The sequence below is a fragment of the Desmodus rotundus genome, chromosome 6 (genome assembly GCF_022682495.2).
Source record: "Desmodus rotundus isolate HL8 chromosome 6, HLdesRot8A.1, whole genome shotgun sequence".
Lineage (NCBI taxonomy): Eukaryota > Metazoa > Chordata > Mammalia > Chiroptera > Phyllostomidae > Desmodus > Desmodus rotundus.
Window position 1 is genome coordinate 83,915,188 of NC_071392.1, and position 140,841 is coordinate 84,056,028.

General features: G+C 49.3%; 4 protein-coding genes and 3 long non-coding RNA genes across 10 annotated transcripts; 3 read left to right on the forward strand and 4 right to left on the reverse strand.

Moving 5' to 3' along the window:
* Window positions 1-6,134: 6,134 nt before the first annotated feature.
* On the forward strand, window positions 6,135-8,975 carry LOC123479210 (uncharacterized). Its single transcript, XR_006654747.2, has 3 exons — window positions 6,135-6,249; window positions 7,045-7,150; window positions 8,848-8,975. It is a non-coding gene; the product is annotated as an uncharacterized lncRNA (long non-coding RNA).
* Window positions 8,454-99,040, reverse strand: DENND2A (DENN domain containing 2A). 3 transcript variants are annotated; one of them, XM_045191189.2, is made up of 20 exons: window positions 98,700-99,040; window positions 74,278-74,379; window positions 70,065-71,216; window positions 55,489-55,616; window positions 53,370-53,491; window positions 45,324-45,524; window positions 43,482-43,575; window positions 42,883-42,933; window positions 41,571-41,758; window positions 36,259-36,368; window positions 35,222-35,291; window positions 34,048-34,125; window positions 30,368-30,508; window positions 28,870-29,018; window positions 17,448-17,625; window positions 16,182-16,223; window positions 13,280-13,397; window positions 12,684-12,929; window positions 10,995-11,084; window positions 8,454-10,105 (listed from the first exon to the last, which is right to left on the reverse strand). In XM_045191189.2, the coding sequence occupies exons 1-20, from the start codon at window positions 99,008-99,010 to the stop codon at window positions 10,074-10,076; spliced, it is 3,603 nt and encodes a 1,200-aa protein (XP_045047124.2). In that variant the 5' UTR covers window positions 99,011-99,040; the 3' UTR covers window positions 8,454-10,073. The 3 variants fall into 3 exon arrangements, with proteins under 3 accessions (XP_045047124.2, XP_053782897.1, XP_024410899.2); XM_024555131.4 differs by having other exon boundaries at window positions 8,455-10,105; window positions 10,995-11,081; XM_053926922.1 differs by lacking the exon at window positions 74,278-74,379.
* Window positions 67,743-68,003, reverse strand: LOC112299900 (protein S100-A10-like). The gene has a single exon (XM_024555132.1). The coding sequence runs from the start codon at window positions 68,001-68,003 to the stop codon at window positions 67,743-67,745; it is 261 nt and encodes an 86-aa protein (XP_024410900.1).
* A 6,403-nt stretch (window positions 99,041-105,443) lies between the features above and the next one.
* LOC123479199 (uncharacterized) lies at window positions 105,444-108,421 on the reverse strand. Its single transcript, XR_006654739.2, has 3 exons — window positions 108,286-108,421; window positions 106,881-106,977; window positions 105,444-106,789 (listed from the first exon to the last, which is right to left on the reverse strand). It is a non-coding gene; the product is annotated as an uncharacterized lncRNA (long non-coding RNA).
* A 72-nt stretch (window positions 108,422-108,493) lies between these two features.
* ADCK2 (aarF domain containing kinase 2) lies at window positions 108,494-120,327 on the forward strand. The gene is made up of 8 exons (XM_024555049.4): window positions 108,494-109,701; window positions 110,509-110,655; window positions 113,315-113,443; window positions 114,426-114,521; window positions 116,680-116,931; window positions 117,758-117,886; window positions 118,770-118,823; window positions 119,892-120,327. Exons 1-8 carry the CDS (start codon window positions 108,769-108,771, stop codon window positions 120,030-120,032), a joined length of 1,881 nt encoding a protein of 626 aa, XP_024410817.2. The 5' UTR covers window positions 108,494-108,768; the 3' UTR covers window positions 120,033-120,327.
* Window positions 120,328-121,980: 1,653 nt separating this feature from the next.
* Window positions 121,981-124,910, reverse strand: LOC123479200 (uncharacterized). The gene is made up of 3 exons (XR_006654740.2): window positions 124,817-124,910; window positions 122,606-122,814; window positions 121,981-122,091 (listed from the first exon to the last, which is right to left on the reverse strand). It is a non-coding gene; the product is annotated as an uncharacterized lncRNA (long non-coding RNA).
* A 52-nt stretch (window positions 124,911-124,962) lies between these two features.
* On the forward strand, window positions 124,963-132,345 carry NDUFB2 (NADH:ubiquinone oxidoreductase subunit B2). 2 transcript variants are annotated; one of them, XM_024555133.3, is made up of 4 exons: window positions 124,963-125,121; window positions 129,076-129,220; window positions 130,818-130,919; window positions 132,255-132,345. In XM_024555133.3, the coding sequence occupies exons 1-3, from the start codon at window positions 125,027-125,029 to the stop codon at window positions 130,890-130,892; spliced, it is 315 nt and encodes a 104-aa protein (XP_024410901.2). In that variant the 5' UTR covers window positions 124,963-125,026; the 3' UTR covers window positions 130,893-130,919; window positions 132,255-132,345. The 2 variants fall into 2 exon arrangements, with proteins under 2 accessions (XP_024410901.2, XP_024410902.2); XM_024555134.3 differs by having other exon boundaries at window positions 130,818-130,915.
* Window positions 132,346-140,841: the final 8,496 nt, after the last annotated feature.

Consider the following 140,841-nt stretch of genomic DNA (forward strand, 5'->3'; position numbering starts at 1 on the left):
AGAGCTCCCAGAACTCACCCCCAGGACCACTAGCACACGCCCTGCTCCTCCCCACCCCCCACCCCCATTGGCTCTCACAGCACGAGCACAGCTTCCTGATCCCTAGTTCCCCCCACAGGAGCCACCAGCAAGGCCCGGATCTCACCAGTGACCCCCACCCCCATCCGCTCTCCCCACAGCCCACCTGTGTCCAAGTGCCCACCTCTTTGGTTCTGAAACCTCTCCCACAGCTGCCTGCCCCTCCTCTCCTCTCGTCCACCACTATTCCAAGCCAAGACACCGTCATTTCTAGCGGGACTGTTTCAGTGGCCTTATGGTGGGTGTGCGGGCATGCACTCTGGCCCCTTCCTTTCTGTTCTCTGCATTGTGGCCAGTGAGCTTCAGAATCTGCTTATCTCTTTCTCTTGCTTAAGACTTTTTCATAATCTCTGCTTACTTCCAGAGCAGGTATGCAAGTTCTTCACGTGTTCTACAGAGCCTTGTGAAGTTTGGCCCCATGGTGAACTGAATTGTTCCCCCTCCTCAGTCCCCAATTCATATGTTAAAACCCTCACCCCCAGGACCTCAGAATGTGACCACGTTTGGAATAGAGCCTTTAAAGAGGTAATTAAGGTTAAAAAAGGCATTGGAGGTGGCCCCTAATCCCACATGACTGGCGTTAGGCCCTGGCCAAGTGGCTCAGTTGGTTGAAGCGTCGTCCCTACAACAAAAGGCTGTGGGTTTGACTCACAGTCAGAGCACAGACCTGGATTGTAGGCTCAGTTCCCTGTTGGGGCCGGTAGCGGGGGCAACCAATCAATGTTTTTCATAGTGATGTTTCTCTCTTTCTCTGTCTGCCTCTCACCCCCGCCCCACCCTCTTCCTCTCCCTCTAAAAGCAATAAAGAAATGTCCTCAGGTGAGGATTTAAAAAAGAAGAAGAAGAAGAAGCAGCCCTGGCTCGTGTGGCTCGGTGGATTGAGTGCCAGCCTGTGAACCAAAAGGTCACAGAATCGATTCCCAGTCAGGGCACAAGCCTGGTTGCAGGCCAGGTCCTCAGTAGGGAAGTGAGTCCTCTGAAGAAACCAGCCCTTGGACTGGCAGCCTCCGGAACTGTGAGACAATAGTCGTCTGTGGTTTCAGCTACCTAGTCGGTGACACTTTGCTATGGCAGCGGTCGCAAACTAACTGGCCCCTGCTTATGGCTCCAGCTCCAGGTCTTGACAAAGTCCCCTTTTCTCAGTTCCTAGAACTGGTGTTGCTCCTTTCCACCGTGTGGCTACCCCAAGGCATTCCCGACCTTCTCTCCCTTGCTCATTCCCGTGCAGAAGCCAAACCTAGCTGGCTTTCCCAGCATCCCTTGCAGCAAAATGTGGCCATGTAATCAGCTCTGGCCAATGAGCTATGAGGGGAAGGCCACAGGGAGACTGAGGAGAGGTAGCCTGGATTTCCTGGGTAAGAGGCAGGCTCCTGCTTGGTCCTGCCTGCTTCTTGCCTCTGAAAACCGTCCTGCTGTCTGGAGCTGCACTGATAAGAGTTCAAGCCCGAGAACGAGAAGTAAGGCCCGGAAGAGGGAGGTGCAGAGAGAGCAGAAGGACCCTGGCTTCTTCGTGGCAGCACGGAGCAGTCCGACCAGCTGCCACCACCTGCATCCTTCTTGTGTGAAAAATATAAACCCAATTGGTTTAATCAACAGACAGTCAGATTTACTGTTTCTTGGAGCCAAAAGCACTTTAGCTAAAATACGACTCAAGGCTTTGCACATGCTGTTCCCTCTTTCTGAAATGCTCTTCCCCCCTCTCCCCAATCTCAGATCTCACTTCAAGTGCCACTTTCTTGGGGAAGCCTTCTCTAGGCTCCTGGCCAAGTCCAGCCCCTTCTGATCTACTCGCTCACTCCAATTTCCTGTCCTTTGTAACATCTGTCACGCGGCAACATTGCATTTTTGTGTGCGATTGTGTGACTGTCTTTTTCCTCCCATAAGCTCTTGAGAGCAGGGACCATGTTTATATTTGTTCACTGTCGTACCTCCAGTATCTCTCACACTCAATGTATGTAGGATGAATAAATGGGTGGATGAATGAATGAATGTGGAAAAGACCCAGTTCCGAGGCGTGCATTCATTCAGAGTAGAGTAGAATCGTGCCTGGTACATCACTGTGGTTGGTTCAACAAACATAGGTGTAAGGAGTGGGCGAACGGATGGGTGGGCAATACAAGATGCAAAAAGGAGCAGGATCCTTGCTCGAGGCACTTAGGAACTAACAGAAGAAGCAGACCCAAAGCAGGGCGTGTTACCGGGAATGTGCTGTGGTCCAGGCATCTGCTAGGGGTGACGGGAGCTCAGAGAAGCTTAAAGGCTGGACTGACTGGGGGTGAGGATAGCAAGGGAGGTGTAACAGGAGCTGAGTTTTAATTGAGCTGAGTTAGCGCTGTGTCCTCGTCACAGATTGCAGAACACAGGTGTCGCCCTCAGGGCCGGGGCAATGTGGGTGAGGGGGTGGCAGTTCTATTCATTGTTGGAGCATGAAGTCCTGGGCAGGAAGGGGCAGGGTGCAGCCAGGGGGGAAGCGGGACGGGGCTCCAGTGGTCCTCCCCAGGGAGTCCCTGGAAGGTTTGGGGTGGGTGGGGGACAGTCACAGTAGGTCACACCACATTCCAGCAGTGAAAGGAAGCTAGCTCTGGGTCCTGGGCAGCCAGCTCTGCCACTGTTACCTGCCCTTCTGACGGGGCTGCTTCCAGGTCCCGGGCAGTTTCTACACGACAGCTCTTCTGGAAAATAAATCAACCCCGTCAGCTGAGCCAGGCAAACAGGTCCTGACCACTGACCAGGGACTTTGGCACCTTCCCTGCAGTTGCCTGCAGTTCCTCTAGTCCAAGCCAGATCATAATGCCAGGTACCTTTCAGATAAAAAATAATAATAATAATAAATAAAAAATAAACACGAGGACTCTCCTGTCCTCTGGTGTCCGCACTCTCAGGGCCTTTTCCTACATGGTTTTTTGTTTTGTTTGTTTGTTTTGGGTATGTTTTTTTTGCCGCAGATACCTTCCCCAGTGCCTATACCCAGGTCTTCTCAGACCCCATAACCGCTCTGCCTCCCTCCAGTGCTGTTAGCATCTGTCACCCGACCACGACTTACACCTTTGCTTTGGAGCTCTTACTCTGATAGGGGAGTCGGGGATGATCGTCTTGCGAGCCCAGGACTCCCCCCAGAAAATGCCATTTGTCACCAGATCCTCCCCCATTTGTAATGGATGAGACACACATGGTTGAGTGCTGGCTGGGGGAAGCCCTGGCCGGCCACAGCTGCACCCTGGGGGTCCTGGGAGTGCATCAGGAAGGCGAACCTCACCACCAAGACAAGACTGGGACAAGACCCAGTGCCTGGCAGGGCATTCAGCTACCGAATAAGGAGGTGTATGAGCTATAAATAGCTGTTCAGACTAGCTGGGGCATGCCCTGACCTTAGGCGCCACGGGGACAATTGCTCACGCTGTCTCCACCCTCCTCCCATGCCTCCCGTTCTGCCCAGGCTCCAGCAGCTGCTCCCTCTCGCATCTGCCCAGTGGCACCTGCTGCTGAAGGCCCTGGGATTGGGCCCTGACCAGGCTCCTAGGCCACACTTCCTGGGTCAGAAGGGACCTCTCCCTATTTTACAGGCGGGTGACAGAGGGCAGGCGGTGAGGAGACATGCCCCAGGAATCTGTATCGACTTGCCAGTGAGGTGCCAATCTGCCAGGCTTTGCACATAGCACACAGAGGGGAGGGTAGCTTTGTCTTTTCTTTTGTTTTTGTTTTTTTAAATTTCATTTATTTACTTTTAGAGAGAGGGGAAGAGAAGGAGAAAGAGAGGGAGAGAAACATCAGTGTGCGAGAGATTCACTGACCAGTTGCCTCTCACACACCCCCAATGCCCCCAACTGGGGACCTGGCCCGCAACCCAGGCACGTGCCCTGACTGGGAATCGAACCAGCGACCTTTCAGTTCTCAGGCCTGCACTCAACCCTCTGAGCCACACCAGCAGGGTGATACATTTTTTTAAATGCATGCTGATATGACAGCTGCCACAATACAATCAAACAAAATTGTTTCGAACGAAGTCAAAGACAACTAAGAGCTACTAGCACCATTGAATGAAAAAAACGTAACAGACTTTTTGGCCGACCAATAATTTGCACCCATGGTCTGAGGCCAGGGACCCAGCTTCTTCCTTGTCCGTATGGGAAACCCCATTGCCCAGGTGACAGTGGGATTCAGGGACACTCTGAAGCAGCTTCAGAACAGATCACTGTTCTTTCAGCATTAAAACCAAAACCGAACCCCCAGGCCTCCCAACCCTTGGCCCTGCAGGTCTTCGAGGCCGAGGGGAGCCTCTCTCTCCCCCGTGTGCCCTGGTCTTCCCTGTCCAGTAGGGCAAAAAAGCACCCACAATGCCCTCTCTCAGCCACACAGGGGCCAGCATGGGTTTGAACTGGGAAAACTCCTGACCGAAAACTCGGACGTGCTCGTTTCTCTTTCAGAAGAATGAGGCTGATGGCTGTGTTGGTCTGCTTCGTAGAGGACACTGTCTGTGGTCGTGAGACTAGCAGGGGCTGACCCACAGCTATATTCTCCGAGGAAGTGACCTCGGGAGACCGAAGGAAGGGAAGGTTCAGTCCTGGGGGAGGGTCGCGAGGTCAGCTGCCCTGCCTGGAGCCGAGGTGGAGAAAGGAGGGCAGAGAGAGAGGGAAGACGGGGCTGTAGCCAAGTCCTGTCCGGCCAGCCACACAGCGCATGGTCCTAAGCCTCCGTCTGTCATTTCTCAACCTCGGAGGAAGGGCACTAAAGAATTCCTTCACCATTTTCCTGGACTAGTCCTGAAATGGTAAGAAAACACAGTTTAAGAGGAATGTATATAATTGTAGGCTTAGTAGGAAGTAGTTTAAGGACCAATACATATGGAGTGGAAGAAGCTGGAGTTTATCCTATAGAAATCCATGGGTGAATCACTTCATAAATAATATAAATGTCTGGCCACTATGACGCACACCTGAAAATAATCTAAAATAAGACCGAATATCAACTGGAATTGGGAAAAAATCTCCATGAAAAGAGCCATATTTCAACAGTATTTAAAAAACCACTTCAGTTTTTAATACTTAATATAAAGTCATATTAAACTTTAAAAACAAAAGAAAGAGTCCTGCCTGGTGTGGCTCAGTAGATTGAGTGCCGGCCTGAGAATGGAAAGGTCGCTGGTTTGATTCCCAGTCAGGGCATGTGCTTGGGTTGTGGGCCAGGCCCTCAGCTGGGGATGTGTAAGAGGCAACTAATGGATGTCTCTCTCGCACATTGATGATTCTCTCCCTCTCATTCTCCCTTCCTTCCCTTCTCTCTAAAAATAAATAAATAAAATCTGAAAAAAAAATACACGTGTGAATGTTAAGTGCCCAAAGTTAACATCGCGCTAGATTAGAAATGCACTACGACATCATTGCTGCGGGGGGTGTGGGACCAGATACATAACGTGTCATTTAAACCATTTGTAAGGATACGGGCTTGATGGCATTAAGAAGTATATTCACACTGATGTGCGAACAGCGCTGAATTTTGTTTTTATTTTTTATTTCATCTTTTTCTTCTTCTTCTTTTTTTTAAGAGCAATGTTTTGACATGGCTAAAAGTGCAGGATGGTGAAGGTCCGGCTTGGCTCAGCATGGCCCTCACCCCGCTTGCCCCCAGGGGGTGAGGGTCTCCATCTTGCGATAAGGGGCAGCTTTTGGCTTCGCTCTGCTTCCTCAGTCCCCAGATCCTCACGGAGCAGGGGCTCTGCTGGCCTTAAGGGGCCTTCTGGTTGCCAGAACCAAGAGTGTGGGGCTGATGGACGCCCCGCTGCCGGGAAGCACACTGATCCTCCTCACTCTGTGTGCCACCCAGGTGGCTGCCTGGCTTGGGCACAGGGCTGCTTTGCCCTCTCTGTTACTGCCCAGAACTTACCGGTACTTCCCTGAGACCAGATAAACCAAGGCAGGGAGGGCAGAAAGCAGCTTCTGCCAGAGAGAGAACAGAGCTAAACTCCGGGCGCTGGGACTCTGGACTTGGTCTGCCAGCCAGGCCCTGCCAGCTGGTCTACTGGCCTCCTGCCTGGGGGCTGGTCCCATCCTGCTGCCACCCAGAACCCCACTGGAAAAGCCCTACCACACCCTGGTGAGACACAGAAGGTCGAGTCTGCGTGAATCTGGAGTTCTCTGCCAGAAAAACAACTGGGTCCGCATTCCACCCATGTGGGTAAGGCAATCAGTGGTTTTGTAGGACAGCCTGTTGTGAGGTTTGGTGGCAGGGTTGGACTGTGGGCTCTCAGAATCATGGCTGGGGTAGGGAGGGGTGGCGGCTGTCAGAAGAGGCAAGAGGGGCAGGTAAGGAGCCCAGGGCTGATCAAAGGTGAGTCTGTTTGCTCTCTGGCCTGGGGCCGGGGAAGCTGGCGTCAGGCCTCCGAGATTGCAGCCAGAATGTTAGAGTTTGGCAGCAAGCCCCACCGGAGGGCTGGGTGAGGACGAGGTGTGGTCCCTGGACAAGCCGTGGGAGTGAAATTAATTGGCCTTGACAGGTGCCAGCAGTTAAATGGCTCATCTCACTCGCCTCTTGCTTTTCTTACCAACCTTTGGTCAGCCCCTCCCCCCCCACCCGAGGCCGGTTCTGAACTGAGCTCACCTCACCTCCCCGCGAAGTCTGCGCTGAGCCTGCCAGACTTGCCCTCGACTGAGCTCACCCCTGTAGCAATGTCTTCTCAGGACTTTCGGGGGCCTAACCTGTACTGGCTTTGGGTTTGCTTTCAAACACACACAAGGTAACTAATGAAACCGTAAAAACAAACAAACGAACACCTGAATTCACTAGGCTTGATCTGCTCAAATGACCGTGGCCTTTCTGTGGCCCCTTGCAAGCTGATGCCCATTTCATTTACGTTTTCATTCTTCAACTCATTTTAGAAGCTCTTGGGTAATGCTGAACTCAGGACTTGTGTACAAAAGCCTAGTATCTAAAGCTTGGCCCTAACATTACTCTCTACCAATCCAACTGAAGGGAGAATTCGCATCTAAGAGAGGAAGGAGGTCAGTCTCAGACAGAGTCCTACAAATGTTCGGAGACATTGAGGGAACTTCCCACCAACCAAGGGTTCTAGCGCCAGGTAAGTCGAGGATGATCCCAGGAATCTGTTTTTCAAACGACTGTCCCAGGCCAAGCTGACGGCCCCCGAGGAGCATGGGGTTCTCTCCCAGAGGCGTGGCTGGAGGGCCACGGGTAGAGCTGAGAAAGCAGGCGGCTGTCCTTCCAACGCTGTGGGTGGGAACGTGAAATGGAGCAGCCCCTGGGGAAAACAGTTCAGGGGTTCCTCAGAATTTTAAATGTAGAAATTACCACGTGAGGCAGCAAGTCCTCTCCTAGGAATACACCCAAAGACACTGAAAACAGGTACTGAAATAAACAGGCACATCCGACAACCCCTGTGCTCACCCTGAGCAGGGGCAGTGATGAACGCTTCTGCGCACACACGCGTCCTTCAGGGAAGACGTATTCCGACCCGGACGGGAAGTCGTGGGTCCTGGGCAGACAGACGGATGCTGTGAGGCCAGGCGTGAGGGCTGGGGAGCGGTGATGTGGTCAAATGGGCTGCGCAGCCGCACCCTGGTTTGCAACCCAAACACAGGATGCCCCAGATCTACCCTGCACGGTGAGCAGGTATCAATCACAACGGCACTTTGTCCTCTTGCCTCTCTGACCCTCCCCAGCCTACTTCACCACTGTGCGAGTTGTGGACAATGTGTTAGCTGACCTGAACACTCGCAGAGTAGGTGGGAGGGATGTGGAAGGCGGCAGGCAGGGCCTCTAGGTCCGATGATGTTTGGCTTCCTGACCTGGGCGCTGCTTACACGGACGTGGCCCCTTGTGCAAGCTTGTCAGCCTCTGGACTCACGACCTGAGCACTTTCTGTATGTACGTTAAGTGAATAATGTTGTAGTGAAGTGAAGTACGTTGCAGTGTAATAAAGTGAAGTGCGTTGTATTTCATGCAAGCGTTAAAGTGAAATGCAGCCAAAGGACTGAGGTACCTGTGCAAAGATGCTTGCCCCGATGTTCTTGTTTGTTTAGTTTTAGAGAGAGGGGGAAGGAAGGGAGAAAGAGAGGGAGAGAAACATCAATGTGCGGTCACCTCTCGCATGCCCTCTACTGGGGACCTGGCCTGCAACCCAGGTGTGTGTGCTGACTGGGAATCCAACCGGCGACCCTTTGGTTCACAGGCCGGCGCTCAATCCACTGAGCAACACCAGCCAGGGTTCAATACTCTTTATGAGGTTAAAAACGGGAAATATCCTGCATGCCTAAGAGTAGAGGATTGGTAAAATAACTTTTAGTGTACCCATAAAATATACAACCATTAGAAATATTGATAAAATGTATATTTATTCACTTGGAGGTGTTAAGTAAACAATATAACATAAAATAAGTTAGAAAAGAAAGTATATTCCAAAATATTAAAAGTGACCATCTCTGGGCAAATATCGGTATTAATAAAATTAACTAATCTGAGAAGCTTGTTAGGTACAGATTTCTGAGTCCCCACACTCAGAGATCCCACCCAGTCTCCCCCCCAGCCGCCGGACCACACACCCGCCCAGGCTGTTATGCATAGCTTGGTTCCTACCAGTTGGGGGCCCTTGGGCTCCTTTGTGAAGCTGATGTAAACGATGCATCCTTTCCCCTGAAAAGTACGTGGGCACACCAAATCTGGATACAGCTTGGAGAGGGTCCAAGACCCCCAGTAAGAACGCCTGATGTGGAATGACAAGTCAACCTCACTTTTCTCCTTGTTCATTTTCATTCCTAGAAGACCCCACGCTCCCAACTCCCTGAGGGCTGAGAACCTCCGCCAGGCTGCATGGGCTGGGCCGTGGCTGATCAGAGTACGTCCCTTTTGTGTGTCTCTGTCGTGGTTGCTGGTGCCATGGAGGAGGGAGTGCAGGGGCAGGTGGGCTGCAGCGGTGGCCCTGAGGCCTGTGCCACCGCACTCTCTTCCTGCCACCCAGCTGGGTCCCTGCAGGAGGGCTAGCTGTCTGGGTGGCTGCACCAGTCTAGAGAAGCTGTCCCCAAATTTCGTTGCTCTCTCGTTTACACTGATAACAAAAGCCCCTCCGTTTATCCACGTACCATTTCATTTCTGCTGATCGGCCCCAAAACAGGATGAGAACATTTCACACAGCGTGAATGGGGATAGGGTCAAAGGTGGCTCTGTGATACTTTATGGTCATAAACTTTGGGACTCTAAGAACATTTTATTAACAGGTCTTATGACTTCCTCTTTTTGTGTGTATCTCAAAAGTCATGGGAGGCTCCGGCAGTGCACAGGTTACAGCTTCTAAGAGAAAAGAAGCCGCTCAGAAGTCATGTCTGTGGGGAGGAGTTGGTGGCGCAACAATGGCCTCCGCCAGCAGGTGGCAGCACTGGCCACTGTGATAGCGCAGCCCGTCCAGGAAGCCAAAATCCTTGGAGCCCCTCTCTGACTCCTCCACAAAAGGGCCGTCCTTTCCCCACAGGGCTGTCTGCCCTGGGACCTGAGGGTCCAGGGTCTGTAAGGGTCCCCAGAGCCACCTGCTCGCCGTGACACGTCATCTGTCCCCAGTTTGGCCCAGAGGAAGGCTGCCGGGCAGGATGAGTCAGGGAAAGATCACATAGGGCAGGATAGAGTTTTCTTAGCCCTGGCATAAAAAAAAAAAAAACAGCCCCCAAAACAACAACAACAAAAAACCCAAACATATTTCTTTCATTTAATATCTAATATTTAAAAAAAGTCCAAATCCCAACAACCGAAACAGTCCATCTGAACGTGGACAGCACGCCTGGTCTCAGTCCCCTTTCCGGAGCTGTGCTGAAGGAGCGGCGCCTCCTGGGCACCCCGGCCTGGGGGCAGCTCATTGGTGGCTGGAACCCACCCTGGCCCTCACCCAGCACATCTGGGACAACCGAGGACCCAAGGCTCCCGAACGGCCACCAGGACTGTTTTTAAAACGTGTGGTTGCTCTCAGAGGAAGTTTTCCTTCGTGTCTAGGCTGAGGGTTATTTCTTGTGGAGAAACTTCATTTTATTGCCTAAAAGAAGAAAATGACAACATTTCAGCAGGCCAATGAAGGAAGCCGAAGAATTAAATCCTGCCCCTCTCACCCCCACGGCGGTGTGGACAACAGTGGCCACCCACGCCAGCCCGGAGGGAGCCGCACCCGGGCCCTGCCTGGCGCTGCCCCCCGCCCCCGCATGCCTGGTGCTCCCCCCAAGGAAAAGGGCTTGTCCTCAGACTTGGGGAGCTCTGAGAGGAAGGCTGTCAGGGCTGCAGACACTGCTTCTGAAATGGTGACACAGGCATCTCCGAACACAACGTCTCCGAGGAGCCGAGTGAGGAGCTGCTCCTGGCAGCGTGGCAGACAGGTGGCCCGTCCTAGGCAGCCATCTGTCCATCCCGTGGGAGGGACAAGCAGGCTCTCGTGTGGTCTTCATCACCTCAGCTCCCCCTCACTGGGCCTGTGCCCTTGGTACACTTGTTCGATTTCTTCTTTTTCACCCTCCCTTTACCAGCAAGGCCCTTGTTACCAATGAAACCGCAGTCCTTGTCATTCTTATGTTTCCACTCCGCAGGGACAGTGGGAGGCTGGGCCAGCTCTTTACTGCCAGGCACCCCTGTCCACGTCCACTCTCCACATTTCCTGAGCTCAGCATCCCAAAAGACTCAGGAGTGGGGGAAATGGCAGAGAAAGAAGGTAGCCAGACAGCCCGGGACCCAGGGCAGCTGGGAGGGGCCTCTGTTGCCTTTGCTGACACTTTGGGGTCAGGTTAGAACAGGAAGTGAAAATGCCAAGTTAGCCTGCATGGCGCAGGCCAGAGCACTCTGCATTATTTAGGATCTGGCCCCAGGGGAGGGGTCTGGCCCCAGGCCCACGGACCAGAGGCTGGTCGGCGATGGGCACCGAGACCCACCGGCCTTACCTAGTCCCTTCAGGAACTTGTTGACACCACTGTGTTCTCCACTGGGGAGTGTTTCCAGGTACTCTTGGGATCGGACCTCGAACAGACCTGCTGGCAAGAGAAAGCCCAGCCATTACAGCTCCTCCGCTTGGCCCTTCCAAACACACCCACCTCCTCTCTGCTCCAGGAAGAGGACCCTGCTTCTGACACGGGCTGCTCTGTAAACACGCTCTGAGCCATGAGCTTTATAAGAGCTTTTATGACCCTTATAATTGTCCAACTTTGTAGAATAAATTGTCTTTGGAAAATCGTAAAGCCAGCTCCTACACGAAATCCTATTTTTATTCAACAAACACCTTCCAAGTATCTGCAGTGTGCCAGGCACGCGGTTTCCAAGATGAACCGGATGGCCTCGGCTCTCGGGAACTCCCAGACTTTCCCTTTCCCTCACGTTCTCCTGGCCCCGTGGGGCAGCTCCTGGGAATCCGTTTGCCATCGGTGAGCTCAGGAGGGCCGGGCAGCCACCTCTGCTCTCGCCCCACGGTCTGCACCTCAGCACTCTGTCTTCATTTCTCTCTATTGTTCATGGACAGAGGGAGCCTCCCATGTTACCTCTAAGCTATTATGTCTGGACCTCTCTATCAAATAGTGACCTGTACAGAGACACGGATTTGTGCCCAGCAGGCCTTCTATTAAAGGACCCTTTCATCAGATGTTGTGTGCCTCACATTCTCCGCTCAGTTTTCTTTGTCTCCGCAGATGCCACTCATCAGAACTGCCTGAAGTGTCCCTGGCCTCTGTCTTTACTTTGCAAAGAGCTCTGGGAATGGTTTGCTTCCTTCACTCAGTCCCTGCAATCCCAGCATCAGAAGACACCGAGGCCCGGGGCCAGCTGTTCCCTCAGACCCTTCCTGGTCGCTGCATGGCCACTCCTCGGTGGTGAGCATCCAGCCCCTGCTCCAGTCTGACGCCCCTCTGTGACAGCCTTCCCCGACAGCTCTCGTTTTCAGATTCCCAAAAGGGCTTAAATAATGTAAGAAAGAGACGGGAATGATGTTGTTCTCTTTTCTCCCACCTTCCCCATCTCCATCCCTGGAAGTGTGATGGAGCCCAGCTGTCACGGATGAGGAGAAGGTAGGGGAGAAAAGAACTCCGAGAAGAGAGAGAGTGAGGAGGGGAATGGATGACCCACAAGCTCCCAGGCTGGGGGACGGCCCTGCTCTCCTACCTCCGCTGCACCAGCCTGGCTGGGTGTCAGCAGGCGCTCCTGCAGAGTGCAGGGTGGGTGGCCATCCTCCCCTCTGTCCCACCTGGCCACCGCCGGCCTGTTCCATGGTGGAGGGGGGCAGGAAGGGGGGGCAGAAGGGATGAGAGCAGGCCTGAGGAAAGGGACAAAGGGGCCACAGAGAGAGGAAGGGACTGGTGTCCACAACAGTCTGAGCTGGAAAGGATGGAAGGGGAGGACACTGGCCACCAGAACCCGGAAAGTGCTTCCAGGAGAGGCAGTGTGGGGAGAGGGCCAGAGGAGACAGGTGACAGGACAGCTTTCAGCAGCTCAGAGGGGCAAAAATGAATGTTCTCCAGAGGTGGCCGCAAAGCTGCCCTTGTTTGTCTGTGCCCGGGCCCCGGGGCCAATCTCCTGGCTCATCAGCCACCAGGGGCTGGGCACCCCCAGCTGTCTCAGCCCCAGCCCGGAAGACGCCCCCTAACCTTTGGCATCCTGCCGACGCAGCTCCCGCTCCTGGATGAAGCCCCGGAACATCTGGGTCTCCATGAACACCTCCAGGAAGCGGCGGAGGCTCTTGGAGGAGACGGCCTTGCGGAAGGCCTCGCGCTGCAGGGCCCTTTCCTCGCGCTCGCCCACCGTCAGGAACAAGGAGTAATGGCCCACGATCTCCACGAAGAAGCGGACGAAGGCTTCAGACACCACCTCGTTCAAGGGGCTGGACTCAGGGCCTGAGCAAAGTGGGGACAGGCCAGGCAGGTAAGGCTTAGAGCCTCCAAGACAAGCGGATCAGTGACACAAGTACCTTCTAGCTCTGCTGATGACAAATTGTAAGGATCCATAAAAAGGTTACCCAGAGTTATGAAATTATTTCTTTCCCTTCTTAAACAGAGAACCTTCCCCACAGCTCGTTGCTATGAGACCCAGATAAATAGGTTGAGCGCCTAGTTTCTCTCCTTGCACGTCTCTCTGGCCCATCTCCCCACTTGAGCCACTGCCCAGTGGGCCATGGCCTTGTCCACCTGCTCCCCAACTAGCGATGGAAGGGGAGACACAGTCTAGGAGGCGGCTGAGCATTTACCACGCTTGCAGTCGGGGGGCCCTTCATCCTGGTCACTGGCCAGCTCATTCCTCTGGTCCAGAACGTGCTCCAGGGCTACCTGGAGCTTCCGGGGCAGGATGGAATCCTCGTCGTCCATCTGTAGAGCAGAGAAAATAAGGAGGCCATGGCCCCTGTGCTTCTCGAGATGCTCCGGCCAGCAGGACACACTGGGTGCCCCGCAAGGCAGGCCTGCATGGGTCTTGGTGTCCTGGAAGGGGCACAACTTAGAGTCACAGGCCTGAGGTTTGAATCTTGAGTCCACTTTTTACAAACTGCACGAGCCTCCATTTTCCCTTTGTAAAGTGAACTCCCAATCACTGTCTACCTCACTGTGAGGGTGAAATGCAATATGCAAGACACTGAACAAAGGAAGCGAAGACACAAATAAATGAAAAGCTCTCCTGTGTTCATGGGCAGGAAGAACTAATGTTGTTGGAATGTCCCTACTTCCCAAAGTGAGGTACAGCGTCAATGCAATCCTATCGAAATTCCAGTGGCATTTTCCATGGAAATAGAAAAAACAATCCTGAAATTCACATGGAACTATGAGACCCCAAAGAGACAAGGTGTTCCTGAGAAAGAACAACAAAGCTAGAGGCATCACAATTCCTGATTTCAAACTTAATTACAAAAAAAAAGGCATCAAAACAGCATGGTCCTGGCATAAAAACCGACACATAAACCAGTGAACCAGAGTCAGCAGTCTAGAAATGAACCCACACACATCTGGTCAACTAACAGTTCACAAGGGGGCAAAGACACTGCAGGGCAAAGTCACCATCTCTTCACAAACGGCACTGGGGGGATTGGATATTCACCCATAAAGGAATGAAACCGGACCCCTGTCTTACCACTCACAAAAATTAACTCACAACGCATCAAGACTGAAAGGTAAGACTAGAAACTGTAAAACTACTAGAATGAAACACAGGGAAAAAAGCTCATTGACATTGGTCTTGGCTACAACTTTTAAAAATTGAGCAAAGGACAGGAATAGATGTTTTTCCAAAAACGACACCCGCGTACCCAATAGGTACATGGAAAGATGCTCAGCGTTGCTAATCATCTTTGGGGCAATGCCAATCAACACCACAATGACACCACTTGACCCCTGCCAGGATGCCTGCCATCAACAAGAGGTGACGTGTTGGTGAGAACGTCAATCGATGTAGCTAGTAAGGAACACAGTGTGCAGGCTCCTCAAAAAGTTGAGAACAGAGCTACCATCTGATCCGGCAATCCCACTTCTGGGCACTGAACCGAAGGACATGGGATCACTGCCTTGAGGAGACATCTGCACCCCACGTTCACTGCAGCAGCGTTCACAGGAGCCAAGACACGGAAACAACCGAAGTGCCCAGCGATGGATGAGTGGGTAAAGACAGGGTCACACACGCAGACGCAGACACACACACAGAGGAATATTATTTAGCCATAAAAAAGAAAATCCTACCTTTTGCGACAACATGGGCGAAACTGGAGGGCATTATGCTAAGAGAAATAAATCAGATAGAGAGAGACAAATACAGTATGTTCTCACTTGCATTTGGAATCTAAAAAAGCCAAACTCATTAGGAATAGAGAGGAGTGGTGCTGCCAGAGGCTGGGGCTGAGGGAGGTGCTGGCCGAAGCACACAAACGCCCAGCCCTACGAGCAGCACGCTCGGGGGACGCTCTGGGGACAGCGCAGCCGCTGCGGGTGGCGATGCTGCGTCGTCCACCTGAAGGTCACTAGGAGAGCAGCTCTCCAGTGCCATCACCACACACACGAAAGGCAGTTACGTGAGGTGACCATGACTTCCTAACTCAACTCGCTGTGGCCACCACTGCGCAACAGACACACGCATCACACCGTCACCTGTGCCCCTTGCGCTTGTGCGCATGTCAGTAATGTCTCCGTCAAGCTGGGGGCGGGTGTTTAATGCTAGACAATTACCTTGTGGAAAGTGCTTGGAACTTAGTGGCCACTCAAGAAATGTTCCCCACTGCCCCCACCCCGTAGGGTAGCTCGTGCTGATCAGGGGTCTCTGGCCAGTGGACCAAAGTGGGCTTTCTGATCTGGCCTCCCGGCGGGAGAGCCTTGGGGAAGGGCCTGCCTGGGGGGCCTGTGGGAAGTGAAAGTGAGTGGAACTAATGATAAAAACCAGCATTAACACGACAGAAATTCCCAGCAGTTTGGCAACTCCAAGCGTAAAAGCGGTGCAAAGGAACGCCCCTAACGGCCTTTCTGGAATGCTTCCTTGCAAGACCTGAGAGGGTTAGACCTCGCTGGCAAACGATAATGAGAAATTGTGTGTTACTTTCTCTAATAATGAAAATAGTTTACAATCATTATGGAAAATACACGGAAGTTTGCAAACAATTTAAAAGCCCTCATAATCCGTCTCCCTGTCTCCCACAACCAGCATTAATGTTTTGGGGAGTTTTCCTTTCCAACTTTTTTAGAGGTATATATGTACCTTTAGATTTTATATATACATATAAAATCTCTTTTCCTTTCCTTTTTTAAAACAACAAGGTCAGCAAAAAATGTACCTAGTTTTGCATCCTGATTTTTTCCCACTTAATACAGTATCGTAAGCGTTGTTCTCAAGTTTTCTTTAAAAGCAAGTTGAAAACGACAAGAGTCTCTAGTTAGAACCTGGAGATTCCAGCGGTTAGAAAACCACTGGTGGCAGAACATGTGGGGACCCATCCTGTGCCGAACCGTCGTCTTTGGCCCCTGCCTTCCGCCCCGCCCTCGGGCCAGCCCTGGCAGGGAGGGGGTCGTCCAGCCGCCCAGGCCCCCAAGGAGCCTTTCCAGAGCCAGAAGGCTGAGCCCCCAACACCTAAGAGGTGAAAACAGAGGGAGCAGCGGGCTGAAGCTGGCCTTCTCACTCACCTGTCTGAGGAAGCGATTGTTGACCAGGTCGACCACAAGGACCTGCAAGACGAGGAACAGGGACTGTCACTGACCACAAGGCGATGGGCTCTTTGCCTTCTTGGCACCCAGAGAGGCAGCAGGGGTGGGGGTGGAGTGGGCCGTTTGTGGTTTCCTGATGTTGCCACTGGAGCCACAAGTGATGAAGGGGGGAGGTGGGGGCCAGGGCTTTCCTGAGTCGCACACTTTCAGCACTGAAACCGCAGGCTGGAGTGTGCGCGCCATGGGCTGACGCCCTGCCCTGTACCCGACGGGCTAAGGCAGAGCCTCTCAGCTGGCTTTGCCAGTGCGCGGGTTCACTGGGATGGGCGGCACAGGCCAGAGGCCCCCACTCATTCCTCCTCCACTTGACTCTGCCTCTCTGCACCCAGGGGTGCTCTCTCCTTCCTCCCAAATACCCACTTGGCCTTGTCCCTCCTCTTCATGGGAGAGGAGGGGAGAAGCCCTGTGAGTGGCTGCATGCAGCTGCTGTGCTCTCCTTAGTCAGGGCTTTCAGACGCAGCACCTTCCCCTCCGGGCACCAGAGCCAGGCCAAGGGTTTTTGCCTGCAGCACTCCCTCAGGCCCCAGCACAGGCCCCTGGCTGTGAGGGCGGAGGAGCTGGGGACCTGGGTGGCACCAGGTTTCCACAAAGAGCTGGAACGTGGCTCTAACACATCCCAGGGCTCCTTTCTCCTTTGTTCTCAAATGCCCTCTGGGACTGACCTGAGCTGCGACAGGGGCCACAGGGTCTCCGAGCTTCTCACAGCTCACAAACCCACAAAGACCTGAGCCCACTGGTTAATATGAATGAGATGTGAGGACCATCCAGGCAGTTAGAGGAGTCACACCCGGGGACCCAGGCTGAATTCCAGGGCCAGGTGTCCCCCCGGGGGTGCAGGAGTGGGTGGTATCATTAGTCCCGGTGGCTTCCTCTCTGACTGCTGGAAGTTCTCGGCACCCGGGACAGAGGCTCCTTGGAAGAAGGGGCTGGAGCTAAATAAGCACAGAGACGCCCAGTAGGACTTTCCCCACCTGGATACAGACCTGAACACCTGGAAGCTGGTCATTAAACACGTTTTGGTGGTTGCCTTTTTACTAACATGAAAAACGACCTAGATGGAGACTCGGGAGGCGGGTGGCTATTTCACAGACAAACCTGTGGGGTCCCCGCTCCTAACACAGCCTGAGCCAGGGCTTCCCCTCTGCCCCTCCACGGGAAGGGAACAGGGGCCTCCCAGGAGCTCACCTCTTCCAGGGGCAGCTCCCTGAGCAGCGGCAGTGAGCTGGTGAGCAGCCCGATGAGGAAGGGCGTTGGCGAGCACACGATGTCGACCATGGCGGGCGGCAGCACGGGGATGTAGGTGTGCTGCCAGGTGAAGGGGTAGGTGATGGCCACCATCGCGTGGCAGCACTTGGACAGCGTGCTGCAGAGGGAGAGAAGGGGGAGGGCCGAGTCAGGGAGCGCCCGGAGACACTCGCCCGCCACCCCAAAGGCATGTTGGTGAGAAAACCCATCATGCACGAATTGGGTGTGTCCCGTAACCAGCCCTGACACGAGTTACCCCAGGCACACGCAGCCTCCATGAAGCTTTGAGATGTGGCCAGAGGGACAAACTTAATGCCCAGACTAACTTTTCCAAGTGAGCCTGCATATGCGAGTCCCATCCTCGTATGGTGTGTATGAAATCATTCACTGCCACCCCGCTTCCCACGCCCCCTTACAAACCACACCCAGAGAGCCTAGGGTCTGTCTTCTCGTGGATGCTCACTCTCCTACTGAAGATGAGCTATACTTTTTTTAAAAGGTTTTATTTATTTATCTTTAGAGAGAGGGGAAGGGAGGGGGACAAAGAAGGAGAGAAACAGTGATTGATTGCCTCTTGCATGCCCCCAACTGGGGAGCTGGCCCACAACCCAGGCACACGCCCTGGCTGGGAATCGAACCAGCAACCTTCTGCTTTGGGGCCAAAGGTGCGCTATATTCTAATACAAGCCTTTTCTTTGCCCTCATCCCCACATTCTCGCAGCCAAATGTCCACCTCACTGCAGTCAGGGAAAACCGGGAATCCTGGGGCTCTCACAGGACAGCGTCAGCTGCAAACAACCCAGTTTCGTGAAGGTGACACTCGCGTCCCGTTACCCCAGCCCAGAACTCGAAACTTAGAGAATTAGCAACATAAAGGAGATAATGGGAGCCTCTCTCTTTTTAAAATGCTTATGCTACATATATACTTTCTGAGCGCTGTCTCTTTCTTTCTCAGTTACAGGAGATCTCTTAAAGAATAATGACCACATTGTAGCGTTGTGTTGGCAAGCACAGAGCCTTACTAATCACTCCCCAAGCCTTCGCTTCACACTGTGTGTCGCCTGGGCTCCTGCCCTGTTTACTCAGTGAAAGGGGGGATTATTCGGGATTATCGCTTGGAATGTGGATCCCACTGTGGCCAGACAGTGAGGCCTGGCTTCCTCGCAGCCCTGCTGGCCGTTCCCTACTGCCGCCCTGCATACTGCAGCTCCTCCGTCCTCTTACTCTGATGCGCGGCTTCGAGAAGCCAGGAGGAGTACGTTCACTGGAAGAACAAAGTTGGAGTGCGGGTCCGGGCGTCTCCCGAGGGTGTGCTGTGTCCTGTGCCCTGTGGCCAGCAGGGAACTTGCTGGGACAGCTTTCAGGGAAAGCTGCGAGGAAGCTGCGCTCGGACACATGCCCGCTCCTTTACTGGTCCTCATGAGGTCAGGCAGCTGTGCTCACATTGTCCTTAAACTTTCCTGAGCCCACTAACAAAGTCACTTAGGGCTGGCGTACCTCATACCTCGGGAGGAAGGATGGGATTACAACACAGTGGCTAGAGAGTGAAGCAAGTCAAATGTGGTGTGGTCCTGCCTACATGGAGGGACTTGGGCTGGAGGCGGGAGTAGACGTGAGGTTGCCCGTGGTGGAGGAAGGGAGAAGGGGGTCAGTGGGTCCAGAGTTTCAGTTTGAGGTGAAGAAAAGGCTCTAGAAATGGACATTTGCAATGGCTGCAAACACTGTGAATGTACTTAACTCCACTGAATTGTATGCTTAAACACGATTAATATGGTACATTTCATGTTATGTATAAAAAATATTCACTAAGCTGCCATGTGAGTTCCTCTGAGTCCAGTGCCCCCTGAAATACCCTAAAGCAGACATTAGCCCTCTGTGCCATCCCACCTACATTTGGGGGCCCCCAGACCTAAGAAGAGTAATGCAGAATCTGTTTCTTTACCAGTGTGAGTCTCCTAACTTTCCTGTCCCCTCACTTTGCAAATGATCACTCTCATGATATCGCTGGGAGGCAGGAAATACCAGCGTAGAAGCACAGCAGCCAGATGGTTCAATGGTATTCAGTCCTTGTCTTTCAAATGATCACCCCCCAAATGGGAACAATGCTGCCCCAGTATTCCGTTCTGATCACTCTAACACCTTCTTTATCAGCGGAGTAGAGAGTGAGACAGAAAAATTTAGTTAGGGCTTATATTAAGGAGAGCAATATTAATGACTCAGTCACCAGCGTGGGGTGAAGTGACTTCCGTCTTTCAAAGATCTTTTCTCAAAGCTGAAACATTTTTTCCCCTGAAGGCACCACTTTCTCTCACAGATTATTGATACTTGTGGTGGATTGCTTGGCATTTGTGTTTAATTCCCTTGATCTGCAGATAACGGGGTGTGTAGCATGTACTTGGTTTTCTGACGTTAGAACTTGTCCGTGCTCCCGTGTGGCCAGCGCACAAAGCTCATCTGCTCATGCCGTTGGGAGGCCCTGCCTTAGCAAACAAGGAGGTTAAGATACAAACGACAAGAGTGCTGTCCGGAGCAGCCTTTCTCCGACTACAGTGTGCGGCCCATTTCAGAGAGCCCTAACATCATTTTGGTGGGTTACGTGAGCACTGAAACCAACAACGAAAAGAACAGGACAGAAATGAGAGTCTCCTGCGTTTCTCTCAGTTGCACACGGCACTGTGTGTGCCTGCGCGCTGCACGTGCTGGGCCTGAGTGTGCACAGTGTGTCGCTGGAGACGGCAGTAATGGGGTCTGGGGCCAGTGAACGGTGTGGGGGGGGGGGCGAACATTGAGTTGGAAGTTTGACATGTTACATGTTTTACGGGGATGTTGGCTTTCATTTCCAAGGGACTTGAGGGAGTCCCTTAAAAGACCTTAAGAAAGAATCCCCTGAGTGAAGAAGTATTTTATGTTCAACCGTCTCTTTTCGTAGCCTGTACGTTATACATCCCTAAGTGTTGCTTGGACAAGGAAGTGGACTGTGTGACTGTGTAAGTAGTGGGCGTCGCCTGTGGCCCACATCACCAGTCTTCGAAACCCTCACTCCAGTGAAGTCACTACGAGAGAAAAAAAGTGCGGGACTCATGGTTAAGAGTCCTTTTCCATTTCAGACTTGTGGTTTAAGCACTTTTGATTGCAGGGAAGGTGCAGAATCCCAGAATGTTTGGTTTAGGATAGAGATAGAGTTCATCTTTGAATTTTATAGCTAAAGAACAGGAGGCTAAAACAGGGACAAGTCCCCTGTGAATTCAGGTGGGGGCAGGGCGGGAGAAGAACCCTCCAAGACCAGGGCAGGTGAAAGATGCAGAGAAGAATGGAGCCAGAAGAGACACAGCCAGAGCCTTTGAGTTTTTCTCAATCAATGCAATAGAAAAATGAATCTAACTTTTTCCCAATTCCAAGAAAAGGCCTCCCGCCCTTGTGCTTTCTTGCAGCCTCATCCCTAGAAGGAGAAAGTGTGATCAGCTGCTCGCTTCTCGGCTGCAACAGCACTCGGTGTCTCCTGGTTGAAGCCCTATGCTGCCCTGTTGTGCTGGGTGGGCCCCAGCGGGTGGCAGGGAGGCCCTGGTTCAGCTGCAGTGAGTATGAACCAACTGGATGATGAAGGCAGTTGTAACCAGTTTTTTAAAAAAGTGGTAAGTAATGCCAGGGGCATAGGGTGGGTGAATACATGCTACAGAAAGAAAAGGTAAAATTCATTGAGGTAACTGGAATGCAGTGAGCTCAAGGACAACTGTATTCAATTGTTGCAAGGACAAATAATGACAACTCAACTGGGTAACCCGCTGGCCGGGTAGGTCCGTGTTGTCACAGTTGACTACTTGTCCTAACAAGTGGTTCTGGTTTGTTTGTTTTGTAAGCAGCCCGACCCTGCTGGGGCCGGTCCAAGTGTCTGCTCACCTGGCTCTGGGGAATGCCTCGCCGGCCAGTGCACACAGGGCTGGGGTGCCAGGACCCTAACCAGCGGCCCACGCCAAGGGGCAGCTCGTTCCTCTTGCTCTCCAGTCCCCGTTCCTATTCTTTAAAAAATGCTTCTTGAAACACTAGAAGGAAAGGTCAAATTCTGCAAATAATCAGCTAGTGGTAGCCTTCTCCCTAAAATAAGTGATAGAGGAGAAGAGAGGGACTATTTTAACTGCAGCTAAAGTGTTTTTCGCAGTCCCTGCTGTGAATGCTAACAAGATGTTATTCCCTCACTTGTGAAAGCGAGGAGCCTTGGGCAGGGGCAGAGGCCACCGCTAGGATGGGTGGTCTCCTGGGGATGTGCAGAGAACAGTCTCCGGTTCTGGGGGTGCTCGGGGCTCTGGGGGTGCTCGGGGTGGCTCTCCAAGCACGCCTGAGGCACAGCCACACTGAGCGTCTGCATCTCCTGGTGGGAGGGGAGGCAGTGCTGCTGAGAGAAGGCGCAGGAAGGGAGCTGGGCAGCTGCTTCGCATTACAGAGGGGGTGGAGGGAAGGACCCCAGAAAGGAGGCTGGGATCAATTCGTACAGAAGTGGGGGAGGGAGATGAGAGGTGACAGTGGGGGTCTGGCTGGGACTCAGGGTTAAAAGCTGGGCGCGGGTGAGAAGGATCGGGCCCCACAATGCTTTGCTGCTTGGTGGTGGTTCCTGAGGGCTGAAGCGTGCGTGCAAAGACATCAGGTGCACTTGTGAGTGCTACAGTTCTCCTGTGGAAGACGCTTTGGTTCTGGTGCTGCCCAGTCCTTGTGCCATGTACTTGGGGTTGCTATGCTCACAGCCTTCCAGCTCACCTAGGAGCCAGTGAGAATTGAGCAGAGCGCCTCCTCTCAGAAGCCACCAGAAGAGAAAACGAGCTTCCTGAGTGAGACAGACACCCCAGGAACCTGAAGGAGGTGCCCATCAGTACCTTTTAACATTCCAAGCAAAGCGTCCTTCCTACCAGTGCATCGTTCCCAGGAACGGGCGTGACAGGCAGGCTCTGGTCTGGCCTGCTGCCTGGTGAGACCTAGCGGGAGGTGGGTGTCACCATGCAGTGGCTGCCATATTGCCATTTCTGTGCTTTCCAACCCTGAAGGAATGTGTCATTGAGTTTAAAGAGAACACAGGCTAGGTCTCAAGAAAACTGTGGGATTTCAGCTAAAGTCCTTCTCTAGGCCTTGGGTTCCTCTTCCGTAAAATAAGGAAAGTGGACTGGATCATTTCTGATATCCATCCAGCTTTAACGTCTATACACCACGGATCTGTAAGAGGGAAAGCCGGGAGCAGGAAGTAGCTGAAATTGGAAAGAACCGAGGCTTGTCGTCGGAAGGTACTTCTAGGGCTCACTAGCAGAGCCAGGACCAGAGAGCAACTCAGCTGCCGCAGTAGCCCCCACAAGACTGCGGCCCAGAGCCGGCGTGGCCGGGGGCAGCTGGCTCAGAGGGAGCGGGAATCAGTGTCCAGCCCAAGGCTGGAGTGGCAGGCAGTAATGGGTGGCTATGCCGTTCTCCACACACTGCTCCAAGTGTCATCTTCATGTTCATAGCCAAAAATAGGTAGTTAACTCTTAATATATAATCAGGCTGATGCTACCATGTTAGTGAAGTTGCATTTTTTGTAGGACTTGGCTGAGTTAAATGTACGGGCCGGTAGGAGTGGGCTGACAGCTACTCGTATGGCTAGCACGGAGGTTGTTTTACCACAGCTTTATTAACTGTGTTTCACAGCCTCACAACTGTGAACCTACGTTTGCCCACCCCCGTGTGTAGCTCTGAGACTCTGTCAGCCTCCGAGGACCTCCGGAGTGGTGATCGGGACACCAGACCACCAAGACGGCAGCTGCTCACACTCTCAGGTGGGCCTCGGGAAAAGTCACCTGACTGGAGAGGGTGTGCTCACCACCTCAGCCTTCTTCTGAGACGGTGAACATTGCTGGGGGCAGCTGACTCCAGACAGGATATGGGACCCCGCTTCAGCTTACAGAAACTGATTGGAAACGAACCAAAAGGACAAGGGTGCCTAGCTACATACACAGTTATCTGAATTAAAGCCAAGGTTCAAACCCCAGCACTGGCCAAGACTTGACAAAGACCTGTCACTAGCTAGCGGTCTGTCACTCAGCGTCTAGTGTCACTGCACTATAGAAGGACGAAAGGTAAATTTCTTCAATACTAAAGATTTGGTCACCACTCTGTCTCTCTCTCTGGAGCATGGCCTTTCCCTGCCACCCCCTCTCCTTCCTCCAGGCCGTTACCTTTACCCCCAAGTCTCTCCTGAGCTCCCAGGGCCCTCCCTCAGCCCCTGTACCTTCTTTCCTGAGCCCACGCAGCCCAGCCGGCTCCCTTCTGCTACCTCTGTGACTTTCTAAATGAACTCTCGCTTGTATTCAAAAAAAGCAACCAACCAAAAACCTCTGTCCCACCTAAAACTTTTGTACACATTCGTTAATGTGGAGCTATGGGTTTATTATGCAGCCTTGTCTACAGATTTAACCAGAACTTTGGGAACGGAAACAAATAAACTAAAACCCAAAATGTTTATCTTCAGGGAAATGAGGAACGGGGTACAGGGAAATGCTTATTTGGGTTGCTATGAAAACAGAACGAGCCACCCCAACAACATGCTTTCTTTTCCATCTGTCGGACTTTGGCTTGACAGAGCGTAAGAGACACTCACTGTCCACCCTAAAGATGAAACGGAGCAAAAACGTTAGGCCAAGTTTGACAGATTTTTGGCTCCACTTAAAACCCTTTTATAACTCCTACAGCATTTGCCACACTCTCTGCTGTTTCCTCTTGTGGTGGGCAGACTCACTGATGGCAACGAGTGAAGGGATTGCGCGGTGGGGAGGGAGCTGGCGGCCATGACTGCAGGCCTGAAGCAGGCTACCTTCCACCCTGGGATGTCGCGGGGCCACTCCCCGAGTGCCCGGCGCGCCCTGCTCTCGTGCCCTATTCTGTGGTATTGAAATCAGAAGAATGAGGTGCCTTGCTTCCACTGCTGGCTGCTCAGGCCTAGAAGTCGGTGCACGTGCCGCGGGGGGGGGGCTGTGCCAGGGCAACAGGGATGACAGCACCAGCTCCAACCCATGTGGGGGGCTTTCTTTGTAGACACTTCTATCTCAGGCAACTGGCGGCCAGCCACTGCCTCTCACGGCCTGGCCAGAGAACCGCTGACTTCCAACAGCTATTTTCCCACGAGCCGGTCGCAGCTGGTATTCACCAACCCCTCCGGGAGGAGCACCGTTAGGTGGAGCGGGCTGGCGGAGAGAGGTGGCTTCTGGCTGCCCTGCTCTGGAACCTCAGACACACGATGCTCTTTGGTGGAGTCTCTTGCTCCGATCATTAGCTAGGTCATTGTCTTACAGGTGAGCCAGACTTCCCTGAACCAGCCGCTTGGCCTGTCAGGGGAGGAGGCACAAGTGAGGGTCGCAGAGACCCTGAAAGGGAGGCTAACCGAGGCCCCGGGAAGCACGCAGTTAAAGCTGCAAGAGGAGGTGGAGAGCGTGCCCTGACTCCTGAGCACAGTCTAGGGCGAGGCCCGGGGAGGCCACGCGTGTCTGAAAGTCCCGGGAGCGAGGGTCCACGACAGACAGGGTGAAGGAGGGTGCTGAGGGTGCACGCTGTGTCCTCAGCACCCCCCAGCTCTGGAGCGCCCCAGACCAGACGCACCGCCTGGTAGGCAGCAGTGCAGGGACATGCCGTCCAGATGATTTTTTTTTTAAATCCTCACCCGTGGACGTGCTTATTGATTTTAGAGAGAGAAGAAGGGAAGGAGAGAGGGAGAGAAACATTTGATTGGTTGCCTCTCATATGTGCCCTAACTGGGCACCGAACCGAAATACAGTTATGTGCCCTGACCAGGAATCGAACGCACGACCCATTTACAGGACAATGCTCCAACACACTGAGCTGCCCGTCAGGTCCCAGCAGGCTCCTAACACATCCGATCCGCTGGGGGAGAGGTGAGCTCACGGAGGGTCTTTCGTCTGATGCCTTTCCCGCTGCTCAGAATCAGAGCGTCTGCGCCAAGGGGTCCCGCAGGAACTGTGTGGTCCACATCCCCATTTCTCAGCGGGCTGATGAGGCGGTCGTCCCCTGGGACACTCTGGGAAGCACGGGAGTCTCAGGGGGCAAGTCCTGGGTCAGATTGCAGGGCAGGAGAACTTAACAGGTTCTGGGCCGGGGAGTCTGGGCGGACAGGCACTAAGGAGCTTAGTCCTAGAAGGCCCAGAGCAAGGAGTCAGAGAATTTCAGGGCTGGGAGAGACTTTGGGGGTTGCCAAGACCCACCTATCTCATTGGGGTCCCAGCTGGGAGGCATAAGGAAGGGGTGGGCCCTGGGGAGAAAAGCACGGTGTCTTAGCTTTTTCAGGATATAATTCTGGCCCGACTGCCAAGCACTAAGGAAATCCTAACGGTGTGTTTTTAAAAACTTTGCTCATGCGTATGTTTCTGCAGGCAGACAGCCCTCACCCCGACCCCAGGTCCTTTTCTTCTCCCTCCAGCTCCCCCACTAACTGCTTCCCCGAGCAAAGCGGCTTAATCTCTGTGCTTCTGAGCTTCCTATCATACAGCCTGTCCACTGAGTTGTGAGAGCTCAGAGGCCACCTCACAGTGTTCCCTGCGCCTGCGGCTGTGGGGGCGTCGAGTCCTGGTCCTGCCCATCAGGCCCCTCCTGCTGTGTTTTCTTCTCCTCTGGGCTCAGGGCTCAGTGGGCCTTTGCTTGTTTATCTTTCCACCTCCTCATGTCTGCTTGGAACTAGTGTTGGGTGGAAAGATAATTTATTGGGCAGGAGAGGGAACACTGAGCCATGTGTAACAGGACAAGCACGTGCTGCCTTTGGGGACAACGGGACATTGGGGCCCTAACCAGTCAGAGCTGTGAGGGGCCTGGGTGCATACCAGCCCGTATTTCAAAACTGAGGAGACCCAGGGCCAACAGCCGAGGATGTGTGGGGTCCCTCCCCACTGTGGAAAGGCAGCCCCCGCGTGACGAGAGAGGAGCATGCACGTCTGAAAGCGTAAAGGGTCTAAAAATGTAACGAAGGTACTTTACCCACACGTGTGCACACGCAATAAACACCGGGCCGTGGCCTTGCTCTGGGCGCAACATAATCCAAATTCCTGCTGCCTCCTCCTCCCCTACAAAAATCCTGGCGGCCCACATCTGGCAGCTGCCGCAAAAGAAAACGCCCAGGGGGCACTACTGCCTGGTGCTCACCCTTGGCTGCAGCCACAGCTGGCACTTTACCCCCACATGTTTGAAAAGACTAAATCTCAGAAGGGAGAATCCAGCCACCATGGAGTGGGGTGAGGAGAGAAAGTCCCTCCAATCAGGTCACGGAGTGACTGTCTCCTCCACAGAGCTGCCCTAGAGCCAGGGCAGGAGCCAGTCACAGCTGCCGGGTCCCTCCACTTTCTGACGTCTCTCATTACAGCAGCCCTGGGGGCAGGGCTGCTCCAGGGTCCAGCATGACAACCCAGAGGTCTGCCCAGGGCTGGGGTAGAGGTGGCCAAGTCCCCTCCCACCCATCTTTGTCCTAAGCGCTTCCAGGTGTCCTGGTGTCCCTGACACCTCCCCTCCGCTCCCACCAGGGATGCATTTGTCTTCCACCAGGCTCCCTCCCTTCCTGCTCTCCTCTCAGGAGGAAGGCTGGTGGGGTGGGGGCTCGTGGTCCCTGACTGGACAGCTTCTCACCAGCCACCCTCTTCTCCTCAGACACATTCTCAGGCTGACCCCTCCTGGAGCCTGGCGACTTTAACCCAGTAGCCAGCTCCTCAGGGGACTGTCCACCCCCATCTTAGCCCCTGGAGGCCAATGGGTTTACTCCCCAGGCCTTCCCTGCTTCCTTAGGCCTTTCTGAGGTCTTCCCTTTGTCCCTCCCCCAAAGTCAAGCCTGAAGACAGCAGGGCTGCCAGAGAAGCAGACAGGACTAGGTGCTGATGAAATCCGATCCTGGTCACTGAAGGGTTACTGCTCATCCTTAGCTTCCAGGGCCCCACCTTGAGAACTCTCTGGTCTGAATTCCCCAGGGCCCTGGGCCTGGAGAGCTGCCCAGTGCCCAGCACCAGCTGCAGGCTCCGAGACAGGCTGCCCCTTGAGCTGACTGACGAAGAGTGCCCAGGAGCACAGTGACCGTGACACTGACATGGTGGGAGCGGGCTGGGAAGCAGTGGCTGACGTCCAAGGGGAGCATCGGCAAGGTGACCAGATGGCTGGGGGGCTGGGGTGGGGGCGGGGGCTGGATTCCATCTCCTACCACGCCCCCTGATGAGCTCCACATTCACACTCTTTGTCCTTCCCATTCCTTCCCTCTTCTTCTTCCTCCCTTTTGTTTCCCAGAGTTGAGAGGCATATTTCCTCTCTAAACCACAGTTCTTCGATTTTTGTGTTTTTGGCAGATGAGCTGCTCTCCAGATGGACTTCTCAGCGGGCCCCACCCGCTTCTCCTGGTTGGCTGGCCCTTCCCGGGCCAGGCCCCACATCTCGGCCCTTCTGCAGCTGCAGCCGCCACTCACACTCCTGTGCCCTTGGTTCCAAGGCACAGAGGCTCTGATTCAGGATGACGAACGTGCCAGGGATTCAGTCTTTTCAGAAGCTCAGAACTAGCCCAGATCCCTATCTGCCTCTCCTCTGGACTTTCCTTGATTTGGGACGTGGCCCGAGCAAATCCCTGAGTGTGCTGTTAGGGCGTGGGGGTTCCTGCTGGGCAGTGAGTTTGTGAGGTTCTGTGACTGATTTCAACACGGATGGCGGGGACTCTTCAGGACACTCTTTGAAGGGCCTGCGCTCTCTGGTGGGGCCCCCGCAGCCCTTCCACGAGCCGGGCCGCCACATCTGCCAGCTGCTCACTTCCCACTCCGCTCTCCTCTCTGCTCAGCGGCAGTGAACTGCTCTGTGCTCAGCCTCCCGCGTCCTCGTCCTTGCGGGGACAGCTCCTGTAGCCTGGACTGTCTCTGACTCAGGAGGAAGGCGCCTGCTCTGGGAGTGAGTGCCCTCCTCGGTCTCCAGCACACACCGCCTCTCCAGAGCCTCACTGCACAGCACTGGCGTGTGGTCTGTTCACTTTCCTGTCCCCCAAACGTATTGAGAGCTCCCTGAGGGTTTCCCCGCACTGTTCCCAGAACATGGCAGGTGCCTAACACAAAGCAGAATGAATGAAAATACCACACACCAAATATCAGATTAGGCCAAATAAGGTAAGTGTGGCCGAGCAGTGCAGGCCTGCTTCGGCTCACAGCACTCGTGTGCTTCCGAACCTTCGGTCTCAGCTGCCCAGTGACAACGCCCTGACCCCACCTACCCGCCGTCGCTCCGGAGGAGCTGCTTCTGCAACCCCAAGCCATCGCCTGCCCCCTGACTTCAGACGGCCCAACGCTGCCTGTCAGCCACACATACTAGCAGCAGTAGCCACGGTAGGTACCTGAGCTTGTCTGCGATGAAGATAACCCTCCTTTCCAGAAGCAGGGAGGCAAAAACACAGAGCAGGTGGCGGACACTGAGGGAAGAGAAGAGACACTCAAAGTCCACGTGTTCGAGTCGGGAGTCCAGCGGGCGGGACAGCTCAATCACCTGCCGGGAAAAGGAGATGCCATGAGGGCCCAGCCTACTCAGCCAGGCCTCTCACGCATCCAATCATCCTCACCAGGGGTGGCCCACTGGCAGGGGCAAAGGGAAAGGGAGAAGGAAAACAAAAGGGACTGGGGAAAGAAAGAACCCAGGGGGCTGGGGGGAGAACATCTGGAGGGGAAGCGTGTGCCTCACACACAACAACGAGACTGAGGACAGTGTGGACGGAGGTGGGAAGAGGACGGCAGCAGCAGTGGCCCTTGGCCTCAGATGTTCGGAGGCTCTCCTGGCAATGACATATCTGCGCTACCCACGGAGTTCTATGACTGGTGACGAGGCGCTATCCCTTGGTACCCCACAGCCAGTGCCTGTCCCAGAGGGAATGTCCCCTGCCAGAGTGGATCCCAGGCTCACACAGAGAACCGGCAGATGGGAGCAGACTCACCTCCTCTAGGAGGTGTTTCTGAACGGACCGCCCACTCCAAGCCCTCCCCAGGTGGTGTCTTCCCGCCCAGAAGCTGAGGGTGTGTGTCTTCTCATTCTGCACTTGCTGTGATGGCCCTGAATTCACCTCCGGTCAGTCCTCACGTGCACAGGTTTCTTCTGTGAGCAGCTACCCTTTCACTCTCAGCACAGGTGCTGCAGCACAGCTAAGGCCCTGTGGCCGAGCCACCTGCCTCTGTACAGCGTGGCTCTCCAGCCTCAGGGAGATGGCTCCTCTCTGTGCTAGGAACCTGGGTTGTTCCAGAATGCTCCAGACCTATCCTCATCCCTCCCCGTCTTCACAGGTGACCTGCTTTTCCAGGGCCTTTGGAGCTAGAGACCCAAGTCTGTGTGGGATGTGCCTTCTGAGGTCCACAGAGCCACAAATGTGGAACGGGAAGAATGCAAACAAGCTCCAGCATCAAGTGTCAGCCCAGCCCAGGACAGGCACACACTTCCAAACCCAGGGTGCATAGAAAGTGCCTGAGCTTGCTTCCCCTGAAAATAATCTGTTTCACGTGATAAAGTGACAGAGATGCAGACAAAAACATACGTAGGTTTGTGTAAAATTCATGGATGCAGTGGGCTGCCACGAGAAGCCAAGGATGCTCAGTGCGGGCCCCTAATCTGCGAGGCCAACATCATGCGAAGAACCACACGTGTGGCCAAGGCGGAGTTCTGGGTGCTGCTCTCGGGGCCGGAGTCCTGGGCTGGATGGACTACACTTCAGGTGGAATTTATGACCGCTGCGGAGCAAGAGGGCACCACTGGAGGTGGCCATCCACCAGAAGCCAGTCGCTCAGACCACTGGGCCTTGGCTGTCTGAGCCACGTTCTGCCCCAGCACAGGAAAGGAATCTAACCACTCACCTCTGTTCCTGTTCCTGGCAGGAAGTTCTTAACAACGATCGTTTTGCCCAGGGCTGGGAAAGGAGCTTCCATGACGCTCCTCATGAGGGGCTGCACCAGCGCAGGGGAGACGCGTCGGCGCTTCTCCACCTCGTCCAAGATCTGCAAGGCCAGAAGGGCAGCTCAGCGGCCCCGGGGTCAGGGCTCCGCGCTGTGGCTCTTCTCCTGGTAAAGGGGCCGCCCTGGGAGCTAGGGACTGTGGGGACGCCCTGCTGTCCTCCTTGCCATCTGTGTTGTTACCCTGATTCTCTCCCCTCTGTGGTTGCTCCCTCTGCCGTGTGGCTTTGTAGCCCTCCCATCAAAGGGGTGAAGTGTAATTCCTTGCCCCTCTTGACTTTGGGTTTGGCCATGTGAGTCACTGGGCATTCTCAGTGGGAGTAACATACAAATATGCTAAAAGCCACTGAATTGTGTGTTTTAAATGGGTAAATTATATAATGAGTTATAGTACAATAAAACTGTTACCAAATAATTCAAATGCAAGATGCTCCACAATCTAGTTGTAAATCAAAGAGCTTAAATAAAAATGCTATTTATGGGGGGTCAGAGGGTGGTAGCAGACGGTAAAGGGGGGATAATGGTAATGGAAAGAGACTCAACTTGGGGTCTTGAACACACAATGCAACATACAAATGATGTATTATAGAATTGCACACCTGAAACCTATGTAATTTTACTAACCGATGCACCCCAATAAATTCAACAAAAATTAAAAGACATCACTTCGATTACACCTTAATAAAACTGAAAAGAAAAAAATGCCACTTATAATAATACCACATGTAGCTACTGAATCCTTGAAATATGGCTAGTTTGATTTGAGATGTGTTCTAAGTATAAAATACTCAGTGGATTTCAAAACACAAAATTAAGAATTTAAAATATCAATGACTTCTCATATTGATTATGTGATGAAATGATACTATTTTGGAAATGTTGGGTTAAATAAAATGTATTATTAACATTGAAAACATAGTATGGCAGTTCCTTAAAAAATTAAACATGGAATTACCATGTGATGCAGCAAATCCACTTCTGGGTATAAAGCCAGAAGCGTCAAAGGCAGAGACTCAAACACACACACACACTCTCGTTCACAGCAGCGTAATTCGTAGTAGCTAGGGGGTGGAAACAACCCAAATGGCCGTCAACTGATAAACAAAATGTGGTGTATACATATTATGGAACATTATTCAGACTTAAAAAGTTAAGAAATTTGCCCTGGCTGGTGTGGCTCAGGGGACTGGGTGCCAGACTGCGAACCAAAGGGTCGCTGCCTTGATTCCCAGTCAGGGCACGTGCTAGGTTGTGGGCCAGGTCCTCAGTTGATGTTTCTCTCCCGCTCTTTCTCCTTCCCTTCCCCTCTCTCTAAAAATAAATAAATAAAATCTTAAAAAATAAGTTAAGAAATTTTCACACATGTTCTAACATGGATGAAGCTGAGGACACGTGCTAAGTGAAATAAGCCAGTCACAAAAGGATCGGTACTGTACAATCCCACTGACGTGAGATGCTGGAGCAGTCGGATTCACGGGGACAGAAAGCAGAGTGGCGGCTGCCAGGCGCTGTGGGTGGCGGGGGGTGGAGGGTGTTCAATGGGCACAGAGCTCCAGTCTGGGAAGATGACGTTCTGGAGGTGGATGGTGGTGATGACTGCAGAACAGCGTGAATGAACTTAACGTCCATCAGCTGTGCACTTCAAAATGGTTAGAGTGTAAGTTTTATGTTACACACGTTTTAGCATGATAGAAAGGAAATGATGTGACAAAAAGTTTAAAAGAATTTCATAAGGAGGGGAAACGATTCAGGGAAAAAACATCTAAAAAGGCTGCGAAGGGGAACAATGAAAAAATGTCGAGGAGCATGGGGCCGGTGGAATGAGCGTGCCAATGCCAAGCCCAGGCCTCCAGAGGCCGGCCTTATGTGTTTCGGCTTGCCCTCTTGTGCCTCTGCCGAAGCCGGGAAGAGAGCACACCGGGCCGGCCTGCTGTCTGAGCAGGGTGACAGATATGTGGCTCAGTCCCAGACTCGGACGTGCAGCCCTGCACAGAGGTCAGCCAGCCCAGACCACAGCCCCCAGCTACTCATCATCATGAGTGAGCCCAGGGGAGGTCGGCAGAGCCAAACCCCAGCTGACCTGCACATCTGGAGAATGAACGGCTCTTGCTTTCAGCCATGGTGGTTTGCCACACGGCATTATTGTCACAATACTTAATGGAACACCTTTCTTCAGAGATTCTGAGAGCGGTTCTCCCTATGCAGGATTCCCTTCTATACTAAAGGACTGTTTGCCCTTTTGGTCATCCTTGACTCTGACCTGAAGATAGCTTGAGTTCTAGGAATCAGTTTGCCAAAACTCTGTCTCTGGTTCTGTCCTGAGTGTTTGCCGTGTGGTCTTTGACAAGTCACGACAGTACACTCTTAAAATACCCCCGGCCACCAAACTGCGAGAAATGCCAGGACCGAGCATCACACCAGCACGCTGGCACGTTTGCTTGCTCCACATCCCCTGCACAGGACATGGCAGCGAGGCTCCTGTGAATTCCAAGGCTGCCCCGGGAAGCCGGGCCTGCTCACATGAGCTGGCTTACTTCCAGCCTCCCTAAGCATTCTCACGACAACAAAGGCTGTGACCTACAGCCTTACCTCCCCCTCGGAACAAGCCTACGTGAAAGACGTGCATGAGCAGCAATGCACACCTGTGCTGGAACCTGAAAATGACTAGCTTCAGAGTAGAATGCTGACCACCAGTGCAGCGGAGGCGGGACGGTGCCTAAGATCACACTGATACTACTAATTACTTCACCCAGGCTGGCACAGAGTGCAAGTTCTAGCACGGCGAGAGGTCACACGGTATCAGTCTAATTCAGGCTTCCTCTGAGTTCCGGGGCAGGGTGGGCAAGGCGTGGACTGTGGTTGCAGAATGCTTTTAGGAAGTGCTGCCTTACATCTGGGGACAGTAGATGTAAGACTTCAACCCCCCGAAGGAAAGCTCGGACTGAAATAGATGCTCGAGAAGGATTTTAAAGAAGTTCATGCTTTAGACATTCATGTCTGGTTAGTATAGGAAACAAACGTTGGATTCTATCTCATTTTCAGCATCATGTAGCATAATAATTATCTCCTACACAATCCAAAACACTGGGGAGGATGGGCCAACTCAATATGGTAGTTCCTGTATCTTGGTATTCTGGCCTGTTTTCCCACAAGAGGACCAAACTATATTAAGATTTCAATAGACGTACAGCACCATCACAGTAATAAATCTCACACACGCGCGACACCTCTACACACAACACACAACACACAGATTCACACCCACCCATCGTGGTGGCTTTTTGTCCAGCAAAAGCTAATGTGACAAAAGACATTCTTAGAAGAAGAAAAGTAAAACATCTGGGATATCCTGGGAAGGTCCTCTGCCTCTCCCAACCCCAGATAGTTACTTTGATCCCCCCCTTCCCCAGTTTCCTTCATCTGCTAGTTCCTGTTCCCGATGCTAAGAGAGCAGAGGTGGTCCTGAGGGGAGGAGGCAGAAGTGGGAAGGAAGGCAGGGCAGAATCAGAGGATAAAAAACTCCTCGGAAGCTGGGGAGGGTCCTCCCAGGGCCTGACTCCTTACTCGGAGGCCCAAATCCTCACCTTTGAAAAGAGGCTGAAGCATCCCAGGCGGCTCACGATGCAGTAAACTTCGGGGAGACGCTTCCCTTTGCCTCCAGGCTTTTTTGGAGAGAAACACAGGAAATCCTGAGTGCTACCCATCTCAGGGAGAGAACCCGAACATTTTTGAAAGCCTACTGTGCGTCCGATGTTTTCCTGTACCATACCATGGGACACCCCAGTGAGGTAAGGAGTTATCAATACTGTATTCTATAGGTGGGAAGCACTTCTGGTCGCACAGTAGGTATCTTTTTACCTTGCTGAAGGAATCAAATCAAGGGTGTTGTACACACAGTGGGTGCTCAATATGACCTAGGGAACCATAAGTAAAAGGCATAATTTGCTTACCCAAGTCACTGTAGCTCCTTTTTAAGGAGTTACCTTGGGACTGTATACTTATTATAACAATAATTCCAAAGGAGAGACATTTCTGAAAGTCCTTTCTGGAAACTGACTTATAAGCCAATTTTCAAACCAAAAAAAAAAAATCAATTTCAATACTTCAAATTAATTTTATCAACAGAAATTATGATCTCACTTAACTTTCTCAAGTATTATCCACGTTTTTTATTCACGAATAAATCCAACAAATATTTATTGAACTACTATGTGCCATACATTATTCCTAACTCTAAATTATATTAGCCTACTTCCAAGTCTAAAATCATACTTAGTAGAGAATTATTTGTCATTACTGAAGATTTTCAAAAGGATGGGCCTCAAAAGACACGTTTTCAAGTGTGCTGGCATGGTCAGGTCCTGGGACCAGTTTCTGCCCTTTAAAGGCGACTGTTCTGAAGGAGACACTCCACCGAATTATTTGAGTCATGAGCAACAAAACCAGCCTTCCCCTGCCCTCAGCCACCATTATGGACGTTCTCTCCAGGGTCTGTTTGGCATGCGTGATTAGGAAGGACATTTGGTTTAAGAGAAAGTCTTTGGTGGGGAAACACTGGAGGAAGCATTTTCTTTCCAAGGGACCCAGAGACACTGTTCCTGCCGGTCAGTGCGATTCAGGTGAACCCCCAACCTTACTGTGTGGTCTTAATTACGCTGGTTAGCCTGCCACACCAGCCCCTTCTCCTGCGGCACATGGCGAAACCCTGGGAAGCCAGCGCTGGCACCGCACGGCTGGATGAGAAGCAAATGCACTAACCAGTAGTCTTCGGCAGTAACCGAACCGTCTGGCCCCGTCTTCTCCCGTTAAGACAAACGAGAATGTTTCACTGTGATGGGGAAAACGAAAGTGTATTACAAAGCAAAGCAAAACAAAGACACGTCAAGGTGAGCAACTGGAACATTCTGCAGGAGGTGGGCTGTCCCAAAGGGCTGCTCCCTGCCCTGCCTGTCCGTCTCTGCATTGGGACTCCGGTTCCCTCTGGCTTTGGAGTCTCTGTCAGGGACAGAGAGATCTAACCTGTTACTGTGTCCTGAGAGGGAATGAGGATATATTTTTTTTCACGCTGAGCTCTCATAAAATTTTTTCACCTGAGTCTTCCCAGGACAAAACACTGTCATTTATTGACATCGATTGTGGCTACTGCCTTCAATGAGCTTGAAGGTGAGGTTGCATCCACTGAGCGAGGGATGCCACTCAGAGAGGCAGCAGTGGATGAGTGGGATGGTTCGGTGCCCCTCCAGGAACCGCCCCTGGGTGCGGTGTCCCCAGGGGGTTGTCTGCAGAGCCACCCCGAGGCTCAGGCTGTATTTAGAGACTGCTGGGCCTCACACGTTTAGGCTATGCAACCTACTGAGTTTGGTCAATTGCAGAACACCCGACAATAAAAATACCATATCTAATCACGTGGGCTAAAGCAGAAATGTGAACTTAGCGCAATCCAAGTTACAGCTGCGTGGGCTACTGAAGAAATGTTTCAGCAGATCTGGACAAGAATGGGTGATGGCAATGTTTCCCTGACTCCTCCTAGACTAAGAATTAGCTTATTGCCCTTGGCAAGGTTTATAAAGTAAACAAAGGCCGGACTGAGCCGCAAGCCTGGGAATCTGCATACTTAGCAAGGTTACTCTTTCCTTCAGGAAACTTTTCAAAACACTGGTGAGGGAAACCTCCAGGCCCAGGCCCATCAGGATCCTGTGGTGGAAGGCCTGACTTACGGGGTATGCCATCCATGACCCAATCTCTAGTCCTCACCTTAGTCTCTGCGGGTGGGGAGGGGAGATGCCGGCACATACCTGGTAAACTGCTCAGTGGGAGTCCAGTCCTTGGCATCGGGGAAACAGAATTGGGGGATAGCCTTCAGCTGGTCCTCAGCCTCTCTCACGAACTTGAAAGACCTTTCCAACTGCCGGGAGAAGGGCAAGAAGGCGGAGAATAAATCCCAGCGTGGGAGAGTGAGGCACAGGCGGGGCAAGACTACCTCTCCCCCCACCCCCCTCCGTTGTGACCACCACCTGGACCCCCTCCTGGCTCAGTCTGTTAGGCCTTTCCCCCTCCCAGGGCAGTTCTAATTACAGTCTTATGGGGGAAGTCAGAAGAAAAAAGCTTGTGCTTCAAAGAAATGTTTTCTATGCCAGGTATTCTGGAATCTAACTCTTTTAACCAGTAAGGAAAGACTGTCATAGCAATGCCTTCCAAACAGGAGGCTCGTGAATCTGCAAGGCCGAGCCTCAAATCCGGTCTTCAAAGCCCTGGGCCCAGGCAAAGCTGCCCTCCTGCAAAGCAATTGTACACGCCTTAGTGAGCACATCCAGTTATATTGTATCACACGGTGAAATTCACCTCGCTTCAGAGAGTCCCCGTGTGTCAGAACTAGCAGGGAACGAGACATCCTCCAGCCTGACGTTGTTCTGTTAGAGATACGGGGTTAAGCAGCCCTGAGATATTATTCATTCATGATCACTCAGCTAGTATGGAATCAGGCAAGGAATAAAATTGATCTTAATCTCTAACTTGTCTTTCTCTGATTTATCTAACAGCAAAGATGGGGTATCTATCATCTTATCTAAAAACAGAACAAATAAAGTCTGACTTAACAGATTATATCCAAAGCCACGTGTTTGCTTATGTTGTGTATGAACAGGAATCTGTGCTTTCACAAAGCAGCGCCCCGTTCTGGGGGTCTGCTGCACAGCCCCATACTTGGGGCTGACAATGTCGAACCACACACTCGGAAATGCTGAAAGGGCAAATTTTATGTTATGTGTTTTACTGCTACAATTTTATAAAGCTATTCTGGGAATAATTTTGGGAAACAAATGAGAATGACTTACAATTAGCATAGTCTGCTCGTAAATTTATTTATTTATTTTTAACCTCACCTGAGGATATATTTTTTTCATTGCTTTTAGAGAGAGAGGAAGGGAGAGAAGAAGGGAGAAGAGAGACACATCGCTGCCAGACAGAAGCACTGACTGGGTGCCTCCCGTATGTGCCCAGACCAGGGGTCAGCACCCGGGCTGGGGTCATACGTGGCCGGACTGCGGGTGGCACGTGCCTGTGACCTGGACCAGGAATCTAACCACAACCTTCCGGTTACAGGAGGACACTCCAACCAACTGAGTCACACTGGCCGGGGCTAAATTGGTACTTTTAAAATGTTGGGAAGAGTTGTTGGCTTTTTATGATTTTGCTGTTGTTGATAGGTTTCTCCTTATTACATTTCCTTTGTAAACAGTTAAAACATAAATTATGCTAAAGTTACCTTCAATAATTTGAAATACCAGGTATTTGAAATGAGTGAAGCCTGAATTTCTGACGTTAGGAAATTGTAATGTACAATCTAAATTCCTTCTATACTATTTCCATCAATTTTTTATTTGGTTTCTCGAGGCTTGCCACTGACTTCTACTTCAAACCAGCCTTGCAGACAGTTTCTGAAGTCTGCAGGCCAGCAGTCCTTCTGCCTGCTTCACAGAGGCCGCCGAAGGTCAGAGAGGAGGTCTCTGAAGACAGCATCCGCAGGAACAGAGTTCTGGCTGATGGTTTTCAACTTCAGACCCACCGCTAGCGCGATTCCCTTTAGGCTAGATCAAGTGTGACTGCAGCTGCTGCTGCTGCTGTTAATGACTGAGGCAACTATCAATGAATGAAACACAGTTTCTACACCACAGATTTAAAGTCAGTCATTAATTTTCCTTTAGTTTTCCATTTTCAGAATAAATAGTCACTGTTTCTTTTCTGTATAATCATTCTCTCTTCCATCCATGACCCAGAAGGTTCCATCTGGTCCTGGAACAGTCTTTAAGTTGATAATTCACTAGCTCAGACTGTTGCCAAAGCAATAATATTTGACTATGCTCGGATAATCTTACAGAGAAGCAAAAACCAGTTGGTATTCGATGGTAGAGAGGGGAGGGGGCAATTAATTGCCAGAGAGTTGAAGACCCCAAACTATACAGAAGGGGAAAGGACGAAACAGTGGCATTTCCCCACAGTGGGAATGGTACCAGAGAACTGGAGAGCAGGCGTTGGAGGGAAGGGCGTTCCTGCACTTTCCAGCCTGGCCAGTTACCATTTGGAACATCCACCCCCAGATAACACACGTGTGCTGCCTACACATGCTGTCATCAACATGTGAGTTATCAAGCCACATGTGCACATGCATGTTCTTATACACACAGGAGCACACTTACAGGGAGCAGCACGTGCAGACCCCTCTCACAAATACAGCCAATGCCCCAGATGGCTGGAAAAGCCCAGTCTCCATGGACTGCCACAAAGAGACCTGTGTGACATCAGGCATTTTATGGAACATGACAAAGTACACACCTTGATTACAGTGTCTACGGGGTGGGGCATAAAACTCACTGGAAAGACTTAGGAACGAGAAGGAGAATGAAAGAGGGAAAGGTGGACAAGGGCAGAAGATGTGAAAGAGCCTGGCATGCAAAGGGCATGCATGGAATGACCACCTCACATCAAAGACACATCCAAGGACACCTGGCAGCCAGGTGCATTTCCAGCAGAAGGAGGTGGGTAACTAGGTTACAGCACGCCTACACAGTGGAGCATTGTACAGTTCAAAAGTGATGATTTAGAATTTGTATCAATATGGTATAAATAACAAGAGGTCTACAAAACAGCACAGAAAATATGACACAAAAATGATACAATGCACAGTGCAGGAAACACGACACAAAAACGATACAATGCACAGCGCAGGAAACACGACACAATGCACAGGGTGGGCAAAGCAGGTTTACAGTTGTGAGTACATAAGACACAGAGTTTATTCTTGTACTGTTATTTATTAATTGCGGTATTATTTTCCATATGAAAACTGTAGACCTGCTTTTGCCCCACGCTGTATTATCCCAGTTTTGTAAGAAAATTAGAGTATGGGAAAAGACTAGAAGAAAACACAACACAATGCTAAGTGCCGATCTCGGTGGAATGGGACAACAGATGACTTTTCTTCCTACATCTGCTGATTAGTCCCTTTTTCAACAGTGACTGTGCAACTTTCCACCCAAAACAAGTTCTAGTGTGGACGTCTAGGGTCTGAAGACTCCAGGTTGGAAACTAGCGCTCAGCGGCTACGGTGGTCAGCGCCTTTCTTCCTGGAACACTGACTGTGTGCTGCCCTGCACGCAACCCTGAGCGTGGCCTGGTGGGGGCGTCAGTAAACAGGATGACACGTCAGTCCTTCTGGCCTGCTTCTCAATTGTCCTGTGAGGCAGTGTGAGCTTGACCAGCAGCCTCCCTCACCAGGGGCAGCCCCCACCCCGAATCTAGGCACGTCCACAGCATGGGGGGAGGGGGTGGGGCGGGTTTCCCAGATCATCCCTAGAGGTAAGCTGGATGAAGGTGACCATGTGCCAGTTTGGAGGGCTGGTGCCTCTGATTCGCTCACTTCTGTACAGTTTCCACCTTAAGCTCCAAGCACAGCGCTTTACTGCTGTGTGGAGCCACTCTGGGCAGGACAGAAGGCAGGCCTGCCCAGCAGAGGAGGGGAGGGACAGCTGGACCTGGGCCTCAGCAGACTCGGGTGGGGATGGCAAAGGGAGGCCCTGGGGGGCCCGGACGTGAGCTCCCCACCCCAGGTGCTCTCTGAACCCCTCGGCCGTGGGCCTGTCACGTGCTGCCTGCCAAGTCTCTGTATGCTTACTTTGTGCCCTTTGGCCAGAGTGTAAATTCCTCGAGGACAAAAAACACAGTCTGCTCATCTCTGAAGCCTCTGGGGCCAAGTGGAGAACAGGCTGAATGTAACAGGGTCTCAGTAAATTCTGGATGAAAGGAATCAGAATGTGGTGGAGACGCTTTCATCCTATTATCCAAGCCTTACAGTAAGTCACAGACTGCTGGCCCTGCCATGTGAGGCTTTATTCAGCGTCACTTCATTGTAGGTACCCCAGTTTAATGCATGGTGAAGCCCCACCCACACAGCCACGAGCCCTGCAGCAAAGAACGGATTCCTGCATGTGCACACCCATAGAGGTGCAGCACACACACACACAGGCGACCCTCCTCAGGGAGAGCTGTGAGCTTGACCAGAAAGAGGCCCCAGAGCAGGATGGGATATGTGCTTGATACGGAGACGGAGGTGGGGAGACAAGGAGGATGGTGTGGTCAGCACAGGGGTCCAGTATGTATTTTTGACCATGGTCTGTGTCCTCGATTCTCACCTCCTGGGACCTCGCAAATTCTCCAGCAGGAGTTTCTTCATTTGACATACCCTAATCAGGACCCAATTTTGACATTCTAAATGCTATGTGATCCTCAAACTCCCACGCCTCCCGGAATCCATGAGTCCCTACAAGGTGCTGGCAGGAATGCTGCAGACAGGCCCATAATCCAGAACAAGTGGACTAGGGAGACGGAGTCAGGCAGCTGAACAAACTGGCCGCGCAATGTACAACCAGGTACAGAAGGCCACCTCCCTAGAGATAACATCTAGGCCTCAGCTGTATTTCAGCTCCAGGCCCAGAAAAGCAGAAAATCCAGGTGGGCGAGGACACCAGGACCAGCTGCAAGGACTAGCAACCCCTGCCCAGACCCTGAAAGAGGGCACCTGGAGAGCTGATGAATATTCTGCTGAACCCCGCCCCCCCATACCTCCTCTAAAATTCCTGCCTGCAAGCGAGAGAGAAAAACTCAAGAAGAAGGACCCAGCACCTGCATGCTTTCCCTCTGGGGAGCAGCCTGTGCCATTCCCTTCCCCCACTTCTTCCCCCACAGGTGAGCGTCTCCTAAACTTGAAGGGTCCCCACGAGACTTGCAACCAGGAGAACGATGGGCAGTGCAGCTCGTCCCAGGCTGACCCCCTGAACCTGCCCCAAGGCACCCTTTTCTCTGATTTCCCTGTGAGCTACGGCAGCCCAGCCTGGGCTCTCCTGTTGCTTCTTCTATGCTAAGACTTTCCTTGTTTCACTGTCCCCAGCTTTAGTAAACATACCCTCACAGTCACCTGGACTGGTGTTGTGAAATCTCTCCTGCATGAAGTCAAGAGCCCACACACTACCAGCTGCCCTAGGCAGACCCGCTCAGGGGCAGGCCCCTGTCCGGTAACACGCTGGCAGGCCGCAGAGGCCTGGCCGCCCTGTACCTTCAGAGGGAACTGCTGGGTGACCTCCGGCACGTAGGCGGCCCCGGCCTGCTTCTTGTGCAAAGACACCACCACGAAGTACTCGAAGAGCTGCCTCTCCTGGTACTCGACAAGCTCCCGGTTGAGCGATGGGTATCTTGGAGCCTGCTTCAGGCGGGACTTCACATTGACCAGCCGCTGGCTGTGAGCTGGAGAGCCAGAGAGAGGAGACAGAAAGAGGGGTGGGGAGGGGGCCTGAAAACGACCCATTCTCCCATGTGCAATTGCACAGGGCTGCAGTAGATGGTGCAGCTCCCAGCTCAAAGCACTTTTTCCAACCCGAAAGAAGTGTCTCCACATTTAACAAATTAGTACGAACTCTTTCTTGGGGATCCTCGCCAAAATTCTGGGAGGAGCCACATTCGCCAGGCCGCTGGGCTGAGGGGATGCAGCCACTTGGAACGCGAGGCCTTGGCTCTGCCCGGATTTGCTGTGTGGGTTTGGGGCAGGGCCTGGAATAACGCCTGTGTCCCTCTGTCAGGTGAGGTGGGGACACTGACTCCCCTCCTCACTCCTGTTCCTCATTCTTCATATTGTGGGATGTGACAACATCCAAATGCTAAAGCTTTTGGAGCTGGGAGCTTTGTAAACATCCTGTGTGACTCAACCAGCAGAGACCTGACTAGCTCAAGGGCCCCCACCTGCTTTCTCTCCGGCCACCACTCTGTGCAATGGAATCGAGCAGCGTTGTTCCAGGGGCAGGGCCAACGGGTGGATGGGCTTCAGCGCTCCGCCCGGCAGCCTGGCCTACAGCTTTCCTTAGCTTCTGCCTGGGCCTGAGAAACTGTGGACAACCCACTGAAGCCTGACCTAGATCACCACACTGCGACCCACAGGGAGCAGTCACGTCAATGACGTCGCACGACAGACGAACTAGAGACCCTGAGATCTTCAGTGAGTTTCTCCAGATCACACGGCCATTTTCACACAAGTGGGCCAACGCCCCAGGTGTCTGGAGTCGCAGGCCGGCCATGTTGCACATCATTCAGGTGTGACCCACGCCTATGATGCAACAGAAATACAGGGGAAGAGTGGGCCCCTGCAGGAGTAGTCACCCCGGATCTCTGGCGTGAAACAGGCCCATTCTCGTCATGCCGAGGACTGACCTGCCCCTGGGCATTCTGTGGGCCCCGTCCCTTGAGACATTCACATCCACGCCGTGCAGACAAGCTCGTGCAAGGCTGCTCTGTCCCGTCCCTCACGTGAGGCGGTCAGGGCTGTGCCTGCAGCTTGCCCGTCACCTGCACGGACCCTGCACAGCAACCGGTCTTACCTTTCAGCTTCTCCTCCGTGTCACTGTCAGACTCACTGTTCTCATCTGTCACTAGACAATGAAGGGAGGGAGGGAGGGAGGGAAGAAGGGAGGGAGGGAGGAAAGGAAAGGAAAGGGAAGAGAGAGGCGAATGTGAGTTTTTATGATGTAGGAACTTTTATACGTGGTAGCACAAAACCAAGATTTCTAATTCAGAAGGGCTGCTTTCTTTTTGACTATTTAAATGGAATGGACAAGCCATGTCTAACTAAATCTATTACCAAGTTAACTTGGCCCTAGATCAGATGGTACTTATATCAAATTATAGCACAAGATATCGGCCCCTTGTACGCATGCTGAGCAAAGCGAGTTGTTCCCATGGTGAGGTCAGAGCTTGGGGCCCTGGGCTCACTGGATGGAGGGACAGGGAGAGAGGAGCTGAGGACATGCCACCCAACTGCGCTCCTGCCCGTTGGACTGTCCTGGGGACACTGGAGACACCTACAAAGCTCCAGCTTGTTCTCCTTGGTGAGCCAACCCAAGGCAACAGCTATCCACTCCTAGGAAGAACCTGTGTTCAGATCCCTGGGCAAGGAGGGATGGTGTGGGGGTGCTCCTACCTTTTCCTGAGTTGCTCTCCATTGACTGGGACAGCCTCTTCACCCGTTTCTTCCCTCTCCGAGCCTCATAAATGGCATTGATTCGCACCACCAGCTGCCAGATACCGAGAGAAGAAACACCAGTGTTAACGGCCTCCTCCCGGCGTGCAGCGGGGATCCCTTCGCTGCCCGTGCTCTTCCAGGATGAGGGAGGGCCCGGGAAGAGGACGGGGAGGAGACCTCTCCCCCAGCACCGATGGACGGACACACTGTGCTACGTATACACAAGGGAATATTACTCAGCCCAGAAAGGAGGAAAATTCTGACTTACAGTCCAACATGAATAAACCTTGAGGACATTATGCTAAATGAAATAAGCCAATCACAAAAGAACAACATTGTATGATTCCACTTATAGGAGGTACAAGCATGGGCAAGTTCACAGCGACAGGAAGTAGAATGGTGGCTGCTGGAGGCGGGGCATGGGGAGTTAGTGAGTCTGTGTTCAGCGGACCCCTAGTTCTGGTCTGGGGAGATGGAAAGTTCTGGGGTGGATGCTGGTGATGGTTGCAGAGCAGTGTTCTTAATGCCACACATTTAAAAATGGTTCCAACGACAAGTTTGATGTCATGCATGTTTTACCACAATTTTAAAACTGTAAGTACAATAAGTAAACAAATGAGTTGCTAAGTCAAATCGTTTTTTGGAAAGGAGGGAAATTTTAAACCCATTCAAAATCTCCCCCCTAACCATCCAAAAATAACTAGAGAGCAGACAGTTATGGTGTAGTTAACATCCTTCCACTTACTCGAACACAATGAACACAGAAGGTAAGCTCCATGTGGGCGGGGACTTGGGTCTGTGCTGTAAGAGCCCCTGCGTGGGAAGGAACAGCGCCTGGCACACAGTAGGGATTCAGTAAGCATTTGCGAACTGTGAATTTCCTGATTGAATACAAAGCACCTGTCGTGTACAAGGGATTTTGCCAGGAGCTGTGAGGGAGAAACAGCTATAGGGACAGGCACCTGTTCTCCGAGAGTTCGCAAGCTAACAGGGAGGGCTGGGAGGCATTCATAACAACCACGCGAGACAACGCAGGGGAGCTCCATGACCAGAGTGAGACGCCAGACAAGGCTGTCTCACTCTACATCAGGTCATGGAATAAGGGGAAGCCACAGATACATCAGTCAATAAGTCTTTGTCCCTTTTTATTTAAAAAAAAGCCCTGACCGGCATGACTCAGTTGGTTGGGCATCGCCCTGCAAAGCTGAAGGTCGCTGGTTTGATTCCCAGTCAGGGCACATGCCTGGATTATGGGTTTAGTCCTCAGTAAGGGTGCTTACAACTGGCAACTGGTCGACGCATCTCTCTCACATCGATGTTTCTCTCCCTCTTTTTCTCCCTTCCTTCCCCTCCCTCTAAAAATAAATAAATAAAATCTTAAGGAAAAAAAGGAGCCAGGAAAGGTGTATTTTGATAACTGCTGCCTCAGAGCCCAGGCTCCGCATGGTGCTGCCCCTGCAGCAGGCGCGGGTGAGGTCTGACCCAGAGCAGGGCAGATGGAGCTACTGCTTGAGGCCGTGCAGGAGGACAGTGTGGCCTTTGGAGGCTGGGCACTGCAAACACTGTCTGGGATCAGAAGAGTAGCTAAGGCTGGGAGAAGGGCGGTGAGGTGGGAGGCTCCATGGCCACAAGACACCCCACCCTGATGGCGCACCGGCCCCCCCCCCCCCCCTCGCCCCCGGCCTGTGAGGAAGCAGGCAGAAGCAGGCACACTGGCAGTCTCTGCCCAGGCACCTCTGTACCTTCCTTGGCTGGGGTGGGTGGGGTACGGCTGACCTCGAAGCTTGTTGCAGGTCTTACCTTGGGTATCTTTCTCTTCTTCCTGCCATTCGGCGGGTCTCCAAGATTAAAGAAAGTGTCGTCAGGGCTGCTGGGGGTGGAGGGGGGGCTGAGTTTGGAAGGGGACCCCATTCCATCCCGGCTCAGCTTCTTAGTGTCCAGCAGTTTGAAGTTCCTCCTCTCTGAATTTTGCCGGAAAAAAGCAGGTTTGGACAGTAACTGCTGTGAGGAGAAAGAATAAAGAGGGTAAATGAATGCACAGAGGACTGACTGGGAGTTGCCGGTGGGGTGAGGGAGACCACGGGCTGGAGGAGGGGAGCTGGGCTAGGATGGGGACCTGGATTTGTGCTAATGGGTGCGCATCAACACTTACCATCCAGTTACGGGGAGTTAGTAGGACAAAGGATGCAATCTGTACTCTCTCTTCAAGACAAGTGGGAACTCACCTGGCTCAGTTACCTTATGGAGCCAGGTCCAAGCCACACTGCGTATAAGGTGGTACACACCTTAGGCCTAACTTTGACCTTGCTCCTGGCAAGCTAAGTGCCTCCTATACAAGGAATTTCATGTCTCTGGGCCTCAGTTGCTTTAAGGCCCAAAGGCAAACAAAACAAAGGGTAAAACACCATGACTGGTGTAGGTCAGGGGGTTGGGCGTCATCTTGCAGACTGGTTTGATTCCTGGTCAGGGCACATGCCTGGGTTGCGGGCCAGGCCCCCACGTGGGGGACATGCAAGAAGCAACCGATATGATGTTTCTCTCCCTCTCTTTCTCCCTCCCTCCCCCCACTCTAAAAAATAAATAAGATCGTAAAAAAAAAACCCTGGTAAAACATTTCGTGTAATTCACAGAGGTCATTTTTCTAACACATACTACAAATAAATGAGAGGATAACAATTCAAAAGAAAGATAGGCAAAAGAATGGAAAGTATGTAGAAAAAAATACAATGATTCTGAAGAAATATGAAGATTCTCAGCTTCACTTATAAAAGAAAATTAAAATGCCAGTGAAGAAACACTTTTCACTCGAAGATTAGCAAAGATAAAACAATGTAACTCACTAACTGGTGAAAGCAAGGGAAGCCGGTTACTCTCACACTTGCGTGCACCGTCAGGGGGACTGGGAATCGGCACAGCTCCATGCAGTGCAATCTAGCAGTATCAGCCAAAAACGGCGGGTGCGTCCCATCACCCAGCAATTCCTCCCCTAGGGATCTGCCCTGCCGACGTGCGCATACTAGTGCAGTCACACCGCACAGGAAAGTGGTACTGCGCACAGCATGCTGTACGCCGCGCCAGGATCCTCAGTAAACACAGAAGAATGGAGACAACCTCAGTGTCTGTCAACAGAGGCCGGTCGCATAAATCAGGGCACATCCACGCAGTGGGGTACAACTCAGGTGTAACAAATCCCAACGTTCGGATGCGGAAGGTTCTTTCCGGTATATATTGTTAAGCATAAAAAGTCAAGCGTAGGACAGTCAGTATCGTATGCTGATATTCGCGTGCATGCGCACATGTGTGTGTGTGTGTGTGTGTGTGTGTGTGTTAGGGAGCTGTTCCGCTGGTATAAGCATAGTGCTAGAAGGATGCACAAGAAACAGTGGTTGCTCCAGGGGAGAGAAACGGAGGATCCGGGTGAGAGGGAGACTTTTCGCTGTTTATGTTTTATACTCCTTAAATTTTGAACCGTATGAGTGTATTAACTAGTCACTAAAATAAGGAATATTAGACCTTGGCTGGTGTGGTTCAGTAGACGGAGTGCCGGCTGAGAACTGAAAGATCACCAGCTGGATTCCCAGTTGGGGCACATGCCTGGGTTGTGGGCCAGGCCCCCAGGAGGGGTGCACGAGAGGCAACCGATCGATGTTTCTCTCCCTCTCCTTCCCCAGCCCATCCTCTCTCTAAAAATAAATAAATAAAATCAAAACATATACACATACTAAGGAAAATATATGAAAAACAAGAAATATTAATAACTACTTCAACTGTATTTTTTCTAAAGGTACTTCCAAGACTCATATTTTATACTGTAAATGTAGCTGAAAGTTTCTTTTTAAAATTAATTAATGGATTAGATAAGGCACCTAGCAGAGGACCTAATATATAACAGGCATTCGATATAAGTAATTTCTCTCTCTTCCTCTTGTGACATCGACTTACTTCGCACTTCAGTGTGCAAGCTGCATTTTTCTTTAGGACACTGTTTATATTCTTTGCCTATTTATCTTTTGGGATCCCAGTGTTTTTCTTATTAGTTTGGATGAGCTTCCTATATAGACCAGATATTAAACATTTGTCAGTTTTGCTGCAAGTGTGTTTTTCCCGTGTGGCTCATTTACATTTTTATTTTGGTTATGTGGTATTTTTCACATAACATTTTTATATTTGCAAAGCTGTTCATCTTTTCCTTTGTGAGTGATTTAATCTTCACCCAGGAAATCTATACCTTTGTAGAGGTTTAATAAATACTTAATCCCATTTTTTCTGGATTTTTCTTAGTTTATTTTGAACATAATTTATTCATTCATCCATTAGTACTTTATTTTATTGTATGTTAGTCTAAGTTGATTTTTCCCTAGGCTAACTTATCCCTATTTCATTAAATGAATGAGGCTTTCTTTTTCTATCATTTTATAAGCCCACATTTATCACATCTTAAAACTCTCACAGAGTAGGCTTATTTCATTCCATTGATTTCTCCACTCTTGTTTAGCTGCAAGGAGTGTGTGACAGTAACCTCAGGCCCTCTTCTTTCTAAAGCCGGCCAGGAGTACAGGCCCCTCGCCTCCTCACCTGGCCTGCTGCCATTGTTTTTTCGTGTTCTACAGGGAGCAATCAATGGCTTAGCACTGCCAGTTCTGAGCTGAGCAAGAGGCCACCCGGTTTGCTCACTATGGGCATCTTAAAAATTAAACCGGCAAAAGAGGAAGAAATAATGATGAGTCTTCTTAAAGACCAAATTCCGTCTGCAATGGAATCCAAAGAAATGGCCCCAATTCTTTCACTGCATTGGAATCTCCTATCAAATTGTTGGCAAAAAGTAGGTATCTATTTCCATTAGATAGATTATGTAGTGTCTGTTCAGAGAACATCTGACGCGTGAGTGAGTCTAAAAAGAGAGAAAACAGAAAGGAATCAAAACACGGCACTTAGTTTTCTGTGAGAGACCCAGGGGAGGTGGGGTGTGGGCTGCACCTCCCTGTGGCCACACTGCTGGAGGAAGGGGCCCCGGTATGTGCCAGGGCACCCAAAATAAGCCCAAGTGTCCAGGGAGCTTTCACGAAGGGGTGGGATTTCAGTGGCTGCTTAACTCATAAAAAGAGGACTTGGTGGGCCACGGGGAGATCATTATTAAGTATGTAGCACAGCCCGAGAACGGGCATGGAGTGAGGAAGAGCAAATAGACCGAGGAGAGTCTCCATGGCAACGATGCACCAGTGAAGACACCCAGTTGCCTGTGGGAGGCCGTGGAAAGCGAGGGTATAAATCTTGGACTTGGCAGGGGTCAGCAAGCTTTTTCTTAAAGGCCAGAGAGTAAATATTTTAGGCTTTGTGAGCCATCCTGTCTCTGTCACAACTACTCAGCTCTGCCATTTCAGTGCAAGAGCAGCCACAGACAATGTGTGAACAAACCAGTGTGGACGTGTTTCAATAAAACTTTATTTACAAAACCAGGTGACCAGAAGTAGTTTGCCATGCGTGAAGTATGGACGAAAAGGGAACTCACTATAGCACCCTGGGGATGACTGTGGTCCAGAGAGGGTTCCAGGTTTTGATCAGAGCGCCTCCCACCAACACGCCCTGCTAACGATGCGCCCGGTCCCACTGTCTCTGTGCAGTGGCCTCTGCGGAGGGACTGGCTTGCTGGCAGAGCCCAGAGTCTCCCTAACCTTACCGACTTTGGATTCTCAGTGGACTCAAAAAAGGGTCTGTGGTGTCCACAACGGCAAAGCAGACAAGGACCCCCTTTTGAAATCTCTTGGGTTATTTCAAGAGACCAGGTGTGGTGAGCTCTGGCCGGGGGCACCTTGGTGGGGCCGAGGGGGCTCGGCTGCAAGGAAGCTGTCTGCCTCCCCGAGGGAGCTCATGTTACACTGAACTCAGGGACTATATCACTCAGGCAATACAAATTATTTTTTAAAAGAAATTAATGACGTGGGGAAATAGTCATGATCACTATGTATAAAAGAGCAGCAAACTATTTATACAATATAATCCCAAAGCTTTTTTTTACTGTGCACACACTCACTCACACTCACACACACACACACACAGTGTGAGACAGCCTGGGAGGAAATGAACCAGCGAAGCTAACAGTGGTTATCTCTGGGTGTCGGGTTACATGCAATTTTTAAAAAGATCTATAAGACACATAGGCATACACAAATACACATAATTAGAACCTACTATAGAAAAAAGAAGATATGTGAGCATGAAGAAAAAACAAAAGTCCCCTATTATAAATGAGTTTTGTTTTTTTAATTACACTTTTCAGTATTTAAAAACTTTGTATGAGCCCTGGCTGGTGTGGCTCAGTGGATTGAGTGCTGGCCTGCGAACCAAAGGGTCGCCGGTTCCACTCCCACTCAGGGCACATGCCTGGGTGGCCGGCCAGGTCCCTAGTAGGGGGCAGACGAGAGGCAACCACACATCTATGTTTCTCTCCCTCTCTTTCTCCCTCCCTTCTCTTCTCTCTAAAAAATAAATAAAATCTTAAAAAACAAACAAACAACTTTTTATGAGAATGTATTTCTATTTTCTAAGAATAGGGTTATTTTTATACTTACCTGGCAGGGGAGATACCATGATCACGAAGAATAGGGTTATTTTTAAAAGAACATATATTGAAAAGCGCTTCTCTATGTATTTAGCAAACGTAAACAGTGCTTGTCTAAGTGGTTTGCAAGTATTAACTTGATTAACCTTCATAAGACCCCGAAGAGGAGTATACTACCATTATTATTCCTGTTTTACCAATGAAAAAAGAAACACGTGGCAATGTAATCCTTTTGCTCAAGTCCCCTGGCTAACACGAGGCTGAGGCAGGTTCTGGACGGAGCCAGTCAGGCTCTCGAGCCTGCACACCTGACCAGACGCTGCCTCTCCACAGCCACTGCCGGGTGACATATGATCTGTTTGGTGGGAGGTGGTGTGGGGGGCTGTCCAGGCAACCAGAGAATGCTAGTTAGTGATACACTTTTCCTTTAGGAGTCATTACATAAAAAAGAAGATCTCATATTAGCCAAGACCTCCCTGCTTGTAAACATCAGTTCCTACCTACCACGTTCACTGCATGTTGGAGGTGTGGGGTGGTGGGTCACACGGAGCAGGAAAAGAACACGTCCCTGCTCAGGACTTTGCACTGTATTATCATCTACCCTCAGCTTCAGGTCTGCTCCTTTCTAGGGCAAGCCCTTCCCTTTCTGCTGGGACCAACTAATTAGGTGAAAATCCCAATGTAATGTAACGTACTGACATTTCAATAAAATGATGAAATATCATTCAGGATCTTTCTGTGGCCGGTAGAGGGGGAGGCCACAGAGGGGCTGCTGCAGCAAGTTCTGAGGTCCCAGATGCAGCCCAGATGTGGCATGAATATTCAAGGAGCTCCAGGGAGGAAGTGGAGAAGTCTGCAGCTGTCCCAGAACGGGGGCACAAACCAGACACCCAGATGTGGGAGAGGAGAGGAAGGCTCAAGGACACAGAGCCCATGCAGCGTGCTCACAGGGGTGTCCAACCTGCAGCCCGCGGGCCACAAGCCGCCCAGGATGGCTGTGAATGTGGCCAGACACAAAATCATAAATTTACTTAAAGCGTGATGAGATTTTTTTTGTGATTACATGTCACAATGTATTTAATGTGTGGCCCAAGACAACTCTTCTTCCAGTGTGGTCCAGAGATGCCAAAAGGTTGGACACCCCTGAGCCCGCAGGGCTCAGTGGCAGTCGGGCATGTGCACTGGGCAACCGGCCACCCTCCAGTGGGAGAGCTGCCTCTCAACCTCCGTGTTCTCACTCACTCGACTGCCTACTTGTTTCACGATTCTGGGGACAGAGGACCTACACTGTTCTAGCCTGGCAGGAAGGGGACGGAAAGGGCTAAGCCTTTCCTTTCTGACCTTAGGGAGCAGCACCGGCTCTGAGTGCGGAGCTGCTCTGCACAGGCAGTTCACTTGTTCCTAAGAGGCCGTGTAGCTCACTCTCCACACGGAGTGGAAGGTGGGCAGTGCTGGGTGGGGTGTGCAGGGGCAGACTCAGGATGACAGCCTTCCCTGAGGATTTCCTAAGTGTTGGCGACGTCCATATTCCAATGCAAACAAAGCACATTTCATGGCTGTCACTGATTATTCATGACCATACTCCTTTCCACAGGAGGGGAAAACCGAAGTTAACTGGTCTCTGCAAGTGCGGTGGCAATTGCTTTGGGTCTGTAAGATTCACCCTTCAACTCTCTTCAGGCAGACTGGTGGCCCCAAGATCCCCTTTGTGACCCTCAAGCACAAAAGGCGTTCCTCACGTGCTGACCCCACACGCCCACCTGCCAGCAGAGGCTGCCCTCGCCTGGGGCCTGGAGAGGAACATGGCTACTTTCTTAGGTTGGAAACAAACCCTCGCAGTGGGACCACACCGACACTGGCAGCCTGGGTGTATCTCCCTTTATAATTCTGTCAACACCCAAACACTGTATGACTACTTACGGGAGACACAAAGAAACAGTGCACTCACTGCCCTTGAGGAGTCTACAATGCAGCCGGGAAGATGACTTTAAGATACAGTGCATGACTTAAATCAGACTTCGAATCACCACAGTACACGATGTCATCAGGCAGTATGCACAATTTGGTGCGAGATGAAGGCTTGAGCCCGCTGAGTGCTGCGGGCAAGCCGTGGGGAAGGGGTCCCGGGTCTGGGATGGCCTGGAAGCTTCCTGAGGGAGGCAGACTGAGCAACCTTAAAGAACAGGGGAGAGGTTCAGGCAAGAGCCAAGGGCAGAGGCAGGGATGACCTAGTGCAGCGGCAAGCAAATTACCATCTGTGCCCCGTATCTGGCCAGGAACGAAGAATGGTTTTGACATTTTTGGATGGCTAAACTGTGTATTTATACATAAAGTATATATATATATTTCATGGCACATGGAAGTTACATAAAATTCAAATTTCAGTGTTGATCCATAAAGTATTGTTGAAACACAGCTGCACTCACTCTTCGGCATGCTGTCTATGCTGCTTGCTATTACAATGGCCGTGCACCGTGGTCACAGCAGAGATTGGGTATTTACTCGGTGGCTCTTTGGAGAAAAAGTTTGCCGATCCTGGACCTGTCACATCAAACGGGCAGTCAGCAGGCTCCCGTCGGAGGGGGCTCTCACAGACACGCAGGAGCTGTGTGAGATGAGGTAGCAGCGTGTGCCCGGGATCAGTTACGGAGGAAATTCAATGCCCTGGTACGGAATACGCATTCAGTCCTATGGGCAACGGGCTGCAACGACCATGTGCGTTAATACAGTATGTTATCTGTGTGTACGTAATTCCAAGGTTCAAAAGGATATCCTGTAAGAAATGTCAGACTTCTGCCCTGACCTCCAGGTGCTCAGACACTCAGACAACTCCACAGGGTACCCCTCACTCAGTCTTAGGCACCCTTACAGAGATCTTCCTTCACATGTGCAAACATACGAGATGACATATATGCATATTCTTCATTAAAAAACCCCACAGATGGTGGCATTCAATAAAAACACTGTTGCTGAACCATGCCTTTCAGTTCTGTATTTAAAGTTTGTTTTATGGCATTATTTTTAACAGTCCTGTGGCTATACACTATCTTATTCACCTAGCGGGAGAGGCTTCTCACGCAGAAGCAGCTAAAATGGCCCTTCAGGAAGCTCTGCTGAGCAGAGGGCTCCAGGAGAACTGGAGGCAGGAGGAGCAGACAGCTCCGTACACATCTGGGAGCCTGGTGGCGAGGGTGTTCTGGCATTCCAGGGTAAGCCAGAGCTTCAGGCTGCTCAAGGCCGTGGGGCTGGGACCCCTCATTCCCCAACACTCCCTTGGGGGCTCATACCTTGGTGGATGTGTCAGGGATGGAAGAGGTGGGAGAACCAGGAAAATTCAAGACACACTTCTTTCCCAGGCAGCGACCATGCAATTCAACATCCTCATAAGGGTTTTCCTTCATCGGTGGATCTGTGGTCAAAGGCAGCAGGTCAGGAACGGGGAACACCGAGGAAGCTTCCCTCATTGGGTCTACCCAACATCCTGGCCTCTCCTCGTGGGGCTTTCTGAAGTCTTGCTACCCTACCTGTTCATCTTTCCTCTTGGTAAGAGACCCTGATTGTCACAGGAGTAACTCCCTGTCTCCCCGTTGTTAGGCCTTCGAGATTAACTTCACTCCACTTTCAGGACTCGAGCCAATCAGAGTTTCCCGAGTCCCTGCCTCAGCAGCCAGGGCCAGGAAGGACTCACACCCCAAGTCTAAGCCAATCACCGCAAGGCACTCCCGGGCTCTGCAGGTGAACGAGGGACCTACACTGATCCAGTCGGAGTGAGCCCTGGGACCTTTGCGGGGACTTGCAGGGTACGGACGCTCCCTCCAGGGAGCTGATCATGGGAAACCTGCTGAGAATGGAGCTAACCTGAGAGATGAGAAACGAGCAAGAAAAGCCAGTTCTGGTGACATGAAGCAGCAAACTCTCTATTGTTTCATCTGGGCCTCCTGCTCGTCTAAGGGAGAGCTTCCCTGCCAGGTATATACACTGCTGAGGGGGGTCCAGATCACACCTCTGGATTTGGGAAGCCTGCAGCTCTGGCAGGAACCCCTCTCCACAGCTGGGACACAGCAGTTCCAACAGTCCGTGGTGCAATGCAAGGAGCTCAGCTAAGTATATGCCCTCCCTCCATGCTCGTGTCCCGGGATTGGCTATGTGCGTGTACGTGTGTGCCCTGCCTGCCCCTTCCACATGGACACACGTGGGTTTCTTCCCCCACCCCCAGCCCTATCCCCAACAAGCAGATGCTGCTCTGAGCTTACACCCCACTGAAACTGGGGCCTTCCCTGAAGACACTGTAACTCACCAAATTTATTTTGCAAAATTTTTATTAAATTTATTGGGGCGACCTTGGTTAAAAAGATTATGTAGGTTTTGAGTGTACAATTCTGTGATACGTCAGCTGTATACTGTATTGTGTGTCCGCTGACCAAAGTCCAATCATTTTCTCTCACCATACTTATGAGTGTATTTGACCCCCTTTACCTTTGCAACTTCCCCAGCCCCACCCTCTTCCCTCTGGTAACCCCCGGACTGTTGTCCGTGTCTGTGAGTTTTTTGTTTTCTTTGTTCCTGTACTGCTTTCAGTTTTATAGCCCACATATGCGTAAAACCATATGATTCTTCCCTTTTTCTGTCTGACTTATGTCGCTTAGCATGACATTATCAAGGTCCATCCGCATTGTTGCAAACACCAGCACAGCTTCTTCTTTTCTTAGGGCTGAGCTAACTCCCTGCATTTAAAGACACACAGACTCCGAGAAGCTGAACCCAACTTTGGAATCCGAGAGAGTTCTCCAGAGCTAGGCTGACGTTGCTTTTTCAACAGCAGACATTCAATTTAGTGTGAATTTTGATGACCTGTTACTGCCACACTCCTCCGGTTTCATAAAGAGTATGGTGTCCTTTAGTTTTCTTTTATTCAGGGATCCCTGCGACTTACAGAGCATCCGTTCTAAGTCAGGCATTTTACATACCATTTTCTCCAGTCCTCAAACAACCCCATAAGGTAGCTATCATCAGCCTTGGTATGCAGATGAGAGAACTGAAGCTAAGAGATGTGACGTCACCAGCTCAGTGTCATACAGCTAATAAGTAGCAGAGCTGAGATTCAGTCATGGGTCTGGAGGCTCCAGCTCTCCAGAGCAAGCCACGCCACCTCCTGGCCACCTCCTGGCCGCCGATCATCACAGCCCTTCTCTCCCCCAGCCCCATGCTCTCTCACCTCTCACCTACTCCACCGTGGGCCGCTCTTCCACTCACCTACCTGCTCTCTCATTCCCTGGAGCACCTGGATGTCTTCGAGTGTGTGTGTGTGTGTGTGTGTGTGTGTGTTCCAAGCCCCCAGCCCCATTTCTTCTCTCCCCTTTCATGGAGTCAGACTCACTCCCACACACGGACTTTTTGGCCTCTTACCTAGAATGTCTTCGTAGACGTTCTCCTCTGATAAAGTGCGCGCGAGCCCCAGCTTAGTCTGTGCGTACCAGTCGACCCTGCTGCTCTCCAGGGAAGACTGCAGCAGGTCCTCAAACTCATAGGACTTCCTGGGTTGTGTCAAGTGGGAGGGAAAGAAAAACAAGAATCAAGTCAAACTGGGCTGGTTCAGAGAATATACACTGAAAAAATTTGTTTTTTCCTGCAAAAATCCCTATTACTGAAATCAACTCTAGTTTTTGAAAGAAGGTATAAAGCTCCTCAAATATCAGATGTGGCTTTGACTTGAAAGAATGTTTATGCTATTATGCCAAATAAGGTAGCAAAGTGTGTGTATATATATATGTATATATATATACACACACACACACACAATGCAGTCCCGACTTTCTTTAAAAGATTTTATTTATTTACTTTTTTAGACAGAAGGGAAGGGAGGGAGAAAGAGAGGAAGAGAAACATCAGTGTGTGAGAGATACATGGTTGCCTCTCAAGCGTCCCCAGCAGGGGACCTGGCCTGCAACCCAGGCATGTGCCCTGCCCAGGAATTGAACCAGGGACCCTTCAGTTCACAGGCTGGTGCTCAATCCACTGAGCCACACGAGCCAGGGCAAGTCCCAACTCTGTAAGCAAACATATACAAAGAAAATAAAAAGAAGAAAGTAAAATACACTAGCTGCTATCTGAAGTTCATTCAGGACTGAGGGATGGTTCTTGGCTTCTCTTCACTTTTTCTCTCCTGGACTTTTCAAATGTTCCACAATATTTAGAGAACACACACGTTAATAACTGGAGAAGAGCAGGGGTGGCCAGTGCAGAGCGGACCAGAGGCCTGGGCCCCTCCCCACTCGCACCATGTGCGTGGTCATCATCAGAATGAAACCCAGAGGCCGTGAGCCGCCCCACCCGACCCCTCAGGTGTCTGTGCAAACTCGGCCCGTCTCCGTCTGCTGTCTGGCTCACTCCACGGCTTTCTACCAGCCCACCGGATCTCTCTTCCAGACACAGTCTCTCACCTTGAGTTTCCATGGTTTTTGTAACTTTACTGAACACGTGGGAAGTCATGAGGTGCGTCCTATTGCGCAACATATGAAACATCAGCCACCTCACAGGTTCACTCTGCCTCCCCTGCTTTTCTTCTCTCCCTCCCCCCTTCTCCTTCTCCAAAGCAACCCAGAAGTTTCCCCCCAGTTAGAACAGAATAGTCCTGCCCACTCAGATTTGCCTAGGCAGATGTCAGGAATTTCTACTGAGTACACTTGGGCCTTCCTTGAATGGGACTTCAGGTGGACATGCAATCCCTCCACACTAAACAGGACGCACACCCCAGCTGGCCTTGGTCCTGGCCCTTCCCTCCTCCTCAGATAGGGTCCCAGGGGCACAATCCCGCTACAGCTCAGGAAGCATGGCTCTGCTCTCTTATTTTGTTCACGTGTCTAGCACAGTCTTTTGAATATGCCAGATGGTAAATCGTAGAGTGCTTAGAAATGTGGAGTGTCTTTGCTTCTTCACCCACACTTCCAATCTCTCCCTGGCCCCTGGGGAGGGTACCCCACTGGATGCAGACCTGGGGTCCTTCATTCACAAGCCTTTTAACCTTGGCTGAACCACTTAACTAGGCTGAAACTCAGTGTCCTCATTTGTAAAATAGTATCCCATAGGGTTGTCCAAAGCACAGAAAGGAGAATGTTGGCGAAGTCCTCAGCACCTAACAAGCACTCAACAAGTGGTAGCTCTTACAGTTTATGCAGCAAACGTTTTACGTTGAGCATTTACTATGCGGGAGGCCCTGCACTCAGCTTTTGATAAATGAGGAGTGACTGAAAGTGTCCCTGCCTCCAGAGCTTACGTTCTAGAGAGGAAGACAGACCTTTGGCCAGCTCAGGCACAGAATTATAAATGTGGCCCTGGCTGGTGTGGTTCAGTGGATTGAGTGCCGGCCTGTGAGCCAGAGGGTTGCTGGTTCGGTTCCCAGTTGGGGCGCATGCCTGGGTTGCGGGCCAGGTCCCCAGTTGTGGGTGCACGGGGGGGGGCAACCACACATTGATGTTTAAGGATAAAAAAAAGAAGAATTATAAATGTGTATGTTCAATGACAGGAAAGAACAGGCTTCTACAAATGAGACCATCAAGGAGGCCTCAGTTTAGGTTGGCGGGATGCATCAGGGAAGGCCTCAATGAGAAAGTCACTCGTCCAGGCTGAGACCTGAAGGACAAGAAGGGCTTTCCAAGAAGAGGGAAGGGAACGTGCGAAGGTCGTGTGGCTACAGAGCACGTGGTGCATTTGTGGAAACGACAGCCATTCAGCAGGCGGGCCTGCGGGGAACACGGGCGGAGAGTGCCGGGCGATGAGATGGCAGAGCCGGGCAGAGGCTGGTAGCCTGCTTCCCAAACGTTGAGGATTTTTTGCATTTTAACGCTTGGCCTCTTTACTAGTTTCTTCCTCTCTTTCTTTAAACACGCTCGGGTTTCCTCTATCTTGAAAAACTTTCACTTGAAGCAATGACCCTGGCAGTTCTGCTATTTCTCACCTTCCTTGCCAACATTTCCAACCAGGGGGACGGGCGGGGGTTGGGTGGAGACTATTCTGATTGTCTAAGTTCTAGTTTACCATAGCTCACAGGTTGTTCTCTCCCTCATCTTCTCATCCTGGCGTCTCTATGCATGCCTCTTCTGAAACTAGCCTCTCCTAAACGTCACTAGTGAGTTTCTGGTGAAACCTAGCCACTTTCTTGCTCCTTTTCTTACACGACACCACTTTTCTTTACATGACGCCTCTCAGTTTCTATAGTGCAAGGGCGGCTGGCTGGTCCATGTGCAATCCATGGCCCAGGGCTGGTGTGTCAACTGTCAGTACTGGGCCGTGATGAGGTTAAGTACAGAAATTAAGCGTGAGCATTTAGAAACTTTTTAAGTAACTAATAGAATACACTGTTTAAAAATGAGGCTTGTATACATTATTGTCTTTTTTCACCCCATTTCTCTGGTATTTATTATACTTTACACTAGTGGTGTTTGGCAAAGCATTGCAAACACGTGCACACGGGACCTTAGGGTGGTTTGAGAAGCCTGGTGCGAGGCTGCCCCCATGCTGCTTCCCCTCCCACCCAGCACTTCCTGGGCTGTCACTGGAAGCTCTCTTCCTCTTCCTGAGCTATGGATGCTTCCCAAGGCTTTTTTTCCTCTTTAGGCTCTAAACCGTAATATCTCCACCTCTGACTTCATCACCACGGACCGGCACCCCACCTGGGTGGTGATGGTGGGGGCATGCGGGGGGCAGGTCGGGGCTGCTCTCTCCAGGATGAGAATGTGCAGTGCTCTGAGCCCACCCTGAACGACTCCCAGTCTGGGCTGCTGTTGTCCCAGGCTGGCATCAGCCAGGCGTCTGACTGGAGAGCAGAGTGAGGTGGCCTGGAGTGGGCCACGACTGCTGGGTGAGCCCATCAGACTCTGTCAGCTGGAGAGCTCATCGCGCCCACCCCCTCGATTTGCTAGAAATCGAGGTCCGTGAGACCACAGACTCAGCCACTCCACAGCACTGAGTACCAACGAGGGGCTTTACCGGGGTTAGCGCATTTGGGCTTCGCAACAACCTTGTGAAGAATGAGTATCACTGTACACACTGTACACATTCATGCATGAGCAAACGGACTCAGAGAGAGGCTGATGAACCGCTCAAGGCCACGCTGGGAGAAAGTGGTGGACCAGGAGTCTGCTGCAGATGGTGCTCGGAACAGCAGGGGCACTGAGGGGAGCCTGCAGTACAAGGCAGTGCGTGAGAAAGGCTGCAGCCAGTCCGCGGGTCAGAACGAGCCCAGTTTCCAGGGTCTGAAGTTCCGAACCTGAACTAATGTTCCATACAAATCACATTACACGTTGCTGTGAATCAGCCAGCAGGCCCTCTCGTTCCCTCATCACATAACTAAATTATGTGCTGAAGAGAAGCTACAAACCCTCACAGAAAAAGGAGGGGGCAGGCGGGGCCCCTTCCCTGGGAGCTGAGCAGGTTCTGCCACAATGTCAGGAAGCCCCACTCCTGACAGCAGAGGGATGGAGAGGTGGCCGCTACCGACGGGGAAAGCCCTGACGGTCTACAGCTCGAGCATGACCCTGGCTGAGGTGGGCATTTTCTTTGATTTCAGAACGGGGCTGCAGCTATGCCGTTCTCTGCCGTGGCAAGAACTCTATAATAATTGTTCTTATTTTTAAAAAATCTCATTTGAGGCATCTATGAAGCAATATTTGAATAGGTCAAATTTTAAAATGAAAAATTTTTATGAAGTACCTACGAAATAACATCTGATAATTCAAATGTTTTAATAATAAATGCTGTAACAAAACAGATGTTTGCATGCTCTCGGCTCTCCAAGTCCCAGCGGGCGGCTCACTTACTTAGAACATATGTAACACAACCTGGACTATCTGCTAGCGTTTGCTGGGACGGGATTAGCCCGTATCCAAATTGCCGCTGTCAGACATCCAGGGATCTCAAGCCAGGACCTGAATGTTTTTTTATGATGCTTCCATAGTTCCAAGAACAAGATGCTAATATAAGAGTTGAGCTATACTTTGCCTTTAACTCCCAACACATGAAAGGTGCCTACCACCAGTCTAAATAGCATTAGAAAAATGAAATTTTTAAAAACTAGAAACTTCCTAAAAAAGCCGATTAGAAGATCGTTATTCACATTGCAAAAATCTTTATTTAATTGCAAGAGAATTCATCACAAGATTTCTCCATGTCTGTATTTATTTATTTTTAAATATTTTATTTATTTAGTTTTAGACAGAGGGGAAGGGAGAGGGAAAGAGAGGGAGAGAAACATCAATGTGTGGTTGCCTCTCACGCGCCCCCCACTGGGGACCTGGCCTCCAACCCAGGCATGCACCCTGACTGGGAATTCAACCGGCAACCCTCTGGTTCACAGGTCAATGCTCAGTCCACTGAGCCACACTGGCCAGGGCTCCATGTCTGTATTTAAACGTTGGCTTTCAGGTGACTAGTTCCTATGCAGGAAGCCCAAAAGAGAAAGAAAAAATTGTTGTAAAGACTTTATTTATTCATTTTTAGAGAAAGGGGAAGGGAGGGAGAAAGAGAGGGAGCGAAATAGCAATGTGTGGCTGCCTCTTGCACACCCCCTACTGGGGACCTGGCCCACAACCCAGGCGTGTGCCTTGAACTAGAATCTAATCAGCAACCTGTTGGTTTGCAAGTCAGCACTCAATCTACTGAGCCATACCAGCCAGGGCCAAAGAAAATTTTATATCAACATGAAGCCACAGGACATACAAAAAACAAGAGGAAACCAGAAATGTTTACATGCCCAGTTTCCTGAGTCACTGGGAGAGAGTTCCAGTTACAAAGTTTGATTTATCATTGTTGTGTGTTGGTATTTGCAAGTGATGGCGTCACACAGCTCCTCCTAAGCACTATTTCTGTAATCTGCATAAATGCCTCCCAGGATGGGCGGTGGGGGATGGCTCCGGTTCTGCGGCTCAGGGAGGTGATGAGGTTCCCCAAAGAAGAAAAACGTGATTAAACGAGTCATCTAACCACTTAGCTAAGTCCTTTCTACAAAAATATTTTTTAACTTGAAAAAAAAGTTTAATGCCTTTATTTACATATTAACTTTGAGAGAAAGGAATTTCGAAAGGCTAATGATAACCACATCTAAATTGGCTTCGCTCTTGTTTAAATATTTCCACATTCGTCCCACAACCAGCCCACACAGTTAATAAGCACCTTCTGAGGGTCACGAAGAGCGCATAGCTGGTGATGCAAAGGCATCCCTGCCTTTGAGGAGCCCACAGCTTGGTGAAGGGGTGCAACTCCCTCTCAGCCTGAGTTTGCTTCCCGGGCCTTCCAATTATCATGTGATTTGGGTGCTTCTTAGTTTCAGAAATGCTGGAGTGACCTGACTGGCTCACTCTAAGTTTGCTGAAGTGGGTTATAATTCATGTAATATTCAAATTTCAACAACCAATGCCAAATAGTATGATTTCAAGTAGTATTTTGTATGTTATTTGTGACTTTCCCATCTTTTGTAAATGAAATACTAATGTAAAAGCTCCTCCCACATCTCCACTTGGATAACGCACTGGAATCTCAAAATGAACAAATCCAGAATTGAACTCATACTCTTATTCCCCACTCCATGACGAGGTCCACAGCCTCCTCCAGCAAAGCCGTTTCAGCGAAGGCCATCCCCATCCACCCAAATGTTTGTGCCTCCAATGTGGAAGCCCTGTCCACGTCTCCCTCTCTCCTCCTGCCCACTTCTAACCAGTTCACAAGAGCTCCACCTGGAGCCCACTCCCTTCTCTCAGTCCCCACTGCAGTCACACCACAGGGCAGCCCCAGTTGCAGGGGCGGTAACCTCACTCTTCCTCCCACCCCCTCAACTGCCCCTGTCACTGGCCTTTCCAGTCTACACTGCTGTGGGGACAAGCTCTTAAAAATGCAAATCAGATTAAATGTCTCTCACCTTCTTGAAACTTCTGAACTGCTTCCTATTCCTCTTAGGTAATAGGTCCAAACCCCTGCCTGGTCTACAGGGCTCTTCCAGAGGCTCAGAAGCTCACTGACTCCAGAGGACCTCGAGGGTCACACCCTCCCTGACCCCTCTGGCCACACCATGCGGTTCAGGTCCTCCAGCAGGCTGAACAAAGTCTTGCCTGCCCCATGACCTTCGCCTGCTCAAACGGACACCCAAATGGACACCCATCTCCCACTGTCCTCCTTCCCTGGGAACCTCAGGCCTCAGTCTGAGTGTCACTGCCCCCTACCCCCGAGTTGGCCCTGTTTCCGTGACAGGCTGAATACCCTCCTGAACATTCGCACTTCTGTCAGTAGGCTGTAAGTTTCAGGAGGGCGGAGTCTCGGTCTGTCTAGTTCATTGCCATATTCCCGTGTCTAACACTACACTGGTTTACCTTAAATGTTTGTTGGTTGAATAAGTGAATGAGTATTTTAAAAGCTGGTTTTAACAGCCACATTTACTGCTTTTAATTTATGCTTATTTTGGCATAAACAAATAAAAGCAACTGTATTCTTAGAGTTAATTTTTAGTCAATGGTTTTGAACACATTTCCTCCAGAATTATTTTCAGCCATGGGTTAAATACGCTTAGAGAGCCTGGGGACTAACCACCACTTAAAACACCACAGTACCCTCGGCTAGAAAGCAGGATGCCTCACTCTGAGTCTCTCACCCACCTCCAGCTGCCAGAGTCTCTTCTCGACGGCCCAGGACTCTCTTCCCCGCAGCCCCCAGCACCCGGGTGAAGGGCAGGCAGGTGACTGGCTGTTCAGACGAGGAGTTAAGCAGGAGATTACTTACATCAGCTCTTGGCTTGCTCTGCTATTGGGTATTTCCTTCATCAAGGACTGTGACTACCCACACTTGCTTCCTGCTTTTCTCCGTCCTGAATCCAAAATAGGAGTGTCTGAAAAAGAACTACCTGCATCCACCATTGTGTCTGAAATCCAACCATTTCTGCCTTCTAGTGAGAATTAAGACAGGACAGCCACTCTTCCAATGGAGAATATATAACACCGCCCTGTTTCCTTCCATCAATTTTCCCGTGCAACTACTATGGAAATAAACGCATTTATAAAATCCGGCTTCTCAGGCACTTTCAAGGAATTCTTTGCTATCAATTTCAATCAATTTGCCCCTCTGACGCTTTTAAACATTCAGTTTCTAGACACAATAGTTAGGGTTACCTCATGGATGTTATGTGGACTAAGACTGACTCCTAACGACAGGGACAGACAGGGTTGGGTTAGGGTTAGGGGGCCGGTAAGTGAACTTTAGCCATTAAACTGATGATGGCTGAGGGTTGCTGCCCAACTAGAGAGCTATGGAGATCTCTATCAGTCCTAGAGAAGATGAAAATGAAGGAATCGGTAACAGCACAGTTTGATTTGGTGGCCATAAAATGACTGAGGTGTCATGGCCTCAGAAAGTTCTAGAAGTCTCATGCTAAGCCCCAAGGAAAGGTTGAAGCTATATGATGCTAAAACAACCCCTCGAAATTTTGGTCAATGTAGTTATTTGGTTGCATGATGATCGAAAAACTGTCATATCATCAAATGAAACTAAAAAACTCTGAAGTTGAGTTAAAACCTTTGGGGTATATAGATACTTGTGAATTCAGAATGCTGCTTATACTTAAAAAATAATAACGTTTCTAGTCCAATGTCAGATTTAAGGCATTCCTGCCAACGTTATGAAATGTATGCCATAAAACATACATAACTGAGCTAATGCTGCCGTAGGAACCTTATCTTTGGAATTTCCGGACATGAGGGTTTCTCATTTCCATTTTAGGATTGAAGGCATCAGTCCATGCATTTAATTTCCTGGGGCTTTAGAGAAATGAGGAATAAAGAGAGAAGAAGGGGAAGAAAGAAAGGAAGGAGAAGAGGAAGAAGGGGAGAGTGAAGAAGAAAAAAAAAGAAAAGGTAAAAAGAAGAAGAGAGAAAGAAAGAACACGTTTTCTCAAACTGAGTATCTGAATTCACTGGTTTGGCTCCTGCTGAGGCAGACCAATTGGCCTATGAAAATAAGCTGAATGCGTTCTCTAATGCACACAGCCTGGCTGTGTAATTCTAAACCTTCATAACCTCAAAGTCCTTAATCATTTCTTTCTCCAGCCTTGGCTTGGCTTTCCTGCCTCGGAGAAGGCAGCAAGCCTGCCAAATTCAGAGTTGAGCCTTTTCTTTACTTTTTCTCCTTCCTTTTTTTTTTTTTTTTTGTTTTGTTTTCGAGATAGGACCACAATAAAGAGCACACTTTATTTTTTAAGAGCAGAAAGTGAACATCTTGCCCTAACCACCCTCATTGTACTATTTTAAACAAAATGAAAAATCCAAAGCCAAAATTCTTAAAACACAGCTGATGCAACCATATTCAAACTGGCCAAGAACAATTTCATCTTTGGACTGAAACTAAGTAACTTTAGTGGGTTTTAAAGAAAATGCTGGAAGACCTAAAAGAGCAGATGGTAGCTAAGAGAGAAGAGATAATGGGAATAACTGTCTGCCAGGTTGACCTGTCTTCCCAATGGTGACCCAGATGACAGGCTCCAGGTCCCCAGAATCAACCTGCTCTGGGAGAGTAGGCCTCTCTGGAGGACCAGCCGGAGAGGGTGTGGCAGAGCTGCTGTTAGGACGCACGGGGACGGGAGCAGAACATCACCAGAGTATTTAGGGCCTGGGCTTGGCACTTGTTTGGGAAAGGTTGTAGGGTTGGAGGTGGACTGAAACTTTCTCAGAACATAAAGAAGGAATTCTCTACATTCTTCTATAGACCTCACTGATACCAGAGCCTGATAAAGAGAGTAAAATAAATACCAAGTCCAGGCCGGTCCCATTTACGGAATAGTGAGACAAAAATCTTACAATATTAGCAAGGAGAATTAAGCAGTAATTAAAAATATAATAAACCAAGACCAAATAGGAGTTCATCCCAAAAATCTAAGAATGGATTAATATCAAGATATAAATTCACTATTCATAGGTCAAAGGAGAACTGTCTGATTGTATAAAGTTGCTGAAAAGTAATTTGACAAAATCTACCATTCAACCCTGATTTTTAAAACTCTTAGTTAAAAAACGATCGGTGTAGCTCAGCTGGTTGGGCATTGTTCTGCAAAGTGAAAGGCTGAAGCTCGCTTCTAGGTCAGGGCACGTGCCAGGGTTGCTGGTTTGGTCCCAGCTGGTGCGCGTACAAGAGTCAACCGATCAATGTTTCTCTCACACATCAGTGTGCTTCTTCCTTCCTTCCCCCTCTCTAAAATAAATAAATAAATAAAACCTAAAAAAAAAACGCTCTTAGTAAAAAAAGAAATATAAATGAACACTGCCTGGATAACATAAAAACATACCTCAAACAAGCATGCTTGAGAGTGGAACGCTAGAAACATCCCCATTAGTGCTGGGGGTGAGATAACCAGCCCACGGCTGTCAGCACTGCTACTTAATACCGCTCTGAAAGGGTCAGCCCGGGCAATTTGGTGAGAAGAGGGATTTGGAGGTATAAATTAAAAAGAAAGAGGTGATAATTCTTTGCAGACAATATGACTATATACATATAAAGTCCAAGGGAATCAACTGACAAACTATTAGAAACAATAAGAAATTTCTTTAAGGTATCTTTTAAAGATAAACTACTTAGGAATAAGCTTAGCAAATACAAGAATCCCAATTAAAACTAACATATTGACCTGCCTGGTGTGGCTCAGTGGATTGAGCGTTGGCCTGCGAATGGAAAGGTCACCAGTTTGATTCCCAGTCAGGGCACATGCCTGGGTTGTGGGCCAGGTCCCCAGTTGGGGGCTTGTGAGAGGCAACCAATTGATGTTTCTCTCACACACTGGTGTTTCTCTCCTTCTTTTTCTCCCTCCCTCCCCTCCCCCTAAAAATAAATAAATAAAATTTAAAAAGAAACTAACATATAATTGTCAGATGGGTACTTGACTCATTGGGGTGATCACTTCATTGGTTATATAATTGTCTAATCACTATGTTGTATACCTGAAACTAATATGATATTATATGTTAACCATAATGGTATTTTTAATTTTAAAAATAAAAAATAACATTTTGTGTGAGTGAAATTTGATAGTGACATTTAAGACATTTAGAAAAATACATGAAAGAAAAGTGAAGACATTTTTGAAAAAGAATAATAAAATAAATAAGAGGCTTATAATTATTGAAAAGGAGACCAAGGGACCATTTTTTCATGACATGACAGTATAGGCTGGATGTCCAAGAGAACCAACAGACTGATTATGAGCAACAATGAGAAGTCTCTGTAAACTGTACTACATAATATAGTATGAGATTAAAATAATTGGTATTGCAAAAGAAATTGATACCCTGATTAACTAAGCAAAAGAGAGCCAGAAAAAAAATAATAGCTAACATACACTGAGCATTTATTATATCCTGGGCTTTGTTTTATGGTTTGCTTATTTTCTTCACAACTTAGGAAGTGGTCATTGTGGTTATCACCACTTTAAAGGTAAGTACAATGAGGCCAAGACAGATTGCGCAGCTTGCCCAGTGCCACCCAGCCAGTGAGTAGCAGAGCTAGAGGCACTCTGGCTTTAGAGCCTTCTCTAATGCTACATGTGGCTCATCACGGCGTCATTTGTAAACCGGAAACAACCTGAGTGTCCATCTGTAGGGGTACAGCTGCATAAAACAAGGTTCAACCATGTGATGCAAAGAATGTGGCAGTTATGGAAAGGTGGAGGTAAAAAAAAGGAAGGTGGTAACATTGAAAGATCTCAATGATATCCTGAGTAAAAAAGAATATATATTGCATGCTTTCACTTTTAAAACATATAATTTTTAGCCCTGGATGGTGTGGCTCACTGTGTTGAGTGCCAGCCTGCGAAACGAAAGGTCACCAGTTCGATTTCCAGTCAGGGCACATGCCTGGGTTTTGAGCCAGGTCCCCAGTTGGGAGTGGCAACCAATCAAAATTTGGTTGCAAGAGGCAACCAATCAAAAAAACGTATCTCTCGCACATCAGTGTTTCTCTCCCTCTCTTTCTCCCTTCCCTCCCCCTCTCTAAAAATAAATAAATAAAAATAAATAGCCCTGACTGGTGTGGCTCAGTGGATTGAGTGTTGGCCTGTGAATGGAAAGGTCACCGGTTAGATTCCCAGTCTAGGGCACACGCCTGCGTTGCAGGCCAGGTCCCCAGTAGGGGGCCCACGAGAGGCAACCACACATTGATGTTTCTCTCTTTTTCCCTCCTTTACCTTCTCTAAAAATAAATAAATAAAATCTTAAAAAAAAAAAGATGTGCTAAAAGTGGACAATTTAAAAATAAGTAAAATCTTAAAAAAATAAAAGATATAATTTTCATATACTGTAAATACATATATAAAATTCTAGAATATACAAACTTTTTTCCCTAGAAGAGAATATGAGAAACTACGGGGTTTTTTTAGGAAGTAAAAAGGATATTTGTTTGCTGAGGCCAAGAGGATGCAAGCAATATAAAAATCAAAAGCTTATCTGGCTTTAAGTGGCTTTTCTTTCTCTTGTCCAAAGGGGCGGGTTTTTATCTGTACATTTTCTAAGGATCCCAATCTGCTCATGAAATCCTCACACAGGGGAAGCTGTTAGGCAGAGACTCCTCAAGCACCCCACTGGGAGAACTCTTTATCAGGGCGGAAGTAGCTGCTCCGCTTTTTCCCTTCTGCTCCACGTGTACTAAAAATAGTCATTGCACGTGAGAGTGAGCCCAGCAATTAGTGAAAAGAGGCTCTGGAAGCCCACTCTGCTGTCTTGGCACTGGTCCAGGTCCTTTGTTATTTTATTTGTGGCCACAGGGTCTTTATGATTTTCCAAAACTCCAGGAAGCTCCTTTTCCGTGAGCTCTCTCAGGTCGTCCTTTAAGCGGCCTTTATCCCCAGCAACTTTGTAAAATGTGAACACCAAGGTTTCCATGGCGTGTTCCATTTGAGATGGCATTCTGGTAAGGTCCTGGCTGGAGGTGTGGCAGGATCACTTCAAGAAATTATGATTTTTTACAACCAAAAGAATCCTACCCAACAGACCGTGTTGAGTGGGGAAGTGACACGGTCTAATCTCTATTTCTAGACAATTTCACCTGGCCGCTGAGAAAGGAATATACTGAGGGTGGATCCAAGAAGACTAAGCTGGTAGGAGTGGAGGAGATGTAGTCAGATTCAAGGTAACTGGAATTTAAAACTGGAACCAAAGGACTTGCTGATGAGTTAGATGGGGTATGTGAGAAAGAGAAGACTTGGAGTTGGCCCCTAGGTTTTTGGCCTAAGCAAAAAGCTCAATAGCATTTAATAACATGGGAATTACATTGAGAGGAAATGGTTAGTGTTGGCCTGGATTGAGAATTTAGGTTTGGACATGGTTAAGTCCAAACTATTAGTCCTGGCCGGATACAGCATCATCCTGATACACCAAGGTTGCAGGTTTGATCCCCAGTCAGGGTACATACAAGAATCAACCAATGAATGCATAAATAAGTGGAACGACAAGCCGATGTTTCTTCCCCTTTCTCGAAAATCAATAAATGGAAAAAAAATTCCCAACTGTTAGCTAACCAAATGGAGACCCGAGCAGGAGATGACTATACAAACCTGATGCAGGGTGAGGGAGCTGGGGCTGGAGACAGAGCTGGGAGCCATAAGCATGCAACTGGCATGTAAAGCCATGGGACTGGATGAGGTCATTTAGGGAGCGAGTGCAGACAGATCGAAGTTCCTGTTCTGACCCTAGGATGAGGTATGGATGTGGGGTGGGGGTGGGGGGGTGCATTCTGACATACAGAGAAGGAGCGGCCAGTGAAACGGGACTACCGGGGAAGGGGTGATCTAGAAGCCAGGCGAACACAGTGTTTCAAGATGGAACACCCCCGCTGTTCCTCAAATGCCGAGAGGTCAATCAAGAAAAGAACAGAGAGCTGGCAATGGATGTAGCAAGACAGGTGCTGCTGATGGCCTTCGTCAAGAGCAGTGTTGGGATAAGTGGCAAAAGCCCAAATGCAGCAGGTCAAGGAGAAAAACAGGAGGTGAAGACGTGACGATGGGCCCTGGCTGGTGTGGCTCAGTGGAATGAGCAGCAGCCTGCAAACCAAAGGGTCACCAGTTCGATTCCCAATCAGGGCACATGTCTGGGTTGTGGGCCAGGTTCCCAATAGGAGGGGCATGTGAGAAGCAACCACACATTGATGTTTCTCTCCCTCTCTTTCTCCCTCCCTTCCCCTCTCTAAAAACAAATAAATAAAATCTTTAAAAAAATAAAAAAGTGATGACGGTAAATATAGACACCTGTTTTGCATTTTGCTCTAAAGCTGGTTTCCACATTAATGGGTAGCAACCAATGACCACATCACAGAAACAGACTAGAAATTAGGTTTCAAAGCATAAAAGAAACTTTCCAGGGCACAGCATGTACATGCTTGTACATGTACAAGCAAGCATGTACATGCTTTATTATCTCACATGTTTGAATATTATAAAATATTCAGTATGCGCATCTATATATAAAGGGGGAAACTGAGGCTTCGAGAGGTTAAGTCACTTGTTCAAGGTCACACAGACAGACTGTGATAGGGCCAGGGTACACTCAGGCAGTGTGTTTCTGGAGCCCATACCAAGGAAAAACATGGAAGGAAGAGCCAGGAAAGACTCAAAGTACCGAGAGCTAGCAGGGGTGGTAGTTGCTGAATGAGCACCAGTTAGCAGTCATCACTAACACCGCCGCCAGGTTGGAGCAGGTTTGCGATGCACGCCTGGTTACTGTCGGAGTCGCACGTACTTATCACACCCAAAGTGTCATTTTTCAAAGCAGATCCTCTTTTTTGAGAACAGAGAACAGACACAAAACACTGGCATCCGTTATCACGTGTCCTGGTTTAGTCAATAAACTACCCTAAGCTATTAAGTCTCAACTAATACGAGACCCATCAGTTTACCAAAAACAAACAATTACGCCAAGCAGACAGCTGTGACGCAGAACACACTACTGAAGCGGACAGTCGCCAACACCTACCTGTGGTCGGCATTTGGCTTCGGTCTCCCATTCCACAGTCTTCGGTTCACAGAGGGAGGCGGCGGGGAGGAGGGCAGAGGCGGGGGAGGGAGAGTAGGCAGAGGAGGCAGGTTCCTTCCATCTTTCCTGAAGCTGGTGCCTGGGTTCCCTTCCTTGTCCCCTTCTCCATCATGTTTGAACGTTCTCCGGGGTTTGGGCAGGGGGTTGATGAAGGGTTTTTGAGGGAAGCCCCCATACACACTCTCTAGGCTCTGGTCCCAGGGCTTTCTGCACGAGCTTCTTCCCTCCACAGTCTCGGGGGCAGGCTGCCTGGCTTCTAGGTCCAAGTGGTGGGACCTGAATTCTGAGCCGCTCCCACACCCACGGTTCCTGGTTAGGGTGGGCCCCTCCACGGTCTTGTCTGGCAGGCAGTGTGGAGAATAACAAGTCCCTGGTAACTGGGGATCCAACCCTGCCAACCCATCCTTCAGAGCCTGCTCAAGTTTCTTGACCTGCTTCAGCACAGAGAGGCTGGCATTCTGAAAGCACTGTTTGCCCAGCCTCAGCTCTCGGCCTCTGCCCAAGCTCGGAGCCGGCTCCCTGGCTGGCTGGCTTCGGTCTGGCCTCTGCCCTGTGTCCCGTCCCCTGACTTCCACTGCCCCTTCATTCCTCCTGATCTCTTTACTCTCTCCTTCCAGCCTCGTTCCGTTCTGAGCCACTGTGACCCGAGTCCCCACACTGTCACCACGTCTCCTCTCCATCACGCAGGACGCCCGGTAATCCTCTTGCCCATCTGCTTTCCTGCCAGGTGCAGGGGTGGGCAACTCCTTTTTCCCTTCCCATTCTGATATCTTGTCCTTTATGCTGAGGGACTTGTGCCCAGCCCCACCTCGGGCAGGAGGGCAGGGGTCCTGAGCACTGCTGAGCTGCCTCCTGCCAGCCCTGCTGGCTTCTTTAGCACTGAGACCTGAAGCTGGGTCGCTGATGATCATATTTGAGTTGATCATGTTCTGCTGAAAACAGTCTACTCTTGACTTTAGCATCAGGTTGTTGAGGCTTTCCAGAGGGCTTCGTCGGAGGCGTGAGTCCCGATCAGTCTCTAGGAAAGGAATGGAGGGCCTAAAGGGCTGCCTTCGACGGTCTTCCCCAGCCTCTGGGCCCTCCACCTTGACCCTGGACAAGAAAAATAAACACTGGGTGAGGGACTTATTTACTGTTCTTGGCGGGTCATAGAGATTTCCCAGAACTTAGATATAAATGTTCTAAGCTAATTGCACATCCCAAACATTGAGACCACCATTAGAAAACCACATATTTTTCTTGGGGAGATATCATGGAGCTATTGGGTTTTGGAGTCCAGCACACTGGGGTTTAAATCCTAATTCAACCACTGGCCAGCTCTGTGACCTTGGGCAAACTGCTTAACTTCTCTAAATCCTCACCTGTAAAATAGGAATAATAGTAACACACCTAACAGGGTGACTGTAAACACTGAATGAGCTAGCCTGCATAGAGCATACAGCATGTCATAAATGCCCAAGAAGTGGTGGCTACTATTATTATTAGCTTTTTTCCCCTGATAAAAATAGGAGAAAGGTCATGAGATCAAAGAGTATAGTCTAAGTTTCCTGTGCTTGTTTAGTCAATGGATAAACCTTTGTAATGACTACTTAAAAATTAAAACAATGACATGGGCTATAAAGTGGAGCTAATTCTGGGCTTGATAAGTTGTCCTGATTTGACTCGGTAGGGACACATGACTGGCTGCACTGGAATTAAACCTCCTTTAGAATGTGGAGAGTGGCCTCTCCGTGGGGACAGGGGTTGTTTTGTTTCAAATTTAGCCTGTTTTGGCTACTGCTGTCTCCCTGGCACCTAGAACAACACCTAGCGGAGTTGGCGGCCAATAAATCTTTGTTGCGTGAATGAGCGAGTGAATCAGCAGGTGGATCCAGATTCCATGGGTGGCCTTGAACTGCACTGTCCAATAGAGTGGCCACTAGCCACATGTGACTCCTGAAATTGCAATCAAACTAAATTAAAGCTTCAGGTCCTCAACTGCACCAGCCACGTGTCGAGCACTCAGCAGCCACATGCGGCTAACGGTTACTGTACCAGATGGTGTAGAACATTTCCTCCACTCCAGAAAGTTCTGGCCTAGAATGTCCACGTGGGGATACACGTCTCCAAACGTGCTCTTAGGAGACTAGTGTCATGAAGATGTTGGAAATTATTGTGGAAGAAAGTCAGAAAAACGTTTTTAAGCTAGTCTACTGAGAACGGGAGTATCTGTGTTTTGAAATGTAAAACTCTTCCACCAGCACAGACCATGACGGAACACTGGGACCTGGGATGTGTCAAGATTAGCAAACATGCTCGGGCCAGCTTCACGGTGCACACTTTCCGAACGGATACATCAGGCTGCGGAGTAATTCTGACACCCCAGTAAGGTTCACACGAGGAAAGAATAATTAGCAATTTCACGCACCCTGAGACTATTTAGCTTTCTAGTCCGAAGACGAACAGTTGTTTATGTGAAGACTTCTCCCCACAGAGACATTAGCTCATGAGCTGTGTTGCTATTCTTGGTTGTTCAACATAAATTCAAAACTTGTGAAATTGCAAACACATTTTCATATGTTAAATATGGCTACCAAAGTCGAATTCCTTATTTCAATAAACAATTAGCACCCATAACAGAGTGCTTACAGAAAAGAAACATGTTTTTTAACTGTCCTGTCACCACTGAGGCCATTGGCATGAATTTAGATTTAGTGGAAACTGGAATCAGAATCATTTTGTTGGTATTTTACTGAGAACTCAAAAGTCGGAAGTTAAAGTCCTTGCTCTCACCATGCTAGAAGTGAGATGAAGAGATAGGACAGATGTAAAAACACAGTTCAGGCCCCAGCCGGTGTGGCTCAGTGGGGTGGGTACCGTCCCACAAACTGAAAAGTCACCGGTTCAATTCCTGGTCAGGGCAGATGCATGGGTTGTGGTATGGTCCCCAGTTGGGGGCATGGGAGAGGCAACTGATCCGAGTTCTCTCTCACATCGATGTTTCTCTCCCTCCTTCTCCTTCCCTTTTCCTCTGAAAGGAAGGGAGGAAGGGAGGAAGGAAAGGAAGGAGGAAGGGAGGGAGGGAGGAAGAGAACCCCACAGTTCAGGTTAGTGCATGCTTAGTGATAAGTGATATCATATATAATTAGTATCATACATACTGTTAAACAATATTGACAGCAGATAAATACATGGTTTTAGAGTCAGAGGGACCTGGGTTTGAATTTTGGCTCCTTTTTTTTCATCTTAATGTAAGCACCCTATTTCCTTTGTCTAGGCTGGAACTTTAGGAGTACAGAGGCCTAATTTATCTTGTTTGCTGTGACCAGTACTTAACAGGCAGTCACTGAATATTTATTATATGAATAAATGAATGAGTTAATATATGTAATATGCCCAGAGTACATACATTATGAAGCTGGACATTAGTAAATGGTAACTAGTGTCAGTTAATGATGACAGTTATTGTCTAAGGTCCCAAACATCTGGCAGGACCTCACAATGACAGAGGCCCCATCTGCAAACTGAAAAGGAAAGATGCCTTGCCGGAAGGTCACGCCTGACTAACAAAGCTCAAGCAAGAGCAGCAAGAATGATGAAACCTAGGGCAGAGAGCCTTCTTCCCGTAGCTGCTGCTCCCAAGAACTTCTTGAGGGCCTGTCTCCAGGACTGCGTGGCCCAGGAGGGGCTCTACAGCTGCAAACCGCTCCGTGACGGCCAGCTGCTTTGCAGAATGTGAGAGGGAGTATCTGAGGAACATCTGGGGAGCAAACAGTCCTGCTAATACAAGATGGGGAGAGATGGCTACGTGGACAGACGCAGCTGCAAAGATTCAGGGCTCACTGATAACTGCAATACCTGTGCATTCTAGGAGTTAGGAAAATAAACCCTGGGCTGGAAGGTGTAAGTGGGGACATTGCCTGCAGTGGTCCTGGGATCATCCTCTCAATGCACTGGGTGCTGGTCAGACCTTCCCCTGACCACTTTGGTCTCAGGTTCTTCACTGAGCACCTCGCATGGAGATAATGTGCAGGAGGCTCAGCACAACCACTCAGAAAAGAACTCGTCCTTGGTGCCAGGAAGTGGGGTTAGTGAGCAGAAAAAGGCAGCGGAGAAAGGAAGGAGACTGAGAATCTGGGCCAAGTTCTTCACTCTCGGGGAAGAAAGTTCTCACCTGTCAGCCAATCTGTAGCTCAGGTTTTCAGTCTGGCTGGGGCTGCCCTTGGCCGGCCTGCACACGGTCATCGTGTCAGCACGGAGAGGAGGTCCAAATCGCCTGGGGGGACAGGGATCGCACTCAGTGAGCCACACCCCATTCTAGTTACCCCGGATGGATTCCATCCAGGAGTGCAGGGGGACAGGAACGCACCATGCAGAATCCCTGGCCCAGGAGGGGGGACAAGGGCACAGAATCCCGAGGTCCACCCAGATTCAGACCCCACGCCAAATCTCTTCTCGCACGTGCGTATACGTGTGTGTACATATACAAGAAAACACGCAGCCTCAGGAAGCAAAACAAATACCAGCACAACCTGATACTTCTTCAGCCTCTGTAAGAACCTGTGGTGAATGGAGAGCCCTCAAAGACGGGGAGAGCTGCTACTCCTTTATTTGAAACAAGAAATAAACTGCCTCCCAAAGTGTGAATATCCTCACAGAAGTCTTCTAGTCTCCTGCTGGCCCGGAGGGCAGGCAGCCAGGTGTATGCCCACACTGCCCTTGGCTCGGGAGTCCCGCAGAGAGAGCTTTTCCCAGTGACTCCAAACCCAAGAGGAGGGACCGACTGGCCACTAGGTCATCCGTCAAGACTAATGAAGACTAGGAGACGGTGCTGGCTAACCCAGGAACCCCACTGGGCGGGCATCTCACACCTGACAGATGGCAGTGGCCGTGAGGGCACCAAAGCAGCAGCCTCACCGCCGCAGTAGCAGTTTTATAAGGCACCCTCGGGTGTCTGACATCTAAATGGACTGAGGTAGCCGATTCAGAAGTATTATTTCAGCCCTGAGCAGTGTGGCTCAGTTGGTTGGGCATCATCCCACAAACAGAAAAGTCGCCAGTTTGATTCCCAGTCAGGATTGGGTGCGGGAGGCTGCCAATTGATGTTTCTCTAACACACACACAGATGTTTCACTCCCTCTCTTTCTCCCTCCCTTACCCTCTCTGTAAAAATAAGTAAGATTTTTTTAAAAAAGGAATTAGTATTTCAATAGCGAGTTCCTACAGTAATCCGTGTCTCCCGGCAGGAGGACAAATGGACACTGCACAGGTGGGCGTGGCTAGGGAGATGAGACCCGTGGAGAATGCCAAGCACGTAAAGCATGAACACCACAGGACCAGTCCCTCCTGAGGGAGAGGAGGTAACTGCTTGACTAGAAGTTCAAGGAGTACCAGATACTGGAGATTCACGTCCTTTTCCACTGAACCTCCAGGGAATCCCTCTCCCATCACCACCTCACATTTCCAAGATTCCCACCCTCACTGCCAAGATGGCTCATCCGCCAGGTGGCAGGTGGCTGTCCAAGGTCCTGGCCTGGGCGTCCCTTCCCCCAAGAACTCTAAGCGTTGGGCTTCAACACATGCATGTAACTCTGGGGAACAAAGAGAGGAAGGTCGGAGGGAGAAAAAGAAAAAGACAATGATCATGGGCAGCAACTTAGGAAGAGGGACGTGTGCTTGCTTTGGCAGCACATATACTAAAAAGAGAGAGGTTAGGGACCAGTGAACTAAAAAATAAATCACGGAATCACGGAAGGGAACAGATAGGTCCCAGAAACTGTGTACGTGGAAGGGGATGGAGCTGAGGCCTGCCCGTGGGCTCAGCTGTCCCCTGGCCCAGTGAGGCAGCATCCTGCATTTGGGGTAGGTCAATGCTGAAAGCAAGCCCAGTTCTTTCAAGAAGCCAGGCCCCAGGGCTCTCCCGTCCCCTAATGGAGGAGAGCCCTGAAAGGCCTTTTAGGGACAGGAAGGAACTCACTGCCCCTCTCAAACAATGCTCCGCAAAGCTTCTGGGGCCTCTCCATCTGGCTGGGCTGGCAGACACTGCTCTTCTGTCCTACATCTGGCAGAGGGCCCACCGGAGGTCAAGGATAGTGGCCACTCCCTGACGCCTGCCCGCCCGCCTGGAGTTGGCACTGTCTCCACGCAGACCAAACCCACTGTGACACAGCCCTGTTCCATGTGGGCACCACTCTCCCTACCCACGCCCTTCTTTTGAGCTGGCGTCCTCTTTCACCAGCTCTGTGAATAGGTGCCAGGCCCTGTGCAGGATGTTCTGGGGACGCAAGATGAGGAAGACATGGTCTCTGCCTTCAGGGACAGCACCCAGGACGGTGCCCGGGTCACGATCAGTTCTGCCATCCAGCTCTCTCCCCAAGGGAACAGCTGCCCTATAATTCCCAGGAAGCCATAACTTTTCCAAAAGGGACAAAGCCCACTGTGTACGAAGCACAGAGAACTACATATGCACTTTGAGGTTAAAGATCAAGAAACACTTAAAGGAACACTATGTCTATCTGTTGTGTTGTACACCTGAAACTAATACAAAGTAGTGTTGAGTGCAAACTGTAATGGAAAAATAAAATAATAGCCCTGGCTGGTGTAGCTCAGTGGATTGAGCGTGAGTTGCAAACCAAAGGGTTGCTGGTTCGATTCCCGATCAGGGCACATGCCTGGGTTGCCGGCCAGGTCCCCAGTAGGGGGCATGCAAGAGGCAACCACACACTGCTGTTTCTCTCCATCTCTCCCTCCCTTCTCCTCTCTCTAAAAAAAATAAAATAAAATAAAACCTTTAAAAGAAAAAGAAAATACTAACAAATAGGAACAATTAAACAACGTGGCACGTAAGTAAACTCGCTTTCCATGGGGCAGTAACACTTCGGTACTCAAAGCAGGGTCTCCAGAGAAAGAGCTGTCCACATGATGTAGGACAGAAGAGCAGGTTCAGTGGGACTCAGGAACTGAGGGAGCACAGAAGCCCGGAAATCAGCCCACAAGCTGTTCTGAATTCACAGAGGGATGGAGAATGCTTCTCCCACAAAACTTTGACCCTCCCTTTTTGTCTCTGATGTTAAAAGTCATTAATTAGGTGACAAGCCTAGTTTAATCTGCTACTTAGGAGTACTCTGTGACTCAAATTACCATGATAAACTTCTATGTCACTTCATAGGTCTAGGGTTGCAGGACAGAACTATTTTCTGACAGTGACGACCTCCTTCTTGTCACCTCCGGCAGGGTTTCTACGGCAGCAACAGGGGAGGTGACGCATGGTGTACAAAAATGCTACTGTCAAAGTCACCTACAAAAAGCTCGGACGTCACTGCTTTAGAGACTGCTAGAAAACCAATCTGAACATGTTTCAGCCACGGGGAAGGGGCCTGACTTTCCCCAAATCTTTAAACAAAAACAGTGATTTAAATAAAAAGTGAAATCTGAAAATGTTGATAAGCTGATGAATGGATTTTTAAAATGTGGTATGCCCACATAATGGAATATTATTCAGCCCTAAAAAGGAATGAATACTATTTCATGCCGCAACATGGATGACCCTGAAAATGCAGTGAGTGAAAAAGCCAGACACAGAAGGCCATGTATCGTGATTCCATTTATCTGAAATATCCAGACCAGACAGACCTGCAGAGGGAGGGGATCGGGCCTGACTGCTAATAGGTAAGGGTTTCGCTGGGGGATGATAGAGCTGTTCTGGAATTAGACTCTGGTGATAGCTATGCAGCACAGTGAATACACTACAAGTCACTGAATTGTACACTCCCACATGCTGAATTTTATGTCAATTAAATCTCAATTAAAAATACATTATAAATATACTCAACAAAAAATGAGAAATTTAGGCAGGGGAGAAGGTGGAGTAAGGAATAAAACATATGCAGCTATTGTAATTTTCCACTGCCCTTCACTACTCTAAGGTTAGTATGTTAGTTCTGAAATACATTATATATGCATATAATTTGATTCATAAAATGGTCATACTTGAAAAACTGAATGAAAAATATAATGAGGATCATGATAATATACTAATAAAATTGAATTTTAAGTGTTTTTTATTTGTTTGGCAAATAAAGCTACAAACTGTTCACCTTTAATGATTCTAATAACTCTTAGCTTATCAGGTTTTAAAGAGGAGGCAACAAAACTGAGAATAAACCATAACAATTACAATAGAACAAAAATAATTGTTTTCTCAACTGAGCATTCTCATCAGCAAGCATATCTAGAAGGTGTGCATTTTCAGAAAATACACCGAGAAGGGAAAGAAGCACGCAGACATACAACACAGCTTTTGCTGTGTCTAACCGATCCTTCGGTGCGGCCCACTGCTGAGCATTCTGATGCCTCACCTTTATCATCTTCTTCAAACAAAAAGAGCTTCCCAAAAAAAGATGAAAAGGAATTGCTTTTTTTTTTTACTTAATAGCTTCATTTTTTTATTTTGTAGTGTTTTCAAAAACAACGCAACCTTTTCACACGTGGAAGAAGATGGAGGACTCGGAGCAGCTGAGGAACCAGAGGAGCCAAAGCCCACGGGCTGCTTCAGAACTGCACCAGGGGACCAAGTGTGGCGAGATCGAAGCCGCAGTCTTGGTCCAAATCCGTAGGCCATGCCTGCAGGAAAACACCACACACCACGACCGGGTACCAGCTCCTCCTCAGGGCACCACGCTGGGTGAACAGTGGCAGGGCCAAGGGCATGACTTTTCTGCTAACCACCACAAAGTCTTCTCGTTTCTAGTTCCCCCAACAAACAAGAGTGCTCAAGAAGCGTCTGCTGAATGAATGAACACACACCATTTTCTTACACCTCATGTCCTTCAACAGAGGAATGCATAAACAAGCTGGGGTTGAGCCACACAACGGAATGTCACTCAGCCATAAAAAGGAGTGAAGGCTGACGCACACTATGCACGGAAGAAGATTGAAAACATCACGCTAAGTGAAAGAAACCAGTGACAAAGGACCACACATTGTATTCCATTTATGTAACATGCCCAGAATAGGCAAATCCAGAAAGCAGATCCACAGTTGTCAGGGGCCTGGGGAGTGGAAACAAGCAGTGACCAATAACAGGTACGGGTTTTCAGGGGGAGGGAGGAGAGTGATGAAGATGTTTCAAAATTAGGTAGTGGTGATGGCTGCACAAAACAGTCAACATGCTTAAAAAATAAACAAACAAAACACTTAACTGTATAGTATAAAAGGGTGAATGTTATGGTATGTGAATTATATCTCAATAAAGCTGTTATTTAAAAAGATGATGAGGGAGGGACCACTGCTAAAAGCGAGGGGTCCTGGTCCCCCCGCAGACCACATTTATTTTCCCACCCCCGCACCATCAGTCAGCCACAGGAATACCCTCTGGGGAGGGGCGGGCGTTCCCAACACACAGCGAGCTGCCCCTGCCCCTGCCCCTGGAACTCAGGTGTAAATGCCCAGGGTGAGGTTTCACAGAGCTGCTCTTACACAGGCCGCAGTGTCAAGGCTCCTCTGGGAGAGGCCTCCAGACCCAAGACTTCCTGTCAGTGTGAACACCCAGTTTCTGACAATAACATTTCCTTTTAACAACCTAACCTGTATTTTCCTGACCTACACCTGTCAGTTTGTCTGGCAAAGGAAGCCCCTGGAAACGTGTGCCGAAGCACCTTGAAAAGACTGGACCTCCTGAGGCCAGAGGCAGCTAAAGATTTTTTTTTAAAGATTTTATTTATTTATTTTTTAGAGAGAAGGGAAAGGAAGGAGAAAGAGAGAGACAGAGAAACATCAATGTGTGGTTGCCCCTTGTGCACCCCCAACTGGGGACCTGGCCTGCAACCCAAGCTTGTGCCCTGACTGGAAATCGAACTGGTGACCCTTTGGTTGGCAGGCCCACGCGCAACCCACACCAGCCAGGGCTAAAGATTTTTTATTGTTCTCACTACTTCCCTAAACCCAGGAAGGACTTGTTTTCACTCTGCAGAATGTTCTTACATATGGAGATGTATTCGGTCACCTGAGTAGGATGGAAACATATTTTTCACTTGACGATTTTTGCAAATCATGCTTTTTGCCTCACTCACTTGCAATGTGGAAGTACTTCCACATGCAGCCTTTGGGGTCACCACTGTGTGAAGGGTAAAGAGGAAAGGGCGATCAGGTGGCGAACTTGCATATGGACACCAAACCACAGCATGTATACCGCTGGGTAACTACCAGCGCCACCTCCCAGGTAAAAGTTAGTGTGAGTTTGCCATGGATCATAAAAGACGAAATTATCAAAGTTATAAATATGCTAATACTGCCAAAAGATGGCTTAAAAATCTGAATTCAGGTAAATTATTTTCTTTTATATTGAAAAAATCATACTTTCTCTTATTTCTTTTGGGTCACCAAACTACAAGAAGTCAGGTTCTAAGTTCTTTGCACTCCTAGTTTATTTTCATTCTCACCTGAGGACATTTTTTCATTGCTTTCAGAGAGAGAGGAAGGGAGAGAGAGAGAGAAATATCTATGTGAAACAGAAACATTGACTGGCTGCCTCCCATGTGCACCCTGACCTGGGATTGAACCTGCAACCTGGGCATGTGCCCTGACTGGGAATTGAACCTGCGACCTTTTGGTTTATGGCACGACGCTCCAACCAACTGAGACACATGGGCCAGGGCTCCACTCCCTAATATTTTAACTTGCTCTTCCTTCTCTCTGTTCTTGGCTAGGCCAGAAAACACTTCTTGTTTCTAATCACTACAAAAGTCAATCAATGTCACTGCTCCCACCATTGTTCTGATGAGGAAACTGAGCCTCCGAGAAGTTTAAGTTCACGTGACTCATGAGTGAGAGCCAGGAAGGACTCTATGCTTTGAATTCAGTTCTGGTCCTTATACACCATCACTGTAGCCTCATATTAAATGATCTAACCTAAACCAGAACTACACTTTAGCTATTTATTTTGAGTGTCCATGTTATTCAGCTCTTCGAGATCAGCAATTGTCCTTTTTCTACAGCATGCTCCGTTTCATGAACATTTGCCAAATGAGTGAGCTGGAAGGGAGAGTAAAGGTTTCTGTGGGTCTCTCTTCTTATGGTTCTGTGATTATACATTTCTATATTTGGGGCACCTACCCTAAGAAATAATCCTAAATATGAAAAAAATGTATACATTAAATGTTTATAGTTATGTTGTTTATAATATTGAAAAATTTAAAATAATTAAAAATGTCAAACAATATAATGGTAAACTATAACATAGTTATTTGATGGCATATTATACTACAAATTAAATTCTGTTTAAGAAGACTACAATTCTAGCCCTGACTGGTGTGGCTCAGTTGATTGGGCATTGTCCCGCAAAGTGAGAGGTCACTGGTTCGATTCCCAGTCAGGGTACATGCCTGGGTTGTGGGTGTGATCCCCGGTAGGGTCGTGTATGAGAGGCAATGTTTCTCTCTCAGATCAATGTTTCTCCCCTCTCTTTTTCCCTCTCTTCCCTTCTCTCTAAAAATAAATCAATAAAAATTTTTTAAAAACAAAAAAAGACAACTATAGTTCTATAGTGACAGGAAGTAGATAGCAGTTGCCTAGGTCGCGAGTGGGTGGCCAGGAGGATGAGGAATGCCTGCTAAAGGGTCTGGGGTTTCCTTCCGGGGGCCGGGGGGGGGGGGGGGGGATGAAAATGTTCTGATACTGATGGCGGCTGCACAACTCTGTGACTATACTATGAACCATTAAACTGTACACTTAAAATGAGTAAACTGTACTGAGTATGAATATATCTCAATAAAGCCATTATTTTTGAAACGTAAATATAAAAGTCACTAAAACCCCCCCGACTATTATTAAGTGAAAAAAAAATGCTCGTGTTGTAATGTCAGATGGAAAAAACGGGATCCAAAAGCTTGTATCCAATGGGGGGAAAATAACATGATTTTAAAAAAGGGAGTGAGGAAGCTACTCTTATTCAAAATTTCTTACACATAAGAAAATGACTGTAAGGAAATGTAACAAAGGAAGAACAGTAGTGGTCACTGGGTAAGAAACTTGGAAGGATATTTTTTTTTCTGTTCTCTCTAATTATCTTCATTTTCTTCTTTTTTCTTTTAAATCTTTTTTTTAAAGATTTAATTTACTTAATCTTAGAGAGAGGGGAAAGGAGGGGGAAAGAAAGGGAGAGAAACATCAATTGGTTGCTTCTTGCGTGCCCCCTACTGGGGACCTGGCCAGTGACCCAGGCACGTGCCCTGACTGGGAATCGAGCCAGCGAGCTTTTCGTTTGCAGGCCAGCGCTCAATCCACTGAGCCACACCAGCCAGGGCTCTACTTATCTATAGTTTCAACAACAAAAAACCTGACTTCCAAATTTTCTACAGTAAGTGTGCATTATTACTACTATTACAAATAATGGGAAAATGGGAACCCTGCTGTGGTCTCAAGTGTCTAGCTCTGCCCTGAGGCGCCCCCAGAAGGCCCCATGGTCATGGTCTCCAGTCTCAAGGCAGTCTCAGGGCTTCCAGCTCAGCTGAGCCCATCACCCCACAATTTGTTTTGCTTTGTCACAGTCTCTCCTGAAAGGAAGAGCAAGGGATACTTTGTTCTTATCACCTCCTTTCCCTCAGTAACCACCCAGACCTGGTCTGTGGTAGCCACTTCCCAGTACAGGTGTTTCAGTGGGTCCAAAGAGAGGCTATACTGAGGTTCCTGACTAAACTGCCATGCAATTCATTCTTCCAACTAACAGCTGTGTCTACTTCGCACTGGGAACTGAGTGAAGCATGGGAAAAATGTAAAATAAATAGATTTATTTACCCCGAGAGTTTTCCTTCTTATACAGGAAATAAGAAGATCGTGACAATGTCGTATGATAGACTGAAAGTTGCTTAGAGAGTAGATCTTAAATGTTCTCATCACACACACACAGAGTTAACTGTGTGAGGTAATGGGTATGCTAACTAACTGTGGTAATCATTCTGCAGTGTATACGTACATCGCATCACATTATGTACCTTAAACTTACACAACGTCACGTATCAATTACATCTCAATAAAGCTGAGGAAATAAGAGGCACACGAGTGTCTCCAATACACAACACAATATGATAAGCAAACCAGGGGAAGGCCAGGGCCTTTTGCGGACCTGGGCTTGAAGGAGGGACCGAGTTTCCCTTGGGGTAGACAGGTGAAAGGCATGGATGCTTGCCGAATCCTGAGATGACTAAATGCTCAAGGAAGCTGTGCAGACGTGAACAAAACCAACTCCATCCCTGTGTCCTGGGTTTCTTTTCATTTTTACGTGCCATGCTGTGACCTCTGACCAACCTCACTGTCCTTAGCAAGCGTATCAAAGTCTGATAGTTGATGATTATCTGTGTTCCATACAATGTAACCACAAATATTTTTGTTAGTCATGGCTGGAACGGCATAACAACATATATAAATATCAAACTGAAGATAGCATCAATTATAAACAATCATCCATCACAAGACCACTAGAGGTCCGTCCCCGGGCGCTACTGCATTCTCTGTCCCTTTGTCTTGTCAATCATTTGTACCGAAATTACGCAATTTAAAGATCACTGTAACAGGGGTCTGTTAGCAGGAAATAATCTGTGCAGTCTGCCCCCTCTGACCCTGTAAGTAAACTACCCTGTGACAGACTCGGTTATGTTCTATGGAGTTGCCTGCATCGTCTTTCAGCCTGAAGACACCTTCACCTTGCGCAGGCATTACCCGTCTGCCCCACCGTCAGAAAATAAGGCACAAACCACTGAGTGGAAAGCAGCAGTGATTCCGTACGGCTACGCCTAAGCGACCTGCCGGCTTTCTTTGGAGTCCATCAGCATGCGGGCCAAGGCCGAATCTATGAACACGACTTGGCTCGACTTTAAGAAAACTTTTACCAAGATGTTACCAGAAGCATAACCACCTGAAATACGTTTTATTTTGAAATAATTACAAGCCTGCAGACCAAATAAAAGAAAAGTACAGAACACTCTTATATATCTCTTATCCAAATTTACCTACTTTAACACGTTTTAAAAAGTTCTTTTGGTGATTCGGGGAAAATGAGTGCTATCCAGCCACTAGAAGACTTCAGTGCGCATGAGTCTAAAAGAAAACAGAATCTTACAAAAGTAGTTTCCCGAAATAGGTAAGCACACCCAGACCTAAAAGACAACTCAACCCTAACTCCAATCCCGCCCGACCCACCCCCAGGACCTCCCAGGAGGTCAATGAACACTTTAAAACCAGACTGCCAAACATGTGAGAACACCTAGGAAAACAATGAAACATTTAAAAATGGGCAAGAAGGGTGTGGGAGCAACTAGCCCTACCAGATATGAAAACACACTACAAAGCCTCTGTAATTAAAACTGCCACAAGAATAGATAAGTAGACCAGTGGGACAGAACAGAAAGTGCAGATATAGAGTCAAATACACACACAACTTTATATATGATAAAAGTGACTTTTTAGAAAAAGAGTTTATTTATTTATTTTTAGAGAGAGGGGAAGGGAGGGAGAAAGAGAGGGAGAGAAAAATCAATCTGTGGTTGCCTTTCACATGCCCCTTCCTGGGGACCAGGCCTGCAACCCAGGCATGTGCCCTGACTGGGAATCGAACCTGCGACCCTTGGGTTTGCAGGCCCCTGCTCAATTCACTGAGCACCACCAGCCAGGGGTGACAAAAGTGACTTCTGAAATCACGAGGGCAAAGATGGACTTTGTAATAAATGGTGCAGGGGTAACTGAATAGCCCAAAGGTGTTTAAGCAAGATCACACTGAAAACCTGATGCGCCTGCAGTCCTGGTGAACTGGGACGATCTGGGTCTCTCTCAGAGCCAGGAAACCTGCTGCAGGCAAGAACTAGTTTCACTGACAGCTAGTTCACAAAGACGGGACAGCCCTCAGGGGTGAACAGCAGCCCCTGAAGATTCCGACCAGTGCTCCTAAAGAGCTCCAACCACAGTCTGAGCCTCCCATGACTTGAATAGAGTTTCAAGGTCCGATTCTTCTTCTACGGCATCCCTAAAGCTTGCAATATACTTGTAAGGCCCCTGATTTCCATATTATACACACGTTGTAACAAACATAAGCCCCCTCCCTCTCGCCAATTTCCAGATGTGATTATTGTTATCCTGGTTTGGAAGGTGAGAAAATCAAGGTTCAGAGACTTGCCCAGACACAGTTCTTTTTTTCTACTCCGAATTTTATATTTTGACTCTCAGACTTTGTTTTCTGCTCTCTCGGTACCTTCAGCCAGAACCACTCTGGATGGACCCCGTTCAAAGGCCCGAAGCAAGAATCTGCTGCTCAGTGATGCCAGGACCCCAGGGGCAGCGACCTCAGAGTCTGACCCCCAGGGCTCAGGCTCTTTGGAAGATCCTGACTTTCTTCTAAGGGCAGCAAGCAGGAAATAGCTTTCATTCATAACCCTTGGGAAGGTCAGAGTAAAGAAATTAGCACTGTTGTGTTCTATGATCTATCAGGCATTGCATGAAGCACTTTACAAACATAACTACAGAAATAATGTATCTCCCAAGAGAAATGAAAATATATATCCAGTTGGGAGGAGGGAGTAAAAGGGGACTACATGGTAATGGGAAAAAATATAATAAAGATTATATAAACAAACACGTCATAAAAAAAGGAAAATATATGTCCATATATGTTCTTCTACACTAACACTCATTGCAGCATTATTCATAACGGCCATTAAGAAGCAGCAATCCCAATGCCATCGATGGACAAATAGATAAATAAAATGTGATATATCCATATAACAGAGTAATATTTGGCCACAAAAAGAATGAGAACTGATACATGCTACAACGTGGATAAACCTTGAAAATACTATGCTAAGTGAATAGAAGCCAGTTCAAAAGTCCACATATTATAGGAGTCCATTTATAGCACAGGTGGCAAACACAAGGCCCGCCAGCCGAGTCCAGCCCTCCACCTTGTTTCTACCCAGCGGCATCACCAAGCTCCTTGCCCCTAGTTAAGGAGTAGTTACATGTATACAGTCCTAAAATTGCATTCGGCCCTTTGAAGGCAACCATGAGGCTGATGTGGCCCCCGGTGGAAGTGAGTTTGACACCCCTGATTTATATAAACTGTGTAGAGTAGGGAACTCTACAGGGACAGAAAGTATATTAGTGGGTGCTCAGGACTGAAGGGCATGGGGGTGCTTCTGACTAAGAAGTGCCAGTTTCTTCTTTGGTGTGACGAAAATGTGTTTTCAAACACCAATTCTCACTCGACTGCAGTGAGGATTGCAGAACTTTGTGACTATACTAAAAACCATTGAACTCTACACTTTAAATGGATGAATTTTCATGATATGTGAATTCCGCCTCAATAAAGCTGAGAAGGGAGGAGAAAAGAAAAAAAAAAGAGGGAGGGAAGCAGGATCCATCAAAGCGCCCAACGCCACATACTGGATATGGAACAGGAAGTCAATTTCATTTTACAGTTGAGGAAACTGAGGCACATAGCTAGCTGATCATAGTAGCACCGACATTAAAACAGTGGTGTGTCCAGTCCCAAAGTCCTTGCTTTAGTATTCCACTTGGTCACAAGCAACGTCTTTGCGAAAGTCTCTGAGGAAGCAGGGGTCTCCCGATCAGTGGTTGGGACACATGAGCACAAAATGGTTAAAGAAACATAACACATGCAGTAGATCCTGCAGGGACTAACAGAGCTAGTGTACCTTGCAAGGTAGGCCCTTCCTTTTGCGCAAACCGCCCCCTCTCTCACCTACGGGGTTACAGTAGCGTGAGCAGCCATGTTTGAACTATGATCCCGCCCCCAGCCACAGCTGATTGGCTCTGGAGGAGGCTTTACTGAGGTCGGGCCAATCAGATTCCGTCCTAGGGAGGCACGCTAGTCTGCGTGGCCGGAACTCTAGGCTGTGGGTAAGAAGAACAAAGCCAGTGAGTGGAAGGATGGCTTTACACTCCGTGGTTCCAATGCATTCTAGAGGCTTGGCTGCATCTCTGCCCAGGGTTCCACAAGATAACTTCATAACCTCGTTTGCTTAAGCAAGCAAAAGAATCCCCACTAACAGATGGTCACGTTCAATTTGTGTCTAATTACTTTCCCAAAGCGGAAAAGGAAAGCTATGGTGTGCATGCGTTGTAAACATGAGTCTGCATCCACGTGGCTGAAGCTGAGCAAACTTCAACTACTAAGGAAACTAAAGCCCCCATTAGGTTTGCCTCCTGCCTGGCACAGGGCATTGGGTGTGATCTGATCGTTTCCATTACTTTATTCAGGGTCAGAAGGGCTGCGGCCACCAAGTCTCCTTCCCTTCTCAAGGAGACACTTCATGACACTGGGCTGCTGGGAACACATGAAGTCTCAGTAAGGCCAATGTCATGGGACCTAGCCTTTCCAAGGACCCAGACCGAGGATTATAAGCATTACTGCAGCAAGCTCTGTGAACCCTAGGGTGAAGTTAACTAGTACATGGTATGGAAGGTGTGCATGTCCTACTCCCTTCCTTCCTTCCCAATAAAACCCCCCTAAAAAACAGTGGCTTTATATAGGAATGGACCAATGTGAGGTTACTGTGGGTAAAAGAACAAATGAAAGGCGTGTGTCTTCTTCAGTTCTTATTTTGAACCCACAACAGACAAGAAAGCAGAGCTCACATCTCTCCTACACACACACTGACACATGTGAATGAAAAGCATTCTCAGGGCATAAAAGCACCTGCCCTGGCTGGTGTGGCTCAGTGCACTGAGTGCTGGCCTGTGAACCAAAGGGTCGCCGATTCAATTCCCAGTTAGGGCACATGGCTGGTTTGGGGGTTGGGTCCCCAGTTTGGGGGTGTATGAGAGGCAACAGGATCGATGTATCTCTTACACATCCACGTTTCTCTCCCTCACTTTCTCTCTCCCTTCCCCTCTCTCTAAAAATAAATATATTTTTTTTTATAAAAGAAAAGCATTTACAAGAGGCTGCAGGGTCTGGACACCAGAAGGAAGAGCTGAGTTGACGGGATGAAAGGGAGAGAGGAATCCTTTTCCCATCCCTCCATCTGTTTATGGAAGTCATTTCCCTTCAGGAAATGCTGAGTCCCTTCTCCCAGGACCCTGCTGGCAATGAAGCCTGCACCGGCTGACCCAGCCTTCCACATCTTCCCCTCTGCCTCCGCACTTGCCCCTCGTGACCCAGTCAGTCAGTCAGTCACTGGGAACCCAGCCTGTAAATGACAGTGCTTCTTAGAGGCCCCAGTCTAGTGAGGAAATTCAGAAGGCGGGCAGTGGGGGGGAGGGGGGGGAGATATGTAATAAAGCTAGAAAAGGCCCTGGCATGGAGCAGCTCCAAGATGCGAACAGAGGAAGGTGACAGGGAAGCAGTTGGGGCTCAAAATGACCAACCACAGTGTGGCCCAGGAGTTTTGTGGCTCACCTAGCCTCAGTCACCTGGCTGGATGGTGGCAGAGCCAGCAGCAGGACCCAAGGTTCCTGTCACCCCACTTAGAACTCATTCATCTCCACACTCACGTCTGGAGGTGACTCACATTTCTATGGAGAACCTGGGTCTACTAGATACTACTTGGGTTAAGGTGGTTCTTTTCTTTGTGGACAGCTGAGGAGCCCATGTCTTCATAAACCAGAGACTTCTGGGATTAGTGTTCTTTTTATTGTTGTTGGGTTTTCTTTCTTTCTTTTTAAAGAGAAATATTCTTTGTTATTAGGATGTGGAGAGGTTTTTTTAAAAAAAGATTTTATTTATTTGTTTTTAGAGAGAGGGTAAGGGAGGAAGAGAAATATCTATCTGTGAGAGATACATTGATCGGTTGCTTCCTGCACACCCCCAACTGGGGACCTGGCCCACGGCATGTATCCGGACCAGGAATTGAACCAGCAATCTCTCAGTTCACAGGGTTTGCAGGCCAGCACTCAACCACTGAGCCACACCAGCTAGGGCAGGACGTGGAGAGATTCTTATAAAACAACCAAAACCAAAAACATCTGCCCCCAAACTTCCAGGATATTAGCCACTGGCTCCTACTGAATGCTTTTTCTTCTTTTCTTTTATGAAAAAATAAATACAGTGTTCAGAGCTTCTCTGCCCTGTATCAGCAAGGAGAGCAGTCTCAGTGGTAGCAGGTTGAAGAAAACAAACTGCAGACTGAGGGTAAGACAGAGAATTAAAAAAAAAAAAAAAAGACACAGATGGAAAATAAAAGAAACAGGGAGACAATGGTACTTAAACAGCCAGAGCCACAAATAAGGCGAAACCCACCAAAAAACCAACTAAGACACAGGCTGAGCAGGGGCTATGCTAGGTCACAGCCAGATGCCTCTTGCAGCGTCCTGATAATCAGCTTTTTTGCAGCTGGAATGTATATAGTAAATGAAATGCCAAGTCCAAGTGCACACTGTGGGCAAGTGGATGGCTAGAATGTCCTAACCCTCTTGGGCTTCTGTGAATTAGAACTTCCCCACCTCAGTTTCCGCCCTCAGTTTGCACTCTTTTCCTCAGTTGTCATCCTGCCCATTCCTGTTATCTTCCCACCTCAGAATCTGGCTTCACGTCTAACTTTTCCATAAAACCTACCCTCGCCATCCCAAACTGAAGTTCTTCCCCCTCCTCTGAATTTTTATAGCAGAGTTATTAATTTATCTACACTTGATTATCTAAATGTGCATCACCTTGTGTTACCTCTTCTGTGATTAGCTTTGTCTTATTTATATATATATGTATGTATGTGTATATAGATGTATATATATTTAGGTTTTATTTATTCTATTTTTAAACAGAGGGGAAGGGAGGGAGAAAGAGAGGCAGAGAAACATCAGTGTGTGGTTGCCTCTTGGGAGCTCCCTACTGGGGACCTGGCCCGCAACCCGGCCATGTGCCCTGACTGGGAATCAAACCCATGACCCTGTGGTTCGCAGGCCAGTGCTCAATCCACTGAGCCACACCAGCCAGGGCTGTTATTTACACATGTTTTATTCAAGGTTTCACATATTTATGTTTGGCACCTGAAGTTAAACCGTAATAATGAATGAATGGCTAACATTTACTGAGCACTTACTCTTCTCTAGGGAAGATTCTGCACAGACTGTTTCACTGAATCCTCACACCAACCCTACCACTGCCTCCCCTTTATAGGTGTGGAAGCCCAGGCCCGCAGGGATTATTTTTCCCAAGGCCACATGAATGCTGAATGAATCCAGGTTGTCACACTTAAAAATCCAGTGTCTGATGCCCAAACAAGGGCCTTGGGGCCAGGGGATAGGCCTCCCCTCCTGGCTAACAGAGCAGCCGCTCAGTAATTGTTAAGACTGAATTTCACTCAAAGTACCCGGCCCCTATCACCTTTCCTCCCTCCTCTCCATCCGCTCCCTGCCCACCATGCATACCCTGCAACCAAGGCACCTCCAGGCCAAACCCTCGACTTCCTCACTTCCCCACCTCTTCTCTCCCTCTCTCCTTCCTGCTTTCCTCGTCCTTTCTTCCCCCTCAGCCCCTTTCCCACCCTCTTTTGCTGGCTTCTGTTCTCTTTCTTTCCATGAGCAGAGAGTTTCCAGCCTGGCTCCTGGCCAGCACATTTGGACAAAAGGCAGCAATCTTAGAGAGAGACGTCATCTCCCATCCCCTTTCCTGGCCGGCACCATGGCTCCCTGAGTCCAGAGAGAGAGAAGGGGGCCGAGGCTGCTCAGCCCCGATCCCAGCTCTGGGAAATGGCTTGGGAGATGGCATATCATGGGGGTTAAAAGCAGAGGGATCACGAGCAGAGAGACCCAGGTTCCAATTCTGGGTCTGCCACTTGAGAGCTGGGGAACTGGGGCAAGTTACTCTCTAAGCCTTAGCTCTCTCCTCCGCAAAACAGTGCTAATAGTGGCACCTTCTGTGAAAGCCAGCGGTGGGATTAAATGAGACTGCACCGTATAGCTTTCAGCCCAGCACCTGTCTCATGAAAAGCACTCAGCACACGTCCTCTGTCCTTACAAAGTGAACTTTACTCTGTCAAATGATACGAGGTTGAGTAAGACACAGGACCTTATTTTACTGACAATAACGATAGCACCACCTCCTCAGCTCATCTGCAGGGCTGCCCTCCCAGCCTGAATGGTTTGCAACTGTAACCAAGGCTGTAAAATGCTCTCAGACATAGAACTGCTGTCAAGTGTTGGCTGTGAAAGTGGATGTTGAAACTGGAGGGGGAGTGGTCCCCCCTTCCATTTCGGTAGAAGCCTGGGGGCACTAGTGCTCAGTTTCAAAGTGAGGAAGAGCCCACCCTATCAGCACAGCCGGCGGCATCCTGACCTCCGCCCCTCCCACCCTGTCTCCAGGCTCCTTACAGGCTGAGACCCTGTTGCTGTTTGTTTACTATACTGCCTGGGGTTTTGTCCTCAGAAGTTGCGCAATGCCTGGAAATGTGTTCTTTTCATTTAGCTAAATCCTGAGATATGGGAAATGGTCTTTCCCCTAAAATTTTAGTTAGCTAATCTGAGCCATTTTGGATGGATTTTAAATTAATCGATAATATTATCAACAAGCTGAATGCAGTACCGTGAGGTACTGCTGGGAAATACTCGGTCCCTGCCCTAGAGCTAGGGATACGAACTGTGAAGGAAAAGGGGGTTCTAGGAAAGTAACCTCACAGGGCAATCTGATCATAAATTCCTATCTGGGCAGGTCCCAGTGGGCAGTCATGCCCCGGGCATGTAATTTATTTAGTGAAAGGTTTACCTCGCCTTAGGCAAACCCTGTCCATTGTTTCTGTGCCTATAGTCAACCCACCTCTGAAATAAACACCCTCAAGAGAGCCCATGATCTTGTTAACTCTCCTGTAATCCAGTCCCCGCCTTCCTTTCTCCCACCTTTGCGAAATCTTCCTGCATTCCCTCCTTAATTTCATCAAAGAAGCTGCAAAACCGTCATTTTGCATTTGAGATTTTGCTTCCTAGCAACTGTTGTCAATTTTGGCTCAAATAAACTGATGAAAATTTCCTGCAGGTTGGATGGTCCTTAAATCAACAAAACCCAAACAACCAAATGGTGATAAAAGATTGCAACTTTTCAAGACAAAAACCCAAGACCAGCCCAGGGAATGCCTGACACCTATTTACCAAAAGTCACAGTGTGAGACTGGTTTAAGGCCTAAACTGAACTCAGTGGTAAGTGTTGTGAAAGCAACTAAACTGGAGGAATTTAGAGGTGGGCAATGGCAGCTGTCACGGATTCCCTCAAAGGAGTGTGGGTGCCCTTGAAGGCTAGACTGGGTTCCAACAGCTGGGGAAAGAACAAGTTCAAGGTGAGGCAAGAGCCTGAAGAAAAGCAGGGGCGCACCCGCCCAGGACAAAGACTGACCGGTGAGACAGGACTGATGGGATATGTGATGGGGGTGAAACAGGTAGAATAAAATGTTCCCCCAAAATTGCTCCATCAAGTCAAGCCCTACCAGAACTAATTGCTCCATTGAATTAAGCGAGTTAAGCCCTATAGTTACAAAACAAGGGTTCAGATCTAAAGCCAAGCCACCCACCTCAGAGACCAGCTCAACACCTGCTTGGGAGAGTCCCTTCCTGCAACCCATAGTAAGTCCAGTACAATCCCAGAACGCTTTGCTTCGCTGACATCAGTGTTCCAGAAAAGGAAAAAGTCTGCTAAACTACACCCTGACTAGTTAACCTCATCAACGTCCATATGCCCATGCAAGAAAAAACCCCTAAACCCCACATTTAGGACAGAACCCGAGGCCCTATCTCTGCAGAGCCTCAATGAATCGGCCTTTGCTTTTATCAATGTTCCTGGTCTTAAATTCTTCTGTATCAGGTGACAAGAACCCAAACTCACGGTAATGCGGGGGGGGGGGGGGGAACCACGGTGAAGAAGATGGCAAGGGCTGGAGAACATTCTGAAAGCAAGGGAGAGGAGCTGAGGCTTGCTACCCTTGGAAAATAAAGATACCAAATGAAGATGTGCTGCGATCTTAGATCTTCCTGACAGAAGGCTAAGATGGTGCGTTCGAGAGGAAACCTGTGGAGTAGGCCATCAAAGGAAAGACCTAAGGGCCTGGGGAAAGACCCACCCTGGGGATGTAACTTTGGGAGGGAGCCGGAGAACCCGAGACCATGAATGAGCCCTCTGAGGGGGGTGACCAAAAGCGGAGTGGAGAACTGAGCCATGGGGTTACTCCTGTGGATACACGGCCCTTGTTGCTCAGCTCCTGACTCGGTTTCCTTATCCGGGCTCTCCAACCAGGCGGTGAGGTCTGGTGGCTGAACACGCGCATTGGGCTTCTTTTCATTCCATTAGTGTGCAGCCCAGATCTTGGTCTGCTGTGGGCGTGGCATGAATACTCGTTAAATGAGAAGAAAAAGAATTAGTGAAGAACTCATCTTTTTTTTTTTTTTTGAAAGACAGTTAAGACAACCAAAACAGTATGGTGTCTCAGATGAGGAAGCCATACTCAAAATACTTAGCAAAGGTGTGGCTGGGACACCAGCCGTTCAGAATGGCCTAACTATTTCTCCTTTCATGGCGTAATCTGGGTGGAAGGGCTAGGGGGTCCCAGGAATGTGGGAGAGCCAGGGGGTCAGGAAGCATTTCAGCATTTTGGGGAGTGGCACAGATGAGTCACGCACCCCCGTTTTACATCACCTTTGATCTGCTTACTCTGGGGAGCTCCAGAACAATAAGAACAGCGAACTAGCCTTTGGATGCAGCAGTAGCAACCTAGGATAAGGTCTCAGCAGATGGTGAGGGATGCAAGCCAGGTTTCAGGGACGGGGGAGCAGACTGCAGCCCTGCCTCAGGGGGCTGGCTCTTCCAGTTTCTCGGTCTCTCCACCCTGAAAGCAGCAGCCTCTCGGACACTTTTCCCAATCTCTTCCCTCTCTGCCCCAGGGCCGTCCTGTGTTCGGTGAAAGGAGAGCCTGAGTAAAATCTCTCTGGGCCCTGTCCCTACTAAGTGCTGGGCTCTCCAAGTCTCGTTGTTCAGGGAGGTGTCAGGGAGTTCTCTCCTCTCCAACGGTTTCCCACCGGGTCACGTGCACCAGTGCAGCTGCAGAGTAAACTGACCGCATCGGCCCCTCTTTAATGTCCTGGGAGCTTGTGTATGTCTGTTGATTGTCACAAACAGGCAGTGACATGGACCAGAGGTGAAGGATGACAGTTGCCACAAGATGCCAGGGAGTCTGTCACACCTGAGGTCGGATGGGCATACACTTCATTCCAAATCTGAACCAATCTCACGGCTCAGAGCAGTAAGGAGAGCCCCAGAGCTGGAGACGCTGCCTGGCAGAGCCGGAGCACTGGCCAGCTGCTGTGGGAAGGGAAGGTCCTGCACCTTCCCCACTGCCACCCTGACCAAGTCCGGGGCTGAGGAACTGGTCCCACTCCAGCAGCAGGGGACGCAGGGTCTGTGTCTCAGGCTGCCCATCGTTCCTGCCCAGTGACCAAATCAGAGCTCTATGGCTTCCCCACAAGTTAAATTCTCCCCGGACCACGTGAATCTGAATGCACTGCACAATCCCATACAAATGCCTCTGCTTGGTCATCTGGAGAGGCTGAGCCTGTACTTCCCAGGGACGTGAGAAACGCAAATAAAATTATAGATGTGTCCTGTTTGAATGGTTTCAATTTGCTGGAAAAAGGCAGTCAGTTGTTATTTTTTCCATGGTGAGCTGCGGTGGCAGGGACAGTGGTACCCCGTTCCTCTGACTCATCCAGTGTGGACTAGAAGTTCACACGCAGCCCTGGGTAGCCACCTGACCCACTTTCTTCCCTGGGGTCAGGCCTCTACTCTGGGGGTGGGGGGGTGTGCGCCAAATAAAGCTGGGGAGAGGGACAGAGGGATGGTACAAAATCACGTCTGCCAGTGCCAGGGCACGTGGACCCCTCACTGTGAAGTGTCCCAGTGGGTGAATATGGCTGCCCCAGCTACAGCCACAGGGGGCAGGCAGAGAACTGAGCGCTAAATCACATTAAACCCTCACTATGCTTTCCCTTCTGAGAAGTGAGGAAGTACAAGGGAGACAGAGGGAGGCGCTTTGGGTTAGTCCACGGGGCTGGCTCCTGTGGTCACCCACCCACCCCAGGTTTCGGCCCACGCCGTGTGCGGAATCATGGTGACGTGGGATCAAGGTTATGGGAACACAAAACCAACAGCAAGAGACAAAACTGGGCAATTTGTTGGGCTCAGCACTCAAGAAAGGTTCCAGGCAAAAAGGGAAGGATATATATGGCCAGGCAGATCTGACTGCAGAAGCCTCGTCATTATGCTTTTAGAGTTTCTGTTCAAAAACTGTTTCACACACACGAAGCATCACAAAACGTGTGTGTAACCAGTCTCCTTATCTGTACCTGTTCAGATGGCTTTAGGTCTTGATGTCAAGAGCTGCTGAGGCAGTTGATTCCATTATGAGTATCAGGCTTCCTCATTCTAAATTCTATGGGATCCTTGCTTTTGGAATCTGAGGTTTTTGTCCCCTGCTCTAATGAACCCTGTAGGTGATTGTCAAAGCAGCCACTCCCAGCCTTGGCTGTACCTTAACATCACCTGGGACCTTTAAAAAATCCTGACGTACAGGGCTCATTCACAGAGATTTTGATTTAATTGGTTTAGGGTAGAGCCCAGGCATGGTTGTTTCAGGGCACTGAAATGTATCTTCTGATGTGCACCCCAAATTAAAAGTGTTAAGAAATGTGTCCTGGCCAGTGTGAATGTTGGTTAGGCATCGTCCCACAAAACCAAAAGTCGTGGGTTCGATTCCAGGTCAGGGCACAGGCCGGGGTTGCAGGTTTGGTCCCCAGTGGGGCACGTGCAGGAGGGAACCGATCTATGTTTCTCTCCCTCTCTTCCTCCCTTCCTTCCCCCTGCCCCTCAAAATAAGTAAGTGAAATCCTTTTTTAAAAAGTTAAGAAACCCAAGGGAGGAAACAGTAGAATCTCATACCTAATTAATGTTAATTTAAGACGTCTATCGTTGGCAAGAAATGGTTTACACTTTAGAAGGCACATTAGGAGCACACTGACGTAGGTTTTGCAGGTCTGTCCCTTCTGCAAAAACCACAGGGAAGGGCCTGGCTGGGAGATCTGTGGCTGAGTCTGCAGAACCTGTCAGCTCTTAGCTGGAATTCCTTGTTCTTCTGCAACATTCTTGGTGGTGCAGCAAACAAGACTCCACCCTCCCTGGCCTTCCCCGGAGTGGATCTCTGGTCTCCTGAGTCTCATCCTTTCCCCACCCCCCAGAAGCAGGCTCAACATGAGGTCTGAGGGCAGGAAGACCTGGGCCACTCGGGGAAGCAGACTGGCTCATCTGAATAGAATCCTCAAATGCTGTTCCTGCTCTCCCTGTTTCCCTTTGGTCAGCACTTCCGGATGTCGTCCTTCCCAACACACTCTGCCCTGTGCGGCCCCTTTTCCAGACCAGAGTCTCAGTCCACCCACCTATGAGCCATACATACTATGACGTGCCTGCTTTGCCCTGCATGGCTGGGAACCCTGAGTGCTTTGCTCTGTTGTTCCTCGAAGTAGGTGTCACCTCTTCCTACAGTTAAGAGACCACGGCTCCTCCATATCAGATTCCCGGGGTCCTAGCTTCCCTCTGCCTCTACTGCCCACAAACCTGAGCTGACACTTGGCCCCCCACAAAAATGCAGTATGTCCCCAGGTCATAACAGGAAGATGGTACAAGGAAATAGTTGGGCGGAACTTTATCTTCCCATCTTCTGTCACACGGGCAGGAACGTCTTTGTCTACGTAGCTCTTTAATGTTTAGACAAAGATCTACAAGACACATCCCCAGTTGAGTTCAATTACAGGAAAAGTTTTGTTCTGAAAATTAACTCGTATGCTTTCTGTTGTCCTAAATCCAAAACTATGCAATCCAGTGTATTTTTGTTTGTCTCTAAGCTGCCAGAAAATTTAGAGCCAAATTCACTGTCCAAGTGATTGTGGTCTGCTACATGCAGACCATTCAAAATATCCATTTCTTTTGCTTTGCTTTGTTTTCCCCTGAGCTTTCCCCCATGGAGTGTTAGGCGAAGTGATCTCATCCTGTGCCCAAACCTGTCACCAGATTCGCCTTCTCTCTCTATCTCCACCCCACCTCACCACTGCCGTCATCCAGCTGTGGGGGGGGGGGGTGTCTCACAGGACCTGTGGCTTCATTGTGCACCATATGTGGGCTTTCTAAGGTGCCAACTGGTGCCACCTCTCCTGTTTCAGTGAGATCCTGCTTGCCTCCAGGAGCACTCTACCACCACGAGCTCTTCCCACACTTGCCTGTCCCCTCCCTCCCTCTTGGTGACTTTGCACATGCTGTTCCCTCAGCCAGAAACAACCTTCCCTGCTTTGTTTTCTTGGTGAAGGAATAGCTTTTGAAGACTCAGCCCCAGCAGCACAGACTCTGTGGGCCTCCGAGTTCTGGGCTGCCCTGGCATGCCGTGCTCACAGCCAGGCCAGACCAGGACCGGTTTTAATATTTTGTTTCACTGTCCAACTTGGATGGTGAGTTCCTGGAAAGAAGGGAGATATTTATCACTGTGTCCTTAACGCATAGCACAGAGAAATGTTAAGTCAGTCGATACATGACGCGCACAGGGTTCAAATCTGGAACAATAGGATTGGAGGTCGGTCTCTCTGCCAGCCTCTTCACTCCTCCTCCTCAAAGCCAGGCACACTGTTTGCCCTTGACTTCTGGCAGAATTCTGCTCCCTCCATTCCTAAGCAGGCCCCTAAAGACTTTCTTCACCTCTCCTTTGGTGTGTTTGATAACTGATAATGCAAGCAGGAAGGATTTTGTTCTTTTACGTAGTAACCACCGAGGGTGGAAGAGTTTAATAACAAAGTTACTGGAGAGCGTCTAGCATAACCCTGAAGCACATCTCAACACCAGCTGGAGTTTGCCTGTTCCTTCCCCAGCACCAGCTTGGTAGAGCAAAGTCACTGCAGGCCCCCTGCCCCAATCTGCGCCCCTGGAGGGTACAGCCCAGCTCCCTCACCCGCCCCTCAAAGACAGGATTCCCCCCCCCCCCGCCCCTCCCTGCGGCCTGTCTGTTCTCAGCGGTTTGAATCAAGTTCTCTGTGACACTCCTAAATATCATTATGTCTTTTGTCGAGACTCTTGCTGGGCTCCACGGACTCCCAACTCCATCTTTAGGAGGAAAGTGGGAGAAAGAATCATTCCATCGTCTTTACCTTCCTGCTTTCCCAAGACTGCATATTTTGACCACAGTGAGGGAGCGCTGGCTGCTCAGCGATTCTCGATTCTTTCTTTGCTCTTTTCTCTCTCCGTCTCTCCACCCCCGCCCTCACCACCACCCCCATCCCGCGCCCCGGGACCCAGCACTGCGCAGGGAGGGGGCTCTGGCCAGTTTGTGCAGATTTCCGAGGCGCGCGGGACGACGGCTTCCCGGCTCGGCCCAGGAAGTCATCCCGAACCCCGTTAGGGCGTCTGGACAGCACTTTTGCTCACGTCCCGCAGGTCGGGCTGAACGCCTCGGTCCCCACGTCCGCACACGGGAAACCCAGTCTGCGGTCTGCAAACAGCCACTTCCCAGCTCCGCGTTGGGGCAGCTCCAGCCGTCTCCTCCCTTCCCCCCGGCGCGTCCCCTCCACCATCCTCCGGCCCGGTCCTACCTCCAGGCGGGCTGCGGCTCCGCGGGCTCCGAGGCGCAGCTCGGGGGCGCCCGGGCGGGCGGGGGCTGCAGGCGGCGGGGGCCCGGGGCGCCATGTCCCGCAGCCCTCCGCGCTGGTGTCAGCCGGGCCTCTCCGGGAGAGCCGCGCTCCCTGCGCTCGCGTCCCCACCGCCCCGCCGCGGCCGTGGGCGAGCGGAAGGCGGGCTCGGCTCGCAGCCTGGTCCTCTCCCCGCCGGCGCGGCGGCTCTGCGCGGGCCGCGCGCCCGCCGTCCCCCGCCCGTCGCCCCCCGTCCGCCGCTCCAATGAGCTCATCCGCAGCTGGCGGGCGCCGGGCCCGTAGCCACGGCAACGCCTCTCCGAGGGCCGCGCGGACTGGGGCAGCTCCCGTAAACAGGACCTTCTGCCGGACTCTTCCCTTCTCCTTTTTGGGGGGTGGGGAGTGGGCGAATTAACCCTTTCTTTGCTGGAGACCACTGAATGGCGTTCTTCGTCTCCCCCAGCCCGGGGCTGAGAACTTGAAATAGATGCGCCGAGGTGGCCGCTTCCCTCACTCCAGTCGTTCAACGCGTGGATGGACGCGTGGATGGAGGCGGGGACACCCGAGGGAGTGTGCCCCCTGCCACGGGCAGTCCGGCTGAGGCACCGACAGCTGTAACACAGGCAGTGAAAGCCCAGGGCTCCTGAGCGCAGGGAACAAGGGCTCTCAAACCCGGCGAGGAGGGAAGTCAGGCAAAGCTTCCCGGAGAGAGGACTTTATAGTGCCCACTGCCGCCACTGACGTGGGACAGTCCAGGGACACAGATCGCATGATTTCGGACTGCCAGCTAAGACTTGCACGTGAACGTGCTGCGGGCAGTTCGTGCTGCGGACCACGGGGGCGGGGGCCACGGGCGGTTTCTGAGCCAGAGGAGCTCCCGCTGCTGCCGAAAGGGGCACGGACCCTGCGGTGGTGATTTATGGGTGCGGAGGGAAGGCTCCAGGCCCATCTCTCTACCCGGAGGAAAGTCGTTCTTTAGCTCGGGGGCCCCTAGAAGGAGGGGCCTAAATAAAGCCTAGCAGAGGGGGGAAAAGGGAGAAAGACGTTTAGCTTACTAATCCACAAAAACAGTGTGTAGGAGAGGGCGGGGGGGGGGGGGGCACAGGATTGTGAAACGCGGGGAAACTTAGATGCTGCCTATGCAGTTCCAATTTGTAGACCGGACCTGACATTTAAGGGACGTATTCAGATATCAAAGTCACAGAAAAAAAGCTCTCCCTATTGAAGGGTTTTGCTCATTGTATGAGATCTTTGAAGCTTTTCTAGGGCTTGCTAGAGCTCCTTAAACTCCTTCATTGCCATACCCATTCAACTAGGCACAGTAAATTTTAGAATACCAATTTGCAAAGTTCAAGCATTTTTAAAAAAAGTGTAAGCATTTAAATAATTGTTTTGTTTGCTGAGGTATCATTCAATAAGTTTTCACCTTCTTTTTTAAAAAAGACCAGAGACTTGGCTTCTTGAGGGTTAATTACTCGCTGGGTCCTGGGGTGTGTGGAGGCAAAGTGGAGAAAATGGCAGATGGAGAACAACTGAGCCGAGAGCCCAGATGGCTGCCTCCCCCCCACCCAATGCACAAAACAGGCTGATCGCCTTCGATTTGGTGGCTTCCGAATTGCCAGTCACATCTCAGGTGGGCAGGCCAGAGAGGCGGCTAGGGAGGCCCTTAGTGGCAAGTCCTAAGTGGCAGGCGGCTGTTCCTGCATCTTTTGAGTTCTGGATACTGGCTTATTTTAGAAAAATAGCCCTGGCTGGTGTGGCTCAGTGGACTGAGTGCGGTCCTGTGAACCAAAAGGTCGCCCGCTGGATTCCCAGTCAGGGCACATGCCTGGGTCCCCAGTAGGGGGCGTGGAAGAGGCAACCACACATCGATGTTTCTCTCCCTCTCTTCCTCCCTTCCCCTCTCTCTAAAAATAAATAAAATCTTGAAGAAAGAAAGAAAAATACTCATGCCTCAGGTCAGACTCTGATACTCTAATGCGCGATGCTAGCGCCCGTGCGTTGCAATTGTCTGTCCCTGCCTGCCCGTCCCAGGCCCCAACTCCACCTTTCCTGGGGGCTGGCTGCCTCCATTCCTAGGAATCTGAGGAGTATGTCCCCATGGCAGTGGACCCACACATGGCTCCTTTCCCTCCTTTCCTGTGTGGCCCTGCCCCAGCTGGCTCTCTGGAACTTTCCCAGCTGGTGCTACCCTGATCCCTCCTAAGCCCCAGTTCTCTAGCCTGGGGGGCTGTGGACTGGGGCCTGGAAGACCCTCTCAATGATCCCCTCTTCTCCCAGCTCCTGACACCGTCTGCTCCAACAGGGCCTCCCCTTGCCCTCCCTGTCTGTCCTCAGCTTCTCTCCACGGTGGGAAGTGAGAGCCAGGTGGGAGGGAGTGCCTGCCCTCAAGTCAGGGAAGCTGTGGGTGAGAGGAAGGGTAAGAGTTGGTTGTTCTTTATCGTAAATCCTGCTTTTGCCACCCAGCGCAGTCACGGAGCTCTGCAGAGCATCTCTCACCACCCTTCCTCCTCCTCCCTCAGCGTCCTACTGGAGAGCACGGGCTCAGGGTCAGAAAGTCAAACTGGCTCTAGAGCAGGTTGCTTTGCCTGTAACCCTCAGCGTCTTCATTTGTAAGGTGGAAATAGCAATGGTCATGCCGAACATCATTGTGTTGTGAGGATTAAAGCAGATGGATCAAGTAAAGGGTGTTGTCCCAGGCCTGGCCCGTCGGGGGCGCTCTCGGTTAGCGTCGGTTTGTTACTCTTTTCCTAGTCTCTCTTGTTTGTTTCACAGGGTGCTCAGGGTTCAAGTGCAGGGAGCAGAAAGTGTTTTTTTCTCCTCCATAAGAGTTGAGCTATCCCCTCCACTACACGTTTTAGGTCCATGGCTTCTGCCAGAGCCTGGCCAGCGACAGAGCCCGCTTCATCTTCGCTACAAGCCAAGTGAAGGAGATTGACGGATGGGAGGCCTGGCCTGGTTAAGACCGGGAGAGACTCTGAGGAGGAGTCTTTGAACATCTCTCCAAATCGTTTAATTTCCACTTAAATTCCTTTTGAATGCTAAACATTTACTGAGCATCTTTTTGGTTCCAGGCACTTTACATTTGTCATGCCATGTAATCCTCCTCACATGTCTAAGCAATGAAATATTATTCCTACCATTTTATGGGTGGGAAACCCAAATTCCGAGAGGTTATGTTCCTTATTTGAGGTCGCATTAGGCTGGTCTGGCTCAAGCCATATTCTTTCATTATACCAGGCTGCCTGAGAGCAAAGGCTTTGCTCAGGAGGGGATTTCTGGCTCACCACTCAGTTCTCGCCCTCCTTATACTGCTCCCTCTGGAAGGCGCAGGCAGTGCAGCTCCACCGGCATCTCTAACCCCGCCCCCGCCCCCCATCAGGTACCCCTATCTGGGTCATTGTTACTCATCTCTTCTCCGCCCCACCACAGCAACCTGCTTCTGCCTCGTTGCCACTTGCCTGCCAGTGCACGGTTGAAAGGCATACACACAGCAGATGATGGATGACAGGTTGGGTTATTTTGTTACGATGATTACTTTATCTAGAAGGCTGCATGGGGAAAGGAATCATTTACCTGTGCTTAGCCCCTTGATATTTGGATGAGATAGAGCATGGAGGGAACTTACTTTAGCAGGGAAAAGTCACCTTTGACAGGCCCTTGGAGAGGACCGCCCCCGCCCTCATCCCTCTGAGTGACAAGCAGCAGGACTCCCTTGTCATTCACAGGCACCCGACTCCTTCCCTCTACCTTTATTCCGCCGCTTGTCCCATCCTTGGCCCATTCTCTCCTCCTACAGAGGCTGGATGTGAGTCCCGTCCCGTTCCACCACAACCCCTGGCTGGCTCCCTCTGAGGAAACAAAACCAAGCCAAGCATCCCACATAAACCTCAAACCCAGCCTTGGTTTGTTCTTGGTCCCAATCAAATGTCGTCCTGAAGCTGTGGGATAGAAGGGGCGGGGGAAGCTGAGGCCACCCAGGGGGAGGGGAGCAGGGCCCAGACTCAGGGCCTCAGTGCTCCTTCATCCTCACCTAGCTTCTGAGGGCCTATCTTTGTGATCACTTTGTAGCTTTAGAAATGACATTAAAGAACCAGGAGCAGTGCAGCTGCACAGGAGAGGGCATAGCATAGCAGAGCCTGATGGGACTTCACCTACAGCCCAGTCATACCCCTCAGGTAGGAGGGAGGGGTCCTGTTGGGCCACATGCATTCATTAGTACAGAGAAGCACCTGCGCCTGGGTAGTGCTGGAACAACCCACCTAGACAATCAGAAGGTGGGAACCAGAGGAGGAAAAATTCTCATGAGAAGTAATAGAGATATTTCAACTAAAGAGACAAAAAGAGAAAGGGAGAAGGTAGCAAGTGGGCCCACGACAGCCCCCTTAGTGCCTTTTCCCAGTACCGAGTCTGATATTTCCTATGTATGCAGGTACCATGGGGCCAGAATTTTTATGCTCAGGTCCAACTCTCTTAGGAGCTAATTGCAGGCCAGGTCTACTATGCAGGACCTGGGGGGATGGGGTGGGGTCTGTGTTTCTCAAACTTTTTATTTGCCAAATAATCCCCTTGGCTTGTTGGGGGATGGGGAATCTAATCTTCCCTACAGGGACCCTAATGCAGGGGGGCCCAGGAGTCTGCAGTTTCACAAGCACCCCAGGTGTTCTGGGTGCAGGTGGCTTCAGTCCCCGCAAAGACACACTAGTGTAGAGCTTGTTCAAGGAGGACCGGAAAGGGGAGGCTGCGGCAGGCATGTGCAGGCAGTTGATCTTCTCTTGTGAGTGTGGGCATGGGGGTGCTGAAAGGGTCTCAGCAGAGGACTGTTCTCGACAAGGAGCCCAGTGATTCTCACTAGGGACACCTTTGCTCCCCAGGAGACATTTGACAATGTTTAAACACGTGAAAGTCACAATTGGGAAAGATGGGTGTTTCTGGCATCCAGTGGGTAGATGCCAGAGATGTTGCTAAACATCCTACAGTGCACAGGATAGCTTCCACTTCCCCTCATCCACCCCCTCACACACAACCAAGAGTTATCCTGCCTCAAATGTCAAAAGTGCAGAGGTAGAGAATCCAAGAGCCAGCCAATTCCCTATCCCCACCTCCCTCCCCAAGGTCTTGGATGAGTACTTGTCCTAGATGGCATCTGCTATGTAGCAATGTTACATGGGAGATGCTAAAATCATTGTATCATTTGTGTCGTTGAGAAGATAAGCACAGCCAAGTGGGCATTTGCATCTTTCCCTGCCCACTCATTTCTTCTCAGCCCCGTCTGGGAACCCAGAGGAGGCCTTTGGTTGCACTTCACAAGTGAATGGTGCCACCTAGTGGCAATAGAGTTAACAACACCAGAAGGAACAGTTCCAAGAACCAGAAACTATCCCAAAACCCAGAAACTATCAACCACTAATTAGCTGGTGTGGAAATTTTACAGACCCCCTCCCCACCCCCAGCAAAGATCACCCAAATGAGAACAAACAGAGGCTATTTATTCAGATCTTTCTGTAGCGAGGGAGTCAGCCACCATCACTTGTATTTATTTGTCAGATGCTCGAGCACAAGTGAAGACTGCAATGCTAGTGGGAGAGCTTTACAGAGCAAAAAAAGGCTTCAGCTGTGCCCTCATTGCAGGGTGGTGGCACAGGGAAGCTGGGGGCCGGGGCACATTGTGGGGTTGGCTTGCAGAGGGTGTTTGGCGTTCCGTGGTTGGGTGCTGAGTGGGAAGTGGGGGAGAAAATTAAGAGGCTGGCAGTCGTTGACCAAGTGGTGGCCGTTCTAGGCCCCTTGCCGCAGAGCTGTGGGTCAGAGTGCTATTGTCATACATGGTCCAGCCAGCCTCTTAATGCACTAGTCACGCTAAATGCATTCCTGCTATGACTGATCCCGAAACAGAGTGCACACAGTTACTCACATGAGAAGCAGCCTGACTGCAAATCAGCATCTGCAATTTTTAAAGGCTGCCCTTACAAATCTTGATGTAGGGTTCGTTTTGATATAACCGTTTGTCCATGGTGCCTTGATATGTACGACACCATTCTCCTGATGGACGTTCACACGGGCCCCAGGAATCCCTCAACTTCACCTACTTGGGTAACTTCAGCTCTTTTGGGTGCTGGAACTTCACCAACCATCATTCTTGTCACCACTGTCACTACCGTCACCAACACCACCACTGTCACTACCGTCACCAACACCACCACCTCCTCCACCACCACCACCTCCACGACCACTACCTCCACCACCACCACCTCTACGACTACTACCTCCAACACCTCCACCTCCACTACCTCCACCTCCATCACCAACACCACCACCTCCTCCACCACCATCACTACCTCCAACACTTCCACCTCCATCACTACTTCCACCACCTCCATCACTACCACCTCCACCTCCACCTCCACCACCTCCACCACCACCACCACCTCCACTACCACCATCACTACCTCCAACACCTCCACCTCCAACACCTCCATCACTAACACCTCCACCACCTCTACCACCTCCATCAACACCACCTCCACCACCACCTCCACCACCGTCACCTCCACTACCACCTCCACCTCCATCACCTCTACCACCATCACCTCCACCACCACCAGAAGGTCAATGGTTCTCAAGCTTTGTTCTTAGGACCAGAAGCATCAGAGTGGGAAATGTTTAGAAATGAAAATTTCAGGCCCCACTCCAGACTTAGAGGATCAGACACTGGTTACGGGGCAACCCTCAGGTGGATGCTGAAGTTAGGAACCACTGCTTTAGGTGAATTTTTAGGATGCCCTTAAGTCAGCCCTTCCGCAGTGTACCCTCCAAATTTGTGGAAGTATGCCTGCTGTATGAAGTAGGAAGAGAAACAAAACAACTTTTACTTCTCTAGGTAATACAAATAATGTTTGCTAACACTTACTGGCGCACTGTGCCTAACCGCATCAGTTTTGGCTTACTGTCTTTAAGAGCTTGGAGAGGCAAGTACTAGTCTTACCTGCATTTGATAAGAGAGGAGTGGAGGCCCCGAAAGATGAGGTAACTTGTCCCCAAGGTTATATAGGCTATGCAGAGGGAAATTGAACCCAGGCTTATTTAGCTCAGAATTTTGCTCTCAACTACTGTGAAAGATATTAATTGCCAGAATCATACATGCGAATGTATCAGACTTGTACAGCTTTAGTCAGACTCACTTCCCTAGTTAGCTTAAGAGGAAAACAGGCCCAGAAAGACTTGCCTGAGGCCACAGTGTTACCTTCCATTCAGTGGGCTAGAACCCTGGGCCTCTGGTCTTCAATACGCCCTTTGACGAATCAGAGATACATACAAGAACATTCCCCACACCTTTGGGACGGAGCGGGTAAATACCGGTAAATCAGTAGGAGGTTGGGAAGGGGATAATTAATGGCTGCTCATATTTGAAACCAGCGGTGGTAGGGATGACTTCTCTCTTGGGAACAGCAGAGGAGTCTGCAGCATCTTGTGGAAATGGGAAGTGGCTTACTGGTTAACAACCCAGGAGCAGCCAAAAGCCCCTTCCCACTGCTGTCTCTATCTGCAGTCTAGGTCCCCACATTTTCTGGCACTCCTGAGGGCTGCGGAGCGGCAGTCACACTTCCAGCAAGAGGAACCACATGTGGTCATGGGCTGTGTCCCTGCTTTTCTCTCCCCAGGGCTCCTTCCACTTGTGAGGCCCACGGATCACCCCTGGGCCGATTTTGGTGGAAGCCTCTCCCCTACGTGCAGGTGAAGGACTGCTTGTGTGGAGGTGCCTGTGGTTCCCAGGGTGGACAGCCTCAGAACCCCCACCGGCAGAGTGGAGAGTGGACCTCTGGGCCTGCCCTGGTTGCACTGCCTTATTTCCAAGCTCCCTCTCTCCCCACTTTGCTCTCTAGAACTGAAACCGGAAAAGACACTGGAGTACGGGCTGCCTGTCACTACCAAACCTAATAAGCAGAGACAGGGATTGAATCCTTACGGGAGCTTTATTCAGATGGCCGGCAATCTGAGAAGATGGCGGGTTCACACCCCAACAGACCATCTTGTCTTTTCTTTCCAGGTCAAGGTTTCTATAGCAGGGAATAAACAAGGTGCTGTGAGGGGTTTTGAAATTCAGGGAAAAGTTAATTGGATTAGAAAAAACAACTCCAGCATTCTCACCCTGGGCGGTGGGTGGTCTTTAGCTGTGTCCTGGGCAGTGGTCATCTCACCCCGGAGTATGATGGCTCAGGTATCATCTTGACTGCTTGCAGTCCTCCTGAGGAACGAAGGTGGAACTGTTATGGTCTCCTGGAGTCAGGGTGAGTTATACCTTCAGTTCCTGGAACAAAAGCTTTTACATGCATTGATTACTAAGCTTATTAGCTATTACTTAAACTAAAAATTTCCAACTTTTACGTCCCCTATCAGAACCACCTGACTTTCCTTTCGTTTCTTGAGGTTAAAACAAGCAAACGACCCCCTCCCCCAACAAAAACCCTCACACCTAACTCCTTCCTATTTCAGGGCTTTTTTCTTTGTCGGAACACCCTACCACCCCAAGGCCTCCCTTCCTCTCCAAGTTAGCCACATTCTATTGGTTCTCCCCGTTCTTCATTTCTTTCATGGCTCTTGCCACACATTGAAATTGTACACTGCGTTCCCGTGTGGTCTCCCTCATAAGTGGTCAGAGTAAAAGGGCAGGATGTGTGTCTTCACTCCGCAGCCCAGCAGGGTGCCTTGCTCAATGCATATTGTATTACCCGGCCTTGATACATATTACATTCAAATTAAGAAATATTTATGGCGCTCAATAAGTACCAGCTGAATGAACGAGCATGGCCTTTCAGGAGCCGTTCCCCAAGGTCCAAACACGTTCCCCAGATCGATGCAGCCTGGGACTCCCCCGCCCCTCATCACACTCAACTGAAACCCCTGCCGGTGTTCACAACCATCTTGCAATGCATGGCCTATTTCAGGGTTTCCACGCTCTTTGTAACGAAAGCTACGAAGATGTCAGAGGGAAGACAGATGCGCGCGGGGGAGGGGGCGAGCGCGGAGCCTGCGTTTGCGTTTCGTGTCAGATCTACCCGTGGGACCCAGGACCCTAGGCTCAGCTGTGCCGCAGCGGGTGTCCGCATCGCGTCCGCTTTAAGGGGCGGCGCCAGAGCTGGCGGGCGGGGCGCTCCCGGAAGACGCCCGCCGCGCCGCCTCTGCGTGCTAACCGCGGTCCTCCGCGCCTGATTCCCGGCCCTCTGCATCCGCTTCCAGCTATCGGCGCCGGATCCTCTGCCTTCACCATCTCCCCACTCTCGGTACTCCGATCCCAGGCTGTCCGCACCCAACTCCCAAGCTCTCGCACCCCGACCCTCTGCTCTCCCTCTCTCGCCCTTGGACCCCTGGCGCCCCGCGGGCCTCTGTGCTTCGACCCTTTGCAACACCTTGAACCCTACCCGACTCCACCCCCGTCCAGCCCCTCCGCACTCCGGCTATAGGCGGTGCCCAGCCACACCGCTGATCTCGTGCTGGCCCTGGCACGCGCGGTGACACCGCGGTCGCCCGACTCTGTTTCCGCCCGCGCGGCCACCTTGCGCAGGTCGCGTCCTCGCCCTGGGCCCGGCTTCGCATCTGGCTTGGCCCCTCAGGTTCTAACAGAGGATTCCGTTCTGAAAGTCCCCGTAGGCGCAGCTGGTCTCGGGCGAAGGCCGCCGGCAGCCTCAGACCTTGGGCCAAGGCCGTACCCGGCTCTGCTCCCTAGGCCGTGCTTGTCCCTACCCGAAGGGAGTGGGGCGTGGAGCCCGGAGGGACGGATGGGCCGTCCCCTCCGGCGGGCGAGGCGGGGCAGGGTTGTGCGGCCGAAAGGGGAGTGGGGCCCGGCCGGGGCGGGACAGGGTGCAGGACTAGGCTTAGACTACACATGAGCTGCGCCGGGTCAGGCAGCTGCCCCACTTTTGAGTGTAATACTCAGCTGTGGTCCTGGACTCAAGTCAGCCTTGCCGAAAGTGTGAACATAGGTAGGTGCCCTTTAAGTGGAGGGCAGGCAGCCTAGGCTGTGGAACTCTGGGAGAGGATGGTGACTCCCTGGCGCTTCTCTGTCAGGGTCTGCTTGTCATATCTAAGGGGTTTTGAGCTCAGAAAGGAACTCTGCCTTTTAAGACCCTCTGGATGCCCTCGAAATTCCAGACTCTGTTGGCTTCTGCTTGGCACTTTGCCCAAACTTGTCTCAGTGCATGGGGACATTGGTGAGGGGCCCCCTGAGAACGCGTGTCAGCGAAGGGCCAGCTGGAGTGACCTGGCTGAAAATGGGCTCCTGGAGAGAGTCTCCCCAGACGGATTGTGTGGCTCCCTCCTTCTTTACCTCCGCCTCGGGCTCCGAGCTGGGGCTCTCTTGGTGAAATTCTTCCCCCTCCTCCTACTCTACCCTCTAACCTACCTGGCTCCCAGCATCTCCAGCCTCTGGCTGCACCTGCTTCTGAAAGCCACGGAGACCTCAGGCCCAACATACATCAAACTGGGCCAGTGGGCCAGCACCCGGCGAGATCTCTTCTCAGAGGCCTTCTGTGCCCAGTTCTCCAAGCTGCACGTCCAGGTGACTCCGCACCCTTGGGCTCACACTGAGCACATCCTGCAGCAGGCATTTGGGGAGGACTGGGGGAAGGTCCTCTGCTTCGAGAAGCAGGAACCGGTGGGTTCAGGCTGCGTGGCCCAAGTGTACAAAGCACGTGCCAACCCTGACTTCCTGGAGAATGACAGCGTCCAGAGACTTGCCAAGGCCTCCCTGCTGCAGCCTTCTTCAGAAGCTGGGGCGCCTGCGGGGCTGAGAGAGCTCTTTGGGCACCTGGAGAAGGGGTGGTGGCCTCAAGGAAGTCTTGCTGACCAGTCATTTCTGGAAAGGCTGCTTCTCCCTAAAGCTGACCTGGTTGGATCGGCCGCGGTCATGTCTCAGGCCTTGGCACCTGCCCCCGCACCTCAACCATATCACCTCATCCCTGTGGCAGTGAAAGTAAGTGCTCTGATGTCTTCAGCGGGCCCTTCCTGTCTCTTAAATCTCTCTGACCCCTCGGAGCTACCCTAGACCAGGAACCCCTCCTTTGCAAATCACCCCACATTGCCTTCCATTGACTTGCATTAGCTTGACCATTATCTGGGTGCCTATGAGGTGTGAGCTGTTTTATTTCTTGGCTTGAGGGCGAGGTGGTGTGAACAGTCTGATGAAGGAAAAGGAAGAGGGTTTGGAGTTCGCTGCCTCTGCAGGCGGAGGAACCACAGCTGATCTACTACTCTGGGGTCAGGAGAAATCGGAGACAGGCAGGTCACACATGCTGTGGTGAGCCCAAGATGGCAGTGTTTGTTTTTAGAGGGGCTTTCTTCTCACTTCATGTCCTGTCACCCCGTCCGGGCGCCATCATTTCTTGCCCCACACTTTCCCATCCCCGTCTGGCACAACTCCGGGGGTCTGGCAGACACTAGCAGCAGGTACTACTGATGCGCTTTTACCACCTGGGAAAGGATCTGCCCACATTTCCCCAAGCACCTCATGGTGACTTTTAGGTACCCTTCGGGAGCCACTGACCTAAATTTAATGTATTTGGGAACAAAAAGCCCATTTATTCTCCCCAGGAAGCTAAGCATCTCCTCAGGGAAAGCACATGGAGTGAGGGAGGCAAGAGCATCCTGGGTGTGGGGACCACTTCCCCTTGGCTCTGAAGAGAAGCCAACTAGCTCTTTGAGGGTGGGATCCAGTCCTGGCTGAGTGAATGAACGTGCCTAACTGATCTCTCTGAGGTCTAGCTGTTCCTCTTTCTGGCAGGTGTTGCACCCTGGCCTGCTCTCTGAGGTGCGGAGGGACCTGCTGCTGATGAAGATGGGCAGCCGAGTCCTTGCACTTTTGCCAGGAATCAAGTGGCTTAGCTTGCCTGAGATAGTGGAGGAATTTGAGAAGCTCATGGTTCAACAGGTGAATTCTCCTTCCCTCAGTTATAAATAGCATTTCACAGAGTTCTTGCCATTAACAGCTATTTAGTAAATGCTGAATGAATGAGTATTTCCCTGTAGGTCATGGCTAGTATGGTATGTTAGTCAGGGTAAGTAACACTAGTCAATATAACAAAGAACACCCACATCTCAGTACTTAATGCAACAAGGTTATTGCTTAGTATCAAAGTTCCATGCAGGTGAACTGAAGGGGAGAGAGGAAACTCTACTGCATAGCTACTTAGGGACCAATTTCCTCTCAAGTTTGGCACTGCCATCTTCAACATGTGTCATGGAGGGTCAGTGTGGATTTGGGAGAAAAACCATAGAGGACCATGTGAGAGATTTTGTGGCCAGGCGTGGAAATGATGAACATCACTTCTTCCTAGTCTACAGGTTAGCTTTAATCACAGAGGCCCTGCAAGGGTGCTTGGGAAGTACAGCCTTCTTAGTGCCTGGGAGAAAAGTGAAATCATTCTGGTGGAACATACAATGTTATCTCTGAGTGCCACAATCAAAGGCTGGACTCCAGGGTGATAAGAATGATCAGCGAAGTCACACGCTGTGCCTTTGTTTTGCTTTGTTCCCAGGGCTTTTGAGTAGACAAGGACCGCCTCCCTGTCCAGGGCCTTGGGTCACCTGTTAAGTAGCCAGACTAGGTAAACGCCCTTTGGGGGCCATCGCAGCTCCAAGTAGGCATCTGCCCTGGCTCTCTGTTGGTAGTGCAGAAATCGGCAGACTTTCAGAAGCAGTGTGGCAGACTTTCGGAGACAGTGTGCCAAGTCCTCATTTAGGTCCTGGGATATAAGGTTTTAAGTCCAAGGGATGTGTTTTAGTGTTTAGAAGTCTTTGCTTTATGCTATGGAGTAGTGTAGTTTTGATAACAAAAGAAAATTAAATAGCTTATATTTCAATAACCATCTCTGCATTAATTACTCTCAGTTCTGAGCTTCAGTTCCCCTTCTAGAAGTCCAATAGACATCATGGGGTCCCATCAGACTGAACTCAGATCTCTATCTCACCCCATTTTGCCTACTAGTTGTGTCCAGCAGTCCTCTCACATTCCCAGGCTTGAAAGCTTAGAGTCTGGTGTCTGCGTGGGAGTCTGTTAGAAGCTGGTGAACTAAGAACGAGTGTGCTTTTCCCACCCATAGGGATCTATTGTAGGCAGAGGGGGTTGACCTATCAATAGCTGCATGTAGAGTTTGATTGGAGGTATAGTAGGAGTCTCTACAGGTTCAGTTGGGGCTCAAGAGGAAAGTGGTCCTTCTATCCTGAGGGTCAAGGCTCCCTTGGCTCGAATTGGGTATTTACAGTTGGACCATATAGGGGGAAGACATTCCAATCAGAGAGACCAAGGAAGGTAAAGAAGGGGGGTAGGTCAGGCAGCCTGGGGAGTTTGGCACCATACAGATTGGGTGAAGCTGGAGTTTGGAGTGGTAGAGGAAGGGAGAGGCATGAAAGATGGACCTGAAGAGAGAAGTGGGGGCCAGACCATGACCTCCCCCTTGAATGTCATTCTAAAGAATTTAGGCTTCATTCTGAAGATAGTAGGGGCACCAGCAGATGGAGAGGGGCATCTCCCGGAGAGGGAAGACTGGGTGGGGGGAGGGAGCCCAGCTCAGACACATCTGTTAGGGTTCAGGTGAGTGCCTGTGAGCCCCCTGGGAGTGGCAGTGGGTGGAGGAGGACAGCAGACCTGAGAGCAGTTAGTTAGGTCAGCGCAGAGTCGATGGCACTGAGTGCTGATGGGTGTAGAGGGTAAGAGAAGGAGTCATCCACAGTGGCTCTTGGGTGACGGGGTGCGTGTGGGTGTGTGTGAAAGTAAATCCTGTTTAGACACTAAGGTCAAGGGTGTCTGGACTTCCACAGGGCAATGCCTAGATGTACATGAATGTAAGTCTGGAGACTGGTAGAGGAGGACTGGACTGGAGGTCAAGGTTCTGTCATCAGGAGGTGCTAGCTGAGGGCGTGAGGGGCTAGAGAGAGAGGGCAAAAGTTGGTGAAGGTTAGGAGCTGAGACACATCAGTGTCTGTGGGACACCTGAGGAAGAATGGCCGGGAGGCCAGGCCCAGACAGGGCAGCTGCAAGGCGGGGGTAGAAGCTTGGAGAGTGAAGAGAAGAGTGGGTCAGGAAGAATGAGGTTGTAGATTTAATTAGGACAAAAGTGGGACCGGGTCCTTGAGCCTGGCAAGTGGAAGGCTTGGTGAGTTTGGGGGAACAGTGTTGGTGCAGCAGGGTGGAGGGCAGAGTGGGTGGGAGGGAGCTTTGACCAAGGGAAAGGGCTGGAGGGTAGGCTAGTGAGGGCAGCGCCTGGAGAGGCCACAAAGCCCCCTGGGAGATGGGGGGCATCCACCGGCTGGTGGGAAGGGGGTGGGCAGAGAAGGAAGAGCCGAGAAGCTGGAAGCCACGGTACTGTGAAGGTGTCTGCTGTCCTAGTGTAGAGGAGTTTGCGGGGAAGTTCAGGACTTTCGGGGAGGCCTTTAGTCAGAGAATGCCTCCTCCCATGTCCCTGGGGAGCTGTGCGGGAGGAGCAGGAGAAGGCAGGGGACTCTCCTGACTTGTTAGGTCTTTGGCAGTTGAGATGTTGCGATCCCTGTGCCCCAACCACCCCTTACCTTTTCTCTCCGTTTCCCTGTAGATCGACCTGCGCTACGAAGCTCGGAACCTGGAACACTTCCAGTGCAACTTCCTGAACGTGACATCTGTCAGATTCCCCACCCCCCTGCATCCCTTCGTCACCAGGGATGTTTTGGTGGAGACATATGAAGTAAGAGTCCGAACTCACCTGGCCGTGCCTTTCACTCACAGCTGGGCAGTCTCCGTGTCACCCGAAGGCTTTAGTCTGAAAAGACAGGAGCCAAGAGCATGCGATTATTACATGTGAGAGGAGCTTGCATGTGCCGCGAGGGTGGGCAGGGGTACAGCGAGGTGGCTGAGTGGCCTTGGACTTTGTGGATGTGAAAATCCGCTCTGCCACTTTATATGCTGGGTGACTTTAGCTTCCTCATGTATGACAGCTGGCCACTGCTCCTGCCTCAGAGGGGTGTCCCAGGAGTCAGGGACACATTGAATGCAGAGTGCCCTCAGCTAGAGTTTGCAGAGAGGAAGTGCTTAACAGGTGTTTGTGTCATGTCCCTGGCCTTAGCAGTCTCCTGGTCTGGCCCCCTCTGCAAAGATGGTAATATGACATCCAGGGAAGTGACGCCACCTCCCAACGTTACTAAGCTGTGCGACCCTGAGCAAGCTACTTATACTCTCTGGGCTTTAGTTCTTTAATTTGTTAATTAGGGATAACAAGATCACAGTGGGCTGCTCTGACAATTAAATAACTAATCTATATGAAATGCTTATTTGCTAGTTCCCCTTTCTGCTCCCCCCACCCTTTTTTTCCATTTTCCTGCTCAGGGTCACAGTACTCATTCATGGCTCTCTAGGCTGACTCTTGACTAGCTGAGTAGCTCTCCGGGGCCTGTTCCTGTCTCTTCCCACCACACGGCAGCGTCCTGACCTGTGGGTGGCAGAGTCAGCGGGCTGCCTCTCTAATAAACCTGTGGGACTTAATTTTCCTTTGAGAAATGGAAGGGAAGGGAAACGTAAAAGTTAAAATCAACTTGTGGGCAACAGACTCATACAGGTTCTAAGAAAGGAAGAGCTCTTTGGGTCGACAGGAAGGGAACACCATGTGCCCTGTGGGGCTGAGGAGCAGGGCTGTCCAGGGTAAAGCTGTCCCCTCCCTGATTTTCTCAAAGGAGAGCGTGCCAGTGTCCAGTTACCAGCAGGCAGGGATTCCCGTGGACTTGAAGAGGAAGATTGCTCGGCTGGGGATCAACATGCTCCTGAAGATGGTAAGCTCACGGGCTGGGAGAGGGTGCTGAGGCCCAGCATGTGGGGAAATGGCAGGGACCCTGCTCAGCTACCCTGGGTGGAGGGCAAGCCAAGTGTAGAGTCTACTCTAGAAATAGCTGAGCCTACAAGATACCCGTTCACCCTACAGCTCTCTGCTATGCACGTTCTCAGTGGCTTGCGCTCCGTCACCTTGCAAGGTGCTGTGGGAAGGGCCTGCCCAAGTTGTCTACAAACAGCCTAAGACAATATCATATGTTACATGTTGCTTCATTCATTCGTTCAGCGAGTATTTATTGAGCGCTTGCTACGCGCCAGGCAGTGCTGGCTCTACAGTAGTGAGCAAAACAGACGTGGTTACAGCGTGCACAGAACTACCGTTTAGTGGGAAGACCAGCCATGAGTAAGTCAATTATATGTAGGGTAAGTACAGGTACCAGAGGATCATTTAAGAGGGGCCTGTCCCAGCCCAGAGATTTACTCAGGAAGTGGCTCCATCTCAGCTGGGATGTGAAGGAAGTCTAGGCGTCACCCATGAGAGGACGGCCTGGCAATGATTTAATGAACTGATACTTAGAAAAGGACATGGTGAGCCCTGAGCAATGTCAGTTATCAGTGCATCAGCAGTAATAGTAGCAACCCGGCACTGGGGCAGCTCACGTGCAGGAGCACAGCATCGTCTAGGGTCTGAGGTCTTCCTGGTGGTTGGCACAGAAGAGTGGTTGAGGGGTGGGTGGATGGCAGGGTCTAGGCTGGATAGGCAGGATGAGTGCCCAGGCCTGGAGGGTGCAGAATTGGGGTAAGAAGGCACCAGGTGTGTGGTCTGAGAGCGGGAGGAAAGAACGGATAACAGAGAAGGAGCCATGGGGCCCGAGGTGAGCAGGATGGTGGTGTGGTGCAAGCTGACGGCGAGGTGGAGGCTGTAAGCATCCCTGCAGAGAGGCAGCCGACTCCACCCCCAGCCCAGGGTCCATGGGTGTTGAGGGTCAGCAGCCCCCACCCACGGGGCTCCTGGGGAAGTGAGGTTGTCATGGGAGAGCCAGGTTTCCACTTGTCAGTGCAGTGGAAGCTTAGTGGGCAGAGGACTTTGTCCCCAATAACAGGGCTCCAACGGGCACTGTGGGGGAGGGGAGGACACAGAAGGGAGGCCAGGGGAGAAGCCCAGTAAGCAGCACTCAGGAGTGGGGAGATCACGGGGCGGGGGGGGGGGGGCTTCCATCTCCTGGGATCAAGGATGGGGGCATAGGCCCCGAGGGGATGAGCTGACAGCAAGGTGCCAGGAGGTTTGGAAACAGGGTCACGTACTAGTAGCTTCCCCAGTTCCTAGGATTTTCACCCAGGTAGCAGCAGCCTCTGACCAGCAAAGCCAGGATCTGGACTGGGAGGGGCTCTGGCCTGTGTCCAGGAGGGCTCTGTGCCAGCCAGAAGGAGTTTCCTGAGTGCCTCTCCAGAAGCGGCTGCTCTGCACCTCCACACTAGATTTCTCCTTCTTCCCCTTCCAGAAAGATTGCTGGTGGTTTCTCTGACCACTGAGGTGACCTCTCACGGGAGGCAGATTTCTGTTCCACAAACTCAAGCCTGACTTCCTGTCTGTCACAGTCCCTGGGGCTTTCCTTCCTGCTTAGCGGGTTCAAAGCCATTTCTCCCCGCCTGCCCAATGCTGGGTGCCAGGAGGTGGTCGTCAGTTTCAGTGTTAGACGTCACTGTGTGGACACATGGAGGTAATGGAGGGCAAGTCTGACTCAGGAAATATTTGAAATAAAGGAAGTTCCATGAAGTTTAAGAGCAGAGAGGTGTGGGGAAAAATCTTTAAACAGTGAGTAGGTGCTTATTTTAATTTGAATATTAACAGCTTGAATCATAGAGTAAAAATAAGTCTTTCTGAAATGCAGCACAGTCTTTGATTTTTTATGTTTCCTATAATCTTTTTTAATGCTCTTGACTTGGAAAATAACTTTTCTCTTGAAAACCCACCTGGCCTGTCCCTTTACAAGTTCTGAACTGATGACATCAAACAATGAGGCTTTATCACAGGCACACTTCTCTGCTGCTCATCACTGGGAGCAAACTGTCACCCTGGCAGCTTTTCCCACGCGTGGCCTGGTGGTGATGGGGCAGTGAGGACTGACTTAGCCCTGAAGAGTGCTGATCTCTTTCCAGATATTTGTGGACAACTTTGTCCATGCAGACCTTCACCCTGGGAACATCCTGGTCCAGGGTGCCGATGGTCTTTCTGAGAGCCAAGAGGCACGGCTGCAGCCGGTGGATGTCTGTGACGCGCTGGTGGTGTCCATGACTCCTGCACGGTGCCCGCTGCGCCTGGTGCTCCTGGATGCTGGCATCGTGGCTGAGCTGCAGGCCGCGGACCTCAGGAACTTCCGGGCAGTTTTCATGGCTGTGGCGATGGGGCAGGTGAGACCCACTGGGCCCTCGGGAGTTGGGCCCAAATCTTTTAGGCTCTTGAGAACTTCAGGGCTCCTCAGCCTTCGTCACTCTGGTAAATGTCCACGTCTGCCAAAGGTGCTCCTGACAGAAACGTCATGGGTCTGTAGTCAGAACGGGCTGGTGCCTGTGCCTGAGGCCAGTTCCAAACAGGTTTAGGATAGGAAGAAACGCCTCCTTCCCAAATGCCACTGTGTAGTTTGTGTGGTACTTTCTTGTCCTCCCTCAGCAAGCACATAGGTGGACACTAGGAAGGCTGGCTCCTGCTCAGGAGGCTTCTGAGGGGCGAACAGAGGCTTCAGCCTGAGCCAGTGTAAAGTGTCCCCTGGGTCACAGTGGCAGGTAGGGTGGGACGTGTTCCCCTGCACGAGTTTGGGTGGAAGAAGGAGGTCACAGCCCGAGGAGGGACAGCTTGACCCCTGGGGCAGTGCTGTGGGAAGTGAAAGGCATTAGCAGTAACCACCAGGGCAGATGGGTATTTGGGACCAAGGAGGCTTTGGTCAGAGGGTAGCCTGGATGGAGGAGGAGCGAGAAGGCCCTGCACAGAGGCTGGGCCAGCTGTGAGGAAGAAATTTTGTCGGGGCAGAAAGGGAGCCCAGGAGGACAGCATGGCTGGTCCAGCCGGGTGGCAGGTCCTGGTGGCTCTGATGCCAAGCTGGTTGGTCAGCAGTGGCCAAAGTTAGGACAGTAGAAGAGTTAGGTGGAAACAACTAGGACATGGAGAAGTTTGGGCTGAGCACCTAGTTCTGTGTCCTCCTGACTCTATGGAAAGTTTCTCTTCTTTTGCATCTTCCAGGGCCAAAGAGTGGCTGAGCTCATCCTGCATCACGCTCGGGCCAATGAGTGCAGAGACGTGGAGCGATTCAAGGCTGAGATGGCCACACTGGTGACCCAGGCCAGGAAGGACACCATCACCCTCGAAAAGGTGAGCAGGCCACTCGAGGGGCAGGGGCCTTGCTCTTGCCCTTGGACAGAACAGACCCCAAGTTGAAGGGGGACCTTTTAATGGGAAGATGTCTCGAGGGGGTTTGAGTTTTAGGGCAGATAAAGAACAAACCTTTCCTCTGCCCACATCTCCCAGGTGGGAGGAGGCCCACTGACATCTCTGGCTCTCGAGTGGTCCTTGGCCAGGTTCTTCAGGGTGGCTGCTGGGGCAGTATTTATAGTGTCGCACCCCTCCCTGTCTGGGGTGTAGCTGTTTTCTTGTTTTGGAGCTCAGCCAAGCTTGGAGGGAGAGACGACCAAGGTCTCTGAGTGGCCCAAGGACTTACCTCACACTCACCTCCTCTATTTAGACCTGAGCCAGAGCCCAATTTGTATCTTACACTCAGTTCTAGGAAACTGACTGTTTTCTCCCCAAGTTCAGGGTCTACACAGCAGGATCAAGTCAGAGTAAGCAGGGGCCATGGGCAATGAGGAGCGGCAGCTGGCGCCCAGGCACTACCAATCTCCCTTATTTAGTATGTGCTGTGGGTAGACTCGCACAGGGGTAGCCGGGCCTCCTGGCCTCTTCCTGGAAGGAGTCTTTGCATTCAGCCTCCTCATAATTGAAATGGGAGTTGGGTTTGTACATGTGCAGTCCTTCTGGAGTTTGTCAATCAGTCCCTTTTCACTCACTGGTGTGTGTGTCTGTGTGTGAGAGAGAATGTGTGTCAGTGTGTGAGAGAGAAAGAGAGAGAGACAAGGGGAGAGAAAGAGAGAGAGGTTGGTGGGATGTGGGCAGGATAGGGGCCTAGAAGGGACAGAAGTGGTGCCAGGGCCTCCACACTCTAGGTCTGCAGTCAGCTTTATTTTATTCTCTTTTTCAGCTTCAAGTTTCCAGCCTTCTCTCGAGCGTCTTTAAGTTACTGATGACTCACAAGGTGAGGCCCCAGGCCGAGCTGAGCCTCTGTGCTCTGGTCAGCCTGGAGGGAGCTGTCTGGGGAGGCCGGTGGGTGGCCACAGAGTGGTGAGGAGTACTTCTCTCTAAGAGCTCTTGTTTTTGAGAACATTCTCCATCCCAATTGAGTAGCGTGAAGAGTGCTGCCCTGGGTACTCACTACATCCAGCACACTGTTGCCACACTGTCGGTCTGTGTCTCTGTCAGACTCTGCCATCCAAGCATCTATGATACTGAGTGGTGGAAAAATGGATTTACAAATGTGAAAAGTCTAACTAAAGCTTTCATGCCCTTTCCCTCCTCCGTTCACGCTAACGATGCTTGGTTAAGCTCAGTCATCTCTTTCCTGTGTGGTATGAAGTCCTGGGGTTCAGTGTGGCCCGAGGGGAGGTGCCTCTTGTGCTGGTGTGTTCAGAGACCCCGGCACGGCTGTCCTGGCCATTGCCTCCTGTCCCCTGTCCTCTGGAGGAAGGTAGTCTCAAAGTTCTTCACCTTGGCCCTTGTCTGTCTCCTTGTGATGAAGTGTGGCCTTGGGCTATTCTTCAAAGTAAAGCTGCCAGCCAAGGGTATAAGGAATTGAGGGCAGGGAAGATTCTTGTCCGAAGGTGGACTTTTCCATTGTTTCTCTTGAGGTTCTGGGATCCGATAATGAAATACTGCATGGAAGAGGCAGCCATTTGTCAAGGATTGTAACATAGAATTAAGAGTCAGAGAGTTGGCTGGTCAGAAGAATGGCCCTTATTTAGATTTGTAATTTCCGATATATCTCTGAGATACTAGTTTTATTATTTTAAAGTCATACATGTGCTGTATATGAACACACACACGTCTCCCCCCGAATTTTTCCATAGTAATACTAGTAGATGGGAGGCTGGGTGGGTAGATGAGACGGTGGGGAAAACGATGGGGTAGGGAAGAGAATGCTTCATGGACAGTAAACACCACACGGGTGGGTACAAGAGGCTGAGAGCGGACAGCAACATGAACTCTCTCCAGAACTCTCTCTCTATACCCACGGGCTGTGGAAAGAACCACTTATTTTCTGTTTCAGGTGAAACTTGAGAGCAACTTTGCCTCCGTTGTGTTTGCCATCATGGTGCTAGAGGGGCTTGGCCGCTCGCTGGACCCCAAACTGGACATCCTGGAGGCAGCAAGGCCCTTCCTGCTGAAAGGACTAGTGTCTTCCCCCTGACTATGGCTGTGGGTGTGCTGTGGCCTCCATCTCATCTGAGAACTGAAGGCCACTCCCAACAGCCTCTCCTGGGGCAGCTGGAACATTTATAAATCGGAATGTGTGGAGGGCAGACCGTTGTTTTTCACTCTGATTGGCTTTAGGCACCTGTTTAAACAGCTTTGGGTTATTTGGGGAAGTAAAGGGAGGGAAGGATCCTATCCATTCAGTTGTAGGAGCTGGGCCTGGTGGGAGACTCTATTTCAGGGAAAAGGTTCTGTGGAGGAGGACAAATAAACTTAAATTATTTTGTTTTCTTCTTTTTCTCTCTTCTCTTCTTCACCCTCTGTACTGCCTCATCAGGTGGGTCCCCCTGGACTCTGAGAATTAGGTTAGGAAATGTCACAGAATCCTATAGACCCATGACTTCCAATTTTTAAACGTACTCTCATTGGTAAGAAGTTGAATGCATTTATGTACACATACATATATAATTTATTTATAAACTTTATAACTTTATACAGGTGATATACCACCACTAGCAAATATCTGGAGGTACAATATATACTTAGGGCAAATTTCATTGTACTCCAAATTATTTTCTTTATACTTTTAAACATTTTTTGCCGACTTCTTGCTAAATTTTATCACAAGGTGAAAAAGGAAAGCAATATTAAATGTGGCTGCTATATTAGGGACAGGAGCAGAATCAGCTCTGCCCTCTTCTTTTCTTTTTTAAATTTTTTAAAAAATTGACTTTAGGGGTACGGGGGTGGGGGAGAAAGAGAGAGAAACACCAATTTGTTGTCCCACTATTTACGCACTCATTGGTTGCTTCTTGTAAGTGTTCTGAGGATTGAACCCACAACCTAGGCGTATCTGGTCAATGCCTACTGGTCAACCAACTGACCTACCCAACCAGGGCAGCTCTGCCTTCTTAAAGTTCTCCTGGGCTCGCATGGTAGTACTCAGGCTGTGGTTTCTCTGAGCAATGTTCAGGCCCTCGTCTGTCTGTCCAGGGTTAGTGTTGGTTAATAGTAATATATAGGTCATATAATCAGTACATCCTCTTAACCAGGGCTTGAAATCTGCAGTAGCACTCAGTGACACCCTAGCAGTGTTTTAAGGGGTGGTGGCCACTGCCTGCCCCTCTGTGCTGGGCCCGCCCACAGACTGTCCCCCCAAAGCTGACCTGACATGGGTGGCCCTCATGGACTACGAGCATCCCTGGATCAGCTGGAGAGTGGATATTAGTAAAGCTGAATTTCTTATTTTTCTGAACAAAAATAGTACTTTCTCCCTCATCCCAGTGGCTCTCTTGTGTGCTTTGCAGACCACTGCTTTAGACACTGAGTGGAAGGTCAAGCCTTCCTGTTCTCTGAAAGCCCTGATCTGGCCACAGGACTAGATTCTTCCATTCTTTCCTTCTCTAGGATCAAGATCCTCATTTCTGTCCTTTAGGGAGAAAGCCACACTTAGTTGCGCAGAGATTCCTTTGGTGAAGTTTGTTCCAGAGGAGTGGAGATGTATTACTTCCCAAGTCTTCAGGGGAGGGCATTCTAATCAGACAGGGAGGTAATGGGGTGGCTCGAGGTAGCTGGGAGAAGGAAGTGGCATTGTTCAGCTCCCTCCTCATGGGCACTCCAGCCAGACACACAGCCCCTGCACCCGGTACACACAGACTTACCTGGTGGGGCAAGACGGGGCACACACACAGAACAGGTGCCTCCTTGAGCCTACACCGGACCACAAAGCCTTTCCTTATAGCCGATAGATTTAATCAAGTCATCTGTGGTATGTATGAGTTATCTATCACTGCATAGAAACTACCCCAAAACTTTGTGGCTTAGAATAACATTTATTACCTTGCATATCTGCAAGTCAGAAATCTGGGTGCAGCTTAGCCAGATCCTCTGCTCAGGGTCTTGTTGCTACAGACCTTTGGAGGCTCCACTAGGGCAGGTCTGATGCCAAGCTCACGTCTGTAACTGTTGGCATGATTCATTTCCTTGTGGACTGTTGGACTGATGGCCTTAGTTTCTCAGGAGCTATTATAGCAGCAACAGGAAATGAACACAGGCTGTATCGAAAAGGAGAAAAATGGTTAATGGATGTGCTTTGACATGTGTAATTTGCTGATTTTTAAAATAATCTGCCCTGGCCGGGCAGCGCAGTTGGTTGGAGCGTCATCCCCATACGCCAAGGTTGTGGGTTTGATCTCCGGTCAGGACACGTACAAGAGTCAACCAACGGATGCATAAGCAAGCAGAACAACAAATCAATGTTCCTCTCTTTCTCTCTCTGAAATCAATAAAGACTAAAAAATAAGAATCTTTAAAATGCTAAATTTGATTTATATAGTCATCAACTTAAGAGAGTAAAGGCTCTTTTCTGGGGTGTAAGTGGATGAAGCAGCAGCGTGCTGTTTCCCTGCAGAGAGAGCACAGCTCCACTGCCTCTAAAGCAGGAACTGCAGGTTCATTTTAGTGCTCCTGAAACCGCTGGGAAGACGGAGACGAGCTCCTTTCTTCCTGAGACTCACGAGAGTAAGAAATTAAATAAACAAAGTTTTGCAAACAATTTATTTTTCTCACCTTGCCTTGTTTTCTGTTTGCAGGTATAGAGTAAGTTCTTATTTGGGGTCAGATGTTCTGTTAGGTCATTTAGAGTCTGTCCGCACAGTTTGTCAGAATTTGACTGGGAATTAGATCTGCCTTTAGAAGGTGACAGCTCAGGGCTTGGCGTCCTTTCCCTCACCTAAAATGCATCCACTTGTCCTGATTGGTGTGGCTCAGTAGTCATCCTGCAAAAGCAAAGGGTTGCCAGTTCGATTCCTGGTCAGGGCACATGCCTAGGTTGCGGGTTTGGTCCCCCAGCGGGGCGTGTATGAGAGGCAACTGATAGTGGTTTCTATCCCTCTCTTTCTTCCTCCCTTCCCCTCTCTCTAAAAGTAAAAATCTTAAAAAAATAAATGCATCCAGTCAAATGGGGTTCTCATCTTAGAACGTAAAAGGGGGCCATCATGCAAACTGCAGAAGGCAGTAAGGGATATTCATCTTGCATGTCTACAAGACAAATGTGTCACTGCTACACAGTCAAAATAGTCTATTAATTGGGATCGTAAATTTTTTATAGTAAAACATCAGAATTTGCGATGTAAAACATTAAAGCTAAGGACCCCCCAAATGGTCTACAGATCAATATTGCTTTAAATACAAGCAAGCATTGAAGTTAAAACTTTTTGGTTTGTAATTCAGCAAGAAAAGATGGAGAGGATGAATGAATCTTCATTCACCTGAATAGCATTTGCTGCTAGGAAAGGAAGGTAAAATAAAGGAATAAAAATTCCCTGAGCGCATGCTGTGGGCCAGGTACTATCTTAAATGACTCAGACTAAGATGAGGGGCACTGACGCTCAGAGAAATAAAATGATTTACTCAAGTTCATAGAGCTGATAATTGGCAGAGCTGAGGTCTGAACTTCAGATCTTCACTCCTAGTTCTATGCTCTGTTTTGTTTGAGCTGTGCTGTTTTTGGCCTTGGAATCGCGGCATCGTTCTTTGCTGCGAGCCAGGCCACTGTAGATACAGCGTGGGTAGCCAGTTCCCTAGGAAGATAGCAAGCCTTGCCCTCCCATTTCAGAAACCACTATCTTAGTGGTTTGTAGGTATCCCTAGAAAGGGTAAGTGGTGAATAGTAGCCCTGAGAGAGCCACACCGTGGCTTATCAACTGGAAAGTCAACTTACATCCAGAAAACAGTGGATTCTTTTTTCTAACTTATAGCTATAGTTAGGAGGGCAGAACAGGGCTGGAGGGTAAATTCTGAAGGGAATGGGGGCAGCTCGGCAATCATAAACTTTGTGAGGGCCTAACTCTAGGAGAGGTTTCCTGTCAGAGGGCACATGGAGTCCCATCTCTTGGCAGAGGAGAGGTGTCAGTTATAGTCAAATACACCCAAATTCCTAAATTCAGGTCTACATGTCTCTTCATAGGTATCCTATTTTTCATGCTTGTGACTCTGAGCATGAAGTCTTCGGTGCTTAGCAAGGATCCCATTTCAAATTGAAATCGCCAAGGTTAGGCTTAGGAAAACTACAGCCTGTTAAGTGGAGGCCCTAAGAATTTGGGGAGGGGCGTCTAGGGAAACTTGGAGTCCATCCAGGATTTAATATAAGGCAATATTAAGAGACAACAGCCAAGAATCCAGGGCTGGCTCAGGATCAAGGAATTCGGAGTACTGCCCAGACTGGAGGCTGTGCTAAAATGCAAACTCCTATGCAGACTTCAGAGTATGTGGGGCCGGCCTCCTCAGGTGACTTTGATACCACCTGTCGTCCATGTACTGATACTTGGGAACCAATGTCTGCCGGCTGGTAAAGTTTCAGTTTGCAGAATAACAATAAAGCAAGGAAGACTTAAAGGTGTCACTGTGAGCCTCTTGCAGGAGAGGCGAGTTCAAAAACTACCTTTGGGAAGGACCACTAGCTCACAAAGGATTTGGCAACGTAAGAGGGTCTGGAAAGCAGCTAATTGGGGAGGAACCTGCCGAGTGGCAGGTCCAGAGGGGCAAACACCTTCTAGACCAGCACCGGTAGGGAGGAGCGAGCTCAGACTCGGTGTTGGAGAGTCTCAGCACCCGCGTAACAAAGAGGTGCTCCTACAGCCGAGGCGCTCCCTCCGCCAGCGCCCGCACGCCCATCCCCGGGGAAGCGCGCGGCTCTGCCCAGCCGAGCACCACAGAGCCGACACTTAGGAACGCCCAGGGCCGACTACACCCTGCGCATTTCGGAGGGCGCCTCCTCACCCCCTAAGCCGAGACGCGCCGGGTCCTTCCCTGCGCTGCAACTGAGATGTTAATTTGAACTGGGAACCGTTGCTTCCCGCCCCTCAGACTGTACCGTCAGGCCCATGGGCGGGGCGACGCGCGGACGTCAGGGGCAGGGCGCCGGGAGGGGGGGAAATGACGTGCACGTAAGGGGGCGGCCTTCGGGTAGCTGTCCGGACTTGGGCGGGCATGTCGGCTGTGCCGCGTTTGGCGCCTTTCGTGCGCGGTGGAGGCAGTCTCTTCAGAGGCCTCCGCGCGCGGGCGTCTGGAAATGGAGTCCGTCAGTGAGTGTCGGCCGGGGGTGGGGGCTTTGACTGCTTCTAACGGAAAGCGCTAGCCTCTGGGACGCAGTCACCTTGAAGCTGTGCGCCAGGGGCGGATCCGGGTCCTGGTGCGACTTTCACCCCGACGCATGCTGGGACTTGTAGTCCAACCGCGCGTGGGGCGGTGCGTCCTTCTCGCTCCGCCACGCCAGGTCTTACGAGAGCCGATTACGTTGGGGGAGTGGGGGCACTGTTCACTAGACTGATACTAAACACTGTGTGTAGGGGTGGGGGGGGTGGGGAGGGTGAGGACACATTTCCTGCACCAAGGGCCTTCTGCCCTCGAGAAATTCACAGTTGGATGGGGACACAGGCTGAAGCTAATCTGGAAGCTAGAGCAGGAATTGAGGAACCGAGGGTGGTCTAGGCCAAGTGCGAAGCTGACAGTGGCAGAGATGAGGCTGGAGGCCTTAGGGCATAAGGAGGGAACGGTACAGGTCCTGATGCCTGGCTGAAGAATCTAACCCAGGCGACAGCTGTCGTTAAGAGGTTTCAATCAGATGTCATGTGGCCAGATTTTAATTCTGAAAAATCATTCTGGCTGCAGGTTGGAGAATTAGTAGTCCCCTAAGAATTTTTTCTTTTTAAAAATAGATTTGTTTTTTAGAGCAGTTTGAGAATCACGGCAAAACTGAGCGGGAGGTAGAGATTTGTCATATACCGCCCCCCTCCCCCCCAACATGCAGCACTTCTTCCATTGTCACCATCTCCCTTCAGAGTGGTACATCTGTCACAGTTGATGAACCTACATTGACACAGCATTGCCACTCAAAGTCCTTATTTTACATTAGGGTTCACTCTTGCAACACCAGCATTTAAGGGAGTGAGCAAAAGAGTCAACTGGTGAGGTATGTAGCTCAAAAAGTGGAGTGGAGAGCTTAGCACTGGGATGCCAAAGGAGGGCACGCCTGCCAAAAACGAGGTGGTAGGGCAGAGAGAGGAAGAGCTGCACTGAAAATAGTACCTTGGATTTTTCCAGGTGTTGTCGAAGGCCGCTTAGATCATCCTCTGTACTTTACCAAGAGGCAGTGCAGGAGACTGCCTGCCACACCAGCTGTATGACCTTGGAAGTGTCTTGATCTCTTCATGCTATAGTTTTCTCACCTATGTAATGGGGATAATAATGTTGAATGCTAGGAAATTAAATGAGTACCATTCTCTAAAGTGTTTTAGGGCAGTTGCTTGTGCAGCGTAAGGACCATGCAAGTATTTACCTGCTGTTGTGAGGGAACTGAGACTCAGGGAAATTAAGGGAGTAACTTGCCTAAAGTTACGTGTTTATTAATAAAGTATATGGAGCTGGGACAGGTGTGGGGTGGGAAGAAGGAGAAGGCCTAGGTGACCTGAGCTAAGACAGTAATGGAGAGCTACCAGCAGTAGCCCTTGACTCTGCATGGGGAGGCTGGGGGGTGCTCCTCTTCACTGAGGTCTTTACTTCCATAACACACGATGATTTCACAGTGTGAGTGATAATTAGGTGAATAAATACAGGGTCTGGCACAAATAATGCCCCTTTTTATTACAAAATCATAAGCCTGTAATTCTGTAACATAACAATATTACACTCAAGCACACCATATGACATTTTAGGCGAAATGTTCAAATTAAAACTATAGATTATTACACCCTTGTTATTACCCTGACAACCACATTCAGGTAGGGGTTACTTCTGCCAGACCCTGTATTTACGGAGTATGTTTTAGATTCTAGGGTCCTTTCTAGGTGCTGGGTATAGAGCAGAAAACAGGAAAGGTAATGGAGCTTCCATTCTGGAGAGAGGACACAAAAAGTAGAAAAGAAAAAATGTTTAGGTACTACTTTTTTTTTAAAGCATAATTTTTTTTTAAAGATTTTATTTATTTTTAGAGAGAGGGAGAGAAACATCAATGTGTGGTTGGCTCTCACACACCCCCTACTAGGGACCTGGCCCGCAACCCAGGCATGTGCCCTGACTGGGAATAAAACCAGCGACCCTTTGGTTTGCAGGTTGGCACTCAATCCACTGAACCACACCTATTAAATGACATGAAAAAATGTTAAATGACATAAAGAACTATTAAATGACATGAAGAAAATAAAGCGGGGGATTAAACTAGAGTCCCTGAGATGGGGGATGGGTTACTGTGATGCATTCCTACATTATCCTGCAAAACCCATTTGCAGGATGATGTAGGAATGCATGCCTGAGGGTTTGAGTTGAACCAGGACCTGAGTGATGAGAAGTCAGCCAAGCAAGGATGCCAGGAAGAGCATCTTTATGAAGGAGACAGCAAATACAGAGGCTCTGAGTGCTGCTGATGGGCCAGCAAGCTGGGAGGCTGGAGTGGGGTGAGCAGAGGGGAGAATGGTAGAGGTGGGGTCAGAGACACCTGTTGGGTCCAGATTAGGGAGGGCCTTGTAGGTGATGAGGCAAATGGGATGGGAAGGGATACAGTCTTTTAAGCCTCAAAGTAATATCTGGATTATGTTTTAAAAACGTACACTTTCCACAGATGCAGGCTGCAGCTCCCAGCAGCAGTGGGGGCTGGACTCCGTGGATCTCGAGCCGAGATGGGGCACCTGTGGCTTTTGGAGACCTGGGGCTTCTTGGGGCTGCTCCTATTTTAGAGCCACAGGTGGTTCTAAAATAATTCCTAAAGTCACAAAAATAATACCTAAGTATGGCAGCATAAATGGGGCAACAAGACTGACTATCAAAGGAGAAGGTTTTGCTCAAGCAAACCAATTTAACTGTGGAGTTGATGATACTGAGTTGGGAAACAGTGTGCAGTTAGTTTCTTTTTTTCAATCGATTTCTTGTAATGTAGAAAAAGATGCAAGTCATTCAACTCAAATAACATGCTATACTAGAGCAATGCCGGAAGATTCCTACACTGTAAGAGTCAGTGTGGATGGGGTTCCTGTTACAGAAAATAATACCTGCAAAGGTCACATCCACAGCGACACGTGCGGCTTCTATGTGTGTGGGAGCTCGCCTTTAACTGACGGACAATCAACTTCATGCTTTCTTTCTTGCAGAACTGGGTTTTTATTTTTATTTTTGCAGATTGTTATCTATGTCCACACACATATGTTAGCATGTAACTAAGGATAATTTCACCCAGTTATGCTTATCTTCCATAGTAATAGAATCTCTTTTATTATGTCTGATTTGTTTCCCTCTTTAATTTTATTAATGTATTAAACTTTTATACTCCCAAATAAAATAAATAAGTAAGTAAATAAAAATGTAACTTTCACTGAGAGTTATGGTGCATTTTTGTGTTTAAACTTGACACTTAAAAATCCTGGTTTGGGACCCCCACTTATTTCAAGTCATAGTTAAAATAACATGTCACTCTGGCAATAATAAAATGTGGAGAGTGGGTTTGAACTATAATTCTCAAATGAGTTTAAATGACGGGCCCTTATAACTAGATCGCATCTAAAACCTATCAAAGAAGCAACCTATTGTTACAATGTCTTCTTTCCCATAGAGTGGTCTTCTAATAAAGATTGTAATAGAGCAGAGGACATAATTTGCCTTTGAAATAGATGGTTAAAATAGAACAAAATTAATTTTATTTTTCTGGATAAGCTAGTGACTACTTACTACAGGTTCATAATCCCTTAACTGACTCTTGGGGCCAGTACCTCATTATCAACAAATTCCTATTTCTGGTGCACGATACATGAATATTCACTAAAGGAAAATCATAATTAGTCTCATCAATTCAGGCCAGTTTTTGCTGCTATACAAGTTTAAAGTGAGCTTTATGAAAAATGAATATTTTGAGGTATCGTGGAGCACTATCATTCTGTATTTTGTGGAGGAGAGAAGTGTTAGCTTTCATTTCTGGATGTAACTCGAGTTTTGGATGGCCGAATACCTTGAAGATGTAGCAGGCTGCTTAACAGTTTCCTCTTGTCTCATAGTGCTGGTGGTGGTGTGCACATCGAGCCTCGGTACAGACAATTTCCCCAGCTCACCAGATCCCAGGTGATCCAGGCTGAGTTCTTCAGTGCAACCATGTGGTTCTGGATTCTCTGGCGCTTTTGGCACGACTCAGATGCTGTGCTGGTAAGTGCAGGGGAATGTTCTTGTGGGTGGGAAGGGGGAAGAAATATTAATAGCTTAGTTTTTTTTCCCCCCTGTGTGTGTAGACTGTTTTTCTATCTGTAATTTTAATTACCTGGGTCAGCTGATCTGAAAATATTAAATGGAAAGTTCTAGAAATAATTTATAAGTTTTAAATTGTGCCCCATTCTGAGTAGTGTGATAAAGTCTCGTGCTGGCCTGTTCTATCCTGCCCTCGATGTGAACCGTCCCTTTGTCCACAGCCTCCACACTGTACACAGTGTCTGCCGGTTACTTACTTAGTAGCTGTCTTGGTTATCGGATTGAGTGTTGGATCACAGTGCTTGTGTTCAAGTCACCCTTTGTTTACTTAATAATGGCTGCGAAGCACAAGGGTAGTGATGCTGGCAATTCAGATCTGCCAAAGAGATGTCGTAGTACTTCCCTTAAGGGAAAAGGCATTTATGTATAGGAAAATACATTGTATGCATAGGATTCAGTACTATGCATTGAGGCATCCACTGGGGGTCTGGGAATGTATTCTCCATGGATAAGGGGGGGCTACCGTATATCCCTTCATATTGTCCTGTGTATATGTAGTAATCTTGTTAATGAAACATATCTTACCTTTTCTGCTAAGGGGTGCACATGTAGGTAGTCCATGGCTTATCTGTTAGCCCGCCATATTTGGAGGGAGACCAGAAACTAATTCCTTTTTTACCTTCTGAACTAGGAGTTCATCAGCAGCTTAGGTTTCACACTTAAATTCTTTAAATAATGACCGTCAAGTAGTCTGTCCGGGGGCCCAAGGCAGCCAGATTGTGGTGGAGTAGATGTGGGCTGGTTTGTTTTGAGGAGGGGAGTTTTATTGTATTTGTACAGACCCTGTTCACTAGGAAATGATGGCTTTAAGCCACTTAAATCTGTGCTTGTCAATCCAAAATACTTTGAATTTTAGTAAATTTAGTAAATTTGGTTTTGTCCTTAGGGCAGGAAAAAAATGTGAAATAAGCTTCAGAAGCGTCAGGTTGATTAATATCCCCTTTCTCCTAGAGCCTCTGCATCCGGCTGTCCGTCAGCAGCTGCCTGGTGTCTGCACTGGTAGCACATAGACACCTGCCTCATTGCGGGTGAGCTCTCAGGAGCGCATGTAGCTATTTGGCGTGTCGATGGTGCAGCCAGATGCGCCTTAGATTGGGGTTGAAGATGAACGAGTCCGCTGCAGGCTCCAGATCTCCCAGCAGGAATGACAGACAATTTGAGACACGCATTATGTTGTGCCGGGGCTTTAAGACATTGTTGAGATGTGGGGTATCTTTGAAATCCGGTGCCTCCATCACAAACACATACTCAAACTCTGGCTCAGGCTGGCGGCTTCAGAATGAGCAGGCTCTAATTCAGGCCACAGCTTATATTGAACAGATTGAAGAACAGTCGGACCATTGAGTGAAGTAGTAGGATTTGTTCCTGTGGCATGTTAAGGGCTGTGTATGTTACAGCATTACACATTTTTTTACTTTCAAGATTTCTTTTTAAATGTAATTGTGTGGAATATAGATTCTTGACTCTTTCTGGTTTTGTTTTATAATGATGTCACCAGGGTCACTTTCCATATCCAGATCCTTCCCAGTGGACGGATGAAGAATTAGGCATCCCTCCTGATGATGAAGACTGAAAATGTAGACTTGACTCTTTACAGTGGGTATGCCCCAGATTTCTATTTTTTAAAAGTTATATTTACCTTTTTTTAGTAATGCTGTTTTGACTTTGTAGCTATGATGGTCTCGAAGAAATACGTATTTTCTAACAATATGAAGAATAATGAACTTGTCATGTCTCATTTCCGAATATAGTAGTTTTACATTTGCTGCATGCCCCACCCCACCCTAATTTGGCCTCATCTTCCTTTTCATTGTATATTTTTAAAAATTCTTTTTTCTTAAGTTCTGTCACAATTTAGGGTCCCACTTACCCATCAAAGGCTTTTAGGTACCAACTCTACACAGAGATTAAAGGAGTGGACAAGACAGATAGGGGCATACAGTGTATGTCTGTAGTTGCAAAAATACAGTGTTTTTCCTTAGCATTTACATGGAAAGTTCCAGCATATGGGAGTGCTATGATATGGATTTGCATAGAAATTAACTATTTAAACAGTACAAATTTAGGACCCTTTCATTTCCAGATCAGGAAGTCAGTTTTTCTTTTTTCAAAAGGTAGGTATTAGGAGGAGTTCCTTGTCCTACAACCCCTCAGAGGTTAAGACATTCTCATTTAACATGTTTTTAAATTAATCACTGCAATTTTAATTGCCATTATTCAAAATGCCTTGGAAATTGTTTTAAAGGGTAGGGAGCATTAAATGATAGTTCAGTGTTCCCATTAAATTGTATTACTGGTATTGCCTTTATAATTTTAATTAGAGAAGTAGCTTATTGACATGAAAATTACAGCAGTTTTTGGGTATGTAGGGAGGAGGGGGATGGGAAAATATGTCACCAGAGGGCAGGCAGTTCAAGCCGTTCTACAGCTTCTATTTCCCGGGTTTGTTAATGGACAGTGAGAGGTCCCAGTCCTTCCCGGGCCTCTGCTCCCCGAGTGAACATGTCTGCCAGCACCGACCTCTTCCTGCCCTCTGACAGATGTTCCAGCGTTCCCACATGCAGTCATTAACAGTTTGTTTTAGTAACTAAACTGTCCCTGGATGTCCAATCTGTGGCTCATGGGCCGCATGTGGCCTAGGATGGCTGTGAATATGGCCCAACACAAAATCGTTAATTTACTTAAAACTTTTGTTTTTGCTCATCAGTTTTCATTAGTGTTTGTGTATTTAATGTGTGGCCCAGAGACGCCAATGTTGGACAACCCTGCGTGTAAGCCCTTGGAGAGAGCATGGTGATTTTGCTTCCCTCCTCTACAAGGCCACTCACATGATTAGTGCTGAGTGGATGCTTGAGTAATTGAATGAATAAAATTATGGATTTGCATTATTGAAAATAAAAGTACTTAAAGCTTTCCATTTTTTGTTTTTCTGCAGGAGCTAGGTGAGAAGTTCACGAAGTTATGGACTCCAATTCATATTGGATATTGAAGTTGTAAAATAAAGTGTTTTAGTCAAGAATGAGGAACTGAGTTATGGATGTTTCTGACTACAGCCACCCTCTTTGGATTATTCCCTGTGCCAGCCGCTTACAGGCCCTTTCAGAGGATCATGTGGGGTGCCCCGGGCACAAGTTGCTGTTAGCTCCTTTCATCGGGAAGGACATCGAGTTTCAGGGGGACCAAGTGACTTGCTTGGGGTGACACACTGATGGGTGATGACATTAAGTCTGACCCCACACTTAGCTCCAGTGTAACCCTGCCTGCTTCCCTAGCTAATGTCTTAGTCACATGTATGTTGAGAGTTGAGGTGAAAACCTGCCGTTTCTCTACAGCTGTTGTCTTGTTGCCCTGAGTGTACAGAGGTCAGAGGTCAGGGCAGGCCATCTATTGTGTTTACGTATCTCTTGTGGGCTGGGCACTGTGTTCAGTGGTCACTTGTGGAACTCACACTAGGAATTCTTAGCGCTGGAGGAGTGGGAGACAAGGGTGAAATGGATACTCTACTTTTTCTAAAATTTGTTTAAAAGTACTTTCCAACTGTCTGTAGCATCACAATTCTGAGAGTAAGGAGGACAGGATTTTCCTCTATCCACAGGTAAAAATCTGCAGGGTAGAGTGGCTTAATGACTTGCCTGGAAACTGTTCATACTTTTAATTTGGGTTTTTGACCACCTAGGCACTGGGAATACAATGCTAAACAAGACACATAAGATTCTCTTCACAGGGAACTTAGATTTTGGGGCGGGGAAAAAATAAGTAAAGTTGACAAGTGCTATGGAGGAAGTAACGTTGAATGTTTGGGTGGGCGGGGAAAGCATTTGACTTGGGACCTGAACTAGTAGTAGTGGGAAGAACCAGTTTTGCGAAGCCTGAGGTGAAAGTGCTGTGGGGACAAGGAACGGCAAGAACCAAAGTCTAGGGTGGGATCAAAGTCAGTGTGTTTAAGGAACAGAAAGTCCAGTGGGGTCCTGGCAGGTGAGGAGAGGTTGGGGTAGAGGAGGTTAATGGGTCATGGTTGCAGGTTTAGGCTGATGTGCAATGCAGTGAGGAGCTTCTGGTAGGCCCTGAGCAGGCTGGGTGGGGTATAATTTGATGGGCTTACCTAGTCCTTCCTTAGGTTTGCGCTCCCTCTCTTGTTCTTAGTTGTCAGGGGGCACAATGACAAGGCTGAAGCAAGTGGAACTGGCAGCCTCCCTCTCCCCCACTGCCGGCTTCAGCAGTCCTGAGCCTGTGGCAGGGGGTACTGGGACACGCCCCTTGGTTTTGTGTTTCCTCACCCGTGTGAGAGTGAGCTGTCTCAGCTGATGAATATTTAGTTGGAAAGACCATCAGATCTCTCTACTTTTTACTCACTTCTCTTGCTCCTTGTCCTGCCATATCAAGAAAATTTGGGGGAAAGAATACAATTTATAACAGTTAACTCAAGTAGGATGTCATTAGCTCTCTTAGAAACCCACCAAAATGGCCTGACTTGAAGTCAAAAGTAACTTTAAAACGGTAATCTTCTAGAGTCAGCCAGTGTGGCCTCCACCCACTGGATCCTTTCTTCCATAAAAGAGGAAAGGGAAGCCGGTTGGTGCTGGTGCAGAAATTGTCCCCGGCCTTCTCTCAAAGGTTGTTACAGCTTACGGGAAAATACTTAAGTGGAGAGGGTCCCAAAGAGATGTTTTAGTACTTTTGATGGATGGCTACATGCAGTTAAGTAACAGCAAAAACTTAGTGTGTTCACTTATTAAGTTTTCATGTTCTATTTTATAGATGAGGAAGTTGAGTTATAGATGGGTTCAGTAATTTGCCCAAGCCCATACAGCCAGTTAGGGAGCTGAGGTTCAAATCCTGGCTGTCCGGCCCTAGGTTAAGTCAGTGTATCTCAAGAGTTAGTACATCATATAGTACAGCACAGTGTAAACCTTTTTATGACCTTTTTTTTAAACTATTTTTTGCACTACCATTTAGCCCCCTAATACCTCCCTCCTCCCTCAAGACCCACTCTTAATTTTACATTGTGCCCTAAAATATCAATTATACACACACACAATCTAAGTTTTATGAGACAGTACTTACCTGTGATGCACTGTTGTTTTCTCTCATATTCTACATAAAAAAATGGTTGAGAGACTCATTTTACTACTCATTAATGGGTCTCAACCTGCATCTTAAAAAATTGGCCGAGTTTAAGAACTCTGGCTTTGGAGGCAAGCTTGTAGATCTGACTCACTGCTCCACCATTTACTAGCTGTGAGTTTGGCCAGGTTACTCAGTCTCTCATTTCTACATAGACAAATAGAGTAAATGGGTTAGCACATATAGCCCTTAGAATTATGTCTGGCATGAAGGAAACATCCTCTAAATGGAAGTAACTTATTTCTAGACCACTGGGCCTAAGCTAAGTTTACAGTGACCCCTGAGTCCCAGTTTGATTTTATAGAAAAGCCTTCACATGGGGACAGATTCAGCTGCAATCAGACATCCCACCAGATGCGGTGCCGCGCCACCACTGCCTAAAACCACACAGACATTTGGGATGTCTCCCTAATGAAGAGCTAAAGCTACATTCACAGTAAGTTTTAGGGTGTGCCTGGATAGACAGACCTTTCCAAATGGGAAGGTAGGTGGTGAAGGAGTTATTGATGGCAACAGAGATCAGGTGTCACATTTTAACCCAAATTTGTAGCTTACTTTCCTGTGGAAGTGAGTATAAACAACACGATGGGTTATCTAATAAAGTTAGGGATGGGAGGTATCATACAAGGAATGCCCGCTGGGTGCACATCACAGGAAGGTACAGAAGTAGTCTTGGTTCCACTCGCTACTAGAACTATTCTGTAGAAGAGGTCGATCGGGTTGCATGTGGCCACAGTCTCATCAGGAGTGTCATCGGAACAACAGTGTTCAGTGAGGAAGCAGGGGCTGCTTGACCTGCCTCAGCAGCTGGGCCTTTGGCTTTTGTCACCTATGCCCTGCACAACACCCGTATCTATCCAAATTTCATGATCAGCACCACGGCAAAGTGATATAGAACACAAAGTTCTGATGTGGGCAACAGGAGTCCTGACTTCAGTCCTGGCTGTGAGCCTAGGCAGGCCACCCCTTGGGGCTTCACGTTCAGTAACTGAGGAGACTTGGACCGGATTATCTTTAAGAACTCTCTGCTCTAATATTTTGTGCATCTAGGACTATCTAACCCAGACAGTAGGCCCAGTGATCACAACTTCTGACATTTCAGAAAAGCGAGTGTGGTAGGGTGCTTCATAATAGGATTTTATCACAATTAAAGCATTCACAATTCTGGGCTTTTAAGGAAAACCTCTTATAAAATAATACATTCTTTAAAAATATGGCCACGATTGTTGTAATCATCTATGGAGGTTATTTAGAAAATGAGTCTCTAAGACATTTATATTACAGAACCATACTTTTCAGGTGAGAAAACTGCAGTTCAGAGAAAGTACTTTGAAGTCTGGGCAGCATTTTATGCTTAGTTGGAGGGGTGTGAAGACCAGAAACCAGACATGTCAAATATATGCTGTCTTGAAGTTTTCTGATCCTATTGTTCTCAAATGCTGTGTTTCCAGGCGAAGTTCCAAAAGTTTACTCCTGGAAACATTGCTCAGTAATTTGACATAGTTTGAAGATACTCTAGGTGCCTTTCAAACTTCAAGTCTTCATATCAAATGCATAAAATTAACTCTTTGGGGTAGCCAGCATTAAAAAAAAGTAGTAAAAAACATGAGTGCGTTTCAAATATATACATGTGTGTGTGTGTACATTCTGTGTTCCTACAGAAAACATTATTGGAAGTTGTGTCAAAAAAGTTTGAAAGCTCCAGACAGACTCTTTAAATGGCTCCATTAGGGCATGCACTTCACCTGAGCCCTTGGAGGGGACCAGTCGGGTCGCAGAATCGAAATACTTGAGGGACATCACTACGACAGTGTGGCCAGTACCACCTAGCAGGTATCTGGCTTGACAACTTTAAAACTATTTCTTCTATAGGTAACTTCTACCCACCAAGCAGTCATCAACATTGTATGCATGAAACAAAACGCACAATTCCCAGGCTGTCCACTGCCTGGAAGACTGACAAAACCCTGACTACTTCCGTTACTGGATGCGAGAGTGCTGGAAAAATAATGTTGATGAAGACTTCTCCATGCAGTCAATCTTTATTATAGCAGTATTCGCATATTCACATCAAGTACATAGAACTTTTTTTGCCTTTTATATAATACAGAGTTTTTAAATAACTTTACACAGAAATAAATTTCTTCAATCTGAGTTTCAGCTATCTTTTTTTATTTAATTCTTCATGCTTTCTATCCAAACTGAACAATATTTTCCATTGTACAAATTTACATGAGAAAAATTCCAAAGTACAAATGAAGGGACCTGAGCAGGAAAGAGAACCAAAGTATCAAGAAGTCGGTCTGGGGAAGAATTGGAGAAAACAAAGAGATTCAAGCAAACACTGAGGATTAGGGGGCAAGAGGGAGACATCATCCATTTGACTGAAAATAAATGTCTTTTTTTTATGAATTCAAAAATAAGTTTTAAAAATAGTTACTCCATAATTTTTGCAAAGCAGGTACAGAGAGGTCTGTGGGCAGTGAGAAAGCCCCCATCTGTTCATTGGGCACACCCCAGACTCCACGAGAGCCTTTTCAATGCTCAAGTGGGACTGAGGAGATCGACACCCGAACCTTTGGCAGCGAGACAGAGGGATGTGTATGTGAACTGCCGTGAGGTTTGGAGCGGTGAACCTGGAGCCATCGATTCCCCTCGGTTAAAACGTGAAGGGCTTCCCTTTCCTCTCCCTTACAGACGATGTATCCTCAAACCAAGATGTAAATGAAAAGGGGGGGTGATGTCTTTTTTCTTGGTCTGAACCAAAGAGCAACCATAACTACTGTAGAGAATTCAATGGAACATGTCCGTAAATGGTCAAATGCAATCCCCCAATCGGGTGTATGCTCCTACTTTAGGAGAAGCAGAAACTGCTGAGTGAGGAAAGGGCCAGAGTGTACGACCAATGAAAATATATCACTGTGATAGTCCTTCCAATCAGGCGACATCACGAAGGCCAAACCGAGACTACAATGTGTAGCGTGGCCAAAGGAAACAGGACTGAATGAGCACATTTTCAAAAGGAGGGAAAAGGGCACAGCGTGCACACACACACCCCGTATGTAAACTAATGTAACATGAAGATAAATAAGACAAAGATTAGCCACTTATGTTGGTAATTAATGTGAATAAAAAGGCATTATGTTTTCATAGCTGGTTTTAATCAGCTATGTCTGGAACACACACAAATGTATAAGGAAGGAATGATTTTCTTAAAAAACCGTTCACAGCTTAGAATAAAAAGCACACTTATTGCACTCTTACATTTCATTTCAGGTAATTATGGTTTATGTCCCACCCTCACATCAAATTTTCCCTACCCTCAGACTTATTCCCACGCCCTCCCCCGTCCTATTTGGTCCATTTTTTTCTATATTTGTGCCTAGTCTGTGAGCTTTGTTGCTTAAACTAGTCTGAAGTTTCCTCCTATGTAACTCCTACTCCACCAAAACACACACGGGTTAAAAAAGCTTAACACACAAACACAACACAATACTTCTCAAAAGAAAACCGGTACTAAGCAATTTACTCGTGACCCCACTGCACCCCTGTAATGGGAGCCCCTCCGCTGCTGCATCTCCTGAGTGAAATTCATGCCCCACTCCCTATGGAGACACTGCGACGAGAACTCTCATGGGTGCTGGAGAACCTGCTCAGCCTGTCAGGAGATGCGGATGGTTTGCACAAATCCTTTCTCCTTTTTTTGATACTATTATGAATAAACATATTTCAGTTTTCTATTTTTAAAGAGTATTTCAATATATAGAATTCTTTTTAAAAATGCATCACAAAAAAACATTGGCTGTGTCCTTGTGCACAGCTGGTTATACCACTGTAATTACTTAGCCAAAATAGCTAAATAAAATTAAACATTTTAACAAAACTGATTTAGTAATTAATAGGCCTGAATTAACAGTTGAAGTTGTGATGCTGAAATAAAAAATCTACTGAAACACTTTTGAGGTGGAGACTAACTGTCCCTATGCATTTTAAAATAAAGCACTGTTACCTTAATTTAAGATTTTAGGACTTAAGTTTTTGTCCTCTTCTACCTTAAAAATACCTGACAGAAACTGTTAATTATCCTTCCTACAAATGACAAAATTTAGGGCTGAATTTCAATGTAAAGGCCCAAACAGAAGTAAAAATAAGTCATCTGAAAACAACAAAACAAAGCTTACTGTCAAGTGTACTGACATAACAAAAATCTTACCAGCATTTTCAATTTTATCAGAGCTGGCAACATGGAACATGAATACACTGGCCACTTCATTCTCTGCTGGCCAATATACAAATCAGGCAGAGGTGCTACAGTACTCCTCGGGTGCTCAACGACCTATGGGCATCAGTAACACAGCTTAGTAAAACATCTGGAGAACTCGCTGAAGACAGTGTATTGCCTTTCTTGGGTGGTGAGGAATGAAACAAGATGTAAGAAGCATACCATGGAGTGTGTCCAGTTCGCACCCACGGCCAGGTCATTAACTATGCCAATGCCCCTCACACAGCACCCCCAAGTCCCCACAGCACCCCACACAACATTAGCAGCACCGTCCTGTTCAATTCGCCAACCAGTCCTGGGAGGCAAGTTTATTTTTCAAACTCTGAAAAATCAGTGTCTAGGTTGGCAGCAGTATTCTGGAAACTGATAAACCAATCAAATTCTGTCCCGTATTTTAATTTCCTTCCCCCTTCTCACTAAGTTAACAGACACAACTGCTGCCCAGCATACAGTACTTCAACCTTAAACTACAGCAATTTCTTAAAATGTCTGTCAAATATTTCTGTTATATAAAAGTTCCATGCTTTGAAGAACCTATGGGAGTAGAAAAAGTTTCTCTAGAAATGTCACTGAACTATAATTTCAACCTATTTGCTCTATGTGATAAATATATCTGACTATACTAGGGATTATGTGCTTTAAAAAAATAATTTTGTTCACTGAAAATTTACCTGTGTTTTTTCATTTTCTTAAATGTGATTTTGGCTATAAACTCTTTAGTGCATTTATCTTTGCAGTCTAAATTGCACTCTAAAAAATATTAACACAGCTGAGTTAGACCAGAGTGGCTGCTCTCTTCACAAGTCACTGATTTCTGCTAATATTTTAGCTTTTTTATTGCATCATGAAGGCACAGTTAAGATCATTTGGCAAATTGTCAAGGTATTTTTCTAGAGCCTCACCTTCACCATTCCAATGTATGATCTATAAGCTATTTCCTGTTCATACTCACAGTAAACCTTCCATGTCTGGCTATGTGTGTTTTTAAAAAATAGCCTAATGGTTGGAATCAGCTAGTTTCAAGGTGCTGCTCTTCTAGCACTAACAACGCCAACTTGGACAGAGAAGAGAATCTTGAGAAACGGGTAATAATTCTCTACCCTCTGAGCTGGGCAGTCTATTGGAGTATCTGTGCATGTGACAAAGCTGTGGATAACTCATTATGAAGGTGTATTGTCTTACCAAGCCCACTGAAAATTAAAATTATATCACTGTTAGTGAAGCGATACTGTAACTATTTAATTTCATGCAACTGACTTAAGGTTGAGATTCTGAAACGTACCCCTAAACAGATTCTGGCACCACTTGCGACAACATTCAGACACTCTGACTGAGCTACAATTTTCAGTATTACTGCTTAAATGTATAATGCCCTTAAGGACAAAATGAGAGTGCTCCCACATAAGCACACATAAAAGTTAAAATCCTAAATCATCTTCATGTTCTAGAGCTCCTGACTTTTCATATTTTAAATAAATAACTATTCATTACCTCATTCTGAGGAGGTAGTTTTTGAAGAGGTCACCTGAACTCTGCAGTATGTTTCAGACTAAAGCTAGATGAGGCGGAGGGTGAACGTACAGGAGGGGCGGTGGGAGCTGCGGAGGGGTGTGCAGCAGTTCCAAGGTTGCCTGGTGAACAGAAGATAACATGGTGTGATAAAGCACTGTGACTGCACTCCACGAGAACCTAGGAACTATTTACAGTTTCAGGCTGACAGTGCTGAAGTCCTGAACTATTTCTTTATAACTATATAGTGCCCTTTCTTCTCCAACACTAACATGACTATAACACATAACTTTATGTATGTGATTTTATCTTCTAGGATGCCCCCATATGCCCTACCAGATCTCACATACAATTAGGGACTGCACGTTCAGGAGCCAGAATTTGACAGCTAGACAAAATCTTCTAAGGTGCACCTAAGTACAAATAATCACACTGGATTTTTCTATTCACAAATCCCTTTTATAAACTACTTTTTGGTCAATATTATTTCAGTGGCAAAAGTCTAGACCCTAGACTGTAGTTTAATGATTAAAAAAAGTCCATCAGGAATACTACACCTTTTAAAACAATCATTTATGGTCGCTCTCAAATTTTTCAGAAGGCTTCA

What these genes read in the sequence shown, in the direction of transcription:
- NDUFB2 (XM_024555133.3), top strand. Translation starts at nt 125,027, where the DNA reads ATGTCGGCTGTGCCGCGTTTGGCGCCTTTCGTGCGCGGTGGAGGCAGT. An exon ending in TCTGGAAATGGAGTCCGTCA is followed by an intron (nt 125,122 to 129,075) that starts GTGAGTGTCGGC and finishes CTTGTCTCATAG; the next exon opens with TGCTGGTGGTGGTGTGCACA. An exon ending in ACGACTCAGATGCTGTGCTG is followed by an intron (nt 129,221 to 130,817) that starts GTAAGTGCAGGG and finishes TGATGTCACCAG; the next exon opens with GGTCACTTTCCATATCCAGA.
- ADCK2 (XM_024555049.4), top strand. Translation starts at nt 108,769, where the DNA reads ATGGTGACTCCCTGGCGCTTCTCTGTCAGGGTCTGCTTGTCATATCTA. An exon ending in TCATCCCTGTGGCAGTGAAA is followed by an intron (nt 109,702 to 110,508) that starts GTAAGTGCTCTG and finishes TCTTTCTGGCAG; the next exon opens with GTGTTGCACCCTGGCCTGCT. An exon ending in TCAACATGCTCCTGAAGATG is followed by an intron (nt 114,522 to 116,679) that starts GTAAGCTCACGG and finishes ATCTCTTTCCAG; the next exon opens with ATATTTGTGGACAACTTTGT.
- LOC112299900 (XM_024555132.1), bottom strand. Translation starts at nt 68,003, where the DNA reads ATGCCATCTCAAATGGAACACGCCATGGAAACCTTGGTGTTCACATTT.
- DENND2A (XM_045191189.2), bottom strand. Translation starts at nt 99,010, where the DNA reads ATGAGCTCATTGGAGCGGCGGACGGGGGGCGACGGGCGGGGGACGGCG. An exon ending in CCCAGCAGTTCCCTCTGAAG is followed by an intron (nt 36,369 to 41,570) that starts GTACAGGGCGGC and finishes TTCTCCCGGCAG; the next exon opens with TTGGAAAGGTCTTTCAAGTT. An exon ending in CAAGTTCCTGAAGGGACTAG is followed by an intron (nt 10,106 to 10,994) that starts GTAAGGCCGGTG and finishes TTCTTCTTTTAG; the next exon opens with GCAATAAAATGAAGTTTCTC.